Source organism: Pan troglodytes, chromosome 4 (genome assembly GCF_028858775.2).
Source record: "Pan troglodytes isolate AG18354 chromosome 4, NHGRI_mPanTro3-v2.0_pri, whole genome shotgun sequence".
Taxonomy (NCBI): domain Eukaryota; kingdom Metazoa; phylum Chordata; class Mammalia; order Primates; family Hominidae; genus Pan; species Pan troglodytes.
In genome coordinates, this window is record NC_072402.2 from 5028455 (window position 1) to 5172633 (window position 144179).

The window sequence follows — 144179 nt, forward strand, 5'->3', positions numbered from 1 at the left end:
AATGATTGCCATTCTAACTGGTGTGAGATGATATCTCATAGTGGTTTTGATTTGCATTTCTCTGATGGCCAGTGATGATGAGCATTTTTTCATGTGTTTTTCGGCTGCATAAATGTCTTCTTTTGAGAAGTGCCTGTTCATGTCCTTCGCCCACTTTTTGATGGGGTTGTTTGTTTTTTTCTTGTAAATTTGTTTGAGTTCACTGTAGATTCTGGATATTAGCCCTTTGTCAGATGAGTAGGTTGCGAAAATTTTCTCCCATGTTGTAGGTTGCCTGTTCACTCTGATGGTAGTTTCTTTTGCTGTGCAGAAGCTCTTTAGTTTAATTAGATCCCATTTGTCAATTTTGGCTTTTGTTGCCATTGCTTTTGGTGTTTTGGACATGAAGTCCTTGCCCACGCCTATGTCCTGAATGGTAATGCCTAGGTTTTCTTCTAGGGTTTTTATGGTTTTAGGTCTAACGTTTAAATCTTTAATCCATCTTGAATTGATTTTTGTATAAGGTGTAAGGAAGGGATCCAGTTTCAGCTTTCTACATATGGCTAGCCAGTTTTCCCAGCACCATTTATTAAATAGGGAATCCTTTCCCCATTGCTTGTTTTTCTCAGGTTTGTCGAAGATCAGATAGTTGTAGGTAAGCGGCGTTATTTCTGAGGGCTCTGTTCTGTTCCATTGATCTATATTTCTGTTTTGGTACCAGTACCATGCTGTTTTGGTTACTGTAGCCTTGTAGTATAGTTTGAAGTCAGGTAGTGTGATGCCTCCAGCTTTGTTCTTTTGGCTTAGGATTGACTTGGCAATGCGGGCTCTCTTTTGGTTCCATATGAACTTTAAAGTAGTTTTTTCCAATTCTGTGAAGAAAGTCATTGGTAGCTTGATGGGGATGGCATTGAATCTGTAAATTACCTTGGGCAGTATGGCCATTTTCACGATATTGATTCTTCCTACCCATGAGCAAGGAATGTTCTTCCATTTGTTTGTATCCTCTTTTATTTCCTTGAGCAGTGGTTTGTAGTTCTCCTTGAAGAGGTCCTTCACATCCCTTGTAAGTTGGATTCCTAGGTATTTTATTCTCTTTGAAGCAATTGTGAATGGGAGTTCACTCATGATTTGGCTCTCTGTTTGTCTGTTGTTGGTGTATAAGAATGCTTGTGATTTTCGTAAGTGGCATTTTCATATTCATTCTCTCGAGATTTCCTCTTGGTTTTGCAGCAGTGAGTTAATTTCAAAGAATACACTTCTGGAAAGGAGGCCATGGGAGTAATGTTTTACTTTTGAGACCAGTCAGTAGCCAAGTCCATGAGACTTCAGGTCCACAAGATGATCATGGACACCCAGGCAATAATCTGCAGAGCCTGACAGCTCCCACGTGGGCCAGCGTGGCCAAGACCAGTGCTTCCCTGTTAAGGAGGAAGGAGTTAGGCTGGAAGAGGAGGAGTGGCCCTGCTGAAAGCCAGGGTGAGTGATTCCTTCAAAAGCTGAAGGATGTGGCCTTGCAGATTCCATTCTGGCCATAAACATTCAGGAACAACTTGCTCTGATGGCTTATTTATAGAAAAGTAGAAAATTGTCATAGCCTGTGGTCACTTGATACTGGTCAGCCACCATCCCTACAAAGAAGACCTTTGAAACTTAATAATACAAATCCCTACACCCCCGTCTCATTCTCTCTCATTTGATAGATATTTTTGCCTTCTTGCCAATGTAAATCACTTCATTCAGTAAAGAAAATCTCTTCATTAGTCCTGTGGACAAATCAGATAATTCCAATATGTTAAAAAATAAAATGGTGATACAGTTCCACTTAAAAAAAATTAGAAGTCAATCTCCTGAACATCAAGATAAGATGTTGAACAATAATGTCTTATTGTGACACAATGAGAAAGCTTTCCCTGCCAAATCAAACAATAATCTTAACATTGCCAATTTTCTATCCATACCAAAAAAAGAAGAGCATTTTTGTAATACAAAATGTCCATTGTTCTACCACAGTGTTTCTTCTGTCAAGATTTAACTAATTATCTTAAGTACACGATAATTTCCTCTTACCTGCATATTTTTATATTGCTTTTATTGAGAGACTTTCCAGAAATAAGGTCTCTTGACATGCAGTGTTGCTTCTCTTAATAATTCAGAGTATGTCTTAGAAACATTCTTTATTCCTTCCTTCTACATGCATTACATACTTTTATGTACTTTATCTATATACTTTATATAATTGTGTATAACAATTATATACTTCATGCTGAGTGATAAGCACTGTGTGGAATGAATGAGATGTAGACCTTATCCTCACATCAGTCAGAATGGCTATTATTTAAAAGTCAAAAAACAACAGATGCCAGTGAGGTTGTGGAGAAAATAAGTGCTTTTACACTGTTGGTGGGAGTGTAATAATGTGGCGATTCCTCAAAGATCTAGAACCAGAAATAGCATTTGACCCAGCAATCCCATTGCTGGGCATATACCCAAAGGAATAGAAATAATTCTGTTATAAAGATACATGCACACATATGTTCATTGCAGCACTATTCACAATAGCAAAGATATGAAATCAACCCAAATGCCCATCGATGATAGACTGGATAAAGAAAATGTGATACGTATACTCTCTAGAATACTATGCAGCCATAAAAAGGAATGAGATCATGTCCTTTGCAGGGACATGGATGGAGCTGGAAGCCATTATCATCAGCAAACTAATACAGGAACAGAAAACCAAACACCACATATTCTCACTTATAAGTGGGAGCTGAACAATGAGAACACAGGAACGCATTGGGAGTCAACAACACACACTGGGTCCTGTCAGGGGTCGGGGGTGGGAGAGCATCAGGAAGAATAGCTAATAGATGCTGAGCTTCATTCCTAGGTGATGGGATGATCTGTGCAGTAAACCAGGATGGCACACGTTTACCTATGTAAGAAACCTGCACATCCCGCACATGTACTCTGGAACTTAAAATAAAAGTTGGCAAAAAAAGAGCTATGAATTACTTCACTCATATTTAAAATAAAAAGAAAGGGCTGGGCACAGTGGCTCACTCCTATAATCTCAGCCATTTGGGAGGCTTAGGAGAGTGGATGGCTTGAGTCCAGGAGTTTGAGACCAGCCTGGGCAACACGATGAAACCCCATCTCTACAGAAAATAACAAAAATTAGCCAGGTGTGGTGGTGTGTGCCTACAGTCCCAGCTGCTTGGAAGGCTGAGATGCGAAGATCACTTGAACCTGGGAGGTGGAGCTTGCCATGAACTGAGATCTCACCACTGCACTCTAGCCTGGGCAACAGAGCCAGATCCTGAAAAAGAAAAAAAGAAAGAAAGAAAGGAAGGGAAGGAAAGGGAAGAGAAGGGAAGGGAAAAGAAAAGAAAAGAAAAGAAAGGAAGAAAAAAGAAGGGGTTGGACTTAATTATTTGTTTCCTTTTTAAAAAACAAACAAAAAAAAAATACCTTTAGTTGTTTCCTGCATGATTTCTTTTTTCCATTACTCATTTTCTTCAATGTGTCACATCATTCACATACATGTTCTTATATCAGCTTATGTGAAGCTTTCAAGTTTGTCCACATTAAATCTCGATAGCCAATGTCAGAAATTATAATCCTGCAACATCAGTTCCTCAAGAGCCTGAAATTATTAGTACCCCAACAAAACTTTGAGTAAAGAAAGTTACACTAATTGACTGTCAGTAAACTGTATTTTGTCAAAAATATACTTGTTGATCTGTTCAAACCCAAAACTTGAAATAAAATATATATATGTGCAACTCTCTTTAATAGAGAAAAATTCTAATGTTGCAAGTCATCCAAATTACAGAACTATCAACGCAGATTGGAGTGGCTGACTGAGATAATTCAATGAGTGATGTTTATATTCTCTGTCTTGCTTCTTGATGATCTAGGTGTAGGTTTTACCAATTTACTGGCATTATTTTACCATTGTCAGATAAAGGTCTGTGCTATTATTTCCTCTCTCCCTCCTAATGGGGCTCAAAAGTCTTCGAATGAGTTACCCCCGAGCAAACAATAGAACATGTTTTCTAAAGACAAATGTTTTTGTATGAGAAACTGTATACTTTATCACTGAGAAAAGAGTGTTTTTGCATAACGGTACAAATATGATATTCACATATGCTTCTCTAAATTCAGAATGAAATCCACTTAACATTAAGCAGTCTAGAAGCTGGGCTAATAAGGGACCATCCTTCACACAATTTTTATTTCTGGGGTCCTGGTTTGGTTGTTATATAAGCGTAATCTTTGCATTAGTTTTTTAGAAGTTTAAACAGGAAGGTGGAAAATTTGGTAAGAAAATAACTGTTTATCTTATTGAGAAATACCTGGATTTGCCTCATGGAAACAGCCACTGTCGAATCTAGAAGAATAGTGTCCCACAAGTTATAATAGAAAGAGCTTCCTTATGTGAAATTCATGCCTCCATATTTAAAGTGTTTTCTATCTGGTCCATTATTCTCATGAAGGAATGACATATGTGGTGGTTTCATGCTGTTTCAGTGACCTTAACATGAGTACATGGTGAAATAAACTCTGGATAAGGTTGCATTCAATAACGAATAGAGTGTTGTTTATAATGTTGGTAAAATGGAGTTTTAATCATGTATCTGACTCCAGCAAGTCACAATACCTCAGAGACTCATTCCACAAATTAACAATTCCCTACTTCTGTCATTTGTTGTAAGAATTAGATGGAGCCACATGTTGAAAATTGTTTGACTATCACTAAATCCCCATATACACAAAAGACGATGTTGTAACTAACTGGTTAAGAGGACAGCTCTGTGTTTATGTGCTTGCTTTTAACAAGGGAAAGCCAGAAAATCTAACTTTTGTCCTCTCCATGGGAGAGGAGGTGGTGTGTGTAACACTTGGATGGAGGAGATGGGAACTCAATGACGCCCCTCTTCAAACTATGCCTAAGTTTTCTTCTCTTGGAAACTACAGGCATTCTCCCCTTCATCTTAGGGGGCTTTCCTGTTCAAATAGCTAACCCTACCCACATAAAGGGAACGCCCGCTCTGAGGTATGTTAACATGTTTGTGCAGTTGTGTCATTTACATTGACCATATGTTAATGGTATGTACCCAAAAGCTAGTCTTATTATAAGAGGGTTATACATCAATAGTTCTGGAAGACATATAAGTGAATAGGGTTTTCAAAGGGCATGCTTCAGTGAATATGCGTTCCTGGAGCTCATCTATAAAAAGATTTTCAGGCACGCATTCAGCACTTGGTCTTAATTTTCTGTTGATTTCTAAGCTCTAGCAAACCACAAATATCTCTGTGGGCTTCTCTACCAAGCTGGTTTCACAGATGTAAATGGAGCAGCAGATCTTATCTGAAATCGGAATTACATGCAACAAAGAAAAAAAATAAAGGGATGGTGCAGAGCTCAAAAGCTTTACACATTCCCCTAATAAGCCATTGGAATGTCAGTGCCTGATTTGTGATGAGAATGATCATCCAATATAGGCAATGAAATACATATCATGAGAGATGCTTTGTTCTTTGTTGTCTGGCTTATATTTTTCTATCTTGATGCATTTCTTTCTCTGTAAAAACTTCTTGAGCGTGCAATGGAAAGATATTTTGTTCATTTTTTTTGAACAGGGAATTACAGCACTAAAATATGAAAATGCAACATGTTCCTTTATTAATTTTTAAAATATGAATCATATTTCTATATACATTTTGTCTATTGAATATATGATAGACGTGTTATGAATCCCATCTGAAGAACCGCATTACCCATTCACCCTAGTCTCTGGCCTCAGGCATCTTTCTCTCGAGTAGCTTCACCCTGTGCAGGTAAACATGCTTTGCTGAGAGAGTAACCCTGAGCTGTCCCCGATTCACAGTTCACTTCAGATAATGGTCAGGGAATAGGTCCTACACTCTTTTGAAAGACAGGAAAAATAAGTGTGAATATCACAAAGAGGCACTTGAGAATCAGGAAAGTATTAAAATGTTCTGTAACTGTCATTTCATTTGTAATCCAATGCTGACTGTCTGGGGCAGGGCCCAACACTCTGCAGAATGAGTTGAAAGGAACCCCGGTGACCTCTCTTTATGCCTGGGGCAAATTGGCCTTAAAGGGAGCACTCATGTGTCATGGAAGTCAATAATTTGTTTCATAAACATTATGCATATAACATGAAAAAATAATTAAATCTATTTTTGAACACAAAGGGGACGCTCACTAGGAATATATGAAAAAAAACTGCAGCATGTCTTACCTTATAGAATGTTTTGCAAATGCTGATTTTTAGTTATGATGCCAGATTTTCCTTAAGTGTGACATTTCAGTACTATATAGAGCTCTTCTAATTCTGAGAGAATGCTCAGAAGAATCACTTCATTATCCCATTCAAACAGAAACACATCTTGAAGACTGATCATTATTTTAATAATAGAAGCTAGATTGCCCATAAGTTTTCTTTCTTTCCTTCCTTGCTTCCTTCCTTCCTCCCTCCCTCCCTCCTCCCTCCCTCCCTTCCCTTCTTTCTTCCTGCTTTCCTTCCTGTCTCCGTTCCTTTCTTTCTCCCCTTCTTTCTTTTCTTCATTCCTTCTTCCCTTACTTTACATTCCCTTCTCCTCTCTCTTTTTTTTTCAGTCTGTATCATCCAGCAGGACCCCAGATAAGAACCATAACTCTAAATGCCATGCTGTTTTTAAAGAGGCCAGTGATGTTATAGCAAATAAATGTTGACAGTAAAATACGGGTTCAATATTAACTCTACTTAATTAGTCAGTCTTGTAACCTAAAGCCTTTTCAATTGAAGAAACACTATTTCATTTTAATATATTGGATAAAAGTTTCCAGGACTTATGCCAAGAAGCTGGCAAACGTAGAGAAGACTGAATTTGGAAAAGACATAGATATTGTCAGCATATAATATGTTTCTATAGAGCAAAAGTTCTTCATTTATTTCTAGGAAAATATGTAACCATCATGTTTATGAGTTTTAAGACATTTCCCTTATGTAGAGCAAAAGCTTAAGCAACTTTAGATTTGAAGTTTCAATAGAAAAAGAGAGAGGTTGAGGCATTAATGACATTTAGAGAGGAACAAGCAAACCACTACTAACTCATTCTCTGATTTATTTGCTGGAAGAACAGCCTTCATAAACAAAAAGGGTTTTGTTTATCTGTTGTAGCTCATTCATTTATTAATTTGATTTAAAAATAAATCTTTATTTTCACTGCCACACATTTACTTTTCCATGCTGTAACGGTGCATCTCCAGCCCCGTGATTCACTGTAGCTGTCAGCTACTCTGGCAACAGTCTGGGATGTTAGTAAATAAGGATAGTTTTATTTAGTCATATGGATTTTAAGGTCTTCTTAATCTTTCTGTCTTTCTCTTCCTTGGCTCTCATCAGTCAAAGAAAGCACCAGATATAGCTATTATCGGATACTCTGTAATTTTACCGGCACCTCAAAGACTAAAATATCTCAGTATATCCTGGGATGTGTAAATCTCTGTTTTGTTTTGTCTTTTGTTTTTTTTCTCCAATGTCCTACTTTTCCTTTGTTATTTTCTTGATGAGTTAAAATCAACATGGATATGAGCTCCAACTATTGGCTATGTATAATACTACATGTAATAGCAATTAACAAATCATCTAGTATGATTCTCTGTGTATGCCTAGGCTGAAACAGATGTGTGTGTGTGTAGGGGGGGGGTGTGAGTTTGTGTTAAAACTGGGAATCCTGTTTCCCTGGTACTTTTAAAGAAATGCAAGTGAACTTCACAGCTTTCAGATTGCAAAAACCAGTATTCTGACTTGGTTAGTATATTAGAAAATCATTCACTAATGATGCTTAGTATATGAGCTGTTGTGAACTAACATGTTGCAGAATTCACATATTTTGAATCCAGTGGAGAAAAATTATTTAGGAAATGTTTTGTCTCATAAAGATTTGTACAATAGAAGATATAAAGTAGATTGGGAGAAATAAATGAGATTCAAAAACCCATGTCTCATAAAACCTTTTGCTGGGTATGAATATATCCAAGATCCATCTTTATTTTGCCCCACTCAAAGATATCCAGGTTAATTTCAAATAGAAAAAAATACACACATTCTTTCTAGTAATGTTTTTTAAAAATGCAACTTACTTAGCAATTTTCACACAGAGTTAAAATTCCAACACTACTCAGGCTCGTTGTCCTATAAAGGAAATCCTTGCTGTCTGAGCCTATTGCGTGTGCTACCAGGTTTTGATGCAGCATCCTCAGAAAGAAAAGGAGAGGACAGTGCAGGCAGAAACGGCTTCGGGAAGATGCATCAGAGCCCCAGGTCACTCTTGCTAGAACTTCTTTCTCTAATTCCCTTTTCATTTCGGTTATCTTCTGCTCTGAAACAAATGGCCCGTGCTCCATGAAATTTATGTGGAATTTACAACAGGAAATGACCTCTGACAGACTTGTTTTCGACCCCTTTCTTCCCATCCCCACCACTCAGTCTGCATCCAATGCCATGGCCTGGCACCTGCTTGCATCCATAGCCCCGCGGATCTCATGATCATGAAGAATTTACACCAAGAGATGTCTTTTTCTCTCAATTAACACAATGGCATTATTTTGTTACGTGGTTAATTATTATTTCAGAATAATTTCACTGTTCGGATGTGTTCAGTGTATAAACTCCTGGATAAAAGCTTTTCCACTGTATTCATAGATAGTCCCTGCTTTAAATCAAGCCACAAATAGGGTCTCAAATTTAAAAGATAATGAGGAATCAGCAAAAAGGCATGAAGCTGCACTGGTTTTATATTGTTAGTCTTTCTTCCAGCAATCTTTTGGCCTTTGCCCTCGGTAAAGGTATGGAGAAGAGTTTCAGATGAAGTGAGAATTTTTCCAAGATAAAAATTTCAATAGAAAAGATATCAGAAATATATCTCTCTACCATAATCCTTTTTTCTTTTGTAGGTAGGCATTTTTATCTACATTTAATAATATTGATAATCATTGTGTTTAATTTAACTTTATTGCACTTTAGCTAATCACCATCTATACACAATTATGATTAAACCCCAATGAAATATTGGGCTTATTTCACAAAAAGCATTACTGTGAGCTTTGTTCTGGCACAGACCCACAATAACCTCTGCAAGTAATTAAAACATTATTTACCTGGGTTTCTGTATCTAGTTTGTCTACTAGTGCTTTTGTTATCCCCAAAAGACTTGGTGATTCATTGACAACTTTTTGAGATCTACAGAGCTTTCATCAGCAGCTCTTTTTTTTCCTATGTTCCACTACTGCTTTCCCCTCCATTTCTTATATTTAAAAATGCAGTTGTTTCCGGTGTTAACTTATACATACATTTCTAATGACCTCCACAAAAAAATGCAATTATTTTTCACAGACAGCAAGGAGGTATTTAGTGTGCATTGAGGTAGAAATAACCATGCCAGGAAAACAAGCAAATGCATAAAACCTCCAGATAGATCTTATACTTCAAGTAATCACTTTAATGTTGTCTCTTATTTTTTAACATAAATTAAATTGTATTTCCAATTATACCAGTAGTGGCAAAAAGCATATTGCCGAGCTGGGTTCCTCTCATGAGTTCTGACTTACATATCTATGTATCCTGCAGCTTAGACTCACTGTGCCCACAAGACCCTAGTGCAGGGGACAATCTTCTCCTGTATCCTTTACCTCTGCAAATGGCACCGCCCCTTACCCAGATATTCAGGCCCAAATTTTGGATTTCTGTCTTCATCCTTCTTCCTCCCTTTTCACGTATACTTTCCCCAGGAGTGTGGGTCTGCACCAGAACAAAACTTACAGTAATGCTTTTTGTGAAATAAGCCCAATATTTCACTGGGGTTTAATACGAATTGTGGATGGATGGTGATTAGCCGAAGAGCAATAACAGAAATCCCCCTCTCTGTGGTTACATTCCTGGGATGATCACTGCTCTCCCTCTCCAGTCATTAGGCCCTCATACGAGGCACCGTAATCTTTTACCTAGAGCTGGCAGAGCCAGCCAGCCTCCCTGCGCCGACTCACCCTGTCGAGTGAGTTCTTCATATTGCGAGTCAAATCATATATCTCAATCACATGTGTTTAGCACTCTCTAACAGGCTTTCATTCTATGAATTGTGGAATCCAAACTCTAGGCAGTCCTGCCTACCAACGTGCTGGTCCCTAGGCCACCTCTGACCACCCTCCCTTGCCCTCTGTTTGCTTAGCTATATCCTTGCCCTTGCTGACTTATTATTTCCAGGAAGAGAACACAGGCAGAATAAGGGCTGCTGACCTTAGAGCCAGCAGCCATTATTCTTGCTATATAATCTTCCTGGAAAGCTGTTTCCTCCCACCTTGACAGAGCTTGTTCTTCATTACTCAAGTTTCACCTCAACTGCATCTTCCTTACGCAAGCCCTTCATCTTTCCTCAGTGTTTTCAGGAAAAGCCATGGATACCAGTGTTGAGGGCTGAATTTTAGACTTTTCTTATGCATTTCTATACAAGGATATAAACTGATGCAAAGACATAGATTTCTTTTTAATACAATAACTATAATTGTATAATATCAATGGCAATTTTCTTATTTCCTAACTTGGAGATCATCTTATTTTACATCATACCGTTGTATCTCATTTTTTAAAGCTTCTAAATAGCATCTTTCAGTTTTATTTTTTAATTTTTTAACTAAAACTTTTAGAGGATTTGCTGATAAACTGGACATCAAAGGTAAGAGAAATCAATGAATTCAAGATAGTTCCTAGATTATACCCTTGCAAAATAGCTTATTGACCCATTCTGACCTCAGAAGCCATTCTCTTATAAACTCTTCCTGCACATGTGCAACTTTGCCCTGTGGTCGATGTCAAAACATAAATCGCTACGTGCTAGAATGCATTTTTTTTTCAAAATGTATTTCCAACTTGACGTCTAAGTAGCTGAGTCCATCCATGCTATCATCAGCAGTGCGCCCTATTCTATGCATCAAAATTTAAAATTTTAGCCAATTTTAGGGAGTATATGGCACTTTCTTACAGTATCATGAACTCGAATAAAAATCTTTTACTCTAAATGTGGCTTACAATGGGAAATTCTCAACTTCATAACTTAAATTGAGAAGAAAAGTCCTGAAGAAATACCTAATGTAGATGACATGTTAATGGGTGCTGCAAACCATCATGGTACATGTATACCTATGCAACAAACCTGCATATTCGCACATGTATCTCAGAACTTAAAGTATAATAAAAAATAAAAATAATAAAATTAAAAGTGTTGCAGAGCAACTAAACATAAAGAAGCCAGTCAGGAGCTGAGAGGAAGGCTCACATTTGAAACTGCTCAGTGGGCTGCAGCACTTTTCATCTTTTCTTATGAATCTGCCTTTCCAAAAACAAGTCAGTTCTTTCAATGTAGCTCCTGTATTTTTTGTTTATATACCACGGAAACCAGCATTCCATTGGGAGACCCATCTAACACTCACTTTATGTTTCCCTAAATAGTCCCATCCTTTGTGATTTTGATCAGGTCCTAAAATAAAGATTATTGATTGTCGAGTACATCAAGGCTGCTCTTTCATTCATTAGTTTTCTTTATTTGATTTCTGCAAGGCCTATCTATTGCTTTAAGGCTTTAGGAGACATCCCCATGAAGATTCATCATTTAAAGTAAATGTGGCAAATACAATTCTCTCTGAATATAAAGCTCAGAAGGGCTCACCAGGGAATCTCAGTCATTAAGGCCAAGAACGTATAAATCTCTCTGAGGAGGGATAAAATTTCAAAGAAGACACTTCTTCAAAGTGAATATAAGAAGAACAGTTTTTCTAAATATAACCCAATGTGAAATAGAGTTGAGACATAATTCCATTAAAACTGCCTCTGCATGGGCGGAAAGCTGTTCCTGAAGCCAAAGCATAGAGAACACTCCCCAGAAATCCCAGTTTGGGCTGGATTGTGAAGACTGCTTTTTCTCTTTTTTGAAAATGTGGAGGAATCTAAAACAACATATACTTCTTATGAAGGTAATAACCCCAAGTCAGAGACCATGGGTTGCAAAGCACAGTTTTCCCAGATCTGTGGGCTATGGTATGTGGAGCCCAGGCTCAGGTGAAGCTGCTGAGTGTTGCCCTTCACACTGTGCTCTTCCAGATGTGTGCCTACAGGAAGCGGGAGCCATGCGTCAGGAAGTGCCAGGCACATCTTGTCCTCAGTTTTTTTAGAAGCACTCTCAGGGATACAAACCCAAAGAGAACATGGAGGATTTCCTGCCTGGCATTGACCCATCAAGGCAATCGAAGGCCTTCCAGAGCCCCTCTTCTGTCACTCATCACATTCCTACAATTTGGAAGAAGAATCCAGATCACGTTACTGGTCTCACTACCCATAAAATATAAGGTTAGTGGCCTTTAGATCACACATCTCTGAAGAATGTCAGTTACACAGCAGAGAATTGAAAACTGGAGCACCAGGTAGCCATGCCCAGAGGAACTGAAGGCCTTGATCTAGTTTCTCAACTTCAGCACCGTTGACATTTGGCACCGAATGATTCTTTGTTGTGAGGGGCTGTTCAGCTCACTGCAGGTCACTTAGCATCATTGCTGCCTCCCACAACAGGAGAGCAGTTGTCCCCTGTCAGTTGTGACAAGAAAAACTGTCTCCAAAGATTGCCAGATGTCCCCGGGGGAGTAGGCAAATTACCTCACGTTGGGGTTCATTGACTGGACTATCAAGTCCATGCTTAACTAAATTTTATTTCTCAGCTAAAACAGTTGTATTTCAAAAAGTACAAGCTGATGAATTCAGCTTCAAGAAATGCTTGGAATTAATACATACTGTACTTTGGTTCTATGAAAATTTCAATATTGGTGTCTATTTCCTTGATTTCTTATAGTGACTAAATTTATTATGTATGTGACATTTGGGTTCTGGATAAAACAACTACTTAGTTTAGGGACAGAGTAAGAAACTCATTCTTAAGTTAATAGCGGCTTTTGCCAGAAAAAAGAAGCAGGCTGGGAAACGCTAATGAAAATAAGGTTTTTCAAGGAAAGTCCCAGCAAAGATTTTTTTATTTAAATGAGTTTCTGTATCTTGTGAATGCCTCGAGTTAGAGTGGCATGTTATGCCTGCTCATGGCTGTAGATGATAGCCTACATTTCTACTAGTAAAATGACAACTGCTCTTTTTTTTAAATTTTCCATATTGTTTATTACTTTGGTTTCTGCTGTTTTAACATAGATTTGATGATGATACACTACTTAAGTGTTAATTTGGAAATTTATTGCATCTACCAATAAAATTGTAGAATCCTATTCTCTTTCACAAACTGGTCAAGCAAATGGAAAGACCTACAGACATCCATGTCCAAGAGAGATAAAAGGAATCGCTTTCCCAAAGGGAAAAAAAAGGTTAAGAAAAGTTTGTGTTGAAAGTCAGAGACTAAGAAATGAAGCTTCTAGGTAAAAGTGAAATGTGGTTAGTCTCAGTCAAGGAAGAATGCAGGATTCACGAGGAAAATAATGAGTAATTGTTCCCTGTCCACACAACATAGTTCTTTCTGTTCCTGAAAACAAAAGCATTTCAAATTCATTCATGAAAACATTCACAGAAGGAAAATTCTGAATGTTATTTTTGGGATAGGAAAGAGTACCCCCTCGGGCTCCTTAAATCATCAATGCTGGGCTCAGAGCAGGAAAGGGGGCAACAGTAGGGCTATTGTCACCCACCTCCGAGCACCTACGGAAAGCCAGTATCAACAGTAAGATGAACAGCCAACAGGGCGTAGCAGAGAACATCCGTTTTTTTCTTTTTTCTCCTCCTCCTCTGCTTCCTAATTCTCTTTTTTCTATAGCAAAAAGCGTATGTTGCCATTTTGTTTTACGTCCTCTATTTAAAACCTGTACTGAATTTGAAATGACAAAGTTGATCAAAACTGTTGCTACAACATGGTGCTATGGGCTGGCAGAATCAACTGGACTACATCCCAAGTTTTTATTCAAGCAACAGCAAGAAACTAATCCTCGCTCAAAGACACTCAAGCCTGGGTCCTTGAGTCTTGCAGGGGCAAGATAGATGCTTTCTTTACATCACAGCCACATATTTAGCACCTTATTCATAAATTGAAGCAAAACATTGTTTCATGGTTACCTACTGTAGCCAGCATAAAACTTACTTTATATGATGCTGAGGATGAAGGCTAAGGTCTATGCTACTGTTTTCACTATGACAAATTTTTCAGTGTTTACTTTTTGGCAAGTGTCTTGTAAGTTATTATAGGAAAAGTATTATGGCCTTCATTTTTAAAAACTGACAAAAACAGAGGAATAAAATGATTTTTTTATGAAATGTCATGCTGACAAATAATGCTAACCGTAATAACACTATACTAACAAATAATTTTTTAGATTTCTTTTAGATTACAATCGATTACCTATTAAAATTTGATTTTAAAATCAAATTCAGCTTTAGACAATTTTCTGCAGTACATGGTGGTGTATAGTTAATAATAGTGCATATTCTGGAGCCCAGATGATTGCATTCATGTTCTGTCTCTGATGCTTACTAGCACATTTTCTGGGCAAGATAATCAATCTCTCCATGCCTCAGTTTCCTAACCTGTAAATCAGTAATAAAGCAAGTAATTACCTCATGCGGTTGGTGTGAAAAATCAAGTGAATTGGCATATGCGAAGCATTTGGTCCACTTCCTGACACACAGGTGTTCAAGACACATTATCTCTGAGTTTTCCTAACATGATTCCTCTTGGATTCACTGCCCAGGAACAAGGGAGGGAGCCCCACAGCATCAGATGTGCTGGTGTCATTACTGACAGTTACTAGTGTATAGCTTGGTGTGTACCGCATGCAGCCAGCCTTAAGCAAACTGCGTGTTTATCCCTAACTCTTTAAACTTAAGAGGAAATCAAGGAACAGATGGGCTCAACCATCCAGGTCTTCCTCCCCCAGGCCCCTGCACATCCCTATTCCATGCTTTTTCCATTCAGATCCAAGTACCAAGCTCTCTCTGTACAATTTACATCCTTCTGGAATCCCTTGATCTAAAAATATTCTTTGCATGTTTGCTTAGAAATCTAGCTTAGAATTTGAATTGACTCCAGTTGTAGAAACTGCAGTTCAGTGAATATATTGAGAAGCACACTTTAAGGACATTTATCAAACATATTACACAAGGGCATCTTCTATAGAACAGAAAAAATGGCAGCTGAGAATGAGTGGCCATCAATGCAGGGACTTAGTCTCAACAACTGGTGAATCTTTTACCTTGAGTTAGAGTTGATACAGACTAGAATCTAACACAGCCATCACAAAAATCATTTTAAAGATAACATAAACTCTACTTGTTCTTTTCATCTCCTTTGATTCTTGCTTTTCTGCTACATTTTTAGACAATAATTTATAAGCCTAATTTAATTTATCTTGAGGAAATATATTTTTTTAAGTTGGTGGATCAGCAGAAATATGATTTCCAGAATTCAGTGTTCTGCCCATTATTCAAGAAATTTTTTATATCCCTTCCTGTGTCCTGAGAGTTAGGCCTCCTGGATTTTCTGGCCTAACCCTCTGAGACTTGGGGCAAGTCAACTTGCCTGTGAGGTGTGTAAATACCCTACCCCCTCCCTTACCATACACCACCCTGGTGTGATCATAAGACCTCCCTGCCTCTACAATATCACCTGCCAAAATGCAGGTGAATTCCCAACTTAGAAAGCAAATTAATTACTCCTGAACTTTTGATGAGATGGGTGGTAAAAGCTATTTCATAGAAAAGCAGAGCCTTTCTTTGCTGAGGAAATTATGGAAGCATTCCATGAGGATGGTCAGTTCTGCTCCTCTGAGTCAGATTCTGGGAACCTTTTGATCCTTCCGTGGTTAATACCCAAGCCTCTCAGTTCAACATGTGAGACAGGGTTATAAAATTGAACAAAAGGTTATACGTACCCAGAATAGTTTATTTCAGAAGGAGACAGACCTTTTCTTGTATCCCACTCTCTCCTGAATTCTCACATGATTTTTTTTAATTGCATTTAATGTAAAATAACTTTCCTGCTTATAATTTTTCTTACTACGGTGGTTAGGACAGTTAGCCCATGGCTTTTTAATGTCAAAAGTTCACAGTATGACATAACATCTCTGAGATTCAATCGCTATTTTCTTTTTGTTGCCTTCTACTTATGTCAAACATCAGTAAAACCTCTAGTCTGTAAAAAGAATACAACTTCAAAACAATTCCAATTAGGGTAGAATAAAACCTCAGTATTCACCTCGATCCCATGTGTAAACAAATGGACTGACGTGCAGTGAGGGTAAGTGATAATTTTTTCTAGCATCAACTTAGAAGGGGATTGAGCTTATTTCAGTCTGATGCAGGTTCACAGACCACTGGACTCCTAAGGGGTGAAGATCTGGAGGAGCTGAGTCACACTGGGGGAATTGCAGGTGCCCTACACAGCACTGGGGACTGTGGTAAAGGAGAGAGGACACAGACTCTCAGTGTCCAAGCTTGGTAAAATTGTATGAAACAATTGTTTGCAAAGTTTATGCAATAGGAAGTGTGGGGGTTGAAAGGCATAATATTTATTTGGATTAGATACCACACATTTTTAATTTGCCCTAAGAAAAATTACATTGGAAAGAAAAGGCTTGGAATGATTCCTTTAATAGATCTAAGGGATAACATTCTTTTTTTAAGGCTGAGGAGTACAGAAAGAACATTCTTCTGCTTTATTTATTTTTAATTGAAGATGCTATACAAGCATTTGCCAAATTATTCAAGTGAGAGCCATAATTCGGCAATGCAAGTGGGGAGAGAGGAGCAGTAAGTGCCAACAACGAAGCATCTATTTATGGATATTACCACACATAAAGAAAGCAAAATAGTTGTAGCTGTGTATTAAATTTAGAGTATGTTCCTAATAATATTCTCCATGTGTGAAACAGTTGGCAGGAACTATCAACATAGGAATAAGTTCATGATGGCTGGATGGCTAAGAAACTAGTGCAAATAATTAAGGATTAAATAAATAAAAGAGCTGAATTTGAACCAAAAAAAATAGCATAGGCTACAACACTTTGTAGTACAAAGTGATGTTGTCTGTTCTGAATTATCTCTTTTTATTGCATTCAAAATGTTAACTACATAATTGTCAGATAGCGCCTTTGCAGACAAAGCCAGAATTTTTCCCCTTAATATGCCCAGTGGAAATAGATGAATTTGGAAACAATATTTTATTGCTCAAGTGGATGCAGAACCCTACAATTAATGTGTTAAAAATAATCACTTGCAAATTTATAGTTCTTATGCCACTGCCTTTTCAAATATAAGTAGGATATGTATGAATTCTCTGAATCCTGACTGGAAGGCAACTTCACAAAAGTATTCCTATAGCTATGTCTGTTCACTTCAGCCTGTTGGCCAATTCATTCATTTGGGAAAAAAATGGCTCAAGACAAGAATTTGACTGTACTCAAGAAAGAAATGGTAAGAGTAATCTACAACAAGTTCTATGTTTCCTTATTTGTAAATGTTAATCTTTCACAACATACAAACATAAAAATCTTTAGAAATTTTAAAAAATGTATCTACATTTTCTAAAGTCATTGCAGGAAATTTTACCAACTCCCTCATACACATACTCTCAAAAATGATGACAGCAAATTATGGAGACTGCTCTGGTGTCCATGATGTGAGCAACATAGCTGTGAAATTGAGAAAGGGGAGAGAACATCGTGTGACTCCAGCAACCACACAAACGTCTAAAGAATCAAAACCAGTTTTTGCGAAGTTTAGGACACATACATAAGCTGTGAGGCTTCCTCTCCCTAGGCTGTTGGTTGCTATTTTCTCCTATTTTTTCCAACTCTCTTGAAAGGTCATGCTCGTACGTACAAAATGTGTTGCCCCAAACTGATACTCTCTTAAAATAAAAAATAATGCAGAAAAGTTATTTTGCTTTCAATTAAAAAAAACCACAAAATATTGAGAATATATTTTCTATCACATCCTTTACAACAACCACAGAACCGCTCAGCTTCCCAGTCTCCAAATTTTATTTAAATTTTGCCGTTTATGACTGATTGTTTCAAAGGGTTTTGTAACACAGTCGTCCCCCTTTATTTGCAGTTTCATTTTTTTGTGGTTTCAGTTACCAGGTCAACTACAATCCAAAAATGTTAAATGGAAAATTCCAGAAATAAAAAATACAGACGTTTTAAATAGTGAGTAGCGTGATGAAATCTCACGCCTTCCTGTGTCATCCCGCCTGGGACATGACTCCTCCCTTTGTTCAGCACACCCATGCTATCTACGCCTACCCAACCATGAGTCACTTAGCAGCCCTCTTGGTTACAGAAAGACTGTCCTGGTATCTCAGTGCTTGTGTTCAAATAGCAATTATTCGACTTAATAATGGCCCCCAAATGCAAGAATGCTGGGCCTAACTTGTAAATTAAACTTTATCAGGGAGTTGTGCGCACAGGAGAAAACAGTATATAGAGAGTTTGGTTCTACTTGAAGTTCTAAGTATCACTGGGGGTCTTGGACTAGATGCCCCTTAGATAAAAGGGGACCACTGTACTTTGTAGGAAATGCAAACTATGTTTCAGGTTGTGTGACAGCAAAATATTCTAAGGAATCTGTGACGAATTAGCCCCCCTTGTCACTTTGAAGTCACTGTCAGATAATGCCCCTGCCCTCTAACGCCTTCCTTTTATACAAATGCGGTCTTCCCTTGACAGCAAACCCAGTGCGATCTGGCCCTTGTCTAAAATTGTGACCCCATCTTATAGCTTGTATTCTAGTCCTCCAGTCCCACCAGCCTTCTTTCTGTCATGGGAACATGAGAGTCATTTCCCGGCCTTATAAACTGTGCTGTGGTTCTTCAGAAAGCCTCCCGTCTGTACCCCATGCCCGTCTGTACCCAGCTGTTTCCTTCTTGTTCCGCAGATCTCAGCTCTCCCTGTTACTTCTCAGAGAAGCCTTCCTTGCCCACCCCATTGACGGAAACCACCCAAGCTTGGTGCCCTTTTCCTGTGCTCTACCCACTGACATTTGCTACTTTCACTTTAGGTTGGTATTTCTGAATTGGGCTATTTCCTTTCTCCTCTCCTAGAGGGAAAGGTTGGTGAGAGCTCAGGCCTTCTCTGTCTTTTCACTGGGCAGCCGTTGTGTCTACAAATGTGAATACAAAGTGTTGTCAGAGAGGCTTGACAGACCTTTGATGAATGGATGGATGGACAGATAAATAACTAAGTGAATAAAGGAGAAACTACAGGGTGTAGTAACAGAATAACCATCGGTGGATCCAGTTGGTGGGTGAGACTGGAACAGTGTGGACTCAAGCTGCATCTGGTAACAAAGTCAGATGTCATGGTCCAGGTTTAGAGACTGGTTTGGAAAAGAGGATCCTATTTCAGTTTAGAAAAGGGGTGGAAGGGGACAGACTGCAAGTGCAAAGCTGAGCTGGGGGTCCTGACTTTGGCGACTGAGGCGGAAGTGGACAGATCGCCTGTCTGGGCTGAATGCAGGATCCCAGGTGAGGGACTGCTTCTGCTTTAATTCAGTCTTTCTAAACAATTGCTTTGTTTATACATGATATGGCATGCATTCAGCCTGAGGATTAATTTCCTCCAAAAAAATCTTCTTTTAGAGGGAATAACTAACGTACCTAGCAGGTTCCCCCATGAAGAGCTCTGCAAAAGATTCCTGTAGCATTTTCAGTTTATAATGAAATGAGTGGAAATCTTTCATAGAGCACTTCTGTGTCAACACATACTCCATTCCAGCGTTCCCTTTTCAATTGTGTGTTTGGTATTTGCTTTGTTTCTTTTTTCTTGTCATTTTCTTTGACAAGATTCAGCATAGGGGAGAGGTAGTGACTAACCCGCTGCTCCCAAAAAAACATAAAAGTAACTTGGATTCCAACACTCTTCAACATGCAGCTGTTCATCCTGTAAAGGATCTTGGCAGTTAAAGATCATGATGAATTTTGAAATACAGGAGATTACAATACTCATATTATCATATTGTTATATGATGATTGTAATATGAAGTTAAAAATAAACAATATGCTGAAAGGCATGGTTGTTGAAATCCTTCTTGCAAAATATAAATAAATTGTTCTCATAATATTTTTCATGAGAGTTGATTATTGTTAGCATGTGAAACTAATATGATAAATTAGAACACCCTGGATGAGGTTCTATTTTGTAAGTACACTTACCGTAGTGCTATTCATAGGAAAATTCCTCTGAATTTGGCAGTATTTTACAGAATAGAATCTTATGGACTCTGGCATCAGTAAAGCATGCTGCCAAATAAACTGATCAATAATAAACGTATTATTTTTATTATTATTGTTGGTGGTGATGGTGGTGTTACTTGCAGAGGTCACGGGAGCTGGGCCACCACCCCGCCTTGAGGACATTGCATAGAGAGCTTCTCAACAAGCCAAGACCAAGAAAAAGTAGGTCTGCCCTTCCATGCCCAGTGAATGTAGCACTCATTGTGTTTAGTCTGGGGCTCTCTTTCCCGATTTTAGTTTCAGATCTGTATTTTTGTTACCCTCAAAGACAAGAGCAAAATTATTGTTGATGTAGAAAATAGAAAAATTTGAGAACAACCAGTTTAAATACCCAGTTTTTAAATTTGAAATCATGTTTCAGTAGATAAATCTGGACATGATGGCCGAATATTACTTTGGGGTTCTTTGAGGGTGAGGGTGCTTACTGCCTACTCATCATGTGGGATTATCGAGGTCCTGCCAGCTTTCCCCTGTGCTACAGAGATTGTGAGTTGAATGGACTCAGAGAGAAAGGCCATGTGTAGATTCCTGAATGGCAGGCTAATATCCAGGTCCAATTTCCATCTCAAAGTAGCAGAAGAAAATGACTTTCCTTGTGAACATGACTATAGATTATTCTAACATTTCTCTTTAAACATGCCTGATGTAACTTTAACTGACTGAGTAAGATCTTGTAGGTGTCTTTTTTTTTTTTTTTTTTTTTGACAGAATCTGGCTCTGTCGCCAGGCTGGAGAAGATCTTATAGGTGCCTTTATGGAAATAAGTAGAGTCCAACATTAAAGGAAATAAGGAAAGCCACATTAAAACAATGACAAAAACAAGAACAACATTTTTGTTCTGCCTTACATTACCTCTAGAGCAATAGGCTAAGTTAGATACACTCAAAGAAATTGCCTCTCAAGCTTGAGGACCTGGACCACAGAATGTGGCAGGTGTATTTTGGAAATTACTCCATGGGAAATCACATGGGCCTTCAGTTCCCCAGGGAAAGTTGGGGAACAGCCTGCTTGTAGACAGAATGCTGAGTAACCACAGTTTGGAAGAGAAAAAGAAAAAAAGTTGATGTGATGAACAGATGGAAGGGCTTGATGTTTTTAAATGCAAGTTAAAGAAGAAAGAGGCAATAAAATACAGAGAAATAATAATTTTCAAGTATGAAGAGATCATACTGCGGGAGTTGGACACATCTCCAGAGAGACTCATTAACATCTATTAAAGGAGGGATGCTCTTCGGTGTCTAATCTCAATCTTCTCTTCAAGAAAAGCTGGCACATTGGAAATTATGGAGTGCTGGAAACAGAGAGGGCTGCATGGAGACGGCTGTTGGACAAGAGCTCTGATGTTCAGTTAAGGGATGCAGCCGAAGGAATACCTACCCCATCTCCCCATGATCTGTTGGGCTCTCCCTCTCAGTCTCTATCTGTTTCCTACAGGTCACCTCCTGAAGTGCTGGATATGCTGGAAGAACTAGAAGGTGGAAGTCAAGGTGCTTGGAAGCAGTGAATGGTCACCAGCCCAATCCCAACAACTGCGGATGTCCCATCAGGTCCCTCGATCTGAAAGGGACCCAGGAAGAAGAGGACACATTGCTGCTGTTCATTAAGTTAGATTCTGTTACATCACAGAGGGGGAGAATGGGTAAAAAGTAAACTAGTAGTATCTGCTAAAACACTATTTTATTTTGTTCAAAAGCCTATGAACCAAGAAAAGTCAGGAACAGACACAAACATGGATAGATAGAATTCAGTCCCATATCACCTAAGGTATTGAAACATGATGGGGTTGAAAGAATACAGAATAATAAATTAGGCAGGTAATGTTCAAATTATAATTTGATTAACCAAATACGCAAATGTTCAACTTTACCTACAATCTAGGTTTAAATACACTACGAATAAATAAAATTGCTAATTCTGTGAAAAAAAGAAAATGTCAAAAGTTGAGAAAAACAATTGCTCATACTCAGAACTCTTTTGTAGTTTATGGATAACATGAGTATCGTTTTGTTAAGCTTGCATAACTGAGTATGACCTCTTTTGGTCTGGGATCCTAGGAAAGAAGACTAGGGTAAGACTTGGATGCTGTTGTTTGATTGGGGAGTGCAGTCCCAGAGATGTGTAGTTGAAGTCAAAGAAAAGTAAGGCAGGAAGGAGGGGTGGGGCACCAGGAAATTCTGCACATGGGGTCACTGCTTCGTGAGGAAAATTAGTCTGTTGGGTGACCAGTCCCTTGAGGGGGGGAATGGAGAGAGAGTCATTGTAGCTTTCTGCCTCTTTTTGAGGACTTCTTTGGTTGAACGTCTGCTCCCTGTGGCGGTAACTCCCCAGCACCGCTGGGTTGCCTCACCTGGAGCCTTTAGCAGTCTCTGGGAACCCAGATCTGTGCCCTTCTGCCAGGGTCTCTGGTATTGTCCTGTAATCTTCAGGATGAAGGACACTGGAGACATAAAAGACTACGAAAATCTGAAACAGCACAGAAAATATCGCCAACTAGTAAAAGTTTAAGACACCATCATTCAAGTGAAAATTTTAAATTTGAAAAAAATCCAACTTGTTAAATTCCAAACTTAGACCGAATTTTGCAAACAGTAATTACTGTTGTATTTTTTGTAACGTTGTTTTATTGTATTATTTATTGACAAGTACATCAACAAGACATATGTTACTAATGGATAATGAATATGTCTTGGTAGATAATGATTTTAAAAAATTCAATTATGCAAACTTGTGATTTTGAAAAGTCATTACACGTTTTTATTTATAAATATTTTTACAATGTAGTGTTCAGATTTAATTGTGTACTTTACTTGCAACTTCTCATCATGTCATTTGTACATAAAAATCTATATACAAAAATCTATATAGATTTTATATACAAACGACATGATGAGAAGTTGCAAGTAAAATTCACTAATTGTGTGGTTTGTGTCCTTATTCCCATTTTGAATGACAATGAAAACTAAGACTATATGTTTAATAACGTCTTCTTCCAAACGCATTATGGTTCAGCATAAAGCACAAATTTTATTCAAGGGTTTACTACATTTTCATGATTTGAAAAACTCAGAAATATTACTCAGCCCAGATAAAATATTCCACTCTGGAAGAATGTGTTTGATTGGTTGATGCCTTGGAGATCAATTATTCTGAAATAGTAAGTTCAATCTGGCATCATTCAAAGTCATCTCTCCCACAATCACCTGAAGGAATGATAATACGGCAGGAAACCAAGAAAAATGAAGGATTTTTAAAGCCTCCACTGCAAAAAAGAATGGGTTCTTATAGTCACCGTGACCTTGGTGCAGGGTATCTTCTGGGGGATTGATGCCCTTCTCGGACGATCAACTCTCCCAGCTGATCATTAATCCCCAGACAGTGCCCCTGTCTGTATCACCATTGTTTAATTCAATTATTTGTGGTGTGGGCTTTACTTTGTGAGTATTTTATTGTTCAGTGGGGCTCCCTGACTTTCCTCTCTGCCTGTGCAATTCTATTTCTTTGACATAGACCAGCTCCCGTTTGCATTCCCTCACACACTCAGAGCTACCTCTAATTCATGGAGAGGAAAATATATGTGCATTCACAGATACAGATATGGTTATGTGAACCTTTTTTGTGGAAATATTTATAAACAAATTCAAATAGACTATTAATGCACATATATGCCAGTTTTATAAATCACTGTAGGTTGTTTTATCAGAGTGTGCACTTTTATAGGCCAGAACTGGGTATCACCATTTAGATAAGGTTGGATGTTACTAGTTGAATAAACAGTTATAGTCTCTTAATGTAAGAATGGAATTTAAATATTAGAAGCAGAAAAAAATGCAATGTGAATAATCATCTCAGGGTGCAGATATCTGGTATCTGGGCCAATGCCCATGTCTACACATGGTTAAGGACTATGTACCTTCAGACTGATGGGCAGATGGGCACGGTACCTAGCATTCAGCATTCATGGCCAGAGAGATCAGGTTCAAATCTCAGCTCCATCCTGAGACTAGAGTGCTTTGAATGCATTGCTACTTACCCTATTAGGTACCTAGGGAGCATTACTACTCCAGTGCTTCTGAGAGGGTTAAACGTGGAGCTATCACATGGTTCATTCTTGTGAATGGTATGCAGACATATTCCATAGGTCACATAACTCTCAGTGTGGATATGTGTGAATGTGCACACATACAGATGTATGCAGGTTTATTATAAGCAAACGATTCCATTTGTAATGCTTGTTTCTGTTCAAGATGTTTTTCTAATAGTAAATGAGTTTATTGAGTTATAAAGCTTTCACCTCATTTAAATTGAAGTAATTTAAAATAAAATCATGATATATTTCAGTGATACATTTGCATTTTATTAATTTGTTATATTTATAAACACTGTTTGTATTTTATTTTTGTGCATAAATTACATGTAATCTAATTTTATAAGTATGGCAATAGTCCTAGGAATATTGGAAACCTTATCCTCCAAGAAAGCATACAACCGGTTGATAAATGACCGAGTTTTACCCAATCACTTCTTTGTGTCGTTGCAATACTAGACACATTCTAGAATTTCTTTTCTCTTACCCTGGTGATTTCCATGAATGCATACATTACCATGAGTTTCAAAGCAACTGATTGTTTTTTAGGTGTTTTTTTTTAATATCTATGCCATTGAACAATGCATTTCTCACTTTAGGCACTACACAGAACTTCCTTTAGATGAGCTGAACTGAGACAACTTCTCTCTGCCTTTCTTCAGAAGCTTTCCCATTTAATCTACATTTAAAAATCAGTAAAGATGGACTCCTTTTGCTCTTCAGGAAAGAGTTGTAGTCTTCTCAATGCTTGTCAAACAAACACAACGATAAACAAAATCCAACACAATGATAAATGCAATACGTATCTTTCTATGGAAGTTTAAAATTTAAATATTTCATGTGTAAGAATATTGCCATTGATATGCACTTACATTTTATAATGAGCATGTAAAATAAAACAGTGTGGAAACCACTATTTTTAAGGATGTATGTTAATCTGATATGTTAAACGAGTTAACCCAGATGTCATTGAATGAGTTAATCTGGACATCATTTCATTGTAACAGGATAATCTTCAGCTCTCACCAGTGGAATCTGAACATCCAAGAAATTTCTGTTCAGTTTCTCATGGTCCAGGACAAAAAAAAAAATGTCGCTTCTGTCTTTTCAATGGATATTGGTTTGACATAGTAAGGTCTTGTCCACGCTCTGAGTTGTTTTGCCTCTTTGGAGATGCTTTTCTTTTCTTTTCCTTTTTTTTTTTTTTTTTTTTTGACAATGTATTCTCAAGGTTTTAGATGAAGACATTAAATTAATATTCCAGTAAGTAGAATATTAAATTGGGAAAGCTGACATCTATCTTTCAAACACTTTTTTCATCTTTATTAGATATGAAAGACACAGACTTTAAAGTTGCACCTGCAAAAGCCACACATAGGACTTAAACTTTAGCCTGAAAAACATGATGCTGAATATACACCTTCCAGGTCCCTAAATTCTATGTAGGTATGAACACTTGCTTAGGTGAGTGATTTCTACAGTTGATTGGTAGTTACTTTCTTGCTAAGTATTTTGAATGGCTCTCTTTGTATCTAATGCCATGCCGTGATAGGTGTTACTGTCATCATTTCCAGATGAAAGATAGGGTCATGGATTGAGGGTTGAGTGCCCCAGAGCCTGCCTTCCTAAGCATGATGGTGTGCCACCCTGAGGAGACTCAGGGACATGGTGATGTTTTGCAGCAAATAGCCAAATGCCTCAACTGATAAACTAAGATCACACACGAGATCACACAGAATGAAATTCTTACTAAGCTGTAATAGAAATTTTAGAGGTATCTGGTATGCATCATGTTGGAAAACAAAATAATGTTTAGAATATTTGATAATAAAATATAATAATTTTACCTGAATTAAAATAAATTATGTTTGGAAGAAAATTTTCAGTGGATGATAACAAACAGTACATGACAAAGACATAAAAAAATTCCCAGATTTGGGGGGAGGGTTTAAAATAACAGGAACCATTGAAAGTGGATTTGTGTACATTTGTTTATAGTTTCACACATTAAAATTTCTAAACTCCTAAATTCTTTCTTTTGTGAACGGCGTGAGTTCATAAAATATTGTGTCAGTGTTTCCACTATAAATGTTATTTCTCAGAGATTTACAACTTTTACCATAAAAATGTGACCTCCGGCATTAACTATCTATTCTCAGCAATGAGACTGACATTTTTACGTGCAACTTTTTATACCCAAGCCAAAAAAACAAAGCTAGCAGTAGAGTTGTTTGCAGGCCAAGTGTAATTGCTGAGAACATTCTATAGCAGTTTAAGATGCATACCTGAATTATATTCACTGAGAGTCGACAACATTCATAAAAGGGCAGTTAATTAGTCTGTAATCAGGTCTAATCATATTTTATTTGTGAAAACACTTAAACAAGCCTGACATTGGTCTGGGTGTTACCTTTTTCCAAGAGAGTAGAGCCCGGCTACTGGCTCTCCCACCTCCCCTGACTTCCACGTGACAGTTCACTACACACAAATGCGCTTTGTGGCCTTACTAGTTTATGAGAAAGGAAAATGTAGGCATCTAGTAGTTCCTATGAGAAATGAACATTGACTTTCTCTGAAGAAAATATAAATGGATTTACTTAATTGGGCTCCGGTCATTGGAGCAATTAATAATAGATTGTGTCACAGTGAGGGCTTTGTTTGTATTTAAAGCAATAAATTATAAGTATTAAATGTATATTTATTCCAAGTTAAACTCATTTCTAATTGACATGTTACTTAGCCCAAGGCTTTTAAGATCTTTTAGTATAATTAAATTAATAGAAAGCTATAGATCACAGCATGATAAGCAAACAGCCCAGATTTTAATATGACAGATATACACAACAGGCCATGTAAGGAGATCATTATTATCGGTTTAGGTTCAGCAAAAATACAGCCGGAATGAGAAGAAAACAAGCAGGTGAAGCCATGCTAAAGTGGGGGACACGAGGGACTCCATATTTGCCCTTGTCTATCTCACCAGCATCAGAAATTCCAGGCTGGACAGGAACTTCATTATGAAAATGTCCTGGTTGGATCGATTCCTTAAACCAGAAGCTTTTAAAACCCCACATCAAACATTTAAAGGGTATTACGGTCACCTCAGGCTTTGGGTAGTCAAAAAATGGAATAGTATTCCACTTACATAGGGCCAAATTAGCTATCTCTACTTCTTGTGAATTTTCAAAATCTGAATTTATTCAGTGGTTAACGATAAATGCATATTGTAAATACTCTCAACCGAGGATGCACTGAAGACTTCAATTTTTATAATTTCATTAATTTGAAAGTCTCAACATGCTTCATAACAGTGTGTTTGCCTTGTTCTGACAATGTGCTGCAGACACAAATAGAGTCTTCTCTATCAGAAAAAATTGAGAAATAGGCTGTGTTCACAGGCAGAGTTGCTTTGTTTCAAAACCAGAATGGTTTGTTTTTTCCCATTGTGCTGACATCAAATGTTTTCTTTGCACTGATGTAACTCGTCAGTGAATGTGGGCTCACGTCCATATTTCTAGCCTCCTGGTGGACTGATATTTGTCATTTTATATGTCCCCTTTTTATGCCAAGAAATTGCACCTCGAGGACAGGGGGATCTTTTATTAACCTTTGTATCCCAATGGTCATTTTGCCATTCACACAGTAGGTATGCAGTAAATGCTCATCTGGTGAAGGAATACATTACAGTCTGGGCGCTTCCTGCTATGAAATGAGTCATCTTGGTGAGGAGTTGCGCGAATCTTCAAGGTAGAGTTCTGTGTATGCAAAGACACAGATCCTCTGGCATTTGTAAATCTGCTGATCGCTTCTTGAGTGTCATTAAATGTATAAGAGGTCCTAAAACCAAACCAGTAGGGCATCTTGTCCAGGTTGTACTTGAAGTTTTACTGAATGCTTATATTTTTGAGTTTATTGATAGCAACACTTTTCATTCCCAAAATATTATACAGACGTTGTGTTGCAGTGTAGACGACAGGAAGTTTTGTTGCTTCCATTTTTGGTAGGCTAGGTGTTTCAGTGAGGGGGGGAGTTCTAGAATTTTTTGGTAATGGTTAATTACGTTTTTATTTATCTATCCAGGTAAGACTTCTTACACAAAGAGCTCCTGAGTATCATGTATTCCATGCGTCAATTTCCATGTGGCATTTTCTATATTAATAGGACAGCTGTAGCCTTTTAAAATAAACTTTTTATTTTAAAATAATTTTAGATTTACAAAGTGTTGCAAAGGTAGTACAGGGTCCATATATATTGCTTGCTTGGTTTCCTTATTGTTAACATTTTATTTACCATAATGCATTTGTCACAACTATGGGAACAACAACGGAACATTTCAATTAACCAAATGCCAGAACTTATTCAAATATCAATAGTTTTTCCACCGGTTGCTTTCCTTTGTTCCAGTATCCCATCCCAGAGACCACACTAGTCTGGTCTACACAGCTTCTGGGAGGTTTCCTAGGTGTGTGAGGCTTCGCCTGGTTCTTCATATTCAAAACTATTATCTCCAATATTTTCCAGAGGGACCATGGGCACTGCCTTCTTTGCCCCTCTTCTTCCCTTGATTATTAATTCATTTGATTATTTGGGGAGCGTGTGGCAGGGGCCTACTTGGATGTTCTTGGAGCACTTGCTCCAATAGCCTGTGTTTTCGTACTGAAACCTGATGGGGCTGTTGTAGCAGCCATGTCAGTAGGAATGCTGAGGCACACAGGAAGCCCTTCTGACTTCCTCCCAGCACGGGGAGAAAACCCTCCCGGAACGGCTCACTCACAATGTAAGGGACCCACGTGGAACCTGTCATGAGGCTACTTCCCTCATCCTAATACAATAATTTTCCTTTACCTTCTTTTACACTGTGTTTCCACAGGAAAGCCTGAGTGTCTACAACACATTCACTAGAAATGCTCCTGACCAGAAGAAGGCAATTAAACCAGTCAGTACTGGTTTCAGTTCATCTGGATTTCATATTATTAAACTAATAGAAGGTGCATAAAAAACAGGAACTTAATTAAAAGTTTTGTACAAGAGGCATATTTTCAGAGACCAGGGCCATGGTAGTTTTGTAATATGAGTAATTTAGAAGACTGAAATATTTGGCCAAGGTTCATGCCATTCCTTGAAATATATTGTTCAGTGTGAAGTGGAGCAAGTCTAGGCTGGGCACTTTATTTTGCACCTGCAAATGAGAAAAGTCATTACAGCTGAGGAGATGATTCAGCCAATGCAGTATCTGACTTCTCAGGAGGGAGGACATTTTTTGTCTGGAAGCGATGGATATATATGATTCTAATGAAATGGGCCATTAAAATTTAACTAAGAATATAGAGCACAATTTTAGTTTTTAAAGCCTTGCTTAACAATCAGTAGAGTATTCAATTTGCCTCTAAGACTTTTGAAAGAAATATAGAAAATTTGATGTGATAGACTGTCAGATTCATCAGTTATGTCAATGTATATATTTGAATCTGTTATTTCCTTGGTCTATTTAATTTTGTGCCTAAGGGCTTTGAAAACCATCTATTCTAGAGAATAAGACCTTTATCTGGGATTTAAATAGGTCATTTAACTTTATTGTTATTCTGCACAATGATTCTAAATCCAATCATCTCGGTGAAACCCTTAATATACATGTTTAAGTTCAATAACATAATGGGGAATTAAAAAGCACAAAATAAAATTTAATCTGCACAATTACACTACTTACCGGATGTTATAATTTCTTTAGTTATACTTCAATTAAAATTTCAAAATTGCTGAATATTATGTTCTACTTTTAAAATCGATCCATTAATTGTCCCTAAACCAATGTAAGCACAGGTTTTCTTTTTAATATCTGCTGCCTGATATAATTATGTTATATATAATTATTTTATCACAGGCAGTTTATGAGTCATGCCTTTGTATTAGCTGTCTCTCTATGCCTCACAATGTGCAGGCTGGAATCAATGACGTATTTTAATATGTTTTATTTAGGAAAAACAGGTGGCACCCCCAACCCTACCCCATAGTGTGGTGATATTATGATAATCAACCTAAATTTAGATCAGTGGGTAATTAAACTGGATTCCAACATTGTAATACAATGTGAAGTCCAGATGAACTTCAGTTAGCAAAATCCCTTTATGCACTGAAATAGACTTGACTTGAGTTCTTCAGAAACCCTGGCTGAGATATTTGGATTGGAGTACATGGTTTACGTGGGCTGCTTCTCAAATGTCTCCATTGGTCAGGGACACCTCCTGGAAGGCGGCCTAAATGGATGATCCCTAGCCACAAGTATTAGACCTTTTCAATGAGAATCATACATGACAAAGAGGTGATAAAAGAAAAGTACAGAAAAAATGTGAATGAGTTCTGTGTTCAGTGGATTAATTGTCTGATTTATGAAACTTGTGGTTAGCCTCAGTCAGGATTCTTCACATTGTTGGCTCTCTGCTTAATTCTGCAATGTTGGGAAGATCATCATGAAACAGCACAAGAAAGTGAACTTGGAAGCCTCCTGGACATTTTATCAGACAGATGATAAACTCCTTTTGACCTCCATACTCAGTTTAGTAAAACCAAAAGACTAGATTCGATTTTCATCAAGGTGTGTCTGGAGGCATTACAATGTTGCTGTTTTTCTTTGTGCTAATCTCTAAACCAAACAACAATTGTTCCAGTCTGTGTCTTCAGTTGCACATGACATTTTTTAAAAAAACATTTAAGCATGCTAAATTAATACATAACTAAAACTGGTTTAACTTGGAAAGGGCAGTTAGAAAGAGAGTCGTAATTTATTCTTAAACCACAAAGCTAGATGTCTACTCATTGTTTTAATTAGTAAGGCAACCAATGCCACATAACATTTTTTAAATCCTTTTTTATAAAATACATTTAGATTTAGAAAAAAAGAAATGAAGAGTAAATAAAACAATGGTTACCAAGATCTAAGCATAGGGGATCTGGAGGAGAAAATGGGAAGGTGCAGGTCAAAGAATACTAAGTGACAGATATGTAAGATGAACAAGTCCAAAGATCTAAAGTAAAACATGAGGAGTACAGTTGATAAGTGTACTGTATTCAGGATTTTTGCTAAGTGAGTAGATTGTAGCTGCTCTTGCCACAGTGGGAAGAAAGCATAACTAGCTTAGATATGATGCATATGTTAATTTGTTCCACTATCGTAACCATTTTATTGTTACATATCTTATTATGTTGTATACCTTAAATATACACAATAAAATGTATTTCTTTAACACAGAGAGCTGCTGTATATTGTTTTCTCAGATTTCCCTCATGTTAACATGTTACATAAAGATGTCACATTTGTCAAAACTAAGCATATTATACTCAAAACTATTAGTAAACTGCAAACTGTATTTGAATTTTAGCAGTTTTTCTACTAGTATTCTTTTCTGTTCCAGGATCCAATCTAGAATCACAGAGTGCCTTGTTCATTGTGTCTCCTTAGCATCCTCTAATTTATGATAGTGTCACAATCTTCCTTTGTTTTTCATAGTCTTGAGACTATTGAAGAATAACTGGTATAGTATTTTGTAGTATGTCCCCCACTTTGGGTCTGTCTGATGTTTTCTTATCATGAAACTAAAGTTACGGGATTTAGAGGAGAAGATCACCGCGGTGAAGGGCCTTCCCATCACATCGTTCAGAGGTTGCATGGTGGGTATGTGGCATCCTGTTCAGGGCAGCCTTGGCTACTGGGCTCAGGTAGGGCTTCCAGGCTTCTCCACCATAGGTCACGAAGTTCTCTTTTCCAAGCACTGCTGTTTGCAAGGCAGTCCCTAAGTGTTACCTACACTCAGGAGAGAGAGAGAGATGAAGTGCACTTTCTGGAGGGATGTGTCTACAGAGTGTACCTGGACTTGTTCGGTAAGGAAGATCTCTGACATAACATTTTAAAAGGAATAACAGTTGTAGACATCTGCCTCATCACATCAATAATCAAAGATGAAAGTCAGCCAGTGACAAATCTTCCAGAGATAAAGTGATCTCTGGAAATGATCTGGAAATAAAAATAATTTCTTCATTATTTTTTCTAAATTGCATGTTGTCAATGTAAAACAAGGTAACTTTTAATAGAAACATCATTTCTAAAGGAAACGCATAGGAAACGTGGAAATCTGATTCTGTTAAGAAGAGATCTTAATATAGGATTATCCTCTATGGATAATCAAGTAGATTTTTCTTTATTTTTTTTGTAAGGGTTTTATGGTGACAGGTCTTACATTTAAATCTTTAATCTATTTCCAGCTAACAACTTTTTTGTGTATGGTGTAAGGCAAGGGTCCAGCTTCAATACTTTGCATGTAGATATCCAGTTTTCCCAACACCATTTATTAAAGAGACTTTATTTCCCCCTGGTGTATTCTTGGTCACCTGTCAAAGATTAGTTGACTCTATATGCATGAATTTGTATCTGGGTTTTATTCTATTGGTTTGTATCTGTTTGTATGCAGTTACCATAGTGTTTGATTACTACAGCTTTGTAACATAGTTTTAAATTAGAAAGTGTGATGCCTCTAACAATTTTTATGATTGTTTTAATTATTAAGAGTCTCCTGTAGCTACATACTAATTTTAGTTTTTTCTTTTTTATGAAAATATTTAATATGAAGATATTAAATGTTAAGTTTTTTCTTTTTTATGAAACTATTAAAATGCTTTGAAACATTTATTCACTTTAACTTTTATTTTAAGTTTATGGGTACATGTGCAGGTTTGCTACATAGGTAAACTTGTGTCATGGGGGCTTGTTGTACGGATTATTTCATCACCCAGGTATTCATCCTAGCACATTATAATTTTGATAGGGATTGCATTGAACTATAGATGGTTTTGGGTAATATGTGCATTATAACAACATTAGTTTTTTCAGTCCATGAACAAAGGATATCTTTCCATTTATTTCTCTCTTTTTCAATTTCATTTATTTGTATCTTATAGTTTTCAGTGTACAGATTTTTCATCTCCTTTGTTAAATTTATTCTTAAATGTTTTATTCTTTTTTATACTATTGTGCATGGAATTGTTTTCTTAATTTTTTAGAGTACATTCTTACTGTATAGAAATGCAACACATTTTTGTGCATTGATTTTATATCTTGCAAGTTTATTTATTCATTTAGTAGCTTTAATGGTTTCTTTACATAGGATTATGCCATTTGCCAAGAGAGAGAATTTGACTTTCATTTCTAATTAAAAATTTTTTTTTCTTTTTCTTCTCTAATTACTTTTGCTAGGAATTCTAGTACAATCTTAAGTAGAAGTGGTGAGAATGTACATTCTTCTCTGGTTCCTGATCTTGAAGAAAGACTTTCAGCTTTTTATCAAGTCTGAGGTTTTCTGTGGCCTTCTCATATACGGCCTTTATTATGTTGAAGTACATCCCATCTAGATTTAATTTCATGGGGGTTTTTATGATAAAAACAAGTTGAATTTTGTCATTTTTTTCTATATCTCTTGATATAATCATAGGATTTTTATTCTACATTCTGTTAATGTGATGCATCATGCTTATTAATTCACCTACACTGAATCATCCTTGCACTGTAAGAATAAATCCGACTTGATCATGGTACATGATCCTTTTAATGTGCTGTCAAATTTACTGATCATATTTTGTTGACAATTTTTGCATCTATGCTTATCAGAGAGATTGGTCTCTAGTTTTCTTTTCTAATAGTGTAATCTGGCTTTGGTATGAGGGTAACACTCGCCTCATCAAATTCTTTATTAAAGTAATTTGAAAGTATTCTCTCCTCTTCAATTTTTGAGAAAAGTTTTAAAGGATTGGAGTTAATTCTGGTATGGATGCTTGGTAGAATTCACCCTTGAAATCTTCTTGTCTTAGGTTTTTTGTTGTAATTGTTGGGAGGTTTTAAATTACTGCTTCTGTCTCTTTAACTGTTTTTTTTGTTGTTGTTGTTGTTGTTACAATTTTCTATTTTTTTTTATTAATTCAGTCTTGCTTGGTTTTACGTTTTAGTACATTTCTTTTATGTTATCCAATTTACTGACAAGTAATTGTTTTTGGGTCTCTTGTGGCCCTTTCTTTACATTACTGTGGTATCAGTTGTAATGTCTCTCATTTATATTATATTATATTATATTATATACTATTATTTATTATCTATTACAATACATACAATTATATATATATATAAAACAAAATCCACCTCCCAAATTATAACCCTTAATGTTCAAACACTCTCCCTTGCTTCTTCTTTCCCTGTCAAGTGGCATGCTCTAGATAAGTCCACATTTCTACCCTTGCTCTCTTTGTGCTCTTCCAACTGAGAATTGCTGAGAGAAATATAACTGACATGATGCATTTATACAAATAAGGTTAAAAAAACAAAGTGGTATAGTCTGAGTTGAGAGGGGAGGCACTGAGGTTGATTGCCTACATGAAGAAACAGCTCAATAGGGAACTGCAAATTATAAGATGCCACTACACGCCCATTAAAGTGGCTAAAATAAAAAATACTTGAGCACACCACGTGTTGGTGAGGATGTGGTAGAACTGGGACTCTCATGCCTTACAGGTAAGAATGTAAAATAGTGGAACTAATTTAGAATACAGTCTGACAGTTTCTTGCTAAGTGCATAATACCTATCATATAGTTGAACTATCCCTTGCCTAACTATAAACCCAAGAGAAAATGAAATATATTTTCATACAAAGACTTACTTATACATGACTATTCTTAGTGGCTTTATTTGTAATAGCCCACAACTGGAAACAAGTTAAATGGCCATCAATAGGTAAATAAGTAAACACTGTAGTCTATTTATATAAAAAAAATTACTACTCGGAAACACAAATCTATGAACTATTGACTACAACAACAATATAATTTCATTTTACAATAATTATGCAGAGTAGTAGAAGCTAGATAAAAAAGAATGCATATGATATAATTCCATTTATAAAACTGATTTATATTGATAGATTAAAGCATGTTAGAAGTTTCTCTGAGGTAAGCTCGATGTGTAGGGAAGGACAGAAGAAAGGGATAACAGAGGGCATGAAGACATTATAAGGGTGATAGATGTGTTCACTATTTTGATTCTGGGGATGGTTTCATGGGTGTATACAATGGCAAAATTCATCACATTTTATACTTTAAGTATGTGTAGTTTATTCATGTTAATTACACCTTAATAAAACTGTTAAAAACATCACAGCCTGTTGTGGTGATGGCTACACTCACAGCCCATGCTTCACCACTACACAATGCAATATATGCATGTAACAAATCTGTACCTGTACCCTGTAAATCTATTTAAAAACTAATAAATAAAATAAAATTGTACAACTTGTGTTGCCCATCTACAATGTAAAATTGTTAAAATTTTTGAAAAATAATTCAAATTTAAAACTTTGAAAAAATGCCATCAAAGAATTACCTTCATTTGCCTGTCTTTTGAATAAAAGCCATTTTAACGGTGATGAGATGATATCACATTAAGTTTTGATCTGTACTTTGCTGATGATTAGTGATGCTGAGCATTTTTTCACATAAATGTTGACCATTTTTGTGTCTTCTTTTGAGAAAGGTCTATTCAGATATTTTGCCCATTTATTAATTGGATTATTTGATTTATTTTATTGAGTAGTTTGAGCTCCTTATGTGTTCTGATTATTAACCCCTGGTCAGATGGGTAGACTGCAGACATCTTCTCCCATTTTCTAAGTCATCTCCTCACTTTGTTGATTGTTTTCTTTGCCATGCAGAAGGTTTTTAGCTTGATGTGATCCCATTTGTCCATGTTTGCTTTAGTTGCCTGTGCTTCTAGAGTATTACTCAAGAAATCCTTGCCCTGTCCACTGACCTAAAGAGTTCCCATGTTTGCTTTTAGTAGTTGCATAGTTTCAGGTCTCATATTTAAGTCTTTCCTCATTTTGATTTGATTTTTGTATATGGCAAGAAATAGGGGTCTAGTTTCATTATTCTGAATATGGATGTCCCCTTTCTTGAAGAGACAGTTCTTTCCCCAATGTATGTTCTTGGCACTTTTGTCCAAAATAAGTTTACTGTAGCTGTGTGGATTTATATCTGGGTTCTCTATTCTGTTCAATTGGTCTATTGGCCTGTTTTTCCTCCTCACTCCAGCTAAAATGTGTTTTATCCGAAAGACAGGCAATAACGAGTGTCTGTGAGGATGTGGAGACAGGGGAACCATTGTAAACTGTTGATACGAATGTAAATTAGTACAGTCATTATGAAAAACAGTGTGGTGGTTCCTAAAAAATACTAAAACCCAAACTACCATGTGATCCAGCAATCCTCCTAGGTAGGCAGCCAACAAAAAGGAAACGAGTATACAGAAGACACATATGCATTCTCATGTTCATCATAGCACTCTTCAGAATAGCCAAGATTTGGAATCAACCCAAGCCTTCATCAATGAAAGACTGAATAAAGAAAAGGTGACAGATATACATAATTAAATGTTATTCAGACACAAAAAGAATGAGATCCTGTCATTTGCAACAACATGGATGGAAGAGGAGGACATCATGCTAATTGAAATAGCTAGGACAGAAAACCAAATTTCATATATTCTCACTCATATGTACGAGCTAAAAATTAAAGCAATTGAACTCCTGCACATACAGAGTAGAATCAATGATGGTTACCAGAGGCTAAGAAGGGTGGCAAGAAGGGGAGAAAAAGTGTGTATGGTTAAGGGGTACAAAAATACAATTAGAATGAATAAGATCTAGTATCTAATAGCACAACACAATAACAATAATCAACAAAAATTTATTGTATATTTAAACATAACTAAAAGAATAAAATTGGAATGTTCCTGATATGGTTTGGATTTGTGTTCCCACTTGTATTAGTCTGTTTTCATGTTGCTGATAAAGATACTCAAGAATGGGCAATTTACAAAAAAAAAAAGAGATTTAATTGGACTTCCCCATCTGGCTGGAGAAGCCTCACAGTCATGGCAGAAGGCAAGAAGGAGCAAGTCACATCTTAAGTAGATGGCAGCAGGCAAAGAGACAGAGCTTGTGCAGGGGAACTCCTCCTTTTAAAACCATCATATCTCATGAGACTTATTCACTATCATGAAACAGCATGGGAAACACTTGCCCCCGTTATTCAATTACTTCCCACTGGGTCCCTCCCACAACATGTGGGAATTCAAGATGGGATTTGGGTGGGGACACAGCTAAATCATATCATTCTGCCCTTGGCCCCTCCCAAATCTCATGTCCTCACATTTCAAAACCAATCATGCCTTCCCAAGAGTCCCCCAAAGTCTTAAACTCATTTCAGCATTAATTCAAAAACCCACAGTCCAAAGTCTTATTCGAGACAAGGCAAGTCCTTTCCACCTATGAACCTGTAATATCAAAAGCAGGTTAGTTACTTCCTAGATGCTGGCAGGGAACAGGCATTGGGTAAAGACAGCCATTTCAAATGAGAGAAATTGGTCAAAACAAGAGGGCTACAGGGCTCATCCAAGTCCAAGATCCAGTGGGGTAGCCAAATCTTAAAGCTTGAAAATGATATCCTTTGACTCCATGTCTCGCATCCAGGTCATGCTGATGCAAGAGGTGGGTTCCCATGGTCTTGGACAGCTCCACCTCTGTGACTTTGCAGGGTACACCCTCCTTCCCAGCTGCTTGCATGGCCTGGTGTTGAGTGTCTGCAGCTTTTCCAGGCACACTGTGCAAGCTGTCAGTGGATCTACCATTCTGGGGTCTGGAGGATGGCAGCCCTCTTCTCACAACTCCACTAGGCAGTGCCCCAATAGGGACTCTGTGTGGGGGCTCTGACCCCACATTTCCCTTCTGCACTCCACTCCCCTAGCAGAGGTTCTTCATGAGAGCCCCACTCCCGCAGCAAACTTCTGCCTGGATATCTAGGCATTTTCATACATCTTCTGAAATCTAGGGAGAGGTTCACAAACCTCAGTTCTTGACTTCTGTGCACTCGCAGGCTCAATACCACATGTAATCTGCCAAGGCTTGAGGTTTGCAATCTCTGAAGCCACAGCCAGAGCTCTACATTGACCCCTTTCAGCCATGGCTAGAGCAGCTGGGACACAAGGCACCAAGTCCCTAGGCTGCACACAGCACAGGAATCCTGGGCCCAGATCACAAAACCGCCTTTTTCTCCTAGGCCTCTGGGCCTATGATGGGAGGGGCTGCCATGAAGCTCTCTAACATGCCCTGGAGACATTTTCCCCATTGTCTTGGGGATTAACATTCAGCTCCTCATTACTTATGCAAATTTCTGCAGCTTGCTTGAATTTCTCCTCAGAAAATGGGTTTTTCTTTTCTATCACATTGTCAGGCTGCAAATTTTCTGAACTTTTATGCTCTCCTTTCCTCATAAACTGAATGCCCTTAAAAGCACCCAAGTCACCTCTTGAATGCTTTGCTGCTAAGAAATTTCTTCCTCCAGATACTCTAAATCATCTCTCTCAAGTTCAAAGTTCCACAAATCTCTAGGGCAGGGGTGAAATGCCTCCAGTCTCTCTGCTATAGCATAACAAGTGTCACCTTTTCTTCAATTCCCAACAAGTTCCTAATCTGCATCTGAGACCAACTCAGCCTGGACCTTATTGTTTATATCACTATCAGCACTTTTGTCAAAACCATTCAATAAGTCTCTAGGAAGTTCCAAACTTTCCCATATTTTCCTCTCTTTTTCTAAGCCCTGCAAACTGTTCCTGCCTCTGCCTATTACCCAGTTCTAAAGTTGCTTCTACATTTTTGGTTATCTTTTCAGCAACACCCCACTCTTGGCACCAATTCACTGTATTAGTCTGTTTTTACGCTGCTGATAAAGACATACCTGAGACTAGGCAATTTATGAAAGATAGAGATTTAATTGGACTTACAGTTCCTTGTGGCTACGGAAGCCTCAAAATCATGGAGGAAGGCAAGGAGGAGCAAGTCATGTCTTACATGGATGGCAGCAGCCAAAAAGACAGAGCTTGTGCAGGTGAACTCTTCATTTTAAAAATTCAGATCTCATGTGACTTTTTCACTATCATGAGAACAGCATGGGAAAGACTTGCTCCCATGATTCAATTACCTCCCACTGGGTCCCTCGCACAACATGGGAGAATTCAAGATGAGATTTGGGTGGGGACACAGCCAAACCATAATACCACCCAGATCTCATGTTGAATTTTAATCCTTGATGTTAGAGGAAGAGCCTAATGGGTGGTGATTGGATCATGGGGGCAGATTTCCCACTTTCTCTTCTCATGATAGTGAGTGAGTCTTCATAAGATCTGGTTGTTTAAAAGTGTGTAGCACCCACAGTTCCTAACACAGAGAAATGACAAATGCTTGAGACAATGGATACCCTAATTATGCTAATTTGATCATTACATATTATATCGCTGTTTGAAAACATCACATACACCCTGTAAATATATACACCTATTATGGACTCATAATAATTAAAAATTAAATGAAGAATTAACTTCAAAATAAGACACTGTACCCAGGTCATTGAAATGTGAATTATTTTAGACTTTCAAACCAAATGAAAGGTAAGCTCTCACTCTATCTAAACAACTACAGAACGTCAAAGGAATAAATGCTGCTCAATCTCAATTTTTGGTAGTTAACAAAGCCAAGTAAACACAATAAAGAAAATCAGCCAATCATAGCTAAGAGTGGAGATGAAAATATAACACAGGACACTATTATCTCAAATTCAACAATAGACTATTTTTAAATACCCTCATAAGCAAGCATTGCCTTCTGCAGAAATTAAAAATAACACACCTTACTCTTGGGAAAGCCACTGATTCTTGTTAACACATACATAGGTTAAATAAGAGCTATTACCCACATCACAATATCATGAGATTAAATGTCTCCACATTTAACTTCTGCTCCTAACATAAAGTAAAAATAAATATCTTAATGTATCACAATAAAAATGATAGCTTAAAAACATGATAGGGAACATCTTTCTTAAACTGCATCATTAGCATACTTGAGGATAAATGCCTCCGGCATCTCCACCACTAGGATTATTATTTGAATGTTTCGGTCTGTACTTGCAGAAAAAAAATGTTAAGTTGCAAATGGTCTACATAAATAAAATTATTGTTTACAAACATTTGAGTCTCTCTTTGAAGAATCCAAAGGGATCAACTGACAAGATTAAGACACCTGGTTGCAAAATAAGTATATTCAATATTAAGAAAAAAATCCCCCTACAATAACAACAAAACTTTGTATAACTTACAAATCAACCTAAGCACAGAAGTGGTTCATCCACCTAAATGAGAAGGAGCACTCTAGTGAGTTACATAAAAGATGTGAGCATCACAGGGAGAGGCTACATTTTCCAATTTTAAAAATAACATTTTAAAAATGTCAATTATTTTCAAATTAATCTACAATGTAATACAAATTAAATAAAAATTTGAATAGGGTTTTATTTGGAACATGGAAAAATGGTCATAAAGTTGTTCTACTGGCAAGTTGAACAACGTAATAACTCAGACAATAATGTGAAAATCATCTCAGATCTGCCTCTTCTGACTATTGGTCATCTCCCTAGAGAATCACCAGACTCAGAGAATGTTGGAAAAACCATCCATGGGACAAACAGCCGTCTTATTCTCAACTGTTACAAAAAGAATCAGTTCAGACTCATTTCAGTTTCTTGAATCCGGTTTAACAAGAATCTTAGTTGCTGTCAAGAGTTTCTTATAAATATAGGTTTGAAAATTGCAAATAATATATAAGTTAAATATAAACACACTATGAACACTTCAAGTCTAATTTCAGGAAAATATTTTACTACCATAATAGTTTCAGTGGGTCAAGTTTCCCTGGTCTTGTTAAATGATAAAAAAGGTATTTGACAAATGTCAGCATTTTCTTCACAGAAGAAAACTAGACATAGAAATAAGATTTTGTTCACAGGAAAAACTGAACACATTAGAATTCAGTATACAACGTTGTAATTAACAGAGAAACACTAGTAAAATTCTAATTAGTGTCAAGAACAAGAGAACTCTAAGCCAACATTGTTTCTGGGGGTCTTTGCTAATACAATGGAAAAAAGGAAATAAATAGACTACATAAATTGAAAAATAAACCCCAAAATGGTCATCATTTCTATTTAATTCGTCACTTGGAATTCTAAAGAAACGATTTAAGAACGTTTGCCAATAAGATACCTCCATGATGTGTCCAGATAAAGCGTGATGTTCACAAGTTAATGGCCCTCCCACGTATTAACGAGATCTGGAGAGCTGGTGTATGTGTGGAATTTAAAGTTGATGGGTGTCTAAAACTGACAAGCAGAGTGTGAAGCAAGCAGAAAATATGGACAGGAAGAAAGAATGAGCTATGCCAATAAACTCCAAGTGGAGGATTTTAAGAAGGGGTCTAGGAAAAGGCTGCACAGAGACCGAGAGAAAGACGTCCCAAGGCGTGGAGACCACGCCGGTGTTCCTCACAGGCCCCCCAGGGTAGGGGCCATGGTGGATGCAGAGCCAGCTGCTGGGCTCTGAAGTCCATTTGCTGGTGGCCCCACGGCCATATGTCCATGGTCTGCTCCTTACCCTTGGCTGTGCTTGGCAGGAATGGCGAGACAGGCCTGCTCTTGCCAGCTTCCCTACCCTCGCTCTTTCACTGCGCGCAGACTCCCTGGTTCTGACATCTCTCTCAGCTCTCTCTGACTCTGTCCCAGATTTTCCCTCATACAGACAGTTCTAATAAAATCTTTTCTTGTTTATTCCTCTTGGCATTGTTCCTCAGAGGACCTGAACTTTTGCATAATTAAAATGTCCTGCTGTGTTTCAGTTTAACAAAACAGGATAATTTAAAAAATAATAATAATGAAAGGACCCAAAGCTTTCACTGACAACAGGATTTCCAACTTAGTAGAGCAAGGAGCTGTGGGCAGTGTTATCTTGGAAAGGATGCGGGGACCCGCATTTCCTGGAACTCTGGCAGAACAATAAGGGAGGCCCAGTCCAATGTCCAACTACAGGGCTCAGAGGAGGAGCTGGTTTCAGAGACTTCAGCGTTGTGAGGTTTCCCTCTGAGCCCCTGAGCCTCCTGTCCTTGGGGCAGAGGTGGTTAATAAACCTAAGTTTGGAGAGTTGTGAGGTTAAGGGGTACAGGAATTTAAGAGCATTGCTCTTTGCAATATAAAATGTAGATAGAATCAAAAGAGTAAATTCGCTGAGGAATGAGGGTGGGGGTGTGAAGGCACAGCCTCAGGGGAATTGACTTTGAGACTGGAGGACAGATGTGGATAGGCAGAGGCACAGTGCAATGGACCCTCCAGACAGTCCCAGGCCATGGCAAGGTGTAACCAGTAGTGATGGCGGCAGATGACAGAGGCAGGTAAAGACAGAGGTCTTCCCGGAAAAGACCAAGGTAGTGAGTAAGAGTGAGGGGCATTTAAGAGAAGCTTGACAAATGGGTCAAATCTTTCAGCCAAATGTGGAAGCAGGAACTCTCCCCCACGGAAGAGGAAGTCCCAGATGAAGACAGATTGATTCTTGCAGGAAGATAACGTTCTGCTTCCAACATGACACTCGGTCATGTGCTTCTTCTGGCTTTTGCTGATCATACGTAATGATGGTAATATCAGTTATTTCAGTCTATTCTCATGTAAATCACTCCTAGAAATCTTAAAAAGATTTAGTCCGATAATCTCTCATCAAAAGTTCTCATAAAACTGAAATTTTGACTTTTTTCCTTTGTAAGTGGAGTGAAAGATAGAACTGACCTTGATTCTTAAGTTTAAAATGCAAGCATTTGCAACATTTCGAAGAGGAACAGAAGGGAAAAACGCACTTTGATGGCTCCCTAATTTTATTTCTCAAGTTTTTATAAACAAACAATTGGTACAAAGGCAAACAAACTCAAGCTTTTAAAACACCAACAAAATCTGAACTTTCCCATGGCCTTCCAAAAATACCTAAATTATTCTTAAAACAACAGACATAATATAAATTTGATCGTATTTTGTTTTTGTTTTTAAAATTCAATTAGTGTGAGTATAGCTTTTCTTACATTTTTTAACTGAGGTAAATACACTTTTGCTTCCTAAATGCAAGTATAACTATGAATTTCAACTAAAGTTTATACAACACAGAAATTCAGGAAAATCCAGGTCCTAGAGGTGAAAATTAGAAATCCGTGACCTAACGCACCTTTACAAAATTTATTTGTTTACATCCAAATATTTAGCCATAAGCTACGCTGTGTAACAGAACAGGATTTTTCCACTCTTTGCCATGAGATAAATGCCTCCAAGAGTCTTTACCATGATCTCTAGAACACCAGTGGATTAGGAGTAGCTGATGCCAGAAAGGCAAGCTGCCCTCTGCCACCTCCAGCAAATGGATGGAGAGAGAACTCCAGGTATCGGAGGTGTTTCTCTTCCTCCTAGGTGGAGAAGAGCTTAGGGCTCTCTCAGTGTTTCACAGAGATTGCACTGTGTGCAGTGCCTTATGTGTTACTCTGCAGAAGTGTAGGTTCTATCCTGCGAGGCCATGATGTAGAGTTTGACCAGATCATTGTTGCCATGACTTCCATTTCAAAGAAAGTGAAGACTGGTAGGAAGTGCAAGGTGGCCACTGGAGATGAGTGAGTCAGACTGTGTGGAGAGAAAGTGGATTGTCATCAAAAGGACACTTGAGGGTAGGATCTTGATTTCCAAGAGCCACTGGCTTCCAGAGGTTGAGGCGGCATCACTGTGGATGGAATGGTAACCTTGTATCTAGTTTGACAAGGATGCTACCTGCGGCCACTACCACCTGAAGGGGACAGAGCAGCTTGTTGTCAAGACAATAGGTGGGTGAATACAGGATGGGGCCGGGAAAACAGTGTTGGAGGGCTCTCCTTGCCCCTCAGTTGCCTTTTCAGCACTGTGATGGCCATAAGCCCTGGGGAATTGTAGCTGGGTATCTCTCACAGTGTGTGTGGGGCGCCGTATTGTGGCACATTGTGGGAAAGGACCCCTGGCATCTCATGCAATACCAGTTGCTGCCAATGCCGTTACTTCATCTTTCTTTCTCCGAGACCTGGAGTTCTCTCTCCATCCATTTGCTAGAAGTGACAGAGGCCAATTTCTGGCATCAGCTACTCCTAATTTATTCAAAATTAATAAGAAAGATGAAAAAATTTAATTTATAACATATAAACATACTTTTATATATGCTAGTATATAAAATATTTAATTTATAAAATATAAATATATACTTTTTATATATGCTATATATAATTAATTAAATTATACTTTTTAAAAATCAAGAGATTATAAATTATAAAGATATACTTTTTATGTTCGTATATAATATACTTTATAAGCACTATGCATTTATATATAAATCTGTGTTTATATATAGAAAGTATACACCACCTGAATATTTTCTTCCTTAGCTCTTAAGGTTTCTCTGAACAAGGCAGGAATATGCAGGCTGCAGCTCACCACAAACCTCCATGGCTCTCTGCTCTCTTCTCAAACACGTGCGACCTGGTACCTTCCACACCCTCTTTCCTTTTGAGCCCAGCCCATGTCTTCAGGTGCATCTTCAACTGTTATTACCCATAAACCATCTTTTTGTCTAAAGGTAGGACAGTACTTTGGACACCCTCCTGAGAATGCTCCCCCTCCCTCAGGGCCTCCTCAAGGAAGGAGCTTCATTTCCCTACTGATTCACATTTTTTATTCAGGCCTATGAGAGAAGACTTCTCCCACACTTATAGGATATTTTCTGTGCCCTTTAATCTGGCTCCAAGCTTGTCAAGAAGTTAATATCCCCACTTGAATCAGCTGCTATATTATCTAATCTTTCTGGATTTGATTAGACACATTTTTAATAAAAATGTCTTTAAGATATTCCTTTGAATCAAGAATAAATTTGTGAATCCAATTGTTTTAATAACAGCCCCCCAGATATTCCTCTATATCAATTTTGCTCACTTGATCAATATTCCTTGAGAATAGTTTTGTAACTAGCAACAAATTCACCTAACTCAGCTCTAATGACAAGCTTTATTTCTTATGGGTTTCCAAAAAATGTCATGAAAGACTGTGTCACACGTTTTGTAGAAGGCAATACCATTGTGTCCAGAACATTTGCTGTTCTGTGCTCCATGACCTCATCCAAACAGAGGGGAGATCAACTGGACAGGTCTCATTTCCAGGGAATCCATGGGGGTCTTAGGTAACTCTGACCACTTCTCAAATTTCCTCCAAATAACCTACATAATAATTTGCTCTAGAAATTTATCATGACTTAATGATAAAATATCAGTCAATAAATCCTGGGACCATGTATATTTGAAAATGAATGTGCTGCCCATCCTAATGTCTTCTGGTACATCCGTACTGGAAGAGAAACCCCTCATCATAGGCATTCAGACACTTATTTGCATTAATTTTAAACAATTAGGAGATCTCTTGTGATCTCCTCACTGGGTATAGGTTTCTGTTATTTTTCTAAGATACAAATTTTATTCTTTTTCTTGAAATTTTAAAATTTCCTTTTCTAGAAACAAATAGAACAGATCTGATTTTTCTTTAATAGTAAAATCATACATTTTAAAAACATCTATTTGTTTAATGCTTCTCTTCCTACATAGGTAGAAGAAAAATCAGCCAATTTGTTTCCACTTGATTTTGAGTGTTAGCTTTCCTTTACTCTTCCTTAGGGTTGAAGTCATGCTTTTACAATATTCCAAAGATCAATCATAGTGCTTTATTTTCAGGAGTTACCAATGGTCTCTGTCCATAAGTCTCATGATTCTATTCTCCTCTCAACCTTTCACAATCTTATTAATTATTTTATGTTAGATAGATGCCATTGCTTAACTCGCCCAACAACTCTGTTCTTCCAAAAGTTTGGGAAATGTATTAGTCATTTTCACACTGCTATGAAGAAATATCCAAGACTGAGTAATTTATAAATAAAAAGAGGTTTAATAGACTCATAATTTCACATGGCTGGGGAGGCCTCACAATCATGGCAGAAGGTGAATGAAGAGCAAAGTCACGTCCTACATGGCAGCAGGCAAGAGAGCATGTGCTGGGGAACTGCCCTTTATAAAACCATCAGATCTCATGAGACTTGTTCACTATCAGGAGAACAGCACAGGAAAATCACACCCCCATGAATCAATTACCTCTCACTGGGTCCCTCCCATGACACATGGGGATTACACGAGCTAAAATTCAAGACGAGATTTAGGTGGGAACATAACCAAACCATATCAGGGGAAAATAAAGCTAAAAAGCAAAATGTTAATCTCTACGTCACATTTCTCACACTCACGAAAAGAATCCCAGGAGGATTGTGGAGTCCAGGGTGGCCCAACTCTGGGCTCCATCCACACCATGACTAGGGCACATCTCCTTTTTATCTGTCTTTCTATTGGACTTCATGTACTATTACTTTTGAAGGAAAAATATATTCTATTCCTAGGGAAAGCAAGAACATTTCTTTCTCTTTATTTAGCCAGGGGCCCAATTTTAAAGAGTTGTTTCTAAAGGCTTTTCATCTTTCCCTGTAACACCATGTTTAAGATAGGCTACAATCTGTGTGTGTGAGTGCCTATGTGTGTATGTGTGTATTCTTGGATATGTCTGTGTGTCTGAATGTGCCTCCATGTGTGTCTCTGTGTATCTACACATGAGTGCATGCATGAACATATGCATATTCCTTTGCATGTATGTGCATGTGTGTTTATGTGCACCTATGTGTGAGTGCATACATGTGCATATGTGGATTCCTGTGTATGCATGTATGTGTCTGTGTGTGTGTGAGAGAGTTCATGTATGTGTATATATGTCTTCTTGGCTATATATTTGTGTGTCTGAATATGTCTCTGAGTGTGTCTTTTTGTGAATCTATATATGAGTGCATGCTTGTGTATATATGTATTCCTGTGTGTGCATATGTGCCTGTGTGTCCTGTGTGTGTGAGAGAGTGTGTATAGATGTATTGCTATGTATGCATTTGTGTGTTTGTGTGTATCTGTGTGTGTGTGTGTGTTAGATAACATACCTGACAAGGGTAAGTTCTTTCTCAGCCATCATTCTTTGAATGAGGCCTCTTCCAACCCCTGAGTCTAATGTCTCAACTCCCCCATTTCCCATCCTTTTTCCCCACTTCCCTGTTTCTTTGTATTTGTCACTAACAAATAATCATTGATTTTGTGTATTGTCTTCCCCCGAACTACAGCATAAGTGCTGATACGGAGAGGTTAATGTCTGATTTGTTCCCTGCTGTATTCCTGGAAACTTGAAGTGTGTGGGGCATGTAGTGGGGTTCTGGCATTATTTGCTGCTGGAATATGCCTCAGTCCATCCGTGCTGTTGTGCTTCCTCCCTTCCCTGCCCTGCCCCACAGCCCCTAGGCCTCACATGCAAAGTCAACAGTGAAGACAGGGCCAGCAGGAACAGCCTTCTCTACCTCACATGCACCTGTCCGCCATTGGGGAATGAAGAAGATTAGCTCCACCCTAAAGAATTAGAAACCCCATGGTTTTCTGTACCCCAAATCCAAAGGTGCTGCCCTGAATGACTGGAATGTTTGCAACACACCGATTTTTAGGTGGCTAGACCGAGAACTATGTTTGTGAAGTTACAGTTTTATGTCTGAAGTTAAAGGTGTTCAGCAAACTATTATCTTAAATCCCTCTTATGTAAAGGAAACAGTTTACTAATCTTGAACGTGACCGACTTCTAAGGCTGAGTGGTTCATGAATGTGCCAGGCTGTTCTCCTCTTTAGAGCTGCCATTGCGTTATATGGGAGCTTGGAGGCTGCTTTAATTAAAGTTATCTGAATAGAGCACAGTATGCCAGATGTTCATAATAAATATAATGTAGCTTATGTAATGTTATGCCATCATGGAATATATTGGAATGGTTGTGATTATCCATTATTACCCATAATAAATCTACATTTATTTCACTGTTTTTAGGCATTAAGCATTTCTCAACCACTATAAATTAGCTTAATATTTGAACTTTGCCTTTTGCTGAAGTTTTTCCAATAGAGATAATTAAAGAGCTCTTGGGGCAAATTTAGTTCACATTATTTCCATTAGAATTAAACATACACTTGGGATACTAGAGTCTGTGCTGTTGATGCTTATGACTGACATTTTGAAGTGCAAATGTCAGTTAAGCATTTTTTTTACCTCCACAGTCAAATGCTTTTTCAAATAATATTTTTGAATATACAAGGCTATCGAATATGTTCTGAGTTAGAAGAGTTTGGCTTGACAAACACTGAGCATCTAGCGGGCACTAACCTCTTTTACATCTGTGGACCAACACCTGCAGGGGAAGCTTGAGTAGGGAGGGCTGAAATGGAGCTGCAGAGTTTCTTCATAAGAAGGACTGGGCAGGAGCAGCCTCATTGGCAGAGTGGGTGGGGAGGGCAGTTGATTTTTCTGAAAGACGTACTTTCATAGCAAGCACACATGCCTTTAGATTTGGGGCAGGGGGGGAATTGGGGGGCATAATGGCCACTATAGGTGAAGGTGGAAGTCCTTCAAGCCCGTATAAATTCCTGCTCTCCTTTCCTTGCAATAGACACATTGACACGCCGATCCAGAGAGCCTTGCTTCCCCAACTCTGGAGCAGACCAGATGTCCACAGATGTAGAAGAGTCACACAGCAGACCCTGCTGTCTCCTTATCAACAATTAGCTGAATAATTAAGTGGTTTAAGTGTTAGGTTTGAGATGTCAATTAGACATTGGAGTGTGAATGCGAACGTGTTTAGAAAGAAGAGTTCAGAGTTCAGGGACATAAATTTGGGAATTACCAACATGCAGATGATTTTTGAGCCATGAGCCAAAAATGAGATCATCACTATAGTGAGTGTCTGGGGAGAGTAAGAGAAGAAAGAGGCCTAGGCACCATCAAAGAGGGCTGAGAAGCTGTGATCAGTGAGAGAGAAACAAAAGAGGCAAAGACAGGGACAGAGACAGAAAATAGACAGAGACAGAGAGGTGGACAGAGAAACAGAAGGAGGGGGATGAAGAAATTCTCATTCATATTTAAAAGAGAAATGTGAGGACTAACGAAAAGTGCATTTTTTACCAGATGTGCAAATTGGTACAAGTGTGCACCTGAGTCAAGCCAAATCACTGAGCCTTATTTCTACTATGCCCTTCTAACCCTCTAATCCCAGGGAAAGGAGTTTGCGGTCTTGATGTTTTCTCTTCAAGAATAAGCATTACATAGTACTGTACTTTACAATGACCTTTTTTCTCCCCTAACATCTAGATGAGCTAACTGGGAAAATTCTTTATTAACAGCCAGAAATTATCAATCTTAAATGACATAACTCATTTTAAGTTTGAATTTAATAACATTTTTGGTAGTTTTTGGTCATTTTCTGGGTAAACAAATCCCCCAAGTCAAGAGAAAATACTCATGCAACTGAGCAGCAGATTCCAGCACCCATCCCCAAACCAGGAGCTTCATAGTCAAGTATGTTCACCCATTTCTGACCCACACTGAAGAAAAAGGGTAAAACTATATGACATGTGCAATAGAATGAAATTGTGAGCTCACTTCCCACAAAACCATTGGCCATGTGAAAGGACATTTGTGATAGGAAGAAGAAATAACAGGAAAGTGTATTTGAATCTAATTCTGACTGTGGCTTTAGAATGCCCTCACTAGGTGAGTTAGAAGGGAAGCCATACACACCTCCCTCCAAAATCAAAGTGAAAGTAGACAAATCATTTTGGAAGTCTAGGTTAATGCAAAATGGACATTTTTGTTCAAGAAATCAACTGTGACCGGCAGGTCTTTCCCAGCTTAAAATTGAGGTGAATATCAAAAGAAAATTACAATCATTAAGTGATTATTTGAAACTTATTATGGTAGAAGTATTATTTAAAGTGTGTGGGCAGATCCTTAGAAAGTTCACAGATATTTTAGTGGCCTTTATTTCTAAAATTAGAACTATTAATAAAGCTATACCTTCATAGTAATAATTACTAATGATTTATAGTCTATATGATAATACCATTCATACATACACACACATGCATACTGAGAAAATGACAAAAATCAAATTAACAAAGTAATTGGTGGTAATTGCACACCTATATTTACATATTTATATCTATCAACTTTTTCTCTTTGGAAAGAGAAAGGTAAAATTGTGAAAAAATCATACTCTTCTTAAATTGACAGCTTTTAAAGTATACCAATATTACTTCAGAGTCACAATTATCGGCAAGGATGTTGAAATTTTAAAACAATTTGCCCCCAGGATCTCCATAAAAATTACAAAATTAGATGCGTGAATCCTAAGGCTGTCATGTGTCCAAATAATTGCTAAATTTGGCCAAATCTGCACAGAATCCGAGGCCTGAGGATCCTGACCCAGGGGCGACAACTCTGATATCACAGACACTGCCCAAGGCCAGAACAGCTCCCCTCGCCTCCTGTACCAGTTTCCTGTGTTGCTGGAATATGTTCCCACAAACTCGACGGCTGAAACCAGCACACACTTCTCATCTCACAGTCGTGTGGCTCAGAAGTCCACATGGGGCTCCCTGGATGTCAGGGGCCTACAGGACTGCTTCCTTCTGGAGGCTGTGGGGTAGAACCTGGTCCCTTTCCAGCTTCTAGAGGCCTTGGCTCCTGGCCGCACGTAGCTCTGACCTCGGCCTCCATCCTCTCATCTCTGGGTGCCTCTGGAGCCTCTGGTTGCAGCTCTCTGCTGCTCTCTCACAAGGACTGTGGAATTACATTAGCCCCCGCTCCCCACTGCGCTGAATATTCCAGGATACTCTTCACAGCTCGAGATGTTTCCTTATTCACATCTGCGAAGTCCTTCGCCATGAAAGGTAACATATTCGCAGGTCTCGAGAACTAGGACATGCACATCTTTGAGAGGTCATTGTCCTGGCTCTTTCAATTCCCTAAAATTATTTTCATCCTCATGATTTCATTTTAAAATTAAAATTTAATGAGGCTCTTTGGACCTGTATTTAACTGAAGTTTGCTGTTGGTTAATAAAATTACCCAAATATTTAACACACAGAAAATGGCTGCTTTATGAGTACAGAGAAATCTGAGATATTTGTTCTCTGATTTTATCTTGGATTTTAGATACTTAGTAAACCAGTGGGCTACACGGTGTCTTCACTGTGTCCCAAAGGAGGAGCCTCAGTCACAGCCACCGTCACTCATTCACTCAATAGATGTTAGGTGGGCGCTCACTCTGGGGGCACCTGCACTCCAGGTGCCCAGGGTCAGTCAGTGGAAAACACCCTAGCATAGGGTTCACAGTTTTGACGTTCAATTTACCTGTCATCTAGACTGGATCAGGGGCTGCTCAGATATCAAATTACACTTCATGTCTGCGTGTGCCTGTGACGGTGTTTCTGGATGATCAGCGTTTGGGTCTCTGGACTCAGCCAGTAGGTTTTCCTCCCCAATATGGGTCGGCCTCCTTCAGTCCCTGGAGGCCTGAACAGAACAAAAAGGTGAAGAGGAAGGAGGATTTTGCCCCTTTCCTTTCTTCCTATCTGCTTCAGCTGGGACCACAGTCTTCTCCGCCCTCACACTGGGGTTTACATCACCTGCATTCCTGTTTCTCACACTTTTGGGCTTGCCTGGAATTACACCAGGCTTTCCTGGGTGTTCATCTTGCAGGAGGTAAATTGTGTGTCTTCTGGTTCTCCAGAATTGCATGAGCCAATTTCTCATAAAAAATCTCCTTTTATTATTAAAAGGAATTAGCTCACACAGTACACACACACACATGCAAGCACATGCACACTCGTATGTGTACATTTCTATGTACATGTATATTTCATATTTTAAATATATTAAATATATATATATTTCTTATCTTAGAGTTGTGAAATACACATACATATTTCTTACCATTTCTGTTTCCCTGGAAAGCCTTATTACCACAATCAACATAATTTGTAAGTACATTTTGTAGGTTTTTTGCAGAGGTTGACAAGGGCTCTGGAAAAAATCTGACATAGAGTGTCCAAAGGCAATTGGGAGTGAGGGAAGGACTGGGCTGAGTGAGAAGGACAGAGTTCTGCTTATTGAAATGGAGGGATACTCCCTGAGGAGGTGGCAGCAGCGGGGTGACTGGAAGGAGGGGGTGGTGATTGAGGATGTGAGGGGGATGCATGCTCAGGCCAGCAAATGGTCAGCACAAAGGCCCTGAGGCAGGAGTCAAGGATGCTGGTGAAGCTGCTTCAGAGTGAGAGTCGGCAGTGTGGAGGAAGTGACACCAAAGAGGAAATGCGGGGAGTCATCTCTCACCATGAGTCTGAGGTCTGCGTTCTGCACCCTACCTGTGCCCCATGGGCTGAATCCCGTGCCCGTGTCAATGCTCCTCTTCCCCTGGCTTCCTTCCAGATTCCTATTCTCCTCGCTTGTGCCCTGCAAGGCCCTCGCCTGCCTGCCTCCCTCTGTGAAGCTCAGGGCTTCTCCACAGCAGCCCTCTCCACCACTCCTACCCCAGCCCCCGTGCAATCAGACACTCATTGCTAGCCCAGCCATTCCCCAATTCCCTGGAGTTTTCCTGCCCCGCTGCTCATGGCTTTTGTGAAGAATCATTTTATTAAACCCTCCTCAAATTATTCCAATCTAAGCATAGCCTCTGACTCTTGCTGTGACCTCAATGGATATGGGTGAAACAGCACACAAGTCACCGTAGGGCTTGGCTTTCCTCTGAGGATTGGGAGCCATGTCCCTGGAAGCCCGGACCTGACAGGACCTCACTGACTTCTACTGAGGGTTCCTCTCAGAGAAGAGACTCTGTAGGACCAGGCAGATGGAGGGTGACAGCCAGGGTGGGGGCCGCAGATCAGTTCAGAGGCTGCTGCTGTGATGGTGGCGGGGGCCGGTGGGAGCTGTGGGGTTGAAGGAGCTCGGAGTCTGCATGTGTTTGAAGTAAAGCCTAATCTAAGGATTTAGAGGTGGGTGTGAGAGAAGGGGAGATGCTGCCAAGATTGCTGCCATGGCCAACTAGAAGGTAAAATTGCCATTTGCTGACGTGGGGAAGATGGCAGATGGGGCAGGTGTTGGGGGAAGATGAAGGGCACAGGCTTGGACTTCTTGAGTTTGGGATACCCAATCCCCAGGACTGTAGTGGGCCCCCTGCTTCACCCACTGCTCCTTCCCACTGAGGCTCTGGGGTGGCCACACCGGCCCCCGCCGTGTCTCGGACTGCATTGGCTGGAGCCTGTGAGCCTATCATTCCCACCGCCCAAGTGGCTGTCTCTTTCTCTACGTTTTAAAAGTTGCTCAACTGGCACTTTCTTAGGGTGATTTCTCCTTTCCAGCCTATTTAAAATTGTATTCTCTTTTCATAACTCCTTAGCCTCTATTCTTGCTGAAATGTTCTTAAAACTCTTAACACTGTCTAATATATAATGTGTATTTTCCTGACATATTATGCTTATTCTGTTTCTCTCTTCCACCAGCTAAGTCTCATGAGAGTAGGGTTTTTCTTTTTGGTTTCTCAAATCATTTGTCCTCTCTGGCTGGACTGATGACCAGACACTCAGGAGATGCTCAATGAATATTTATTGAAGAAATGAACAAGTAAAGGCTGTGGCTGTCTTATTATTCATAGTCTTCTGAAAACAGATTAATTCCATCAATTAAACAATCTTGAATGTGCCCCACCTAAGTGCCCTCCCAAGCTAAGCACTGGCGATTGCAAAATAAATAAGAAAGAGTCCTTGCCCTCATGGATTTGGTGTTCTGTGCAAACATGTTAAAGAGAAAGCATCCATGGGACTGTCTTTAATTTTTCTGCATCCTTTGATTTCTCTCAAGCTTCATCTGCCTGCTAATATTGAAGCCATGTGCCTCCAGGAGAGAACTAAACCCTTCTCCAGATGTTCTTGTCAATTTTGGCGGCAATCATATTTTTATCCAATTTGAACATATTTTTCTTGATTAATACAAGAAGCCCTAAGTAGAGATTCTCAAAATTTACTCAACAGCTGCACGATCTTGTGAGATAAGATCATGAGCAGAATATGCTTATTCCAAGTGGAAGGATTATATTGTTCTTTTCTATTCACCCCCTGTATCATTTTTATTGCGGTTCAAAGCATTTGGGTTTAAAATTCTTCGCTTCTCTCATCACTGGTGTGAAGAGAATGCTTTCAGAAATGGACCAAGCACGCTGTCAAATCTGAGGAGCCGGAGGCACCAGAGCCTCATTGATAATTTGGTTGGATTTGAATCAGGTAGAGGGAATGCTTGCGGTGTCCAGGGTACCTGCTGGAGATCAGACAGCAGCTGCCACCACAGAGTGGAGTTGAGCTGGACTTTCAACCGTTTCCAAGAGTCCCAGTACACTGCCTGCCCAAATAAGACACTGTTGATGGTAGCAATGCTGAGGAAGCTCCCAGGAAATAAATAATGGTTTGCAGATATTAAAACAGAATCGTCACCTACATTATTTAAAGTGGTATCTGGGCTGCATGCAATGGCTCACGCCTATAATCCCAGCACTTTGGGAGGCCGAGATGGGCAGATTGCCTGAGATCAGGAATTCAAGGCCATCCTGGGCAACATGGTAAAACCCCATCTTTACTAAAAATACAAAAAATTAGCTGAGCGTGGTGGTATGTGTCTGTAGTCCCAGCTACTCGGGACATTGAGGCGTGAGAATTGCTTGAGCCTGGCAAAGGGAAATAGCAGTGAGCCTTGAGGCGAGATTGCGCCACTGCACTCCAGCCTAGACAACAGAACCAGGCCCCGTCTCAAAAAAAAAAAAAAAAAAAAAAAAAAGTGGTATCTGTCTACTTTACAATCAAAGGTCAAAGGATGAAAACCCATATACAGCCAATAAGCACACATTTCTTGACCAGTAAAAAATCAGTATATTTGTCTTCTCTTGGGCGCCCAAACCACTTTCAGGAGAAATGATGGGGAGGAAGCGGCAGAGGCCACATTTGGGGCTGAGTGCCTGAGTTGGCTGTTTCATTTCACAGCAGGAAGATACTAGGTAAACTTCTAGGAAGTGATTTTTAGAAATAACACATTTGGTAATTAATGCTTACCTGCTTCACGCTTTCATGCTTTCAGAGGTGAGTGCTTTAGAATGGTGAAGGACCTGAATGCATTCTCCCTCAACCCACAGGTGACGGAGCTGCATTTCTCCATGCATTTTATGTTAGGTAAAGATTATGTATTCAGCAAAAACTGAACAGGAAATTTGGGAACACACAACATTGTTTACGTTAAAAATTATTTTCTGTCCTATTTTTTGCTTGCTGAGTTCGAGTGTTGAGTTACTTGCCAAAGAGCTAAACTCAAATACTATGAGAAAGAGAAAAAAGTAAAACAACAGGAGGTAAAATCTGTTAAATTTGGAAGGGTAGAGAGGAAGTGGAAAAATATAACACATTTAGTAGATATTTCACATACAAAAATTTATAAAAACCAATAAGCTATGAAACTCTTGCTGTAGCTGAAATAAAAGATATATGTAAATAAAGCATTTTCAAAAATAGTTCATTGCAACAATAGGTAGTAGATTACAAAGAACTGCACAGTAAAAATCTGTATGCAAAGTTATTATAATGCAGGTACTGAGGGGTGCACCTGCAAGGCAAGACATGGCACCAAGGACTGTGGCAGACACTGGAAGATGGAAGAGGCACTGGGTTTATTCCTTGGAGCCTGCAGCAGGATTCAACCTGCTGACATCTTAATTTTGGACCTCTGGCCTCCAGAACTGTGATAAAATAGGTTTCTGCTGTTTTAAGCTACCCTAGTTGTTATAGCAGACGCAGGATGCTAGCAGACTCCTTAGAGAGGTACTCTGGCTGCTCTGCGGAGCTGCAGTGGCACCAGGAGGGGACACTTCCATTCCAAAGGGAAAGGGTTCTCCCAGGCTGCAAGGATCAGACCCACAGGGAAGTGTGGACTTCCAGGGAAAAAGGGGGCAAGTTGTTTGCTGGGGAGAATAAAAGGGGAAGTGCCGTATTCCATAGATGTGTAATGGAGGAAAATGTTGCCTGTGATATAGTATGAGAGGAAAAAGTCATAAAGGAAGAGCACAGTTTTCCCTTTAAGGTGAAAAATAAGTCAAAACAGTATCATCACATAAGATTAACATCTTCTATAAGATGTTCATTTTTGGCTGGGCGTGGCGGCTCACCCCTGTAATCCCAGCACTTTGGGAGGCTGAGGTGGGTGGATCACCAGGAGTTCCAGACCAGCCTGGCTCACATGATGAAACCCTATCTCTATTAAAAATACAAAAATCAGCCAGGTGTGGTCGTGGGCACCTGTAATCCCACCTACTCGGGAGGCTGAGGCAGGAGAATCACTTGAACCCAGGAGGCAGAGTTTGCAGTGAGCTGAGATCGCACCACTGCACTCCAGCCTGTGAGACAAGAGCGAGACTTAGTCTCAAAAAAACAAAAAAAAGATTAACATCTTTTATAAGATGTTCACTTTTATAATCTGAGAACCAAAGAAGAAAATGGGAAAAATTACGATTTTTTAATTGAAAAATCACTTTTTTTTTACTTTTAAATGCTTTTTGGATTATTATACATAGAAAAAATTTCCTTGCAATTACACATAGTGGATTTTTTATAGCTCTATTATGCTGAATGTACAATTAATCTGAAACCTGTGACTAAAACATGAAAAGTAAAGGATGTGTCAAGTGTCACTGGGGACTACAACAGATTGTGGTCATTACATTTATGCTATTAAAATATTATCATGTATTGAGTACAGCCCCTTGATATTTCACTGTGTGTTTTCTTTTGCAAATTAAATTAAATTGGAATAATACTGATGACATTCTTTTGGCCTCAGCTTGTCATCAGAAATCTTTTTTCTAATTCTGATTATCCCCCCCGATTAATTAATGTGAAAAATGTGAAATTCACAAATCCTCAAATCCCTTCTCAGTCAGAGGAAAAATGAAGCCCTCCCCTGCCTGCTCTACAATCCGCCTCTGCCTCTGCCAGAGATGTTGAGGATAAAGTAATCACATGTGGAATTCTCGGGGCTTCTCAGAAGTAATCTAATTTGTGTACTTAGAAGGTTTACTTCGAGGATAAAGGAAACTCAAATTCCTGTGAAGTGTTGCAAGATTCTCAGAAGAAAGGCAGCAGGTGCATTTGGTGACTCTCACCCTGTATGTTAATATGCGGGGGAGTTAAATTCAAGTGCACCCATCTTTATTGTAAAGCACAGTAAAAAGTTCTTTCCCTTTAAGATGTGTGGTTTGTCTTGTGACTGCGTCAGTAAGTTAATCCCCTGGTTACTGATATTACTAAATTTCATTTGAAATAGAGGCGGTGGAGCAGGCTTTAGCTATGGATTTTATAGCATTGTTACCGAAATTTCTTTGTGAGATCCATCTAAAAATAGAAACCAGAAGAAGCAGATGCTCACGTTTTGGTAACTTTGTTGTCAAAAATGTCACAAGGGGCAGGGCATGGTGGCTAATGACTGTAATCCCAGCACTTTGGGAGATCGAGGTGGGCAGATCATGAGGTCAGGAGATCGAGATCATCCTTGCCAACATGGTGAAACCCCATCTCTACTAAAATACAAAAAATTAGCCAAGCGTGGTGGTACACGTCTGTAGTCCCAGCTACTCGGGAGGCTGAGGCAGGGGAATCGCTTGAACCCAGTAGGTGGAGGTTTCAGTGAGCCCAGATTGCACCACTGCACTCCAGTCTGGTGACAGCGCAAGACTCTGCCAAAAAAAAAAAAAAAAAAAAATTGCCACCAGGATGTCCTGCTGGGGTTGCCCTCTGGACAGTATGGGCATTTGCATTGGAATGGTCATCTGTTCACTCCCAAACAGTTGCCCTGTCCAGAACAGAGGCAACCTTCTCTTTGGTTTCTGGGTCACCTTCTCACTGATTTCAGCCTGGCCCCGAGCCTTGCTGCTTCAGAATCAATCCCAATCTGATGGCCATAACTTGCCCATCTGTCCTCTTTCTCTTGTTATTCACCAAATTCAAGAAACCTTTCATGTACCCCTCCTTCTATTCATCATCTGAAGGCTTTCCTAGACTCTCTGAGCATCACAGAAAACACTCAGCTTCCTTCTTGGGTAGCTAATGGTGCCTCAGGTCACTCTCTTCCATCTGTGCTCTTTCCATTCCAGCCTGAGCCCAGCCTCACTGCCTAGCGTCATGCAGATGACATGGGCTGTCTGATCCAGCCCAGCCCAGCAGTGGTCTTGGTGGACCCACCTCATCCCTCCGTCCTGAGCCACACTACTTTGTGGAACTTTGGCCTCAGGATCTTTCAAGGTAAGAGCTGCTTCTTGTTTTAAATACTTTAGGAACAGATTATAGAGACAAGTGCATAGGAATGATTTACAGAACACGACAATGCTGGTACAAGAGCAGGCTCTTCTGCCCTCTATACCACAGAACCAGGACACGTGCTTTCTCACTCTGTGCTAGTATTTTGATCACAGAAATCAACATGTAATCAAAATGGTAGAGAAATTTCTGAACAAACTCTAGGGAAGTTTCCAGTGTAAATTTTAGTCATCTTGAGCCAAATTATATTGTAAATTACACATAATGGATAATAAGACATAAAAAGTAAGTTTCCAACGTAAACTTTAGTCATCTTGAGCCAAATTCTATTGCAAATTACACATAATGGATAATAAGACATAAAAAGTAATAGTTGAGGGAGTAAATAGAAGACTATACACACCATGCATCTATAAACTTGAAAACAGTTTCGTATCCAAATTACTTGCTTAGTGTCACTGTACTTAAAATATTACTGAACAAAGTCTAAATTAAAAGTGCCGTTTTATTAGTAGACAGAGGCATAAGCACACACACACACATGCCCACACATACACACAGACTCCAAATATTTGAAGAAAATTTAAAATATTAAACATGAAAATTACCACTTATGTAGAGCAGCAACCCTCAGTTTGTGCACATGTTACCGAGTGCTACCAGCAGGGTTAGCCCAAGGGGACAGTGTGAAAAGAAAAATCAGAGTGTGCTTTTGGAGCCTCCTACCTCCTGAGTCAAATTTTTTTTTCCAGGCCAATTCCATGGCTTTATTTCTTTTCCTTTCTGCTGCTATCAGCTAAATTCTTCTAATGAGTAAACCTAATCTCTTTCCACCTATTTTGTCAAACTTTAGGACATTCCTCTAGGATCAGTGCCATGGACCATTGCCTGTAAAGTATTGCTTGAGCTCACCCTCGTGGATATAATCCTGTCTCCTTCTCAGTTCTATCACATTCTATCGGGGAACATCAATGGGAAGAAACACTGAGGTTCAGGCAGGCACTTTGTAGTCCAAAAGATCTTGTTTCAAATTCACATCAACAATCTACCAGTGGGGACAGTGTAGATAAGTTGCTTAAACTGTAGGCACTTTCATTTTCTAACTGTACATGGACGATAGTAATGTCTAACTTAGATCGTTCTTATGATAATTCACTGAGGCGGGGTACATAAAACATTTAACACAGCTCCCAACATATCATAAGCCCTTGGTTATCGTCTTATGTCATTACTGTGTTGTTATGACATATATTTCTCATTCAAATTACAGTTAATTGTCTCTCTGTCTAGATTATTTTTATGAGACTCTTAAAACTCTTTGAAAACAAGGCCTGTGGCTGGTTGTCCTTTATGTCTGCCTAAGTGTGCACCCACTGCTTTTTGAGTGAATGTAGGTTGTATAACATGGCATGACATGGTGATAAGAGAGCCTCCCTTGGAGAAATAGGGGAAACGAGACCTGACTACCCACCTCAAGTACGCTGTTCTTCCCTGAATTAGAACCACAGAGCCTGAACAGGCCAGATCATGTCCCGGAGGCCTCATGGCAAGAATGGCAAGTGCTCTCTGTCTGCACTTGTATGAGCTTTATTTCGTTAGCCAACACCTAACATAAAAGTAATTAACTGCATAGTTAAGATCCTAAATGAGTTCAAATCTTTCCCATAAACATTTTTTTCTTGAAGTCATATTGTTCATTTCAGACTTCTTATTCAGAATTCCTAATTCAGAGTACCTCTGAATCGCCAGACACGATGAGTATGAGTATAGACAAAGGAAGGCATGTAACTGAGAAAGTTTGAGACTTAGTTGCATGAAGAAAATGGGGCTGCTCATCTGTGCAGCGTACCTGCCCTAATCAGTTAGCCATTTCTGCTTAACTACCCCTTCCCCAAACTCATTGGCTTAAACGGCAGTTATTATTTTTTTCACCTGTGTTTATGTGTCCCTGGGGAAGGGTTGATATAGGCTGGACTCAGCCGGTTGAATCTTCTGTGCATCGCCTGGATCTGGAATTTCCCCAGGCATCTGGTTTAGATCTGTTTCAAATATGTCCATCGTGGGCATAGGCTGAAAGTGTGGTAGCGGGCACCATGCTTTTCTTATGACAATGGCATCCACTTGCATTGACTCCACTCACATCCCACTAACCCCAGCAAGTCACAGGCTGGACACAGACCAAGAAGGGGAAGGCATATTTTCTCCGTGCGGAGGAGATGCAAAACACATGGCAAAGCAAAAAAAAAAAAAGGAATATGCAGCTTGGAAGGGGTGAGACAGTGACTATTTCTGAACAAGAATCAAAGCTGCAAAGCTGCCACATGTCCCAAGATTCTACTGCACAAACACTAAGCATAATCAGCCTTGAGCATCAAAAAATGCAAGAAAATTACCTGTAAACTAAAGGGCTGCTTTCAATGTATGACAAAGAACGTCTCTGACAAATTTAGAGTGCCATTTTCTCCTTTGGTTTATGTTTTCACATGAAGACATTTTGAATTCTATTCTTCTAAACATAAAGAAAATATAATTTTACACAATCTCTTTTTTTATTTAGATTTTTAACTATTTTATATTGAATTTTTTTATTTGCAGATAATGTTCAATGGACTTGAGTTTTATGTAGGAGATTAAGTTCTCTTATAGCTAAATATTGAAGTAAATTCATTTGAATCTTGATTGAGACATTGTGAAGGAGCTAGGGAGTTGCATACCACAAGGTTGGATTAATGTAAATTGATTTGTCCAAGGTTATTTGTTTAGATAATGGAGGTAATAGAATGAGGGCCCTAGGTTTCAGGGAACTGAAGCTCTGAGACGTCCCATCCTGTCATCATGTTCAAAGCAAGTTCACATCAGGGCAGACTCCATTTAGGCAGGGAAAATTCAATTAGGATCATTCTGTGGACTGAAGACTCCCATGGGGAATCGGGGTAGAAATATGGAGAGCGTGTTGTCTTAACAAAATATATGCTAACAAATGACTTCTTTGGCCCTGTCTTGGGCTCTCTCTTGTGTATGTGTGTGTGTGTTTGTGTTTTCTGGCATATTAATATAATGCAGTTTGTGAAGAAAAGTAAGTTGTATTTTTAAAGTCTATCTTTTAAATGATTTTGCATATGTCTCTTCCTACTTAAAAAATAATGAGTTATATTTTCAATGAAGGGCCCCTCCAGCATTTCCTAGTGTATGCATTCTTCTTTTATGGATTCAGATATGGGTCAAATCATATTGTCCCAAACCTAATCATGGACTTCAAGATCTGTTGTCATTCTATACCTCTGACATACGTAATAGTCCTGTTTCTTAATTTGATAATGGATAATTTGTGTCTGTGTGTGTTTATGTGTGTGTGTGTGTGCATACACATGAACTTAATATCAATCCTAAATCAAATAAGAGCTGGACACAGTGGCTCATGCCTATAATCCCATCCCAGCACTTTGGAAGGTAGAGGATGGAGGATTGCTTGGACCCAGGAGTTCGAACCAGCCTGTGCAACAAGGTGAGACTCCATCTCTATAAAAAAAATATAGCTGGGTGTGGTGGGTGCACTTGTGGTTTCAACTACTTGAGAGGCAGAGGTGGGAGGGTCACTTGAGACTGGGAGTTTGAGGCTGCAGTGTCCATGATTGCACCATAGAACCCCAACTGGGTGACAGAGTAAGACCCTGTCTCTAAAAATAAAATAATAATTATTATTAATAATAAATCAGAAATCATTTCTGAAAGTAAATAAAAGAAAACAGTAAACTTGCAAGAGTGAAGTGCATTTTTCCCCCGTAATCTGTAATTTTAGAGATCACAGAAGGTTTTTTTCCCTGTTCACAGTAACAAATACAATCATTGATTAAAACTTCACAGATAAATAAAACCTCTAAGAAATATTATTCTGGAAACTTTATTTTGTTAGTTTAGCTCACCATAAGTCACTATGAAATAATACTAAGTGACAATCTGAGACTGACTCTCCAGGAAATAAATAACATAGGAGATAAAAATGCTTTCCTTGTGATTACTGAGGCATGCCCTACTCTTGCAATGACTAACATGCAGCACGTATGCTGGGACGTGCCAGCCTTGACTGTGGAAAGTGCCCAGCTTACCCCGTGACAGGTCCTCGTCACCCAGGATGGTTCCTTGCAGTTTCAAAGGATTTCTAAAAGGGCAATCCAGGCCGTTCCTGTGCACCTCATCTTTCACTCAGATGAGTCAAAACCCCCGCTCAGATGGCAAATTGGGGTCTAAGTTTAAGCAAGAGCCAAAGTCCACCACGCACCTTGAATATTTATAAAGTATGTCATAGGACTGGAAGCATAAAGTCTAAGTAACAACAACATTAAAGTTGCTGAAAGGTACAAGAATAACTGGAAGAGCCAACAACATGACTCCAGCTGGTACCTTGGCAAAGTTATGCCAGAAACTTCTCTCTTTCCTGGTTCTTCTCTGACCTAGATGACAGGGACATGGGGATTTGGGATTCTAAGGCTACAGAGGGAAAGGGTCATATTTTCTCCAAAGGCTAAAAAAAACAGATACTTCGGCCCCTAGCCAAGCACTGCAGTTTGCTAGTAACCAACAAATTCAAATATTGATTGATCCCTCCTAAAACATTGGTCACATCGAAATCTGCCAGGCTGCTCTGCACAGCATGTGCCTGCCTGGCATGTGTATGTGTGTGTGTGTTGTGTGTTTGTGTGTGTTTGTTGTGTGTGTGCTTGTGTGTGTGCTTGTGTGTGTTGTGTGTTTTGTGTGTATGTTGCATGTGTGTTGTTTGTGTTTGTGTTGTGCGTTTGTGTTTGTTATGTTTATTGTGTGTTTGTATGTGTGTTGTATGTATGTTGTGTGTATGTGTGTTGTGTGTGTTTGTGTTTGTTGTGTTTGTGTGTTGTATGTGTGTTGTGTGTGTTGTCTTTGCTTTTTGTGTGTTTTTTGTGTGTGCTTGTGTGTGTTGTGTGTGTGTATTGTGTTTGTTGTGTGTGCACGTGTGTATATGTATGTGTGTGTGTGCGCGCATGCTCCCTTGACCACATGCTTTTTTGCACAGGCTACCTCCATGCTGCTCACAGTTTCCCATCCAGCTACTCTGCACAGAGCCTGTTTCCCCACCACTTATGGCTTCTTATCCACACCAGGAACCCTTGGCCACAGCCCCTTCATGTCCTGTTTCTGTGTCCTCGTGAATCCAGGAGAAGACATTTGTCCCGACACTCTGCTGTAAGCATCTCCCTAATTCCTCACAGCACCACCTACGAGGTTGTGAGTGATGGGAATATCATGAAGGCCTGAGGGTGAGCGCACTAACCACTCTAGGTTTCTGGAATTTCAGGCTGCCTGTGAATAGGACTATTTTTACAAGCAGCTGGACAGGACCTGCTCTCCAGTCTTGACTCCTCTTGCTCATAAACTGCTTTAAGTCTCCACAGCAAAAAGCCTCATGTCCCCTTAGGGAAGGGGCTTAAACTGTCATCTATTTTTCCAGCTCCGTCATTGACAGCCCCAGGAGCTAACTGATTCATTGACTATTGGATAAATGTGTATTCAGTCACATATTGCATCAGTGAGGCTAATGGACTAGTAAGGGCAGTACTTGCAGGGGAAGACAGAAGGAGGAGAATCAAAAAGCCTTCCTCCATTATTGTCTTGAGCGACGAAGTGGGTGGCGGTGCTGTTTATTGAGCTGGGGGACATAATGGTATTACTTTTTCCTAAAGTCTGAGTTACTTAGGACTAATAAAACAGTAATCAAATTCCAATTGGCATTTGATCTTCCAACTGTAGCACAATATTTAAATCACGAAATACAACAGTTAGCAAGTGTTCTTTCTGCTTTTGGATTATCTAAGGTCAAGAGTAAGAACCTGTAATAGTGAGCTGTACCCACACTTATCTTCTCCAAGGACCAATGTTAATTACTACAAACACATCTCAGCTTCATATTAAGGAATAAAATTATTTCTCTTGTTGGCCTTTCTTGGCTATAGAGATTCAAGGTAAACATCTAAAATGACAGCTTTTTCTGCTGCCTTAAGACAGATGACCTTTATGTTTATGTATTTTTCCCCATAATTCTCTCAGTAAGCTGCAAGGCAGGATGAGAGTTTATTTTCCTTATTTTCAAGCATTTCCTAATATTACAATCATACTTTGAAAAGGAGTCACACAGGTAGAAATCTTGCAGTTTTCCTCTAAGGATTTTCCAGAGCTGGAGTTTTGATCAAGTGACTTTAATCATTATGCTCCAATGATCAAGTAAGTCTCTTGAATGAGCACAGGGCATTCCCTAGATAACCTAGCTGAAGGATCCTTTGAAATAGCCCCAACTTCTCTTGTTTCAAAGTCGTGGGTATAAAACAATTATGATTAACCCAAACAAAACAATGCTTACTCCAAGAATGGAGGGAAGACCAGAACTTCACAGAAGCATCTGGCACCAATACCTGAACATTCTGTGGGTTACATGGCCTTTGGAGAGGGAACCAAGGGTGTCTGTTCCAATCCCTGAATACTGCCAGGATAAGTCTCTTTTATATACCATACTACATTCCTGATGAGCTATTAGCATCATTTTATTGCATTTATAATGTGTATTTATTTCTTTAAAGAGTCTCAAACTGAAGCACTTCATGTTTAAACACCATCATTAGGCACATAGTATTGCAAACGGTTATCTGGAAGACAATGTTTTGTTTTTCTCCACTGTGTTTGTGCAGGGCCAAACATGCTGACACCATGTGCCACTCATCTGATAGCCTGAAGGGTAAATAGCCAGAGAGCTGGCATTTTGAACTATGTGGGTGCTGCCATCACACTAATGCCTCATTTATTTGGCCCTCTTCATAATGATTTTTAAATACAGAATCATGGTGGTTTTAAAACCAATAATTTCGGGGTGGAACAAAATATTCACAAAAATTGTAGTTCGTTATCTTCAAGTAAATTAAAATGTTTCTATAAAAAAACAGTAACCAGTAATCATATATACTATTCGTTGTAAACTAGTTCATGTCATTTTTTTGGCTTACAAGTATGACTGTTCTCCAGAGATGATGTCATCTGTATTTCCAAACAAGTTAGCAGCATTTCCATGCATTGCTTGCCTTTCTAATAGAGAAGTGTTTGCAAAGTGTCATGAAAGTTAACTTGGTTTGACTATTCATCCACATGATGTGGTAAACTGTAAAGTTGTAATCTGGATTACATTTGTTGACTTCCATTTCCAAAGATAATTATTTCTTGTAAAAACAAATCACTCCAGAATATACTTCATGTAGCTTTAAAGACAAAATACCTAAGTAATTAGAAGATTATAAATATGAGAGTTAGGTCACATTCTACTTTATATCAATCCTGAGCTACCCATTCTCCTTTTGTTGACTTCCATTTCCAAACGTAATTCTTTCTTGGAAAAATGAATAACCCCAGAATATATTTCATGTAGCTTTAAAGACAAAAATACTTAAGTAACTAGAAGATTCTAAATATGAATGTTAGGTGATATTCTACTTTATATCTATCCTGAGCTACCCATTCTCCTCTAGTTCACACTATCAAACCTATAAAAATTATTTTATCAATAATGGTAAGATTAGTGCAAAAATCCAGCTCCACAGGTACAGTGGTCCAAAGTTCAGGCCCCATGGGCTTTGTTATGTCTATTCTGGAGGCTAAAAAGGATGTTCACGGAGGTTCTGGATAATTAGGTCATAGGCTGGAGCTAAGGCAGCCTATAGAATTAGCCACTGCAGTCAGGGACTCAGGCAACCACCTCTACTTCTTGCCATCCACTCTAATTCTTGCTCATCTTGTCTCCTAGATGGAACCTTGACAGTTAGACACCTAACCCATCAGTTCATCATGTATACCAAGAAATAGATGTGTATGCAGTTCAGGTAACTGGGATTTAAATTAAAAAAAAAACTCCTTTAAGAAAATAATATCTCATACTTTATCTGAAATAGCAACGAGTTTGCTGTTGGAGATACTGACCTTAATATGCTGCACATGCTAACTCAATCAAGACTCACACTAACTCCTTGAGTTAATTGCTATTTCGCTCACATTTGAGGAGAGAGATCTGAGGATAATTTTCCCATTGTGCAATGTATGTGCAAGTCATACTTTGAAATGGGGTGATCTGGCTCCAGAATCTATTTGTCTCTCAAACATCAAAACTAAAAGAATAATGATATCCAAAGTCAATCTTCAGGAAATGAGGGCAGCACTCTGAAGCTTAAAGAGAAGGTTATTATTGTATCAAACTCAGTAATAATAGAAAGTTGGCTTTTACACAAGAATAGGATTCTGCTTTCACCTTACAATTTTCCATGCAGGCATTCATCTCTGTAGTTTTCTGTTGCTCGTGTGTGGACTTCATGACAACTATCGAGATTATGATTGATTGGAGTAAGATGAGACAGCTGAATGTGACTCTGGGTCCAATAACTGCATTCATATAATGTTTGGATGACAGCCAAAACATCATCCAAATTTGGGAACCTGTTGAACAAGCAAGCAAGAACTGTCATAATAAGACTTTCTAGGTCATTTCATAAATACCTATTTAGAAGATGATACAGGAGTTGAAAATAATTAAAGTCCAATTCATTACTAGGTTTAATAAGCAGTATTGTCAATGAATATTGGCCGTATGAAATTAGCATAAAGAGTCTGAAAATGCATTACTCTGACCATACAATGCTCTTGTTAATATTCCGTGATTTGAAGAATGTCATGATGACTCTTCATTTGGAATCAGAACGTCCAGGTAATGAAACTGTGCGATGGTCATCAAGTGTGAAGGTTAAGATGATTGGACTTCTGGTGTGTAGGTTGATTTAGCAGGTTTCATTAGCTTTCCCAGGAGTAGAACTAATTCGAGCTAAAATCTTTTTTCCAGCTGTCAGAATATTTCTTTGCAAGTTGCTGTCGAGGGCGTCCCCACTACATGCCATTTTTCAGCTATTTCTCATGACTGCCTCTCTGGCTGAGCCCAAGATTTACCAAGCCCAGGGTTCTGTCCCAGCTGCTGTCATGCAGATGTGCAAGTGGGAGAGCCCCATGGCTGCCCTCAGCTGGGGCTGTCAACCTCCAACATTTAACATGGCCCTTCCAACCAGCCATGGCCTCTGCACATCTGTTTTTTCAACAAGAATGAACTTGTTCCCATTGTGGATCTAACATGCATGGGACGAGAAATTAAGAGCAAGGGATCCAAGGAAATTATATTAACTAGTTAAACGTCATAATTTAAATATTCAAATTCCTTAGTAGCCAAAAAGGCAACAAGAGGAGCTTGTAATGAAGAGTGCACACACACACATTCACACCCACTGACACACAAAGGCACACACATTTACCAAGAGAAGCTTAGGGGGCTGTCCTGTTCTGTGTCTTTACTCTTTGAATACACTAGGACTCTGTGGAGGCCCCATAATTGAGTTATAGCCATCACCCATATATTAGATTCCAGCCTGAGCCATGGCAAGTCTAAGTAATAGATTGAAAAACACAATTATTGCTTACCTACAGAATTCCTTTGCTTGGGAGGTAAGGCATATATATCAGAAAAGTTGTTGTGTTTTTTCCCCAGGCCTATTCAATAAATGAACATTACACCAGGATTCTTACACAGAGTATCTCTGAAATGGGTTTTGTATTGATTTTTGTAACTACCCTGTTAGATGACGCTATCCCTTAGTGTGTCAGGTTTAGACCGGTCCGCCCGGAGCAGGTCATTGAGGTGATAACTGTCATTTGGAGGGACAGAAAAGCAATCATAGCTTTTTCATTACTTACTGTTTTCCCCCTGCGAGTGTGGGATCATTTGACATATTATGGCTTCTGTGATTTAAGCTGCATTTCTAAATTAAGTGCTAGAATATCACTCTGTGGGTTTAGAAAAATCAACTTGATGTCAAAGAACCTCAGGCCCTGTGGATCACACGTATGCATGCTTCCTTCATGATACCCTTTAAAATTTTAAGAGAAATGGATTGTTAACCGCAGAAATAAATATATACCTTATTCTTGAAAAGCATTCATTGCATGCAAATCAGAAAAAAATCCATTAAGTTAAAGCTTTCTCATTTTTTTTCGTTAATTTTATAACTATTGTTAGGGAAAAAAACAAACCAGAAACAACAAAATCAGTTTTCTCACAAATGTAGATTTGAAGCTCATGCTGTTTTAAAATTCTAATAAAGGTAACATTAATTTTTAAATTGCATCAACTTCATGAAAATATCTTTTTCTAGAAACTGTAGTTTGACTGTGTAACACAAAGGAATGAGGGCAGGAAAAAATCTAAAAATGAAACATACTGAGTAACCATTTCTAAAAGCAACCAAGAAGAATCATCAAGAGCTAAACAGGTAGCAGGGAAAGAGATAAATCCGTGTAGGGTGGTGCCAACCTGTTCCTTTAGCACCATATTCTGACTGTTTTAGCTCCCACCCACTGCCCTCCACGTGTTGTGTTGCTGAAGAATCAGATGGACGGTAAACACCAAGGAGGCAGAGCAGCCTCTGCTGCTAGACTCTGAGGACTCGGCATGGGTCATGAATTTGGGACTCTCCATGGTTCATTTTTCCAGAGGGATCTGCAAGGCTTCTCCATTCCACCTAACGGATCTGCTCCAAAAATTGTGATTCTTTTTTTAAATTAACGTTTCAAACTCATACTCTCTCTACCAGTGTTCTCTGAACCAATAAATATGCTCAAGTCATTCCTAAGTTGAAGCATCCCAAGTAGTCCACTACTGCATGCTCAATGAACCTTCCACCTGCTGCTCTCATTCTTGCCCAATTTTCCTGCTTCCATGCCCTGGTTGTTTCCTTATTTTGCCACAACCTTGTTCTTCCTTTTGATAAGACAACCACAAACTTCAAAGGTTGAAACTTTAATACGTTCAAATATATTACTTCCTTTGAAGTAATATTTTTGTTAATCAAGAAATTTTCAGTCCTCAGTCTCTTGACTTTTCTCTAATATACTATTCCTTTCTCCTTCCATCATGTTGCTAAGAATACACTCAGTCACATGTTTCTCTTGCTCTTTCTCTGTTCATTCTTTTTTAAAAAGTATTGGAAAATATTATTTTCTATTTTTTGTTAAGTTAAATAACCTTATTATTTATCTACTGATGCATAACCAATCAGCCCAACACTTTGCAGCCTAAAATAACGAACATCTGTTATCTTATATACTATGGGTCAGGAACCTGGGCAGTACCTCACTGGGTTTCTCTCTCTGAGTTTCCCACAAGGCCACAGACTGAGATGTCAGCTGGAACTGAGAAGGCTCAGACAGGGAGGAATCTGCCCCACAGAGGGTGATTGGAAACTTTTGGGGGTGATGGATAGGTTCATGGTATAGATTGTGGTGATGATTTCATGGGTATAGACTTTTCTCCAAACTCATAAAGTGTTAAATATTAAATATGTATAGGTTTTTCAATGCTAATCATATCTTAATAAAGTGGCTTTAAAAAACAATGAACTGGGTTTGATAAAATAACAGTTGGCAAGATTTTCAGGTGAAAAATATTTTAAAAGGATAGATTTTACAGCAATTTTGAGAAATATAATTTTTTAATCTGGGGATTATACAGGCAGTGAATTTGATCATTTTGTTTTTTCAGAGGGATATAATGGTGAATGGTTTGATAATATGTTTTTAGTTTTGAATCAAGTGTACCTTATGAGCAATACCTAATTAATGCCTATTTTAAAGCCTGAACTGAAGATAGAGACATATAAAGACAATATCACAAACATTTGTTTCAACTGAGTATTTAGACCTGCGTATTAGAAAATATTCTCTATTCTATCCCAGGGATTTATTGATGCTTTCCTATTCCTTCTAAAAGATGAATTCAGCCATGAAGTTATATATAAATAGATGATGTCTGAAGCTTTGAAATTCCAAATAAGATTCATAAGGAAATTATTTTTTCTTTCAAGCATATTGTATGATATGACTTCTTTTCTATGTAGTGAATGCATGCATTTTCAAATGTTTCAATTGAATTAACCAAAGTATGCATTTTAGCATAATAAGTATCTCCTTCAGAACTTGATTTCAAAAGTGTATCTAAGTAACTTAAAATTTGTATTTAGTATCTTGAATAGAAACACAGAGGATTAGCATTCCACATTTTAAAAATATGTCCTGATCCACGGTGTGCCCATAACTTAGGATGGGACTTTTTAATAGAGATGATCCTTCCAGCCACAGACTCTGCTCCCAATTGAAGCTGGAGGAAGTGAGCTTCTCTGTAAGATCCTGCACAGACAGGCTTCTATCATCCACTTTAAGCCAGCGATGTGACTCTCTTCATGGCTTTTCTTAATCAGTTCATCTTCATTCAGGAATGTAAAAGGACTTTAAAGTAGCTTTACTTGGACTGCAAAATTGGGCAAAAAAAAGATTATAGCAAATCTTCTCAGCAGCTCTATTATACTTCATTTGGTCTTTTTTTTAAATGGGGGAGGCATTTGAGAGGAAACTCTAAATGGTCTTTTGGAAGGCTTTCAAATTTAGCAGAATATAAGTTTTTGTTTTAGCCACAAATGCGATTAGAATAAGCTAACAAATAAGTTTCTCTTAATCTTTAAAATTATTAGCGCACATGTGAAAACCTACTTCCTGGAATATGATTAATGCAATAAGTTGGAAAAGGGAACTAATTATAATAAAATGTAATTGTTAATGGAGTTCCTTTTCTGTAACAGTGGGGTGAGAAGCTCTGCAAATTCTCTCCTCCAAAATCAATGACAAAATTGGACAAAGCTGTCAGAAACATAATTTTAGAACCCCAGAAATTAATGCAAGCTATACAAAATTTGATAAGCATTAATTCAGGAAAAACTATTCAACCTAGGGTTAGAACAGTGGAACTCCGCGGCGTGTTTGTCTAGGGCTGCTCCCATCCCTTCCCTGATCTATTAACACAGAGATTTTTTAAGAGAGAAGCAAGCTGTGAAACTCAAGAACTTCGTTCTGGAGAAGAGAACTTCCTTGATTTGGAACAAAAAAAACCCCAAATCCATGGCAACAGTGGAAATGGTGGCCATCTCAGCAGCAAATGCATGGCGAAAGCCAACATTATGAGTGATCTAAAGTTGAAATCTCAGTGGGGCCAAGCAGCCGACCAGCAACCCTGTCAGATATTTCACCAAGAGATGTAGGGAATGACACAGCTGCAATGGGCCTTTGTCAGCTAACACATAATGCTGGTCGTCTGGAATTTCACCTCTACGGGCTGTGCACACACTAAGAAGAAACCAGAGAGAGTCCCAGCTATCCACATGTTCTTGTCTAAACGTGAGATGATGTTTACATGTGGAGGGAACACAAGAAAGGCCAGGAGAAAGAAAGATCCAGGGAAGAATTTTACATTTAGATGTGTTCTCCAATCCACACACAGATGTAGCAGCAAATGGTGTAAGTCTTGTTGGCTCAAGGAGTTTGAACAGATCATCTGATAAGTCATTGGCTGACCTCTAAGCTGTGCTGATGTGGCATACACTTAGAAAACCAGAATTAAAAATAAAATCAAGAATTAAACAAACAAACAAACAAAAATCTTCACAGAGATATCAGTAGCTGCATATTGCTGGAGAGACAGACTTCATAGAACACTTTCGATAAGTTACCAATTTAAACAAAGAAAACTGGTAACAACAATAATTCTCAGGATGGATAAGGGTGGATCCCTGGATGAGGCTTAAAAAAAAATGAGACTTTCAATGAAACTCGAAAAAATCATAATACATAGAAACATTTTCTGAGGGTTTCAGATGTTGGACTTACAAAAGGTCTTTAAAACAGTGTTTAAACAGCTTTTAATTAAAAAAAAATTTAAAAGTTAAAGAAAATTTTGTATGCCTATTACTTACACCCAAAGAAGGTTGATAAAAATATACATCATAAAAAGGATGATGTGTGTATTGTGACATTGAAAAGTCTAGTACATTTGAGGCACCAGAAGAAAAAAGTCAATGAAGTTCATGATACACTAATAGAAATTATCTGACCTCCAGAACAGAGAGAAAATTCACAAATGAAAATGAACAGAGCCTCAGGGATCTGAGTAGCACCATTAACTGTACCAAATATGTGGAATGGGAATTCCAGAAGAGGAGAGAGAGAAAGGAAGGGAAGAACACAGGAAGCAGTAATAGCAGGAAAAGAAGCTCAACAAAGTCCAAGAAGAAATCCACACAAGACACCCCATGGTCAAACTGTTGAAAGCGAAAGACAATCAGAAAATCTTGAAACCAGCATTAAAAACATGACTCATGAACAGAGGAAATGTTAGTGTTTTTATAGGTTGGTGCAGAAGTAATTGCAGTTTTGCCATTAAAAATAATGCCAAAAACTGGGCCGGGCGCAGTGGCTCATGCCTGTAATCCCAACACTTTGGGAGGCCGAGGCGGGTAGATCACGAGGTCAGGAGATCGAGACCACCCTGGCTAACACGGTGAAACCCCGTCTCTACTAAAAATACAAAAAATCAGCCAGGCATGGTGGTGGGCACCTGTAGTTCCAGCTACTTGGGGGGCTGAGGCAGGAGAATGGCGTGAACCCGGGATGTAGAGCTTGCAGTGAGCAGAGATCATGCCACTGCACTCCAGCCTGGTGACAGAGAGAGACTCGGTCTCAAAAAAAAAAAAAAAAAAAAAAAGGAATGCCAAAAACTGCAATTACTTTTGCACCAACCTAATATTATGCCAGTTTCTTCCTCTGCAAAGAACATAATGGGAATATTCTTTGCAGAAGAAGAAACTGGTATAGATAAAAAAATCTCAATTCTGTATATAAGAACATCAGAGAAAAAAATAAATGAAGAAAACAAAATCTTTTTTGTTTTTCTTATTCTTAATAAATGTAAAAATGAAAGTTTAAGTAATAATGGTAAGAAGGTATTAGGTGATTATAGTATGTGGATAACTAAACTAATAAATGATAGTCTTTTTAACAACCAGTGCTGAAACAATTGTATGTCTATATGCAAAAAAAAAAAAAAAACCTAAATACTAATCACGTACCTTTCACAAAAATTAATTCAAAAGAAATCATAGATTTAAACATAAACCATAAAACTATAATTTTATAGATAAACTAGATGACCTTGGCCTTGATGAGGTTTAATTTCATTTTTTATGGGCATACAGTAGGAATATATATTTATAAGGTACATGGGATATTTTGACACAGGCTTAAAATACATAATAATCACATTAGGGCAAGTGGGGTATCCATCACCTCAAATATTTATCCTTTCTTTTTGTTACAAACAATCCAATGATACTATTTTAGTTACTTTAAAATGTGTAATAATTTACTATTGACTGCAGTTACCATGTCCTGATATAAAATACTAGATCTTATTTGATCTATCTAACTATATTCTTGTACCGATTTGCCATCCCAATTTCTACCACCCACTCTCCTTCGCAGCTTCTGGTAGCCATCATTCTTCTCTCTAACTTCATGAGTTCAATGGTATTAAATTTTATCTTTCACAGATAAGTGAGAACACGTGAAATTTGTCCTCCTGTGCCGGGCTTATTTCACTTAACAAAATAGCCTCCAATTTCATCCATGTTGTTGCAAATAACACAATCTCCCCTTTTTTTTTTTTTTTTTTTTTTTGAGACAGAGTTTCACTCTTGTTAACCAGGCTGGAGTGCAATGGCGCAATCTCAGCTCATTGCAACCTCCGCCTCTCAGGTTCAAGAGATTCTCCTGCCTCAGCCTCCCGAATAGCTGGGATTACAGGCATGAGCCACCATGCCTGGCTAATTTTTGTATTTTTAGTAGAGATGGGGTTTCCCCATGTTGGTCAGGCTGGTCTCGAACTTCCAACCTCAGGTGGTCCTCCCGCCTTGGCCTCCCAAATGCTGGTATTACACGTGTAAGCCACCATGCCTGGCCCCAGAATCTCTCTCCTTTTTTTTTTTTTTTACAGCTGAATAGTATTCCATTGTTAATAAGTACCACATTTTCTTTATCCATTCATCTGTTGATAAACACTTAGGTTTCTTCTTAATCTTGGCTGTTGTAAACAGTGCTGCAATAAAAATGACACTGCAGATATCTCTTGGATATAATGGGTTCCTTTCTTTTGGGTATATAACTGGCACTGGGATTGCTGGATCATATGGTAGTTTTATTTTTAGTTTTTTGAGGAGCCTCCAAACTGTTCTCCATAATGGTTGTACTAATTTACATTCCCAGAAACTAAGAATTTTCCCACATCTTCTCCACATCCTGTTCTCCTCATCCTCTCCAGCATTTGTTGTTGCATGTCTTTAGGATAAAAGTCATACTAACTGGGATGGGATTATATCTCAGTGTAGTTTTGATTTTCATTTCTCTGATGATCAATGATGTTCAGCACTTTTTCATATACCTGTTTGCCATTTGTATGTCTTCTTTTGAGAAATATCTATTCATATATTTTGCCCACTTTTAACATGATTATTAGATTTCTTCCTATGAGTTGCTTCAGCTCCTATTAATCCCTTGTCAGTTGAATAGTTTACACATATTTTCTCGCATTCTGTGGTTTGTCTCTTCACTTTGTTGATTGTTTCCTTTGCTGCGCAGAAACTTTTTAACTTGACATGATTCCATTTGTTCATTTTTGCTTTGGTTGTCTGTGCTTATTGGGTGTTACTTAAGAAACATTTGCCAGGACCGATGTTTTGGAGGGTTTCACCAATGTTTTTTCTTAGTGGTTTCCTAATTTGACGTCTTAGATTTAAATCTGGAATTTATTTTTATTGGATTTTTGTATATGATGAGAGTTGGAGTCTAGTTTCATTTTTCTGCATATGGCTATCCAGTTTTCCCAGCACCATTTATTGAAGAGACTGTCCTTTTTCCAATGCATGTTCTTATCATCTTTGCCAAAAAGGAGTTCACTGTAGATGTACAGATTTATTTCCGGTTCTCTATTCTGTTCCATTTGTCAATGTGTCTGTATTTGTGCTGGTGCCATATTGTTTTGGTTACTACTGTTCTGTAGTATAATTTAAAGTCAGGTACGTGATTCCTCCAGTTTTTTTGTTTTTCTTTTTGCTCAGGATGGTTTTTTCTCTTCTAGGTCTTTTGTGGCTTCATATAAATTTTAATTTTTTTTCTCCTTCTGTGAAGAATACTATTGGTATTTTGATACGGTTTATATTGAATCTATAGATAGCTCCTGGTAGTATGGACCTTTCAATAATATTTACTCTTCCAATTCATAAAAACAAAATATTTTTCCTTTTTCTGCCTCCTCTTCAATTTCTTGCATCAATATTTGTAATTTTTATTGCAGAGATTTCTCACATCTTTGCTTAAGTTTACCCCTAGTTATTGTATTAGTCTGTTCTCACACTGCTGTAAAGAAATAACTGAGACTGGGTAATTTATAAAGAAAAGAGTTTTAACTGGCTCATGGTTCCACAGGCTGTACAGGAAGCATGCGTCTGACATCTGCTTGGATTCTGGGGAGGCCTCAGGAAACTTCCAATCATGGAAGAAGATGAAGGGGAAGCAGGAACATCTTACATGGCTGGAACAAGAGAAATGGTGGGGGAGCTGCTACGCACTTTTAAACAACCAGATCTTGTGAGAAATCTACCATGAGGACAGCAATGGCTGGGGGGTGCTAAACCATTAAACCAATAGAAACCACTCCCATAATCCAATCACCTCCCACCAGGCCCCACTTCCAACACTAAGCATTATAATTTGACTGAGATTTGCCTGTTTCCTAGTTCCACATTTTCAAGTGTTCTTATAGAAGTGTCCCAATCTTCTGGTACCAATTTTCTATATTAGTCCATTCTCACACCCTCCCACTGGGTCCCTCCCACAACATGTGGGAATTCAAGATAAGATTTGGGTGGGGATACAGCCAAACCATATCATTCCAGCCCAGCCCCTCCCAAATCTCATGTCCTCACATTTCAAAACCAATCATGCCTTCCCAACAGTCCCTCAAAGTCTTAACTCATTTCAGCATTAACTCAAAAGCCCACAGTCCAAAGTGTCATTTGAAACAAGGCAATTCCCTTCTGCCTATGAGCCTGTAATATCAAAAGCAAGTTAGTTACTTCCTAGATACAATGGGAGTAAAGGAGTTTGATAAATACAGCCATTCCAAATGGGAGACATTGGCCAAAACAAAGGGGTTACAGGCCCCATGCCAGTCCAGAATCCAACAGGGCAGTCAAATCTTGAAGTTCCAAAATGATCTCCTTTGACTCCCTATCTCACAACCAGATCATGCTGATGCAAGAGGTGGGTTCCCATGGTCTTGGGCACTTCCACCCCTGTGGCTCTACAGGGTACAGGCTCCCTCCCAGATGCTTTCATGGGCTGGTGTTGAGTGTCTCTGGCTTTTCCGGGTGCATGGTGCAAGCTGTCAGTGGATCTACCATTCTGGTGTCTGGAGGACAGTGGCCCTCTTCTCACAGCTCCACTAGGTGGTGCCCCAGTTAGGACTCTGTGTGGGGGCTCTGACCCCACATTTCCCTTCTTCACTGCCCTAGCAGAAGTTCTCCAAGAGAGCCTCACCCCTGAAGCAGATTTCTACCTAGACATCCAGACGTTTCCACACATCCTTTGAAATCTTGGTGGAGGTTCCCAAACCTCAATTCTTGACTTCTGTGCAACTGCAGGCCCAACACCACGTGGAAGCTTCCAAGGCTTTGGGCTTGCACCCTCTGAAGCAATGGCCTGAGCTCTAAGATGGCTCCTTTTAGCCAAGGCTGGGATGCAGGGTCCCATGTCCCGCGACTGCACAAAGCAGCAAGGCCCTGGCCCTGGTCCACAAAACCATTTTTTCTTCTTAGGCCTCTGGGCCTGTGATGGGAGGGGCTGCCATGAAGTTCTCGGACATGCCTTGGAGACATTTTCCCTATTGTCTTGGTGATTAACATTTGGCTTCTAGTTACTTATGCAAATTTCTGCAGCTGGCTTGAGTTTCTCCTCACAAAATAGGTTTTTCTTTTCTATTGCATCATTTGGTCTATAGTGTAGATTAAGTCTGTTGTTTCTTTGGTGATTTTCTGTCTGGATACTCTGTCCAGGGCTGACAGTGGGATGCTGAAGTGTCCAGCTATTCTTTTATTGGGATCTATCTCTGTCTTTAGCTCTAATAATATTTGCTTTATATATCTCGGTGCTCTAGTGTTTAGTGCAGATTACAACTGTTATATCCTCTTGCTGAATTGACTACTTCGTGATTATATAATGACCTTCTTTTTCTCTTTTTATAAATTTTGTCTTTAAATCTATTTTTTTCTGATATAATTGCCATCCCGTTATTTTCAGTCTACATGTGTCTATACAGGTAAATTGTGTTCATGAGTTTCTTGTAAGTCAACAGATCACTGGGTCTTGTTTATATATAAACAAGGGTTGGAATGAATATATATATGTGTGTGTTTGTGTGCATGTGTGTATGAATTATATATTTATATATGGTATATGTATCTGAATTATATATACATAGTATATATAATATAAACAAGTGCTATATGTTAACAGGGTTCCGATGTATATATATGTACATTCACTCACTCCATGTCTTTTGATTGGAGAGTTTAATCTATTTACATTCAATGTATTTTATTGATAAGTAAGGACTTACTCCTGCCATCTTGTTATTTGTTTTCTGGTTGTTTAGTGGCCTTTCTTTTTTCTTTTCTTCCTGTCTTCCTTTTAGTGAAGGTGACTTTCTCTGATAGTGTGTTTTAATTTCTTGCTTTTTATTTGTTGTGTATCTGCCATATTTTTTTATCTGAAGTTACTGTTAGACTTGGAAATAATATCCTATAACCCATTTTCTTAAATTGATGAACACTTAATACTTATTGCATAAACAAACTAACAAGCAAATAGAAAACTAATAAAAGCTTTACATTTAATTTCATCCTTCTGCTTTTCAACTTTTATTATTTATATTTATTTCTTATTGTACTGTCTCTATATTGAAAAGTTGTTGTGATTATTAGTTTTGATAGGTTCATCTTTCAGTCTTCCTACTCAATATGCAAGTAGTTTACACATCACAGTTACAGTGTTATAATATACTGTGTCTTTCTGTGTTAACTATAACCAGTGAATCTTGCACCTTCAGATCTTTTCTTATTACTGATTAATGTTGTTTTCTTTCTAATTAAAGAAATTCCCTTAGCATTACTTGTAGGACATGTCTGTTGTTGATAAAGTCTCTCAGCTTTTGTTTGTCTGGAAAGTCTATTTTTTTTTTTCATGTTTGTGGGATATTTTCACTGCATATTCTATTCTAGAATTATTTTTTTCTTCAGCACTTTAAATATGTGATGCCACTGTCTCCTGGCCTGTAGTTTCCACAAAGAATTCTGTGGCCAGGCATGTTGGAGCTACTTTTATGTTATTTATTTCTTTTCCCTTGCTGCTTTTAGGATCCTTTCTTTCTCCTTGATCTTCAGAAGTCTGATTATTAAATATCTTTAAGTTGTATTATTTGGGTTAAACCTGCTTGGTGTTCTATCACCTTCTTGTGCTTGAATATTTATGGCTTTTTCTAGGTTTGAAAAGTTATCTGTTATCCCTTTAAATAAACTTTCTACCTAGATCTCTCTTTACTTGTTTTCTGGCTATTTTCTAGATCTTATAAGTGTACCATATTCCTCTTATTTTTCCTTTTGTCTCCTGTGACTGTATATTTTCAAATAGACTGTTTTTGAGCTCATTCACTCTTTCTTCTGCTTGATCAATTCTGCTGTTAAGAGACTGTAATGCATTCTCCAGTATGTCAAGTGCATTTTCAGCTATAGAATTTCTGCTTGATTCTTTTAAATTATTTCAATCCCTTTGTTAAATTTATCTGATAAGCTTCTAAATTCCTTGTCTGTGTTATCTTGAATTTTGTTAGGCTTCCTCAAAATAGCTATTTTGAGTTCTCTTTCTGAAAGTTCACATATCTCTGTCTCTCCAGGACTGGTCACTGATGACTTATATAGTTCATTTGGTGTGGTCATGTTTTCTCGAATAGTCTTGATGCTTTTGAATATTCTTTGGTTTCTGGGCATTGAAGAGTTAGGTATTCATAGTAGTCTTTGCAGTCCAGGATTGTTTGTACCTATCTTTCTTTGGAAGGTTTTCCAAGTATTCAAAGGAGGTTGGGTGTTGTGATCTAAGTCTTTGATCACTGCAGCCTTAAAGCCTCTTCAGTTAGCTTGTATTGAATGCTGCAGTCCTGATTCTCTTCATTCAGAGCAGTAGATCCTCTTCAAGCCCAGGGAGGATCCAAAAATACTGCAGGAGCCAAGACTGGAATCAGAGGCCACAGGAGCTCTCTTGGTGTTCTACATTTCTGTGGCCAAAGTGGTACCCAAGCTGCGAGACAAAGTCCCCTTTTGTATTAGTCCATTTTCACACTGCTGATAAAGACATAGTTGAGACTCAGCAATTTACAAAAGAAAGAGTTTTATTGGACTTACAGTTCCACATGGCTGGGGAGGCCTCAAAATTACAGTGGAAGGCCAGGAGGAACAAGTCACATCTTATGTGGATGGCAGCAGGCAAAGAGAGAACTTGTGCAGTGAAAGTCCCATTTTTAAAATCATCAGATCTCATGAGACCAATTCACTTTCACAAGACCAGCACAGAAAAGACCCACCCCAATAATTTAATCACCTCCCACCTGGTTCCTCCCACAGCACTTGGAAATTATGGGATTTACAATTCAAGATGAGATTTGGGTGGGGACACTGCCAAACCATATAACCTTTGTTATTTCCTCTCCTTTCCTCAAGCAGAAGGAGTCTTTCTCCACAGCCACCACAGCTTGGCATATGTTGAATCTCACCCGAAGCCAGCACATCTCTGAGTCTCACCCAAGACCCATGGTAAGTACTGCTTCGCTGTCACTACTGATCATTCAGGACCCAAGGACTTTTTAGTCAGCAAGTGATGAATCCTTCCAGGTCCAGTTCCTTCCTTTCAAGGTAGTAGGTTCCCTTCCAGCCAAAGGTGTGTCTGGAAATATCATCCAGGAGCTAGGGCCTGAAATGAGGGCCTCATGACTCTGCTTGCTGCCCTATCCTACTGTCAATGAACTGGTATAAAAGTTGCAAGACACAGTCCTATTTACTCTTTCTTCTTTCTTCAAGTGGAGAGAAGGAGTTTCTCCCAGAGCTTCAAGCTGTGCTTCCTAGGGTTGTGGGAGGGGTGACACAAGCACTCCCTTAGCCACCCCAACTGGTGTCTTACTAGGTCATGTGCCCCCCAAGTCCACTGTCAACAAGACAACCACAACATCAGGAGTTACCCAGGAATTGCAGTCCTTGTGGCTTAGACTGCCTTTCAAGTTTCTTTAGAACCCTAGAGCACTTTAGCCCATGGTGGTGGGGCTTGCTGGAATTCAGGTTCTGACTGTTGGAACAGATGATTCCTCTCTGGCAAGAGCTGATCTCAGTGGTCCCTCTGTAGGTCTTGGCTGGATTCTGCCTTGCGTTTCTTTCTGCTGTGACAGGCAGCACTGACTTCCAATGCAAATCCCCACAATCACTGCAGTCTCCCTTCCTCCAACGGCTCGGATTCTCTCTCTGTGCAACAGATCACTGCCAGGAGATAGTGGAGGGTTGGTGTAGGTGATTCAAGATTCTTTGCTACCCTCTTTCAGTGCCTCCTTCCTTACTTAGATGTTAAAACCAAATATTATGATCACTCACCAGATTTTTGGTTCTTACGAAGGTGCTTCTTGTGTGGATAGTTGTTCAAATTGAAGTTTCTGCTGGGGGTGTTGATTACTGGGGTGTTCTATTTGGCCGTCTTGCTCCACGTCACCTCCAATGATGAGTTTTCAGATCCAAATACAAAGAACTATCCAGGGAAGAAGAAGAAGAACAAGAAGAAGAAGAAGAAGAGGAAGAGGAAGAGGAAGGAGGAGGAGGAGGACTTAAACTCAAAACTTTCCTCTCTGCTTAAGACAATGCTAAGTGAATATGGAAGAAAATATATGCAAAGTGTATATTTGTAAAGAATTTATATCTAAAAATATTTTTCAAGTCTCTTAGAACTCAACTATAAGTTATAAACAACCTAATTAAAAAGTGGGCAAAATCCTCCAGGCACAGTGGCTCATGCCTGTAATCCCAGCATTTTGGGAGGCCAAGGCGGGCAGATCACCTGAGGTCAGGAATTTGAGACCAGCCTGGCCGGCATGGTGAAACCCCGTCTCTACTAAAAATACAAAAAATAGCCAGGCCCGGTTGTGGGCACCTGTAATCCCAGCTACTGGGGAGGATGAGGCAGGAGAATTGCTTGAACCCGGGAGGTGAAAGTTGCAGTGAGCCAAAATCACACCACTGCACTTCAGCCTGGGTGACAGAGCGAGATGCCACCTCAAAAAACAAAAAAGTGGGCAAAATCTCTGAACCCCAGGGAAAAAGTTATATATATCTATACTGATTGCAAATAAACATTTGAAAAAAATACTTATAGTGTATCCTTAATCTAATTCATGGAATGCATGTTAAAACAGCAATAAATTACTGTTATATACCTTATTAGGGTAGCTAAATTAAGAAAGACAGGGGTGGGGGAATGAAAACACCAAAACACCAATTACTGATGAGAATGTGAAGGAAGAACTCTCATTCACTCATTGCCGGTAGAAATGCAAATAGTACAGCCACTGTGGTTTGTATAGCCAGTTAGTACACTCATTCATTCATTGCTGGTGGAAATTCAGAATACTACAGCCACAATTGTTTGATAATTTCACATGAAGCTAAAACATTTCAATTATACAACATCTGGATAAAGCCAAACCAGAGATTAACACAACAACAACAGCATTGGGTTCAAGGAGTTCAGAGAAAGGAGAAGAGTGGAATAGAAGCAGCAAAGGAAGAATTGTTTTTTTATTCTGTATGACACTGTAATCATTTATATACTTTCCATTAGCCAAACCCCATAGAACTTTATAGCAAAAAAAAAGAATCATAGTACATGCAAATTAAAAAAAATTATGTACTTTCTGATGGAATTGCACCATAAAATGCAGAATGTGACAAAACGATCTAAAGGTATTACAAATGTATGAAACAAACTCATTGAAAAGAGTGCATGAAAAGAAACCAGTCTATGTAACTTTGGGAATGGGTGGAGTCTATCACACTAAAGGCAACACAAACTGCACAGAGCGCTTTACTTCAGGTGATGACAGGGGAATGGGTTCACAATTCTGATAATGCTATCTATGTAGACACTAAATTGAAGAAATAACCAATAAATGGTAGAGGGTAAGCGGCAGATTTCTCACAGATAGAGTAGGAGGTTCTAGACAAGAAAGGGGAGAATAACCCACGTGGTAAATGACTAGAGCTGGACACAAGTATGAACTCATGCTTAGCTTGCTACAGATATGAATGGTTGTATGTAGAAATGTTTTAGATGTGTGTACATGTATGCATTGGTGTACATGCATGTATCTTCATGGTGACAGCCCAGAAGGACTAGAAACAACACCACTTCAGTACCAGCAAGTAGGTGCAGATCCCAGATCTTGTATTCTAATTTCATTCTCTAATAAAAAGGACCAGACTCCTTAGAAAAATGGCTAATTTGTGGACTGAGCAAGCAAGTATTGAAAGAGAGAAGAAGATAGGCATATGGAAGACTCTTGCATCACCAGGAAATAGGAGGTACTAAAAATAAGTATGTAAAATAAAATAGATAAAAACAAAACACAATTACAGAAGTATGTCAAACTGACATGGTAGCCAATTGAAAGGGCTTCCAGTCACCAGAGCTGAAACATTTTGCACAAGAAACTTTATAATGTAATTGGACTACAATTACATTTTAATATAAAGGAAGCATCCATGAGTTGATACTGGTAAAATAAATGATTGAATGGTGGAATAGATGGATCTTCTGTGCAAAAGCATTCCAAATATCTTATGTGGATGCAGCCCTGAAGGGGGTTGAACATGAGTTTGTGTGCCTTAAGTGTGGGCTGTGCATAGTGACTTCCTTTCAAAGAGTATAGTGTAGAAAGGAGAATAAAAGAGTATTTTTTACCATGTAGAAACCTGAAAAACATTACCACAGCCAGATGATCAATACTAACACAACAATAAGTCATGTTGATAACATGCACTCTTGATATGATGTGATAAGAATGGCCTTTGACCTTTTTGCTATTTCTTCCAAAACACATCTTTAGTCTAATCTGAGAAAAATATCAAATAATCTCAATAGAGGACACTCTACAAAATACCTGACCAGTCCTCCTCAAAATTGTCAATGTCATCAAAAACATGGCAAGTCCGAGAAAGTGTCACAGCTGAGAGGAGCCTAAGGGGACGGGATAGATAAATGTTATGTGGCATCCTGGGTGGGATCCTGGAACTTAAAGCTGACTTTTGTGCTGCCTGTGATGGAGGCTAAGTGAAGAGTGCGTGTTGCAGGGAGTAAGGATCTTGTTTTAGGGTGGGTGGGGTGAGCACTGAAAAGTCAAAATGACACTGAAGTAAATTAATTTAGTTTAAGAGGCATTTTGTAACAGAAATGCATGTATCTGTTGGCTACTACAGAGCTCTTTATTTATCACATGTTGTGGTCTTTTTCATCTTTATCTTTGTTATGAAAACCATATTGCTGAATATCTCATCTGCACTCAAACGTGGTGCACATAATTCATATGTTGTCAAGTCAAAAGGGTTTGTCTTTACATTTTGACCTTTTAACTCTAGCTTTGATGTCTTTCTGACTAAGGGTAAGGATAAAAATTTGAGAAGCATGAAACTATTTAAATACCTTTCTTTTGTATCTCCTTCACCCAGTTTTATATTCATAAGCTACCTGAGCATTTCTGTCCTTACCCATAGTCTCAAATACCAAGAGTTCCAGTGAGATGGTGAAGGTAAGTTATATTGGCAATACCATTTTCTTATTTACCATTTGCCTGCAGTTAGAGCTGCAGTTCCCATTTTTATCCTGTCGATTTTAGTGAAATAGCATAGTGCTTTAAAAAACACATTTGTGGAGCTCTTACCGTGTGCCAGGCTCTGTGCATGACCCAGGCAATTAAAGATAGATAATAGCCATTCTACTATTCAGCCCCTTTTTGAAGGCATCACTGCAAGTGAATTGCAAATGTGTCCTGGCAACTGTGTAATTGAGAAATGCTGCACATGAGGCCCAACGTGAAAAGGGACAGGCTGTGAGGAAGAGATGCACATGAGTCCAGGTGACAGATGGGGCATCTGACACAGTAGGGATTTGCACTTTATCCTATTGACAGGGAGAGAAGCTGGAAAAATATAATTGTGTGTTGTAACGTTATCAGAATTTTACCTTTTTTGTAACATTTTGGGGCTGGAGTGAAGATGTTCCAGTTGGAATAGGCAGGGGAAACAAGAAGCAGAGAAATCAGTTCAAAGGTCATTTCCATTGGCCAGAAAAAAGGTAAGGAAGATCAAGAGTAAGACAGAGGTGGGCCGGGAGCGGTGGCTCAAGCCTGTAATCCCAGCACTTTGGGAAGCAAAGGTGGGCGGATCACGAGGTCAGGAGATCGAGACCATCCTGGCTAAGACGGTGAAACCCCGTCTCTACTAAAATTACAAGAAATTAGCCAGGTGTGATGGTGGGCGCCTGTAGTCCCAGCTACGCGGGAGGCTGAGGCAGAAGAATGGCGTGAACCCGGGAGGCGGAGCTTGCAGTGAGCCGAGATAGCACCACTGCACTCCAGCCTGGGCAACAGAGCGAGACTCCGTCTCGGGAAAAAAAAAAAAAAAAAAAAAAGAGTAAGGCAGAGGCCAAGAGGATAGAAGAAAAAATGGCATCGTTAAATATGCCCAAGATCGCATCAGCAGTCCTTGGTTATAGTAAGAGAAACTGAAGTCAAGTGATGAATCCTAGATCACTGCAGATGGAGATAAGAATGGTGCTCCGTGGGTTGTGATCCCCCTGCCAGCTGGAGACAGACAGGATGTGGGGGCCAGCTCGAGCAAGGAGACAAGTTCCAGTGACTGCAGGGGCAGGGTGGGGGTTTGTGCACACTTTGTGGTAGACATATGTGAACCTATTAGACAATTTGTAGTTATTAGAATTTGAAAAAAATATAAGATATCATAAAATAACAAATTTTAGACTCAGCAGAAACTGGATGGCTGAGACCCAGAATAGGCTGCCTAGGCAATCAATGCCAGCAGCAATGTCTGTGCATGAGTGTCAAACAGGACGGATGTGCTCACGGGACTCCGTTCCAGTCTGTGACACCTCTAACTCAGAAACTTGAAGCCGTCCATCTAGTATAATTCATGTAATTGTATTTTATTGAAATCTTCAAACATATATTTATATGCATTTGAAAACTTTATAGATATGTTTATATATAAAACTATATATTTTTTTAAAAAAAAACTGATTTCACAATATTTAAGAGGATTCCCCAGCTCCAATGAAGAAAATTCATATTAGTGGTGAAGATGACTACTAGTTAATTAGTGATTAAATAATGTATTGCATTCTCTCACCAAACTTAACAGTATAAACCTAAAAAATAAAGCCAGAAATAAAATTAATAAATACAAAATAAACTATTCATTACCCTTGCCATGTTTTTGTTTCCTGCAATATCTTTGTTTCATTCAAAGAATATCGATTCTCCATCCCCATCTCTTCCCAAATATCCCAATGAATGCAATGTGCAACATTCAACATTTACAAAGCAAGATTGTCTGTGCCCATGGTCACAGGTTAGGTTTACTTAATGTTGAGCTAATTGATTTTTATAAATCAAAGAAGTCTGAAGAGTATATTGAAGATACTCATTTCAAGTAGTGTTGTTTTGTCGGTGCCAATATTTCAAATTGTTCCTATGAAACACTCAATAGTGAGGTCAATAATAACATCTTTTTCATTCCCCTACTAAGGCATAGTCATAAAAAACCATCCATGGCCTGATATTTTCTCCCCATGCCCTTTCAGACAGAATCACTTCATGTGTTACCAGCCTCGCTCTCCACTGGATGAACTGCAGAAAGCCTGAAAAAGGACAGCCAGCCACTTTGAGCAGATCTTGGAAGAATCAGTCTCCTTTTAAACAAAGCTCTAATTTAATATTTTTATAGTAAGTAAAAAAGAAAGTGGAAGATGCCTACATTTTTGCTAAAGCATAATATAAAAAGAACAGAAAAGAACCACACGCTGCAAACCCATGCTTCAGACAACCAGATGCTAGAGAGGTGGATGCTTCAGACAACCAGACGCTAGAGAGGTGGATGCTTCAGACAACCAGACGCTAGAGAGGTGGATGCTTCAGACAACCAGACGCTAGGGAGGTGGATGCTTCAGACAACCAGATGCTAGAGAGGTGAATGCTTCAGACAACCAGATGCTAGAAAGGTGGATTGTAGATGACTTACTTTCTGCAGTTTGAAAGCTTATACATTGTATCTGAGGACTAAGTAATGTTTTGTATTGGATAAAACAAATTTCATTTCAATAAAATTTTCAATTTCTTTTTTAATTTTTTCACTGACCTACTTGTCATTCAAGAGCATATTGCTTAATTTTTGTGTATTTTTACATTAATAGTTTCCAAAATAGCTCTTGTTATTAATTTCTAGTTTAAATAAAACAAATTTTAAAACTTCAAAAAATAAAAATATTTTTTGAACCTGTTTTTATCACTTTGCTTCACCCTGAACCCTTATTTTCTCAGAGGCTTCTCCTCTGCTATTCTCCATCTCTGGCCCTCTCCCCTCCCTGACTCCCCAAAGAACCAAAGTAGAAAATTATCTCCTTAGAAAATGCATATCTATCCTTAGTAATCAGCTCAACCTTGATCTTTAGAGTGAAAATGTTATAGGTTAAATTTAAATAAAACACATGCTATTATAGGTTAAATTTATATGTTGAGATCTTAATCCCAAAAACTCCAAATGTGACCTTAATTGAAGACAGGGTTGTTGAAGATGTAATTAATTAAGGTGAAGGACTTAGGGTGGGCCCTAATCCAATGGGACTGGTGTCTTTATTAATAGGGGAAACATGGACACACATACACACACACACACACAGAGAGAGAGAGAGAGAGAAAGAGAACGCAGTGAACATGAAGTCAGACACCAGGGTGATGTTTCTACAAGCCAAGGGATGCCAAAAGTTGTCAGCAAACTCCCAGAATACCCCAGATGGCTGTGGAGATTTTGAGGTCAAAGGTTGTCTTCCCAAATTTTAGCCCCTGATAACTTGTGTTTTACCACACAAAGAGTAGGCTCTCAACAATTGTGAGGAATGAGCCTTCTTGCTTTTAAATTTTATGCCTTCTTGTATGTCTGTTGCATCTCACTGTATGTATTTACTGGTATTATGTGTTTGTGCACAAATATTATATTCTCTTCAGATTCTAATGTCCTTGACAGGAAATCCCATGTCTTAGGTGTATTTGTTCCGCAGTCTTCCATATTTTTCTGATGTATTTTAAGAGCTCAAATCGAAGAGGATCTGTTATAGCCAAGTAAGCTTCTATCAGATAGACCCTCCTACGGATAATAACTATACTCTCTAGACAAATTAAAAACAAAGCAAAACAAACCAAAACGACAAAGCAGGCAAAATATAAAGCAGCATCAATAATTGAAAGAGGAACGGTTAAGAATAACTTTACTATTTTATAGATTTTAGTTTCAAGGAAAGCTGTACTCCATGCCAAGTTTTGTGGACACTATCCTTGAAAATTTGTACTATTTCTGCATTGAAAAACCAAAAGACAGAATTCAAGGCAGACTTATGTACTGGGTAGTAAGATATTCTGGAAATAAGAGAACTGTAGAGGGACATTCTAGGTATAAACTGTCAAAATCTCTGGCTCTATTCTGAACCATGCAGATGAGGATTGCAAACAGCTCAGCTAAGGATGAAACAACTCAAATTAGTTTTGTGCTGACACCTAAGAAACATAGTTTAAAATTGAGCTCAATAAAGTAAATTGCCTGCTACAGAAAATTATAATACTATTAGAAGAATAAAAACATAATCCGTGGTCTTCACAGCATTATATTTACAATTTCTGGGATATAGGGCAAAATACTAGACATGAAGAAACCAAAAAAAGGTGACTTATTCTCAAGAGAAGAGAAAGTTAACTGAGACCAACCCTATGATAGCCTGAAGGATAAAATAAGTGGACAACACTTTAAAGCAGTGATTATAACTAATGCCAATGAAACATCTTCATAATGAATAAAATGATAAACATCTCAGCAGAGAATCCTCTATCTGTATAGACAAATAAGACAATTCTAAAACCAAAAGATATAGCATGAGTACACATTCTCCAGAAAAAAGTAATCAATAGAATGTGTATGTGAAAGAAGAGAAAAATTGGGAGGAACTGACACGCACAATTATGGAGACCGAGAAGTTCCATGGGCTGCTGTCGTTAAGCTGGGAATTCAGAAAAGCTGGGGACTTGATGGTGTAATTCAGTCTGGGTCCAGAGATCTGAAAACTAGGGAAGCCAGTGAAGTAGATCCTAGTTTGAGGGTAGAGAAAATGAGATGAGATATTTTAGCGCAAACACTAAGGCAGAAACAAAAGGTGAAAATTACTCCTTCTTCCACCATGTTCTATTCAAGCCTTCAGTGGATTGTATAATATGTTCTTCCACATTCTGGATTACTCAGTTCACGGATTCAAATGTAAATATTATCTAGAAACACCCTCACAGACACACCCAGTAATAGTCTTTTATTGAGCAATCCATGGCCCAAATAAGTTGACATAAAATTAACCATCATAGGTAAAATAAGTAAAATAAAAATATTCAATGGATAAGCATAACAGCAAAAAAGAGATGGAAAGGGAAAGGGTGAGTGAACTGGAAGACAGATAAATATAAATTATACAGTCTGAGAAACATTTATCTCTAACGTCTCTCTCTCTCTCTCTTTCATCTAAAAAGCCTTTAGTGTCTCTTCATTACTTTATGTTGTTCTTAAATTATGAGATATAAGCTGTTGTTTATTGTTTGATTTTGGTTAATCACAGCAGAGTGTTTCAGAAATTTGGTACATCTCACAATTGATTGATTGAGAGATAAATGTCATTCAAACTTAATATTATCTCTTCTAAAGACATGTTATGTGGAAGTTGCAGTTTTATATATTGTTTTTTTAATGTGTTATCTTATTTAAAGATCTTGATGTCACTTGCATGCAATTGTGTGTACTTCACACACACACACACACACACATATTTGTTTCACACACCATGCTGAAAAATATTAAGTTATTAGTTTCATGGGTTTACCATGTTTATCTACATATGAAGTACATGAAGTGACAAGGTCTGTGTATACATGTGAATGTACATTAAAAAAGCAACTAGCAGCTGGGCGCGGTGGCTCATGCCTGTAATCCCAGCACTTTGGGAGGCCAAGACGGGTGGATCACAAATCTGCCAAATCACATTTTGGAGTAACCAAAAATCACTCTTCATTTTTGTCAGAGACAATATTCAAACTGCAGTGCAGAGAAGATGTACTCAAACAGAACATAGTAATCTTACTGAATAAAGGGGGTAGAGGAAAGAGTTCAGGGTGCTAGGTACAATTGGAATTTTTACAGCAGAATAACAAAGAGGAGAGAGATATGGAGAATTCACTACACATAATCCCTTTAAGTCTGTTGCTCTATGTGAGTAATGTAAAACTAAGTAAAGGTAAACAAAAACCTCCTGAGTTTCTATAAGTAGAACTATTCCAGAAATGTGTAATGAGCTGGAAAACATTTGAATTCTGAAGATCTAGGGAAGAAAGAACTTGCTAAAACATGTGGCATTTAGTAGATGAGAGGGAAAGATTATGCTTTGTATTAGGTAGAATAATAGCTTCTGAAAAAATGTCCATATTCTAATATCCAAACCTGTAAATATGTTGTTACACAGGCAAGGGGAAATCAAGTTTGCAGATAAAATTAAGTTAGATAATCAGATGACCTTGGGATACAGATATTAACCTTGATTATCTGCGTGGACCCAATGTGACCACAAGGACCCTTGTAAGAGAGAGAGAAAAACAGGACAGTCAGTCTCCAAATGGTGTAGTGTGAGAAACATGCGACTTGACTTTACTGGGTTTGAAGATAAAAGGGAGCCCATACCAAGGAATTGAAATCTCTTTAAAAGTTGGGAAATAAAAGAAACAGATTATACCCTAAAGAAAGTACAGCACTGTTGACACTTTCATTTTAGCTCAGTGAAACTTATTTCAGACTTCTGATTTACTAGATTGTAAGATAATAATAAATTTACAATGTTTTAAGCCTCTAAGTTTGTGGAAATTTGCTACAACAGTAATAGGAAACAAATATATGGCTTAATAGTAGAGTTCAACAAAGCAAGAAAGAAAGTCTAATCTAGAGACTTAAAAGGAAGCCTAAAGATAATCTGTAGTTTACTTAATAACCTGACAAAACAAAATTCAATACTTCTTTTAGGAAAGCAACACAATAGAAATATTCAATTTCCTAATGAGAACACTGTCAAACATCTAGTCAAAAATTACTAGACAGGCAAAGAAACAAAATTTTGTAATATGGAATGAAAAAAGTCTTTTTAAAAGTCATTAGAGAAATAATTGAAAATAACAGATGTAATGGAATTATCAGACAATCATCTTAAAATAGCTATTAAAATGCTCTGTGAATTAAAGCAAAAGGAATACATAATGAAAATTGGAATGAAAATTACAAAAAAAAGAGAACCAAATGCAAATTATAAAGTTAAAAATATCAGCATCTGAAATAGATACTTACAATAATATGTAAGTTAATAAATACTGCAATATAATTCTTTCTTGAATTAAATATAAACAAACCAAATTGACATACTGAAAGAAAAGAGACAAGAAAAAATTACATAAGCAGCCGTAATGAAATGTGACATGCTACCAAGAATTCTAACATACATAGAACCGGATTTGCTGAAGAAACAGAAAATAGTGTGAATGAAAAATGCCTAAATTTTCACTATGCTTTTCAAATTTGATTAAAAACTTGTATATTGCAAAAACTCAAAAAGCAGCACTGAGACAAACGAAAGGAAAACACCACCAAAATATATAATAATCAAGTTATCAAAAATGAGTAATAAGAAGAAAATCATAAGACAGACAGAGAATAAATAGATATTTTATATAAGAAAACAGAATTACAAAGGACCACAGGTTTATAATCAGAAAATATGCAATCCACAAGATAAAAAATAATATTTTTAAAGTAATAAAATAAGAGGAGTTGTATATCTAGAAAAATGCTTTTTTAAAAAAATAGAATTTTCAGACAAAAAACTTGAAATAATATTTTCCTGGAGAACTTCAATACAGAAAAGGTTAAAATAGTTTTTGGGTGTTAAATTAAAGGATGTTGGATGGAAACTTGGACTATAAAAAGAAATGAAGAGTGAGAGAAAAGGGAAGTATATGTGCAAATTTTTTAAAGTTTTTTTAATTGTGAAATTATGAGCTACTTGATAATTTAAAACAAAAATAAGAACAAGGTTTAAAGGCTTACAATATATGCATAAATATAATATATGCAGAAATAAAATATATAATATTTGCAGAAATATAAAATAATGGGAGAGAGAAAATGAAAGTACACAATGTAAGCTTATATTTTGTGTGAATTGGTGGAATACGATTTGAAGGTAGAAAGTGAGATATTAGAATACACATTAGAAACCTTAAATCAACTACAAAAAGAGATGTAATTAGTAAGATAATAATACAGTAAAATTATTTAATAATACATTTAATGTGAAAGAAGAGGAGACAAAGGATAATAAAATATTATAATATTTTAGTAATCAAATATCAAGACACAAGACAAACTCACCAATATTGGCAAGTAAGTGTGAATGATCAAACTCTGCAATTAAAAGACTGAGATTGTCACAATGGATAAAAAAGTAGAATCTAACAATATGCTGCCTACAAGAAACATATTTAACATTCAGAGAGAGATAATTTAAAAGTAAAACTATGGGAAAAGATATACACTACAAACACTATTGATAAGAAATTTGGAATGGTTACAGTAATATTAATTAAAACTGACTTCAGGATAAATAATTTTATCAGAGATGAAGGGACATTTTACAATGATAAAAGGATAAATTAGTTAAGAATGCACAACAATATTAACTGATTATGCACCTACATATAGAATATCAAATGTATTCAGGAAGAGTACACAGAACTGAAAGAACAAATGGAAAAATTCACAATTTTAATTGAATATTTCATCACATTTCTTACAGCAAGTGATAGTATATAGAAGGAAAATTAGTCACTATTAACCAAGTCAAATTTATTTAAAAATGTGTGTCCTTTCAGACACACATTAGAAATTTATCAAGAAAGATCTTATAATATGCCACAATAAGTTTCAGTAAACATAAAAGAACATAAAAGAATTAAAAACATAAAAGAATTAAAATCATATAGAACATATTATCTTATCACAACAGAACTGAATTAAAATCAATAACAATAATATATCTATAAAATCCTCCCAAATATTTGGAAATTAGTTAAAACACTTTTAAAAATCTCATGGCTTGAAAATAAAAATGACAAGCAAGATTTAAAATATTTTAACTGAATCATGAGGAAAACAGCATTTTAAAACTTGTTGTTGATAAATCAGTTTCCACAGGATAATTTACAACCTGAAATATTTTATTTTTAAAAAGTTTAAAATCAATGATCTAAGCTTCTATCTTGAGAATGTAGGGGGGGAACAAATTGAATCTCAAAATAAGTAGGAGTAAGGAAGTATTAATAATCAGAAAAAGAATTAACAAAATAGAAAAGAGAAAAACAGCAGAGAAAATTAATGCCAATATAGCCAGTTACTTTGAAGAGTTCAACAAAACTGGTAACTGCAAAGTTAGACAGATCAACATAAAAAGAGACATGAGTAAAGTTACCAATACCTGAATTGAAAGTAGGCATATCACTGAATATCTTAAACATATTAAAAGAATAACAATCCAACAATATGAATTCTGCTACAATTTCATTAACTTAAGCATAATAGACAAACTCATTCTAAGAAACAAATTACTGAAACAGACCCAAGAAGAAATAAAGATTATGAATACCCTTGTACTTGTTAGGTAGTTAAAATATTTTCGCAAAACCAAATCAAAATAAAACAAAATCCTTACAGGCTCACCTAGGTATTGTCAATGGTACATGATAGAATTTCTTCGTATGGGAAAACAATTTCATTTTTTTCTCACAACCTTTGAAAAAAAGGAGAGAAAGAGAACACTTCCTAACTGAATTGATGAAGTTAGAATTACCTAAATAAACCAAATTCAGACAGAAATGACAAGAAAAAGAAAAAGCTAGAAACCAGTATACCTCATGATTATATCTGAAAAGAATTCTAATCATGTTTTAGCACATTGGATTAAGAAATATATAAGAAAGACAATACATCATAATCAAATGTGGTTTGTTGCAGAATACAAGGTTGTTTATCATTTAAAAATAAACATTAACCATTAGCCATTTTGATGAAATACAAAAAGAAAACCACATGATTATCTCAATATATATATAAAATAGTTTGACAAAGTCAGAGTCTGTTCATAATTTTAACACTCAGTAAATTAGGAATATATAAACAGAATATATAAAAATCATAAAGAATCTACAAAAAAGGTAATACTCACTAAAATTCAACTACAAGTAAAAATTTCAAGGTTGTAGTATAAAAAGTCAAAAAATTAATTCCTGTATTTCTGCACACTTGTAATGAATAGTTGAAAACTTTTTAAAAGAAACATTTACCATAACATTGAAAACTTCAAGTACTTAGGACATTAAATTAAGCAAATATGTGTAAAACATGTACACTAAAATCTGCAGAATATTGTCATATGTTTAAAGAAGACCTTGATAAATGGAGATATAGAAAGTTCCTGGATTAGACAATTCAATATTATTAAAATTTCAATTAAAAAATGTTCTCTGCCTGTAATCCCAACATTTTGGGAGGCCGAGGCGGGCGGATCATCTGAGGTCAGCAGTTTGAGACTAGTCTGGCCAACATGGTGAAACACTGTGTCTACTAAAAATACAAAAATTAGCTGGGCATGGTGGCAGGCACCTGTAATCCCAGCTACTCAGGGGGCTGAGGCAGGAGAATCGCTTGTACCCAGGTGGCAGAGGTTGCAGTGAGCTGAGATCGTACCATTGCACTCCAGCCTGGACAACAAGAGCAAAACTCCATTTCAAAAACAAAACAAAACAAATCTCTAATTCAATACATTCACAATCAAAGCCCCTGCAAAGTTTATGAACAAATCGACAATATAATTTTAAAATTTATGTGGAAATGCAAATGATGATAAAGAACTAAAATAATTTTGTTAAAGGAAGAATAAATTGTCAATACTAACCTGTCTGCTTTCCAAATTCTTCTTGAAGCTACAGAAATTAAGACATTATGATATTGATGAGATAGACATATAGTTCAATGGAGTCAAATTGAAAATATAGAAATAGACACAACTGTGTACATCCAGTTGATGACAACAAAGTTGTCAAAGTAACTCAGCAAGTAAAACATAGTCTTTTCAGCAAATTGTTCTTGAATATCTGATTTATCAGGAAAATGATGAACATTGAACCTTACCTTGTAAACTACTCTAAAATAAGCAGGAAGGAATCAACCAAATGGAAAATGTAACTAAGCATAAAAGCTAGAACAGAAAGATTTCTTTTTTGGTGGTGGGGGGAGAGAAAATCTTTAAGGTTTTGAAGAAGTGATAGACTTTCTAAAAATGTCACAGAATACAAAACATAAAAAAAACCCGATAAACTGAACTTTATCCAAAATTTAAAAAATCTGCTCTTCCAAAGACACCATTAAGAGAAACAAAAGTTTACACATTGGGAAATCTTCACAACACATAGATTAGATAAAATTATTTTTTCAGTATTTATAAATAACTTTCATACCACAATAACAAAGGGATAAACAATGCAGTTGAAAATAGAGAGATTTTTGAACAGACATCTCAACAAAGAAGACTCACATGTGGTAAACAGGCTCTTGAAAAGTTTCTCAAGATTACTCAGTGAAATACAAACTACCTAAAGAAAAACTGTAATGGCCCCAAAATTTAAACAACTTCAATGTCCATGAAGAGGTAAATCAATTAACAAAATGTGGTGTATTCATGACATAGGATAGTCTTTAGCAACAAAAAAGAATGTAGTACAGATAAATGCAATGACATGGATGATTTTTCAAAACTTTTTCTTGGGAAAAAATGAACAAGGAACAATAAAATACATACTGTTTATTTCCATTTATGTAAAATTTTAAACAGGGAAACTAATTTTGGAGGACAGAAACTGGATCATTGATGTTCCAGGTCCAAGGGTAGGGCTACAGATTGATTCCAATGGGGACTCAAATAACTATTTGGTGGTGACAGGAATTTCACTCTTTGTAGCGGATGTTGCATGGACCTACACAAATTTCAAAACTCATTGAGCTGTACACTTAAAATGGGTACAAAATGTATACCTCAATATAGCTGATTACGTTGGAAATAGTCAGTCCTTTTCCGTACTTCAAATGGAGTTAAGTGACCTGAAGATACTAAAAATGGTCCTCAATAGAATTAAGTGAAAATATGCAAAAACATGAGATACCTGGCTGCTGCTCACCGGGACCTTTCTTGGATGCCAGAATCCCAACTATCTTAGCTTCACGTTTCTGAGTTCTGCCCTTGTTCCCCTCAGTGAAGCCAGCCTGCCAGGGGAACTGGTTTTGTAAAAGCTTCCAACATGAGCTGCAAAACCAGTACTTTCCCATGGAACCCGGAATTCCGAGCCAAGTGTGCTGAACAGTCCAGACCTTGCTGCACTCCTGGATATTCTCCTGCTAAGGCCCTTAGTCATGGACAACCAACCCATCTCTTTCAGTGTATTCAAGTACACGTGTCCCTTTAGTAGGAATAAAACACCAGCATTGCATTGTTTATACATGGCTAGATATGCCGACGCGGTCAGGAATAATCCTTCAGGAATCATGAAGGACTTATTCATGACAGAATGGAGAAATTGACATGCTTTAAAAAATGATTTTATAACATCCTACTCATTTAATGTCTGCATCAAAGCAATTGTTCTAATGTACATATGTCTGCACACACGGATGTTGAGTGCCCTGAACATCTGCTATTTGCAATGTGCTAAGCTAAGACATAGAGATACTATGTTGGGTGATACATGACTAATCCCTATGGAACATAGAAATTTAAAAGAAAAACAAACATTTCGTTGAGTCATTAAACACAAACAAACGTATATTTTTTCAGAAAAGTAAGGGACATTGTTGTTAAAATATTTCTTAAGCATATATTTTTAACCTTGCAATGGCTGTGTATGTTTATTCCTTATACCTCTCCTCTGTTTTGCATCTTTTTTCTTTTTCATTTTGACGATATTTCTACAGTTTCAGTCTTATCCTAGATTTACGAGTGAGCTAAAAAAAGCCTAATGCAATGTGTATTGTAACTAAAGGAGCTATACTGTTGTCTGTTATGTCTGTTATCTTCCCCAAGTTAAAAACAGACAAATAAAACAAAGCAAAAATAAAGAAAACAAACCAAAGATTTCTCCTTCAGTGACACTCAAGTATTTTCCCAATACAACTTGCCACATTTCTTGTCTTTTCATCCTTCAGAAAAACATTTTGGAAAGTACTGATCATTTCACATTTCTAAGTGTTTTTCTTTTTATAACGTATTACCCCAGGTAAGAATGTGTGCTTTTCCCAGTCAACTGAAAGAAAATTGCCAATGACAGAAAACTGCTCTTTGTTTAATTATCGTCAAACTTTACCATTGGTGCTATAACGATGAACCTATCAGGTATCTGAAAGTCCTTTCAAAACTGGTTTCACCATCCGCCTCCTAACAGGGGCCCCCAAGTCCTCTTTTAGAGATGAGTTTTATTTTCTTATACTCATATTATTCCTAAAAAAGCAGAATGCTAGCCCTGAAGACTGTTCAAAGGAACATACTGACATCTATGTACCTCCTAACTAGAAACAAATTGATAAACTTCTGAAACACTCTTTGAAAATGGAGGCAATGCAGTCGACTTGCCAGAGCTGCTTTTATGCCTCATCCTGGTACCCTAGAAACTGCTGTCAAGCTCCATTTTATTCCATGTGTGGCCTGACAGTTCTAAGGGGAAAGTGTATCCTAATTCTTCCAAATAAATTAGATTTCAGCCATCTTAAAATGAAAACACAGCCTCTGCTGAAGTTATAAACAGACCCTATTGAATAAAGTATCAGCAGAGGTTCCTACTGTTATCTCCACCAGAGGTTCAGAACTGCAAGACAGCAACGTTCATCATATCTTTGTAGTCCTAGTAATACAAATTAATCAACAGGTAAATAGAATGTGAAAGAGGATTCCTCCCATGGAGAGTGTATCTCTTTTTTTTTTTTTTTTTTACCAAAAAGACAGAGAGGAAAGAAAGGAAGAAGAAAGAAATAGAGGGATGGAGAGGGAGGAAAGAAGAAGGAGGAGAGTTTGGGGCAATAAAGCATATTTTAAATTCAGATTCAAGACACACACACAAAAACTAAGATATTTTTAATGATTAGCATACACTTGGGGATGCTATCCAATTACATTGTTATCTGATGAATGCATGTAAATTCTTTTTTTTAAATGCCTGTATTTTAATATATATAGGTATATGTTAGATTCCTGGAATTTGAAAGTGTGGGTAAAAAATAGGAAAAAAACAGATATTTTCTCTGTAGGATTAAGGAACATACATACATTTGATGAAAAGTTAATTAGACTTAATTAAAAAGATAAGTAATAATGTAAAGTAAGAGAAACAGTCCATTTACAAATTGTTACAAATAATAACAATATATAAATTGTTAATAAATATTGTTAAGATCAGTGAGAGTGTGGGGATGTCATAATTTAACCATCAGTAATTACTACCATGGCAGAACAATATAATATTTTCTAATACAATAACAAAACTCAGATCTCAGAATGAGTTTAAATCTACTGTTTATCCTAAAAGTATCATGTTTTGACAGTAAGGCAAAAACTCCTGTAAACATGAGAGTATGCCTAAAATTGCATACCTCCTTAAGATTGTGTTATCATAAGATTTTATCAATGAGTATAAAAACAATTTAGTGGCTTAATCTCACTTTTAATGAGTGTTACTATGTTAATACTCAGGACCATTTAGAAAAGTAAAACCAATACAGTTTGAGACAACAAGCAAAAAGTTCCTAGAATATTTCTCAGTATTTAATTTTTCTCGATATATGCTCTGTTAGGGAAAACTAAGGCAAAGGGAAACCAACTCTGGAAAAATTAGAATAAATGAAAATTTTTATCATTATTTTTATTGCAGACAGATTTTATTGTACCCATTATTCTAAAACATAGAAACAGATTCTATTAAAGAACAAAAAGAACAGAACTAATAAAAAGATGCAACAAGAAAATCCGCAGAACTATTTTATAAAGGCAATGAAAATACTGACAGAATTGTCAAATCGACTTTTTCAGAACTCTAGAAATTAACACAACTATCCAAAGAGCATTCACTTAGAAACAACTAATGACTAACAAAATGGGGTTCGTGATGTTTTAACTCAATGTATTCCCATCTACTCCCTAACTCTGTGATATCGCTACCTGGCCAACATGGTGAAACCCCATCTCTACTAAAACAAAAAAACACAAAAACTAGCCGGATGTAGTGGTGCATGCCTGTAATCCCAGCTACTCAGGAGGCTGAGGCAGGAGACTCACTTGAACCTAGGAGGTAAAGGTTGCAGTGAGCCTTGATCATGCCATTGCACTCTAGCTAGGGTGAGAAATCTCAAATAAGTAAAAAAAAACAACAACAAAAAAACGATAACCTCACACTAGTGAGTGGGGGAAGACTAGAGCTCTTCAAAAATCGCCAAATCCAGAAAATTTTCAGAACTTAACCTGTTTAGCAAATTCCTGAAAAACTCTATTCGCAAGATGTTTATGTGTCACCTGGCTCTGAGTTCCAAGAAAAAAGTCCTACCCCAAGGCATTTCCAGAAACAATCAACTGCCGTTGTTTTTAACACTGAAGCTGAGACTGCCCAACCAGTAAGATCAAATTGGGTCATGTGATTTTAATAGGGTCTTTGAAAAGTTCCAACATATTTTTTGGGCCCTAGAAGACCATATACATGTGCAAAGCTGTATAAATGCCCAAAGCTGTATGAAAGACCTGTGACGGCCCAGTCATCTTCAGTTGACTTTTACACCCTGTAACAGCAATAATTCAGGGCTAAGTCAGACTTGTAAAATACCTGTGAGATGAGGGTGTGCCCCAACCTACACACATGGAGTCCATGGCAGAGCATGGAAGACTTACTAGCTCATGGCATTAAGGGAAACTTCTGACTAATCATTGGCTGACAACTAAGCTAACCAAGCAGAGATTTCAGTGGCTACACAATTCAGCATCCTGTGGGATGCCACTAAACATAGTCAAATATAAATGAGCATGCCAGAGACAGATGAGAGAGATAAGGATAGAGAGAATGTTTGAACATATCATGTCTAAAAATTTTGAAATCTGACAGAAAATTCGATGGCTTTTATCTATACATATAAGATTCTCAACAAACTCCATTAGGATGAAATCAAAGATATTCAAACCTAGACATATCATGGTTTTATTTACAGACACTATGCTAATTCATATAAAAATCTATGAAATCTACAAAAAAAAAACTACTAAAACTAATAACTGAGTTCAGTAGAGCTGCAGAATATAGTGTAAATATACAATAATTTCATTTTTATACTAGCAATTAATAGTCATAAATTTAATTAGCAATACCATATACAATATAATCATCATATGTGACTTGTTTATGGATATATGTGCAAGATCTGTGCACCAAAAACTACAAAGCATACTTGGTAGGAATTATAGAAGACTTAGAAAAATTGAGACACATTATATTGCTAAGTTGTAAATTTTCCTCAAGTAGATCTCTGTATTCAATAAAATCCTTGCATTATTTTCTGTAGAGATCACTACACTGATTCTAAAATTTCTATGAAAATGTCAAAGACTCAGTCAGAGTGGCAGTGAAAAAAATTGAATCATAGGACTGCCTAAATTCAAAATTTATTATAAAGGCACAACATTCAAAATGTGATATTGACTTAAAGTTACTAGGTAAGAAGATCAATGAAACAGAATAGGAAATTCATAAAAAGTTCTAAAATATATATGGTTAATTGAGGGGCCAAAGTAATTCAATGGAGGAAGGATAGCATTTTCAATACATGCTAGAATGATTAACTATCCATCTGCTGTCTCACATGCAGAAAGAAGTTCAATCCACACCTTGCACCAATAACAAAAACTAACTCCAAATTGATCATAAGCTTAAATGTAAAAATCTAAAACCCCAAAATGTTCAGAAGAAATCACAGGACAGAAGCTATATGATCTTTGGTTTAGCAAGAATTTCTTGGTGTTGTAAGTACAACACCAAAAACATAATGTATAAAAAAACCACATTGGTTGATTGGACTTTATAAAAATTTAAAGTGTCTGCTCTTAAAAGGATGAAAAAACATGACACATACTTGAAGATAATATTTGCAAATTATATGTCTACTAAAGAATGTCTACCTATAACATGTAAAGAACTCTCAAAAGTCAACATTAAAATAATTGGCAACCCAATTGAAAATAGGTAAATGATTTTAACATTTCACCAAAGAAGATATATGACTAGAAAGTAAACACATTGAAAAATACTCAATATCGTCAGTCATTATGATAATGCCAATTAAAAACACAACAAGGTGCTATATTAGTTTGCTCTTGCACCGCTATAAAGAACTACCTGAGGCTGGGTAATTTATGAAGAAAAGAGGGTTAATTGGCTCACAGTTCCACAGGCTGTACAGGAATCATGGAAGCTTCTGCTTTTGTGGAAGCCTCAGGAAACTTACAATCATGGCAGAAGGTCAGGGGGAAGCAGGCACATCACAAGGCCGGAGCAGGAGTAAGAGACTGACGGGGCAGGTGCCACACACTTTTAAACAACCAGGTCTCATGAGAACTCACTCACTCACTGTCACAAGAACAGAACCAAGGGGATGGCGCTAAAACCATTCATGAGAACTCTCCTCCCTGATCCACTGGCCTCCCACAGGGCCCACCTCTAACACTAGGTATGACAGTTAATACTGAGTTTCAACTTGATTGGGTTGAAGGATACGAAGTATTGATCCTGGGTGTGTCTATGAGGGTGTTGCCAAAGGAGATTAATATTTGAGTCAGTGATCTGGGAAAGGCAGACTCACCCTTAATCTGGGTGGGCACAGTCTAATCAGCTGCCAGTGTATCTAGAATATAAGCAGGCAGAAAGATGTGAAAAGAGACTGGCCTAGCCTCCCAACCTACATCTTTCTCCCGTGCTGGATGCTTCCTGCCCTTGAATATCAGACTCTAAGGTCTTCAGTTTTGGAACTCAGACTGGATCTCCTTGATCCTCAGCCTGCAGATGGTCTATTGTGGGACCTTGTGATCATGTGAGTTAATAAACTCCCATATATATATCACATATATATCATATGTATATGATATACATACATATATATCATATGTATATGATATATATACATACATATATATCCTATTAGTGCTGTTCCTCTAGAGAACACTGAATAATACAGATTTTGGTATGAGGAGTGGTTCTAGAGGAAGAAAATATTAAGGGTGGAGTTCTTTCCTGGATTTTGGGGTTTCTGGAGTTGGCTGCTTAATATGATTAGACCCAAAAATGCTAAGGACTCTACTTCTAATTGTATGGGGAACACTAATAGTCTTTGGCATTAAGTTTTTAGAGAGTTACGCAAAAGAAATGCATTTGACACTCCTGATTCATCGCTTATAAGAGGCAAGTAGTTTAGTGACTCTCTATATAACACCCTTGACCATATGTGAAGAACCAGGGAACATAATGAAGCTGGTTGGTTGCTCCTACATTAGTGGACAAAGTAATCAAAGAAAATGATGCACTCAGGGATTCTATCTCCCAACTCCAGAAGCAGATACTGAGCCTCAAATCTGCTAAGATTGCCCTGAGTGAAAGGCTTATCTCCTGTAGAGAAAGAGCTGAAATTGTGGAAAAACAGTCATAAGCTTTTATCATACCAGTGGCTGACCTGCAATGAAAGGTGCATGCATGGTCTCACCAAGTGTCTACTGTTAAAGCGAGGGCATTGATTGGAAAAGAAAGGGACCCTGCAATTTGGAATAGCGACATGTGGGAGGACCCTGATGAAACTGGGGACACTGAGTTTGTAAACTCCGATGAATCTTTTTTGCCAGAAGAAACAGCTTCCCCATCCCCAGTAGTGGCAACATCCCCTCCCCAACCTATGCTGCCATCAGCCTTTTCACTTTTGTCTGAGAAGAGAAACTCTGTGTTGCCTGAGGCAACAATGATGGCCTCCCCTGAGGCAGTTGCCAGGCAAGATAATGTTGATTCTGCTCAGGAGCCACCCCCAAAATCCCTGTTTGTTTCTAGATCTATAACTAGACTAAAGTCCTGGCAGGCCTTAGAGGTGAGGTTGAGAGTTTGACCCATGAGGTGCGCTACATGCAAAAATAACTGCTTGAGTTTTCTAGTTTATATAAGCAGAAATCTGGAGAACAGCATGGGAACAGATGCTAAGGATGTGGGATAATGGTGAAAGAAACATAGAGTTGGATCAGGAAGAATTAATTGATCTAGGCCCACTAAGTAGGGACTCTGCATTTAATGTTGCAGCTCAAGGACTTAAAAAGGTTCTAATCATTTATTTGCTTGGTTAGCTGAAATATGGATTAAAAGATGGCCCACTGTGAGCGAGCTGGAAATGCCTGATCTCCCTTGGTTTAATGTGGTGGAAGGGATCCGAAGGCTTAGGGAGACTGGGATGGTAGAGTGGATTAGTCACTTTAGACCTACTCACCCCAGCTGGGAGGGCCCAGAAGATATACCCTTGACCAGTGCCTTGTGAAATAGATGTGTGAGGGCAGCACCTGCATCTTTGAAGAGCCCTGTAATTGCTCTTTGTATCTCTGAGCTAATATAATATATAATAATCAAAATAATAGTGGGAACTGCAGCCACTCAACTACAAAATTTAAATATCATGGAAGTTATTGGATCCCGAGGTGGCAGGGGCCAAGTGGCCGACCCTCAACCATCAAAAGCAAGGTGGAGATAGCTACCATAATGGAGAACAAAGGCAAAGTGGCAATCAGAATAGTCTGACTCATGTAGAGCTCTGGCACTGGCTAATTAATCACTGTCTTACTAGAAGTAAAATTGATAGGAAGCCTACTGCATTCCTACTTAATTTATATAAGCAGAAAATGTTTAGGTCGAATGGAAAAAAGATTAATTTGAATTATAAAAATATAGAATCACAGCCCTTCAATCAATTTCCAAACTTGAGCCAGTTTACAGACCCAGAACCCCATTAATGAAGGGGAGGCTGGGTCTTCTTGAGGAAGGACACAACTACGCTACCGACAATTTATGCCGTTAATCTTTCCCCCATCCTTCCCTAAGGAGACTTCCAGCCTTTTACCAGGGTAACTGTGTATTGGAAAAGGGAAATAATCAGACACTTTGAGGACTACTGGACACTAGCTATGAGCTGAAGTTGATTCCAGGGGACCCAAAACGTCCTTGTGGTCCTCCAGTTAAAGTAGGGGCTTATGGAGGTCAGGTAATTAATGGAGTTTTAGCTCAGGTTTGACTTACTGTGGGTCCAGTGGGTTCCTGGACTCATCCTGTGGTCATTTCTCCAGTGCCCAGATGCATAATTGGCATAGACATAGTTAGCAGCTGGCAGAACCCCCACATTGGCTCCCTGACTGGTAGGATGATGGTTATTATGACAGGATAGGCCAAATGGAAGCCATTAGAGCTGTCTCTACCTAGAAAAATAGTAAATCAAAAACAATATTCATCCCTGGAGGGATTGAGGAGATTAGTACCACCATCAAAGACTTGAAAGACACAGGGGTGGTTACTCCCACCACATCCCCTGTTCAACTCTTCCATTTGGCCTGTGCAGAAGACAGATGGATCTTGGAGAATGACAGTGGATTACTGTAAGCTTAACAAAGTGGTGACTTCAGTTGCAGCTGCTGTACCAGATGTGGTTTATTGCTTAAGAAAATTAACCCATCTTCTGGGACCTGGTATGCAGCCATTGACTTGGCTAAAGCCTTTTTCTCCATTCCTGTCGTTAAGGCCCACCAGAAGAAATTTGCCTTCAGCTGGCAAGGCCAGCAGTATACATTTACTGTCCTACCTCAGGGATATATCAACTCTCTGGCTTTCTGTCATAATATCATTTGGAGGGAACTTGATCACTGTTTGCTTCTGCAAAATATCACACTGGTCCATTACATTGATGGCATTATGCTGATTGCATCCAGTGAGCATGAAATAGCAAACACACTGGACTTATTGGTGAGACATTTGCATGCCAGAGTATAGGAAATAAATCTGACTAAAATTCATGGTCCTTCTACCTCAGTAAAATTTCTAGGGGTCGAATGATGTGGGGCCAGTCAAGATGTTTCTTCTAAGGTGAAGGTTAAGTTACTGCATTTGGGGCCTCCTACAACCAAGAAAGACGCACAATGCCTAGTAGTCCTATTTGGATTTTGGAGGCGACACATTCATGATTTGGTGTGTTTCTCCAGTCCATTTATTGAGTGACTCAAAATGCTGCCAGTTTCGAGTGGGGTCCAGAACAGGAAAAGGCTCTGCAACTAGTCCAGGCTGCTGTGCAAGCTGCTCTGCCACTTGGGTCATATGACCCAGCAGATCCAATGGTGCTTGAGGTGTCAGTGGCAGATAGGGATGCTGTTTGCAGCCTTTGGCAGGCTCCCATAGGTGAATCACAGTGGGTGCCTCTAGGATTTTGGAGCAAGGCCCTGCTATCTTCCGCAGATAACTATTCTCCTTTTGAGAGACAGCTCTTGGCCTGTTAGTGGGCTTTGGTGGAAACTGAACTTTTGACTATGGGGCATCAAGTCATCATGTGACCTGAACTGCCTATCATGAACTGGGTGCTTTCTGACCCATGTAGCCATAAAGTGGGTCGTGCACAGCAGCATTCCATCATCAAATGGAAGTGGTATATATGTGATCGGGCTCGAGCAAGTCCTGAAGGCACAAGTAAGTTACATGAGGAAGTGGCCCAAATGCCCATGGTCTCCACTCCTGCCACCCTGCCTTCTCTCCCCAAGCCTGCACTGATGGCCTTATGGAGAGTTCCCTATGATCAGTTGACAGAGGAAGAGGAGACTAGGGACTGGTTCACAGATGGTTCTGCAGGATATGCAGGCACCACCTGAAAGTGGACAGCTGCAGCACTACAGCACCTTTCTAGGACATCCATGAAGGACACGGTGAAGGGAAATCTTCCCAGTGGACATCACTTTGAGCAATGCACCTGGATGTGCATTCTGTGTGGATGGAGAAATGGCCAGAAATGATTATATACTGATTCATGGGCTATAGCCAATGGCTTGGCTGGATGATCAGGAACTTGAAAGACGCATGATTGGAAAATTGGTAACAACGAAATTTGGAGAAGAGGTATGTGGGTGGATCTCTCTGAGTGTTCAAAAACTGTGACAATATTTGTATTACATGTGAGTGCTCACCAACGGATGATCTCAACAGAGGAGGATTTTAATAATCAAGTGGATAGGATGACCCACTCTGCGGACACCACTCGGCTGATTTCCCCAGTCACCCCTGTCATCGCCCAGTGGATCCATGAACAAAGGGCCATGGTGGCAGGGATGGAGGTTACACATGGGCTCAGTAACATGTACTTCCACTCACCAAGGCTGACCTGGCTACAGCCACTGCTGAGTGCCCAATTTGCCAGCAGCAGAGACCAACACTGAGCCCTCAATATGGCACCATTCCTTGGAGTGATAAGCCAGCTACCTGGTGACAGGTTGATTATATTGGACTTCTTCCGTCATGAAAAGGGCAGAGGTTTGTCCTCACTGGAATAGGCACTTACTCAGATATGGGTTTGCCTACTCTGCACACAATGCTTCTGCCAAGACTACCATCTGTGGACTCACAGGATGCCTTATCCACTGTCATGGTATTCTACACAGCACTGCCTCTGACCAAGGCACTCACTTTATGGCTAAAGAAGTGTGGCAGTGGGCTTATGCTTATGGAATTCACTGGTCTTACCAGGTTCCCCATCATCCTAAAGCAGCTGGATAGAACAGTGGAATGGCCTTTTGAAGTCACAATTCCAAGGCCAACTAAGTGACAATACTTTGCAGGGCTGGAGCAAAGTTTTTCAGAAGGCTGTGTGTGCTCTGGGGCAAAGTTCTCCAGAAGGCTGTGTATCCTCCATCCTTGCCACCATGGACCTTTGTTCATGGGTCCATTGGGCGATGACAGGGGTGGCTGGGGAGTGGCTGAGTGGTGTCCACAGAATGGGTCATCCTATCCACTTGATCATTAAAATCCTCCTCTGGTAAGGTCATCTGTTGGTGAGTGTCCAATATATGGTACTGTTTCTCCCATAGCAAGGATTCACAGGTCCAGGAATCAAGGGGTGGAAGTGGAAGTGGCACCACTCACCATCAACCCTAGTTATCCAGTAGCAAAATTTTTACTTCCTGTTCCCATGACATTATGTTCTGCTGGCCTAGAGGTCTTAGTTCCAGAGGGAGGAAAGCTGCCAGCAGGAGACACAACAATAATTCCATTAAACTAGAAGTTAAGATTGCCGCCTGGACACTTTGGACTCCTCCTAACTTTAAGTCAACAGGCTAAAAAGGGAGTTACAGTGCTGGCTGGGGTGACTGACCCAGACTATCAAGATGAAATCAGTCTACTACTCCACAACAGAGGTAAGGCAGTGTATGCATGGAATACAGGAGATCCATTACGGCGTCTCTTAGTATTACCATACTCTATGATTAAGGTTAAAGGGAAGCTACAACAGCCCAATCCAGGCAGGACTACAAGTGACCCAGACCCTTCAGGAATAAAGGTTTGGGTCACTCCACCAATTAAAAAAAAAAAAACATAACCTGCTGAGCTGCTTGCTGAAGGCAAAGGGAATAAAGAATGAGTAGTAGAAGAAGGTAGTCATCAATACCATCTACCATCACGGGACCAGCTGCGGAAATGAGGACTGTGATTGTCATGAGTATTTCCTCCTTCTTTTGTTAAATGCATGTTTGTGCATGTACACCTTGTACTAGGAAAATATCTTCATTTTATTTCCTTTTCCTTTATTTGACTTAAGATTTATTGACTTCACATCAGAATTTAAGTATTGTTAACTGTATATAATCATATTTCGGTTGAGGATTGGTGCATTTCTGGTTGTACGAAGGATGGTTGTATTATGTTTGGCTTTATTATGACCTTATTATTGCTTTACTTGAAGATTATGTGTGATCTCAGGGGATGTGTATGGGTTCAAGTTGACAAGGGGTGGACTTGTGATGGTTAATACTGAGTGTCAACTTGATTGGATTGAAGGGTACAAAGTAATGATCCTGGGTGTGTCTATGAAGGTGTTGCCAGAAAAGATTACCATTTGAGTCAGTGGGCAGGGAAAGGTAGATCCACCCTTAATCTTGTTGGGCACAATCTAATCAGCTGCCAGAGAAGCTAGAATATTAAGCAGGCAGAAAAATGTGAAAAGAGAGACTGGCCTAGCCTCCCAGCCTACATCTTTCTCCTGTGCTGGATGCTTCCTGCCCTCAAACATCGGACTCCAAGCTCTTCATTTTTGGAACTCTAACTGGATCTCCTTGCTCCTCAGCCTGCAGAGCCTGCAGATGGCCTATTGTGGGAACCTGTGACTTGTGATCGTGTGAGTTAATACTTATTAAACCCCATATATATATATATATATGTGTGTGTGTGTGTGTGTGTGTGTGTGTGTGTGTGTGTATATGTATGTGTATATATATGTATATATATATGTGTGTGTGTGTGTGTGTGTATATATATATGTGTATATATATATCCATTCCATTAGTTCTGTTCCTTTAGAGAACCCTGTGTAATAAACTAGGGATTACAATTTGACATGATATTTGATGGGGACACAGATCCACACCACATCAGGAACCATTACACACACATTAGAATAGCTTAAATTAAAAACCCTAACCATAGCAACTTTTGGTGAATATATGAAGGACAGGAACTCTCACACACTGCTGATGGAATGTAAAATGTAAATTGGCTTTAGAAAGCAGTTTGGCAGTTTGCTAGAAAATCAACCATACACTTTAAAGATAACAAGCACTTTCATTCCTAGAAAAGAGAGAGAGAAGGGGGAAATAAAAGGCATGTCTACACGATGTCCACTATGTGAATGTTCATGGCAGCTTTAATTGTAATAATCAAAAGCCAGAGACAATTCGAACCTATACACCTCAGATGAGTGGATACACAAACCCTGTACATCCACACAATGAAATACTAATCAGCATTAAACCAATCATGTATCACTGATATGTATTAAAACATGAAAGAAATTCAACAAAAATGCTGAGAGAAAGAAGCTAGAGAAACAAGTATGAATATTGCATGATTCCATCTCTAATAATAACAAATTATAGAAAAACAAATGGATCTAAAGTGACAGAACATCAATAGTTTCCTGGGGTCCAGAGATGGGTATGGGTAAAGAAGGGAGAGGACAGGATTAGAAAAGGGCCTGAGAAATTATTTTGTGGATTTGGGCTGTGTTCAGATTCTTCACTATGATGACATTTCACAAAGGTCTACATATACCAAATCTCATGAAATTGTATATTGTGAGAATGTGAAGTTTATTATATGTTGAGTATACCTCAATGCAGTTTTCACTGATAAATAAAGAAGCAAGGGAAGGTGAAACGACTATCTTTTGGGTGCTTTTAGGTGCTTTAACATCAGCATTTCACCTACTCTCTATAGGATTATACAGCAAGTGTTACTCTCTCCATTTTTCTTCCAAATACATGCAATGAAGATTAGAAAGAATAGGTATGAGATGTTATAGAAGAAATGGGAAGAAACTGTATTTGTACTTATAACACCATTATGACAAAATATATCTCAATAATTACACCGAACCCCCCGCTAATTAAAAACTTGAAGTTCCTATGCACACTTCAAATCTTGAATTCCGAAAAATTCTACTTGGAGGTTAATAAAGACAATGTAAAGAATTAAAAGTTCTTTCTGTACTTTCAATTTTAAAAACACCCCCCCGTTAGTTTGTAGGGAAAAAGAGAGTGGGAGAAGTGTAAAAGGAGAAAAAAAATAGAATTGGTGCACAGGCAAAGGAAGCTCACTTTCTGATGTAGGATTGGAATTCAATCCTCCCAAAGTGTGAGGCTTCTCCTAATGGAGTATGCTGCTGGTTACTAACTTCTAGTCATGTCTGTGTTTCTGCAACTGTTTCTAACGTTCTTTCTTGATGAAGTTCCCAAACCTGTTTTATCGTTTTGAATCTTCACACTCACGCTTCCGTCTCAACTTAATGGCCACCCCTTAAAACTATATGGTTTGGGCTGGGCACAGTAGCTCATGCCTGTAATCCCAGCACTTTGGAAGACTGAGACGGATGGATCAGCTGAGGTCAAGAGTTTGAGACCAGCCTGGCCAATATGGTGAAACCCCATAATTTTGTAAAAATACAAAAATTAGCTGGGCGTGGTTGTGCATGTCTGTAATCTCAGCTACTCGGGAGTCTGAGGCAGGAGATTCTCTTGAATCCGGGAGGTGGAGGTTGCAGTGAGCCAAGATCAAGCCATTGCATTCCAGCCTGGGTGACAAGAGTGAAACTCTATCTCAAAAAAAACCAAAAACCAAAAACAAACAAACAAAAAAACCATATGGTTTGAGGAGGAGGCATATTTAAAATCTGGTCTCCAATTCGTAGCTGGCCTTTAATACACTCTGGTTTATTATGGGCTTTTTCACCCATGTAAGGTATAGGGAAACTTGGATTTTCCAATTCATTAAGACTTCATACTTTTTACTCTATTTTCTGTCATTTATCCTTGGCAATCTGGTCACTTATCACACTAACACTTTGATTTCCAGCACTTTCCCTGGAGATGCCACCTCAGCCCATGATTGGCTGTTTTGCACGATATGAATCAACATCTTTTCAGCTCAGATATGTCCCTATTCAATGTCTACTACACAACTATGAAGTCAAGTTTATAAGTCTTAGGTTTTATTTCATTAGCATTCTCCTTTTAGGTAGAAGTATTAGTCAGGGTAAGTAATGCTAGATCCTATAACAAACACACCTCACATATTACCAGCTGACCATAGAGAAGGTGTTTGTCCCATGTCACCAGTCATCAGGATTAATGCTGGTGAAGATGAAGGGTGGGACGTTCTCCACACTGTCTTGACTGTCTTGTCAGAATCCACTCTGGAAGAGCCTGAGACAGCTTCAAAGTGTGTGTACCAGTGTTCCTCTAGGCCTCAACATTGACACAGCACCAGGAGATGAGAGACCAGCCAGAGAAGAAACCTCCTCTCCTAATGGCTTTGTGCCAGAAATGACATTCACGTTCATCTCCCTTGGTGAGCCCTTGTCCCCCACCTCTAGAAGCAAAGTAGCTGAGAAATGAGATTGAGTTGGGTTTGGAAGAGGAAGTGATTCAGTGAACATCTACCCAGCTGATGGCACAACTACACTGGCCTAAGACTGCCAGTAGTATCCAAATGATCTCTCTGCTTCCCCTCATGTCCTCTGAAGTTGATTTTGTACATGGCAGCCCCTTTTCCCTCTCTGCTGGCCACCTCATCTCTTACTCTCCTCTCTCTCACTCTCCTCCCATTCTCCTCCTCTCTCCTCCTGCTGAGTCAGCTCTCACCTCTGGGTCTTTGCACTTGCTGCATCCTCTGTCGAGGCATCTCTTCCTTTACATATAAACAAGGTTCATTTCTCATTTCCTCCAGGTATTATATTAATGTCATCTCATCAGAGATGTGTGTCCTGACCACCCTTTGTAAAACAGTAACTGCCTCACATGGCAGTCACCTGTCTTTTGAAAACTGTCTTATACTCATCAAAGCACTTTTCACTCTTTGATGTGTTCAGTTGGACCTATATAGCTATGGATTCCCCATCCGTGGACTCAGTCAACAGTGGATCAAAACTATTGGAACAAAAACATTCACAAACTTTCAAAAGGCCAGCCTTGAACACTACACCAAATCCATATAAATGACATGATGTTCAGGCATTGTATTAGGTATCATAACTAATCTAGATATGATGTGAAGTATAAGGAGGATGTGCATAGGTTATATTCAAATACTACAAAATCTTTTATAACATACCTGAGCGTCAGTGGATTTTGTTATTTGTAGGGGGCCTTGCATCCAATCTCCCATGGATACTAATGAAAGACTACGTTTATATTGTTGTTTGTTCCTTTTTTTGTTTGTTTACTCCACTAGAACATAAGACCCACGAAGGCAGAATCTAAATATAGGTATAGACATTGACATAGATATAGGTATAGACATTGACATAGATATACCTATAGATATAGAATTATATTGACTGTGAATGTTTGATGTTGATGCCAATATCAACAGTGATATCAATATATGGATATAAATAAATACATACACATAGATTACATACATATATCTAGATGCACCTGTGTATATCTATATCATTATACATATAAACTAGATATAGTAATAGATATTGATGTCAATATTGATATATGGACTCACTATACACTTAATTGGATATAGATACAGATATGGATATAGACATCATTAGCTATATCAATATAGGTATAAACAGAGATATTGATTAGATATAGTTGAAAATATAGATGTGGATATTAATATAGATGTTGATGTTAATGTCAAGATAGATAAATATAGATTCTGTTGTCAATATTGATATTGATAGATAGGCATAGACAAGGACATAGATACAGATCCTATATAAATGTAGGTACTAATATCTATACATTAATAGAGAGATATAAATACGGACATAGGCATACACACATATTTCTCTATGTCTATATTAGCATTTTCCAGGCTAGTGTATAGGTATTTAGGCCCCATAGGAAGATCCCAGTTGGAAAATTATAGAATTTACCTTCCTATTCCTAACCCCATCTTGAAAGGTAGTAGCTCATTTTTCTAAATCTCCCTTGTTCCCCTGGCATAGATGTTGCATATGTGTAGATAGCCATGAATAATCCCACTTTTTCCCTGCTCTCTTCTCAATAATAAAAAGATGTGATAGTGGCAGGCAGCCTGTCCTTCCTCCATAATTATTCCATGAAATTATTTATTTGTGTAGATTCAGTGAGATGATGCACTTAAAACTGTTAGCATCATTTATAGTCCTTTGGGTATATACCCAGTAATGGGATGGCTGGGTCAAATGGTATTTCTAGTTCTAGATCCCTGAGGAATCGCCACACTGACTTCCACAATGGTTGAACTAGTTGACAGCCCCACCAACAGTGTAAAAGTGTTCCTATTTCTCCACATCCTCTCCAGCACCTGTTGTTTCCTGACTTTTTAATGATTGCCATTCTAACTGGTGTGAGATGGTATCTCATTGTGGTTTTGATTTGCATTTCTCTTATGGCCAGTGATGGTGAGCATTTTTTCATGTGTTTTTGGCTGCATAAATGTCTTCTTTTGAGAAGTGTCTGTTCATGTCCTTCACCCACTTTTTCATGGGGTTGTTTGTTTTTTTCTTGTAAATTTGTTTGAGTTCATTGTAGATTCTGGATATTAGCCCTTTGTCAGATGAGTAGGTTGCAAAAAAGACACATGCTATAAAGACACATGCACACGTATGTTTATTGCAGCATTATTCACAATAGCAAAGACTTGGAACCAACCCAAATGTCCAACAATGATAGACTGGATTAAGAAAATGTGGCACATATACACCATGGAATACTATGCAGCCATAAAAAATGATGAGTTCCTGTCCTTTGTAGGGGCATGGATGAAATTGGAAATCATCATTCTCAGTAAACTATTGCAAGAACAAAAAACCAAACACTGCATATTCTCACTCATAGGTGGGAATTGAACAATGAGAACACATGGACACAGGAAGGGGAACATCACACTCTGGGGACTGTTGTGGGGTGGGGGAGGGGGGATGGATAGCATTAGGAGATATACCTAATGCTAAATGACAAGTTAATGGGTGCAGCACACCAGCATGGCACATGTATACATATGTAACTAACCTGCACATTGTGCACATGTACCCTAAAACTTAAAGTATAATAATAATAAAATAAAATAAAATAAAAACTGTTAGCATTGAGCACCAAGTAAGTGCTCAGTAAATAGAAAGTGAGAATGTATTTCTCACTCCCACTGATTTCTGATCATTGCATTAACGTTTCTAAGGCTGCATATTAGGAGATTAAGAACCTAAGTAAGACTGAGAAGTAGAGAAACTCTTCCGTTCTTAATCTGATGACTGCAACATCTCAGTTCCTACAGGAATGTAAAACCTACTGGGCCTTGGATGGTCTTTGAGAGTCAAAATGAACAAGTTCAAACCCTCTTTCTTATTCTTACCTATTAATCTCCTTCCTTGAAATGTATTGAGGAGTCACATTTGTATTACACACCCAGGTTAAAACAATTCCTTTAGGAATTTAAAGGGAAGGGTGCAATGAGGCTGGACCTGATTGACACACATAATGGACATGGCTAGAGCCCAAACTGGAGGAAGCGAGGGATGATCAAGACCCTTTTCAGAAAGATGGTGTTAAAGAGAGAGAGAGAGAGAAGTTACACATCAAGGCACAAGCCCAAGGCCACACTGATTCAGTCTAGAAAATTATTGTAATTACATATTTAAAATGCATTACACAAGAGCTCACCAATATGTGTACACACGCACTACTGAACACTGTAGATCCTAGAAAATAGGGGTTTGCCATTATCCTATGAATTTCTTGAAAGCAGAAGATATCTTGCACCTATTTCTGGAAACTCAGTAGCTACACAAACAGACACATGAAAGAGGCATTAAAGAAAGAGACTTGCCAGAATATTTACACCTGCAGAGGCAATAGGCTCACCATGCACTCATTCCCAAAAATCAATATTTGCAAATTGCAGGAACTTATAAATACAGAAATATTGTTGTTGGTAAAGACACTGCTCTCAAAATGTCTACGTTTTGAATAAAACAAATTTTCTAGGCGACAATTAGAAAAGTCAGCAAAAGAAAAAAGTGAAATGTCTAAGGGAAACTATGAAAATAAAATTTCATTTTCAACACAATCCCTTTTAAGTGTCTCCATGTTTGATGTTAGTAACAGCATTGAGGTCTATTGCTTGCAAATTCTTTAACATTAAAATACTGCACACATCTAATTTTTCATGACATGTACTCTTCTTTGTGTGTACTAGGAAATGTCAGCTGCTGTAACAGGCTAGCTCATTATCAGCTTTTGGAAGAGAGCTTCCTTTTAAACATTTTCACACTGCTTGTATTTTTAGTTAAACAATAAGCAATAGGGCAAGAAGTGAGATATATGCTTATTTATTTTCTTACATACTTTACATTGCTACCTTGATTTTGCTTTCATTCATTCTTCACTATGGTGATATTAACCAGATTCCTAAATGTCTACATGTAAACAGTCTCTTAAGTTTTTCCAAGCACTTTGATATAGTTTAATAAATTGTAAGAATAGGAGGGAAGTTATTCCATCATTTTTAAAGATGATAAATCAGAAGCTATAAAACATTGGCTGTTTTGTCTAAATTGATGTAGCTGAGAACAGAAAATCTAAAGATTCAGATTTTGAGACCCCAAACACCTTGAAATTTCTAAGGGTTTATGCTATTAATATAACATCTTCTTCCTTCTCCTCTTTTTCCCTTTAAAATTCTATTTTTTTAACAATTTGATTGTATAAGAGTTTATTTCCATTAGAGAAAAATCTGTTTGTTCCTCCAAATTTTTACGTTGACACCTAATCCCCAATAAAACAGTATCAACAGCTGGAGATTTTGGAAGGTGAATGAGATTAGCATTCTTATAAAAGAGGCCCCAGAGAGCTCCTCTGTCCTTTTCACCATGTAAAGACACAGAGAAAAGGCACCATTTTTGAAGCAAAGAGCAGCCCTCCCAGACACTGAATCTACCGGTGCCTTGATCTTGGACTTCCCAGCCTCCAGAACGGAAGAAATGCAATTCTTCTGTTTAGAAATTACCCAGTCTAAGGTATTTCATTACAGCAGCCCAAAAGGTCTGCTCCAATTAGAAACAAGAAATGGAACTAACATACTATAATTAGTGTATAGACTTAAATAAAATAGACTAGCAATGAAGGAATAGAGGCATAAATATTAACAATTAGGCCATTTTTTTTCACACAGCTGAACTGAAGTCTCTGAGGTTTGTGACAGTACTATATGAAGAATAATACCTGCTTAATTTATTTTCTTATTTTATGTAGCAGTGACCAGTTAGGAAAAGATGACAAGACTCACAGTTTTTCAAGCTCATATACTGAGACAACAACATCCAAATAGGCTTTGAAATATTATATTTTGGTATTATTACTAATATTACTTATAAATCACAACTATAGGAAACATTTTAAAAGTTGGGAAATAGTATTAACTTTACGGGTAACACGTCATAATAAAATTCTCAAATACTATAATTCTGAATGTTCTGAATGCTAAGACGTATTTGCACAGCCTTCGCATCGTGCACAAAGAGACCAAGGGGCATTCTTCCCGCATGGAACACAGACCAACCCAGAAACTATTTTCCTTCTTCCTTTCCTTTTAGCAGAGAGATTTGCATATTTGTGCATCTGCCTGCAGTGAATCAAACATGGAGCACCTAGTGAGCATCCTAGTGAGGCTATGCTGATGAGAAGATTACCTGCAAGCAAAAATGCTTTTGAGATGTGGTTTTAAGTAAGCACATGGTTATCTGTTTTAACTTCCAAGAAATATTTGCTTTTTTTTCCTTCTTAACACCGAAAGGGCTCAAGCCACATCTGTATGATTGTATTTCTGAACAAGTTGTGCTTGTTCTACCAAGGATATACCAATAATTCAAGGTAATCAGCAGAGTGCATTACAGGAAGAAATCTGAACCAACAACCTGTACAAACAGAATAGCAATCAGAAGATTTAATGCATTTCTGATGTACATTTAAGGCCCTGACACTGGGCCACAGATGTACATGTGTTGTGCTTTATATTGCTGAGATATGGCCTGTGAGAACCTATTATAGCATATCATCATCCACACTGGAGGGGTTGGGGAGGGAAAAATTCCATCACACATTACTCCTGCGGATGTATTAGAGAAACAAATTGTACTCGGAATTGAAAAGTCACAGGCTTATTCTGTCTTAATAAATTCCTGCCAAAAGGCTAAGTGTAAGACTAGAAATACTTCCCAAATGTTGTTACTGTATTATCATCTTTGACATCTCAAGAGCTGTTCCAAGCATCATCAGATATCAGTTCAGGCTTCTCACAATAAAATCTTTTTCTTTTTTTTCCAACCAGTCCTTGATTTCATGTAGTCATTTTGAGTTGCCTTTGCTTGAGATATAAACATCCCTTTGGCTAAAATAAAAGTGTTATTTTAAATAAGATGTTTGTCACTGAGCCATTCCCATTGGTTAATATAGATAACTATTCAAAATTCAAGGTGCTAATCCTTAACTAAAGTTTTCTATCAAAAATTTTGAGGGTTTTTGTGATCCTTCAAAATAGATTTAAAACACAAAAGTAAAAGAGCACACTCTGATCTTTTTGAAGGCAGATTCTGGGTTCTAATTATATTTATGGCTACTGCATGATGTTTGATCAATATCTGTCAAATAAATAAATAAAGGATTATATGATTAAATGCAATGATGACACATTAAAATATCCTAATGATATTAGCCTAGTTAGCATTTTATAAACCAAGAGACCTAATATCTATTTTGTCAAACTAGGTTTACAGCTTAAACTGTTTCTTTTATCTTATTAGCCTACTAAGACTTCATCTCTTAAGAGTAGATTTTTTAATCTTGTTATTTCAGCATGATATATATTAAGATTTGGCTTTATTCTAAAATGAAAAATAAAATGACTCTCCAACACCCAAAGAGAAAAATGGTTCTCCAATCTATAGGTTTCTAACTTGTTGTAGAATTGTATATTGTGGGGTATCCATTACTCTGTAAGAATTACCCCAAGATGTAGAGGCCCTGAAACAACAAACATTTCTTATCACACAGTTTCTGTGTGTCTAGAAACTGCTATAGCTTATTTGGGTTTCCAGCTCAGAGCCTTACATGAAGTTGTAGTCAAGCCGCCATTTGGGACTGCAGGCTTCTCCGGGCCCTACTGGGACTGATCATCCACATCCACACCTACCACAGGCCGTCTGCATGTTCTCACAGTGTGCAACAGCTGAGCCAAGACACAGCTCCAGAGACGACTTAAGATGGAAACCATAGTCTTTTCATATTCTGATTTGGGGAGGGACATCCCATCACTTCCATCACGTCTGTTCCTAAGAAGAGACTCAATAAGATGATCACACATTTAAATGGACATGATGATGCCAGAGGATGAAGACACTAGGTGGAGATCACTGGGAGCCATTGGAGGGGACATCTGCCATAAAGAGGGTCAAGAATAAATGCCATTTGCAAGAAACAAATTGCATTATAAGATGTTTTGTAATATTTGAAGATATGTTGAATAGTGAAATTAATTAGCCAAGCATGGTGGTGCATGCCTGTAATCCCAGCTACTCGGGAAGGCTGACGCTGGAGAATCACTTGAACCCGGGAGGCAGAAGTTGTGGTGAGCCGAGGTCGCACCACTGCACTCCAGCCTGGGCAACAAGAGCAAAACTCCATCTCAAAAAAAATAAGTAAATAAAATAAAAAGAAAAGGAAAAGGAAAAGAAAGAAAAAAAAGAAAACTAGAATCATGAAATTAGGAAGATTCTCAAGCACAAGGTCTCTCCCCACCCCAATTACCATCTGTGACTAGCAGACAGATCTATGACATCAGTGGATTTTAATAAGAAAGAAAGGGGTGAAAGATTAGCTGAAAGAATTTGTTTTTGAGCAATGACATATTCCAAGTACTATGTCAAATGTCTTTTAGGTATTTCTTTAGTGAATCCTCCTGTAAACCTTTCTAGGTCAGTTCCGTTACCAGATGAATTATCAGGACTGAGACTAAATGTGTTTATGTGCAGAGTCATTAGCTAGGATCTGAATCCACACCCAGCTCACTGGAAAACCTATGCTTTCTCTCCTACCTTAACATTCCATTGCTGACCTCCCTGGTGGCTGAAGAGCTGATTTCTTAGCGCACCTTTCCAGTTGACACTCTGCGGTCCTAGCAAAGCAGATCGTGTTTCTAAGCTTCTGTTTCTTGAACTACGGAGTTGTGAATTTCTAGTCCAGAACCTCTTTGTTTCAGGATAGCCACAACTTTAAACAAGTGGCTGACTTATGGCCTCCCAATTGTTTGATGGTCAAAGATGGAAACGTGATACAGTAGCCATCAAAATAGAAACAATTCTTGGCCTAATAGATTCTAACGAGCATGTTGCAAGCAGAAAGTTCAGAAATGGTCATTTGGGCTTAGTAAAAAAAGAAAATGAAGGCTTCAACAGAATTAAATACATAAGAATCCTGTTTCTGAAATTTTTTTTGTTTTTTTTGTTTTTTGTTTGTTTGTTTGTTTGTTTTTTGCTTACCCATTACGAAAAAGTCTTATCATACATTCATAAAGATTCGTCTTTGGTGCTAAAGAAAAAATTAGGGAAAATTATCCCTTGATACATAAATGACTCTACAAATGACTATATGATAGAGAAAAAAAGTGTTTTGGAGTTTGGAGATAAAGCTATTTCTCATTACAGTAATGTAAATAACATTTTTTACAACTAACAATAAAGAACTCTCAAAGTGGAAAGTGAAATAAATGAAACGCTTGGTTATTTTTGAGAGGAAACAGGAATCAAGCAAGTGTGAAGAACATTTGTTAGTGGCAAGCACTCCCACATGGAGAAAGCATGTGCAATATAGTAATCACTATGCAATTTATTTTAAAATACCACCGAAGGCAAAGAAACAGCTTTTCTTTAAAGCTAAATGTTCAAGGGCAGCTGTGATACTCTCTGACTGACAATAACACAATCGCTGTCTCTACAAGAGCACCCACCCACATCTCCAGGATTAAACTAGGACACGTTATGACAAAGGAATCATTAAAGTCCATATTGATCTTCTCACATCAGCCTGAAATAGAACATCCTGTTATGTTACCGGCCCATCAGAAGCAAACCCGTTCTTGTCACAGCCTCTATCACTTCAAGGAGTTGCTAACACAAGTGCCGAGAGTGACCTCCCTCTTTCTACCTTAACGCAAAGGTAGAATTTGATTTGAGCTTCCTGGACAAAAAGGGTTCGGGGAGGCACTCTAAGACTAAGACTTGCTTTGCTCCTGTGCCCGCCCCCTTTTGAAGTGCTTGTTCTCAGGGAGTGATCTGGCTTCAGAGCAGCCTGGCATTGGCTTTGGTAAGTCCCTCCCTTCATTTCTTTAGATTTAGTAGCTGTATTATGATCTGAAAGATTACCAAATCTTGTAACGTAATTGGAATTCTAGTATGTCCTATAGACTCCTTTCAAAGTCAGGAAATGGTCAGTACTTACCAGAGAGGGTTTTCTCAGTGAAATCATAATATCCTGTGAAACAATTTAAATATGGGATGTCCATGGGGAAAAACTAAAATCTTCTCCTTGATTTTTTTCTATAAGTGGAGAATTTATTATCTGAAAGCTCCTCAGAGGTAGAAAAACACAGATGTAAAGAATTACTAATGATCATTCTCATTACTGTAGTGTTCATAATAAACACAACCTTCTTTCAACTCTATGAAAGAAACAGTACTACACATTATTATTCCTCACTCCTAGTGTGTCTCCTCTCATATACAGATGACACAAAAGTAATTAGGAATTAATTGAAACTACTGGAAGCTAAAGTTGATCTTCCGGATATAAGAAGTTTACAACATTCCTAAGGCTTCTTTTTCTCTGTGTTTCACATAAATTTCAGTTAGTATTCCTGATGGAGCAAATGTTTTTAGTGGCTTTGATGGGAAAAAGATGTTCTCCCAAATCAGAGAATGTAAAATAATGACACAACTGAAACAGGTTTACTATGTTGCTCATCCCAGAATAATCATCATGAGAAGAGAACAGAAAGACCAAAGAGGAATCATCTGTGATATTTTGCACTTTAAAAATTCATGTTGAAAAAGTCATGTTGGGAGGAACACATTGTGTTCCCTAGAGAAATGAGGAATACTTTCTTAGCTGTTCTTCGTAAATACACAGAGAAACTAAAATCTGCATGTAATAATTGTAACCACTAATACTTCTTGGGTACTCATGATGCACTTTTCTAGTGTTCTCCATGCATTCGTGCATTTAAATCCCAGTGGGACTACTCTATACGCAGATAGAGACATGGCTTACTGTTAGATAAAAACTGGTTGTTATCAGTCAGGGTAGACCAGGTATGTTTCAATAACCAGCCCACCACCCCAGTGGCTTACAGAACTAAAAGTTTTGCTATTGCAGCATGGATCTGGTGGTCCACATAAACAGATATCTTCCAAGTGGTGACTCAGGGACTCAGGCTGTCAACACACGGGAACTTCACATGTTGGAGTCCTTTGCTTCCAGACTAGAGGACTGGGACTGGAGGATGTGGAGGATAAAGAATGGAAAAGGCACAGCCACTTTTAGATGTATTGACCTAGAAGTGACCCCTCACTTCCACTCAAGCCCCATAGACAATAAATTACTGATATGACCTCATTTATTTATTTATTTAGAGACGGAGTCTTGCTCTGTTGCCCAAGCTAGAGTTTGGTGGTGTGATCCTGGTTCACTGCAGCTCTGCCGCCTGGTTCAAGCAATTCTCTAGCTTCAGCCTCCCAAGTAGCTGGGATTACAGGCAGCTGCCACCATGCCTGGCTAATTTTTGGATTTTTAATAGAGATGGGGTTTCACTATATTGGCCAGGCTGGTCTTGAACTCTCGACCTCAAGTGATCTGCCCACCTCGTCCTCCCAAAGTGCTGGGATTACAGGCGTGACCCACCATGCCCAGCCGATATAACCTCATTTAGATACTTACAGGCAGAACAATGGAATCTAAAAAATTATGTTATTATGAGCACTTCAGGGAGATGAATACAGGTTGCACAACTCTACCACCTGTTTCTGTCACGAGGCCTTGATATCTGAACTCTTGGCCTGAATAAAATGCACAGAACCCCTGAGAGAGGCAGAGGACTGGACTCCCTGCCTCTCTCCTGTCCTCCCAGAGGACAGAGCTCCCTGGCTCCAGCATTGACAGAACCTCTGGTGGGTGGGGGGTGGAATAAGAACAATGAGAGGACCCTTTGCACTCTGCTCAGCAAAGGGCTATTGGGGGAAGTGGTCACTGTTTACTGCCATGAAGAATATTATAAACAGCTAATGGGGCCGTACCTATGGTCGGTGCATATTGGCAATTATGCAGAAATATTCTGAACTGGGGCTTCAACTCACCATTGCAAGATTTTTCCACACATAAGTGGATGTAGTCATTGAAGGGTTCCTAACAGGAAGCAAACTCCTGAGAAAGCTATTAGCAGTTTAATATTTGCAATTCATGTGACACTACTTGCCTTAAGGGATATCATCCACAGAGTCCTGTTTGGTTTAAAATGTAACTCTCACAGTGGAGTAGGCTGAGCATTCAGATCTCAGCTGGGTTTCTCTTGAATTTATTAACTTACAAATGGAAATACACTTAAAATAGTTTACTATCTTTCAGTAACGGCTTCTTAACTTCCCCATTTCCAGAGGTGGTTCCGCTCTCCCTAGGCTTGTAATCTTGTGGTACCTCTGACTTCTCTTGCCCTTGGCACTCAAAATGCCATCTGTTTACCAAATCCTGCAGCTCATTTCTCCACAACAGTGCTTTGAGTCCTGACTTTCTCTTTATTTCCACATTTTGACTACAGGTTCTGACCACTCGGTAATTTTATTGCTCTCTCTACTGCTAACTAAAAATAATATATTCCACATACTTCTAAGAATCAGCATCTGCAAGCAGCTTGGTCCCTCTGTTACTTTTCCTCTCAAAGTTTACAGTGATCTGGGGTCAGCCAGGGGAAGACTTGGAATAAGAGCAGTGACCCTCTCCACATAACCAGAACTTTACACAGGCTGAAAGAATTTCAGGAACCATACAAACAGCGCAGGATAGACTAGGAGATCCAGAAAACTCCTTAAAAATCTGGGGAAACATTGGCTCTCCTGGTGAACTTCTGGCTATGTGAGAGTGCCTATAGTTACCTGTGTCATTTCACTTCAGTCATCTACATCTGTTGTCTTGTTCTCATCATTAACATCAACCCCTCACTAAAGCTCAGAGATCATTTGCCCCAGGATTCTGGCTGTTTTTGTTTTTATGAGTACTTTTCTCTTTTTTCTAAGATAAAAGAAAGAGACAATATTTAGTGAACGGATGCATAAGAGATATTTAAGAGGATGTCAATGGTAGTTTGACTACTAGTTCCACTGTCGTCTAGTTATGCTGTCTTTCATTTCTAGCATAAAAGAGTCCAGCTTAGTCACTATAAATGGGAGGCAATACGACAGAATTCTTCAGATACACAGCAACACGTACCAGGCAGTGCAAAAGGCTCCCACCCACAAAAAATAAAACAAAAAACACATACCATAGATGATTTGGATTTTACTAAAAGTGGCAACATTAACACATACACCTCGCAGGATAAGCATCGCTTCTGTTTCTGCAATAGACACTAAGGCAGAAAATATTTCATGGTCACTGACTGGTCACAGGGCAGTTGAGTCTACAAGTTGTCAACACAATCACAGGAGGAGAGGAATGAAAAGCAAATTGATTGTTAAGTACTCTGAGAAGCCTCCTTAACACGATTCTCAAAACTCGCAGCCCTTCTGCCCACAAACGTACAAGTTTAAAATCACACGATTACAGCGTACACCTGCAAACTCCACTGTGCTGCTTGATCTGTGTATTTTACTGTAGGTCAAGGCAGTTAATCACTGAGGGCCTCGGGGTAACCAGAGAGAAGCTTATTTATGGGTAAATCAAGAAACCGAAATACTGAACCGTGCCTGATTAGCTGCACTAATATGCTACTTGTGGCTAATTTCTGAGCTGCTTAACCCACAGGTGTTTGCCCTCACCCATAAATCATGCCGTCCACCTCCTCTTTGCACTCTCAGTCCTACCATGCATATAGATAGCCTGTTTAAATGACAGGCAGGAAATAATGGACGGTGCACTAAATCACGCCAGTGCTTAGTCAACTGGCTCTCCTCTGAAACAAGTCGTGCAACCTTCCCAGTGCCCAGCTCGTTTCAGATGTTATTGTAACCCAAGTCTTATGTGCCACTGAATGCAACCTTTCAAAGGTACAAAGCGTACACTTCCCCATTTTTATTTGTTTTACTTGTAGAGCACACCCTTTGCATAAGAGAGCACCATTAAAATTTCCACTCCAGCCAGCGGTGCAATGAAGCAGAACAGAATCCCAATGACTCCGATGGCGAAAGGGAACTCTCCCAGGGGCTTGAGCAACCGTGGCCGTCCATTTACTGTTAATTTATTTTCTTTAATTAAAGATGTTAATTAAATGGATCACAAACCAAACAATCTAAACACTAAGTATTACGGGCAGGAAATGCTCGGTTTGCATACAATTTGACTCTCTAGAGTAGTTCTTTGTTTTAAATCAACTTACAGGTCAATATGAAAGCCAGTAGCTATGAAAATACATATTTTACATTTACTTACAATGTCTCTCTGTGCTTGGAACCGAAGAAAAGGTGGGACTTGGCAGGATTTCTGTTTTCAAGCCCTGGTTAATAAAACCCATAGGAGAAACTATTAATACATAAGTGCTGAATGAAATCATATAAATAGACATATGACAAAATAGCAATGACAAACAAGAGACATAGTGTCACTACATTAGGACAAGTAAAGTGATAGGCTTGATGTGATGGGGGCACTGTACAAGGGCTCCTCAGCTAAGGAGAGAGAAAGCTGTTTGAAATTTTCAATTACTTCTAGTAATTTTACATGTCTCACTCTTAGACTACATGATAAAAATACATCTATCTGTTATTTTGACACTTTCTAATTGAACTTAAATAGCCAACTATAATGGCAAGATTTTGGTCATGAAGGATTCTTATTCTAGGGAATTCACTTTGAAACAAGACGGAGTATCAGAAACCAGGGTTACCTTCTGGCTGAAACACTGAAAAACTGATGAACTATATCATGTACTGGATCTCAAGATGCTGAACACCCGGCAGTGAAGATCCCTGGTGAGTTCTGTGATTGTTCTAGGTTAGTACCTTGAGAGAGTTCAAGCCAGCAGGCAGGGATGGGGAGCCTGGATGGAGCCCAGGGAGCTCTGTGAGTTAAAGAGGTGCAACGGAGCACCCAGGGGGATAATCGTGGTTACAGTTTTGCAGAACAGGGTGGCAATGGGGAGAGAACTGTATAAAGATAGTCCTCTAGAAAACTGCAGAGGATCCTTTCAGAATGTTCAGCTAAGGCTTGATCAGAACACATAAATGAAGAAACCATCAGAAAGAACAAAAAGTATCAGTGTTGGCCACTCTCCCAAGGCTGAGATAGCATCGGTTTTCACCAGACAGACTGGAAGAACCCATGACCCATGAGCATGGAGGGGAACAGTCAGGAAGGTCTCATCTGAGGAGAGGAGAATAGCTTGTCATGGACCAATCACTGTTCCTCTTTCATTTCACAAACTTTAAAATCAACACCTGAAGGATCAGACTGTTTTCAGGTAACATAACTGTGTCTCATGAAAAAAGATCTGAAACATTTATAGAAATATAAAAATACCCAGTAGCCAAAAGATATAATTCACAATGTCAAGAATGCAATAAAATATTACCAGGCATTTTAAAACACAGAAAAATATGAGCCATTATAAAGAGAAAAAATATTCAATCAAAAGCAAACAAAATTACACAGATGTCAGAATTAGCAGAGAGACTTTTTTTTTCAAATTGTACTGCATATGTTCAGAAAGTTCAATAAAGACTTAGAAATTATTTAGGAGACTCAATTGAACTTCAATAAGTGAACAGTCTATATATAAAGTAAAAAATTCAGTTAATGAGATTAATTTTAGTGTAGACATTGCAGAAGAAAATATTTGTAAACTTAAAGACATTGCAAAATAAACTATACAAAATAAAAGATGAAGAGCAAAGAGAATTAGAAATGAACAGAGCATCAGTGATCTTTGGGAAAACTTAGAATAGATTCATGCACATGCACATACACATGGACTCCCTGATAATGGAGGGGGCCATAGCAAAAGCCGACTAAAGAAATAATGTCTGAAAACTCTCAAATTTGTTAATACAACAAAGAACTGATCCAAGAAATGCAACAAATCCCAAACATGAGAAACATAAAACAAACAAACAAAAAAAAATATACTCCGTCCATCATACTCAAAGTACTCAAATCTACCAATAACACACAGATCCTATAAGCAGGCAAAGAAAAAAGACACAGTATGTACAGAGGAACAAAGATAGGAATGACCACAATTTTCTCATTGAAAATAGTTCAAAAGAAAAACTTCCAACATAAAATGTTCAAGCACAATGAAAACAATGTAAAAGGAAAACTTCCAACATAAAATATTCAAGCACAATGAAAACAATGTAAAAGGAAAACTTCCAACATAAAATGCTAAAACACAGGTGAAATAAATATTTTTCTTACATACATGGAGATTTTTTACACATGCAATTGATGAGAAGCAGATCCACACTAAAAGCAATCTTACATGTTTTTCAGGGAGAAAAAAGATGTTACCTGAAAACTGTGATTATACACAGAGGAATGGAGAGCACTGAAAATGGGAACTACATGAGTAGCTTATTTTCTTATTATTTAAATCTTTTTAAAAGCCAATTAATTGTTTGTATAACAATAATAACAATGTATCATCATATTTATAATATAAAGTAAACTTGAAATATTTGACAATATGACAAAATAAAAAATTCAATAAAAAGAGAAGAGATCTGAGAATTGAGCAAATAAAATTTTATTATTTTATAAGCTTTTTACATTTTTTATAACATGGTATAATATCACTCAAACTGGGACTGTGATGAGTTAGAGTAATAAGTCAAAATTAAGATAAAAAAGAATCCTTAAAAATAATTAATTATTTCAAATGAAGCCAGAAAAAAGAAGACAAGAGCAAAAAAGAACAGAGAAAACGATTAGAAAGCAAACAGCAAGATAGTAGATTTAATTTCAAAATGTAATTAAATAAAAATGGTGCAAACATCCAAATTAAGAGGCAGAGATTGTCAAATTTAAAAAATAGAGGCAAACTGTATTTTATCTATAATAAACGCATTTAAAGACTCAAAATAGATTTTAAAAAAATTTTTTAAAAGTCATGATAACACTAATGAAAAGAAACTGTAATGACTTTACTAATATCAGATAAATATATATACTAGAGAAAATAATATTAGCCCTCTAAGTTAAGTCACTATCAATTATTAAAGAATCAATTTATCTGCCGGGAGCGGTGGCTCACACCTGTAATCCCAGCCCTTTGGAAGTCTCAGGCGGGTGGATAACGAGGTCAGGAGTTCAAGACCAGCATTGCCAAGATAGTGAAACCCCATCTCTACTAAAAATACAAAAATTAGCCGGGTGCGGTGGCAGGCACCTGTAATCCCAGCTACTTGGGAGGCTGAGGCAGGAGAATTGCTTGAAGCCAGGAGGCGGAAGTTGCAGTGAGCCGAGATTGTGCCACTGCACTCCAGCCCGGGTGACAGAGTGATACTCTGCCTCAGAAAAAAAAAAAGAAAGAAAGAAAAGAATCAATTTATCAGGAGGACTTAACATTCTGAAACTAATAATGGCGTTTCCAAATATATGAAACAAAAACTGATAGAACCATAGGGAGAAGTAATAAAACCAACAATTGTAGCCCAATACATTAATGCTCCCTCTCAGTGATTAGTGTAACAAGTAGAGAGAAAATCAGTAAGGACACAAAATATTTAAACAATATTAGTCAGCCAACATTAAGTGACATTTCTAGAACATCCTATTCAACAGAAGAATACATTTTGTTCAAGTGCAGAGGAAATATTTACCCAGATAGAGCACATTTTGGGTCATAACAAAAATCTCAATATTCACACAAAGAATTTTCTCTTACTACCGTGGTTCAATTAGAAGTTACTAATAGGAACATCTAGAAAATTCTAAGTATTTGGAAACTAATAACCCACTTCTAAAGAACCTATGCATCAAAGAATACATTAAAAATTAAGAAATTAGAAAGATTTTTGGTGTAAAGAAAAAAATGAACAAATTCAAACTTCTGGGAGGCAGCTAAAGTGGTACATGGCATGGGGAGTGGTGAGATTATAGTAATAGATGTCTCTATTCGAAAGCAAAAAAAAAATCTCTTGTCAATAACTTCAGCTTTCTTGTTAAGGAAGAACAAACATGCAGCAACAAAAGAAAATAATAGAGGACAGAGCAGACAAATATGAAATAAACACCAAAAAAATCATCCCCAAAATCAAGGAAATTAAATACTTTTTCTTTAAGAAAACCCATATAATTGACATGGACAAAATTTACCAATATCTTGTCTGAGAGGGGTGACATTGGTATAGATTCTTCCTAGAATAATTTTTGTATCTCAACAAATGCCTCAAAACAGGCAACTGAAAACAACATGCTAATATTATTATCCATCAGGATTTATTATAAAACTATAGTTATCAAGATAGTGTGGTATTCACATAAACATAGACAGATCAATAGTAAAAAATACAGAGCAAAAACAAATCCACACATATGACAACTGAGTTTTCACGAAAGTGCAAAGGTAAATCAACAGAGTAAAGATAATCTTTCAACAAATGGTGCTGGGACAAACGGGTTTTCATGTGCAAGGAAATGAAAACAAAACAAAAAATAAAAATTATACATCAATACCGTATGCAAAATTTAATTCATAATGAATCATCAGACATAAATGTTAGCTTAAAACTATAAAACTTACACATGATGCCTTCTTCAGTTTCATAAATATTATTTCTTAGAGGGCTTTTTACAACAATGCCTTTTCACTTTTTTCTAAGCATAACCCAGCATTCTCTGAGCACACAAATCTATCATTACATTTCAAGTTATGATTCTGTAATACATCTGAAAGGAGAGCATACTCTCCTTGTGAAAATCTCCTTGTGAAAATATTAAACGTGCTTTGGGATCCAACTTGCAATACTTAACACAAAGAATCTCATCCGCCATTGGCACTTAGTGTAATTACCTTCCACTATCTTAAAAATTATATTCCCTGACTTTGCCATTGCTTAAAACATCTGTGGCCATTCTTAACAGTTATTATAGTTCTCCATCCTTGACACTATTATACAGTCTACTTAAACCTACTTGCATAATGTAGTTTAATGACACTCGTGAGGCTCTATAAATATGCTAAGTTCTATAAATTTGCTAACCATTGTGTAAAGAAACTTCTCTTGTCCATCTTTATATTTTTCAAAGCCCCTGCAATCCCTCATATTTGCACTTGTTCATGACTTTCAGTATAAATTTATTTTCACAGTTTTTATTTCATTCATGATTGTAAAAAGTTTAATTGTATATATTTTCTTTCCATGATAAAGTCTACTTATAAATCACAATCTCCTTTCCTTCCAAAGAAACTTTAGATCATGAATGGAGGAGTCTACCCTCATATAAGAGATAACATATCACCTTCCTTTGGACCAGATAATGTGTTTTTCTGTTAAATAATATATACTAACTCTGCATGCTCCATGTGTTGATGAAATAAACAACAAAAACAATCAACAAGCCAGCACATGCTCAGAGGCCAAAAGAGGTTGAATGTGGCCATATTCATAAAACACAGATCATGGACATAGTTACCCAGGAGAGGACATGATTTCCACGGATGTAGAACAGGCTGGAAGAGAAGTCCATATCCTTGAGATGACATCTGCACACAGAATGAAAGCTAAATTCACCTAATCAACATAAAGCCATTTTTCTCATTTCATTATTTTGACCTTTATATAATTAATGAATTTGGAGCAATATTGCAAAATCATATACCATTTGATTTATATAGCTTTCATTGCTTAGTTTGGCAGTATGGTGATATGTGAAACTTCTACTCACTTGAATACATCCCTGTATTTACTGTACTGTTACATAAAAACGACTAAAACTTCTTCAAACTTCAGGAAGGGACTCCTTTTAATGAATGCACTGCTGATAATTTAATGAATACACACATAAGGTACACCTCAAGTTGAACTATTCAATACACCACAGTATACTGACCTGGGATGAATGTAATTTGAAAGGTTCAAGATGCCATTTCACCCCAACTCACGCCGGCATCCACTGAATTTTGGTGGTGGCAGTAGTTTTGATGGTCGTGAAAGCCTGTCCTGCACCAGCATTAACCACAATTGCTGGAGCTGCATTTTGAAGAAAATAATGATGATTGAAAGAGAAATGGAGAATAAGATATCTAATATAGTACATTCAAAATAATGAACTATATTTTTCTTGCAATTTTTAAAGATAATCTTGGTTTATATGAAGAACTGGATAATCAGTTGATCTGCTTCTCAAGGGCTTTTGTTTCTGATTGTCTTCTCCCAATTTGTGGTGGCATTTTTGTTACCAACTTCTAAACACCAAACCCTCAAGATTAAAATGCTATCATCCTCCTAGCAGAAGTTATGCTGCAGTTACCACTGGAGTAACTAGATGAATAGTTTTGGATGAGTAACTAGAAACAAAACATGGGAGACCACATTTTCAGCAGGTGCCTTGTCATCTCCCGCCTTCTGAGAAACATTCTCTACCAGCTCTCTGTTGTCACTGTCCCAGCCCCAACCCATCGCCTCTGTTGTTTATGCTAATTCTGAACAATCACCTCAAAAATACAACTCTCATTGTATTTCTATCTACTTACAGCTCCCCCATGTCTTCCCATCACCTGAGGATTCTCCATGAGTCAGGTGGTCCAGTGTAATCTCAGGGCCCTAAAAAGTGGAAGAGAGAGGCAGGAGAGAGAGGCAGAGCAATACAATGTGAGAAGGACTCAGTTTGCTGTTTCTAGCTTTAGAGATGGAGGAAAGAGCCATGAGGCAAGGGATATGGTGCCCTTTGGACAAAGCCAAGAAATAGATTCTCTTCTAGAGCTTCACAGGAGAAACCCAGCCCACCTTGATTTTGGCTCATTGAAACCCGTGTCATATTACCCAACTGAGCTGGGGTTTGCTCACCCAACACATGAAAGCCAAACATCCACACTGAGGTTTGCAGCAGTAGAAAGGAGGGTATTTATTTTTAGGGTACTGGACAAGGAGAACCAGGCAGCTCATGCTTAAGACCTAACCAACCCCATGCCTTGCAAGCAAGGGTTTGTAAAGTGAGGGGAAATTTTCAAGAAAGTAGAAATTACAGGCAAAATCACAAATCAATACTTAACAGGCAAAATTGCAAATCAATACCAAACATTGATTTGGCCTAAAAAGACAGGATATCTTGAAGCTGAATCTTACAGGTAATAGGAAGATTTAACACTTTTCTGATTTTCAATCAATTAAGGAAAAGAAGCTTTGCTTCAAAACGTGGGGTCAGCAGAAAAAAATGTTAGCTTTGGCTCGTGGGTATGACTTCCTCCAGGCCCCTCAGGAAGAAATTTAGAAGACAACAGTGGTGAGCGTTCAGTCCTCAATCCCCCTTTATCTGAGGTCTCCGTGCCAGCAGATCCTTTTGGTGGGGGTCCATGTAACTCAAGGACATATGTTAAGCTGTTATCTCTGGTTTCTATTGGGAACCAAACATCTCATGGCTCTGCCTTCCTTGGCTGTTGTTTTAGGGGGCCGTTACCTTCTTGCTTGTGAAGTCACTCATTTACTCATTTATTTCTCGGGGCCAGCTAGGTGCCTGGAATTTATCTTGAAGGAATTCAAGATTTCCCTTTATTTTTATGCTTGTGGAAAGGGGGTGCTGACCCCTAAAACAGGTCCCTGCTCCACCTCAGGCAGACTTTGGTAATAGAAGTCTAATGCACATGGCTTTGCATTCATTTTTACTGGCAACACCCATTATACTGACAATGGATTTTTCTGTAGCTGGTTGCTCTTCTGCATTAGACTGGCAATTTCCATAAGGGCAGAGACTTTATTCTATTTCCCACTGTAACCCAGTACACAACACACAGCACATGGCAGAGTCTGTTTGTGGAATGATACCAGGGTCTTTATAATCTCTTACTTATTAAACAATTTATCTTAATTTATATATTTTTTATTTTTTTAGAGAGAGGGTCTTCCTCTTTTACCCATGCAGGAGTGCAGTGGCACAATCCAAGCTAACTAGCTTGTAACTCCTGGGCTCAAGTGATCCTCCTGCCTCAGCCTCCCAAGTACTATATTAATTTATTTAACAAAGTAAACATCACGGCTTAGACTAAAGCATGAAATGATTAAAATGAGAGGATATTAGTTCAAAGTGTGGGGAGGAGGGGCAGTTCTTACTTGGCTTCTACCATTTCCCAGGATTTGGTGCTGTCTGGTTCATTTTAATCCACCGACATAGAGGAGAGACAGGCTCCTGTACTGCATCAGGTCGCTGTGGCAGGGCAGAGCTGCCATTACCTTGGAAAAATGGATTGCAGTTAAGGATAACCATGGTAGAATGAGGGTATGGTCCAGAATCAACCAGAAACTCTTCCCACTGGAAAGTCACAAGCCAGAAGTTGGGGAGCGAGGAGGGAGAGTGCCCAAAAACACAAGGAGGAGAGTGGGCATCTCAGCCCCTGATCAGCACCCCTGAATCTGCAGGTGTCAGTTGGTTCTCTGCAAGTCATACATCAGTCCTCCCTCCTGAGACGGGGGCTACGTGATGATGTCTATATGTTTCTATTACATTGACTCGAGATTTCTTTAGGCAAATAACTATGAAAAAGTCATCTGACAATTCCAAAAAGAAAAATGCATGAGGTGACTAGGGAGTGGCACCGGTAAGAGTTATTGTTGCACTACACAGACGATTCAGGGCTGGCAGAAAGTGCATTATAGACAGGCAGGGTGGTTCCAGGATGGGAATTAAAAGGGCACCCGCTAAATCTGTCAGCAGGCACTTTCAAGATGTAACACCAAAGAATTATATCAGAAAGGTCACTCAGAGAAATACGAGTGTCACAAAGTTAAGTACATCAAGAGAAGATCAGATAATAGGAAATATCTTTTCTCAAAGCTGAAACGATATATTGCAAAAACGGTAAAGTGAAGCACACGGCGGATATAAAGGGAAATCAAGATGCTGGGAAAAAATAAAATAGAAGCGTAATACAATAGAAGTGAAGCTGTAGAAATCATAAAAGAAATGCCTGGAAACAACAGTGAAACTTATTGAATAAAGTAAAATTTATTCAGAACATTCAGATGGCAAGATTCAGAAAAATAACCCATGGATTGGCATTCTGGCTGATTGCAAGAGGCTGTGAAGAATATGTTTTTTAAAAAATTGTCATATGTTCTCATAGAACACTGTATGAATAATTTAACGGGAATGCCACGATTTAGGAAAAGAGTATTATCAGTGAAATGTTAATGCCATTCTCCAGAATTTGTTTGTTAGGTGATAATTTGGTTTTAACCAACATAGTTATTTCTATTTGTCACTCCCATGCCAAAAATGGAACAGAAAAATCTGAGGACAGCTTTACGATGTGAGCTACATTTATGATTTATTATCTCTATATGACTTAGAACCTGCGTTACCTGCTAATTGAGATATTCTCGAAGCATCACCTGATTGAGCAGCCTCCAGCTGTGTCTCGTGCACTTTTCCACGGCCCTCAGTAATGTGATTTCCTTGTTGCCCAAGGTGTGTGTGTGTTTGTTCTCATGCACATCATCTCAGGGGCAAAGCACTACTGTAACCACCAGCCTTTCTTGAAGGAGAAGAATGAAAACGATTCTGCATTCACTATAAGTGACATGCCCTTTAGTCAGCCGTAAGGGGGACAGATGCATACTGGTTAGACGCAGTCCTGTGAATATTCACAAAGGCCACTGTCCGGTGGTGAGGTGCATTCTGAGTTGAGTTTTCATTGTCTCCACTAACAGTTTGGCCATCTGCATAGGTGACCGTCTATCACCCAACCTGGAAAACTGCTCACAGTCATCAGAGCAGAAACACACGTTCTTTATTGCACATCACAAAGAGAAACCTGAAATTAGATGGCAGACTCCTGCATCAAAGATTTTATCTTTGCAACCCTTTGAAAGCGTGGTCAGTACTTTATGTTCTGTTACACCACACTCAAGGCCTGCAGAGAGGGAGCTCCTGCCCCTGGTGCTGGAGCCCGTGGCATGTGACATTGGGCCACTTGGTTCATTCTTTTGCAAACTTTTGCCCCAAGCTAATCTGTGCTTTATCCACTGATGCAAAGATAATTCAATTCATGTAATGTTATGCAAGCACATTGAACTTTATGGGACTCTTCAAATCAGCTGCTGTACTTGTAAAGGAAACTCATGCAATGGAGGAAGTTGCTTGTAATATTGAGTTGCTGATACTGTACTTTTAAAAATTGATATGTAGATAAGCTTTATAGTTCTAACACCTCATACTGGTTGGACATTTTTCTAAGATAAAACCAGTTCTTTCTGTCTTCTAAAAAAAAAAAAAGTATTGTTAAAGGAAGACAGACCATTCAGGTTCCACAAAGACACATGCTCTCAGATTAATAAATTGCATCATGCTTCCTCCAAACTACCCTCTACTGTATTCTGAAGAGGTTATTTGCAGATGGAATTCATAGTGCTTTGAAAATAAATGTCTTACAAACATTACTTAAGTTTATTAATATGCTTGAACCATGTACTTCTTCATTTACCATAAAAATAAAATGGAACAGCTATAATGTGATTATATATTCAAGTACTAATGGGTATGTTAAATATATAAGTTCTATTAAAATCCATAATTTATTGAGGTTTAGAAATTGTGCATCGTGAACAACTAAATTGTCACTTTTATGATTATGATGAATCTTTTGGCAGTGAGGTTATGGTGATTTTCCATATGCACGAGCATAGAAAAGAGTAGTCTGGTTTTCCTTTAAAGAAGAAACACAGTATATCAGCAGATAAAGAAACACTGAGAAAATAATTTATGAGTCTTGCAAGGTCTGCAATAGTGCAAAATAATTATACGCAGCTTTTATCACAGATGTAGCTTGCATTAGAAAAGGCAATAGAAATCCTTTCCTAACATATAAATCATTCATTTGTAATATTTGGAGTTATGTTTTCTTATTCTTCATTAAAATACACCCATGTGGAAGACAGAGGGCTCCAGCACTTACTCTGTGAAATGACTTGCTATTTCACTAGGAAGAGCATGCATCTATCCCCACAGGGGAAAAAAGAAAGAACTATACAAACTCTATCACTTCCACAGTGACAAGAAAAGAAATCCTCTTTTATGGTCTCATTCGTTCCATTAAGCGTATTGAGGTCAATCGTCTGTTAGATTGCCAATGGCCCACTCGATACCCACAGAGGACCCCGTGTGACCCACCTTGTCAGGACTAAGCTACCACGCAGCAGCAGCCCTCTCCTCCCCAGCCCTTCCATCAGTCACCCCCACCACAGTTGTCCAATAAGACCTGACAAGCACCGGCAGCAGGGCTGACACACGCCAAGAGCCATCGTGATTATTGTCATGTTATCATTACTGTCCAGAGACCCTCAGCACCACCCCATCAGGCCTCCCACTCCTGTGGACCCCCAGGCAGCAGGGGGCCAGGTCCAGGCTGACTCTGCCATTAACGGGATGCTCATCTTTCCCCAGCTCCAGCAGCCACTGCCCTTTCCTACCTCTCAAAGCTTCTACCGGGCCAAGAATCTTGTGTATGTTCAACTTCTCCGCACTTCCCTGTATCTCTTGCTCTGATTGGCATCTGTCAATTCCGGAGGACACTGTTTGTCTTGGAGCCCTATCAGAGGTGGCTGTTTTTATCATTTTGCAGATGACGGGACATGTCACTGAGGGGAAAAGGTCTTCTGGCTCTTTATTACCATTTGGGGCCTATTTATCTTCCAGTATCTCTGAAAACTCCCAGCTTTGCTGAAGTGAGTGCTTCAGACGCCACCATGCAGTGGACACAGGCAGGCCTCTGGGTGTGCTCCTCACTCTGCCCCAGGAAACACTTACAATGATAGTTAATGTTCTGTGTCTACTAATGGGGGCAGGGGTGCCCAGGTTCAACCTTATGTCTAGGTGCCTGTGAGGTTTTTCTGGATGAGACAGGCATGGAATCCCTGGACTCAGTAAGGCAGGCTGCCCTCCCTAATGTGGGCCGGCCCCATCCAATCCATTGAGAGCCCGAGTAGAACTAAAGGCAAAGGAAGGAGGAACTTGTCCCCCTTTTTTTCTACCTTACTGCTTCAAGTGGATCATCCCATCTCATCTCCTTCCATCAGACCGGGAGCGGCACCACCAGCTCCCCTTGATCTCGGGCCCTTGGATTCTAACTGAATCTCACCCCCAGCTTCCCTAGGCCTCCAGCTTGCAGAGGCGGATCCCGGGACTTCTCGGCTTCCATAATCACAGGAGCTAGTTCCTCTTGATCCATCTCTCCCTTCCTCTCTCTCCTCCTGCCTCTCTTTCTCTCTTTCTCCGTATTGGAGTAGAAATAGAAATCGATGTAGATATAGATGTAGACATAGACATAGGTAGATATAGATATAGATATCAGCATAGATATGGATTTCTTATCTACTTTGTTTTTCGGGAGAATCTCAATATATCAACTATGTATCTTTCCCGATTGTTAACACTTTTTATAATTTGACCACATTTTGTCATCTTAATAGTTCCATTTTGCAGATGAGGGAATGTGTCACTGAGGGGAGAAGGTCTTCTGTTCTTTATTCCAGCTTGGGGACTATTTCTCTTCCAGTCTCCCTGAAAACCCCCAGCTTTGCTGAAGTGAGTGCTTCTAATTCCACCATGCAGTGCCCTAATTGCAGACACAGGCAGGCCTCCTGGGCCTGCTCATCACTCTCCGAGGGTGTCAGCCTCAGTTGGCTTCTTCCTGTTCTCACCACCAATCACTGCAAGATGTAGACAGCCACGCGGAAGACAAGGCCAACATCAGGCTCTCGGGTTTGTGTCTCATCACTGCCCACGGTCACTTCCTTTAGTCCTTACTGCCTCCCGTGGTCAAATTTCTGGATGATGTCACCATTGATAACTAAACTTCATCTAAATTTTAAATACAAACATTCCACTTTTGCTCAACACCTTCTGTCTTGCTAAGCAATCCTTTTGTCCAACTAGGACCTCCGATCTACTGAGCCTCTGGCATAAAAGAAAAGAAAATCTCATTAAAAAATGTTAATTTACAAAATGAATTACATTCTTAAGATTTAAAAATAAATGACATTTTTATGATTTAAAAATAAAGTAAATGAACACCGAGCCAGGGGCAATTCCTTCCCCTTACACACTTCTACTGTCTGTGAAGTTCCCATTTGTACACCCCGTGCTTCTCCCAGGTCAACAGTGAGTTTAGTTTCTTGAGTAAACTTTCAAAGTTTCTCTCTGCATATTCTAGCAATCACAAAGAAATGTTCTTAATGTCTCATTTTTATTGAAAAGGGAGAAACAGTATGCACTCTATTCTTAAGCTTCCTTTTTTATTTAAAAATAAATCATTAAGATATTTCTATGTGGCCAGGTGCGGTGGCCTATGCCCGTAATCCCAGCACTTTGGGAGGCTGAGGTAGGTGGATCACGTTAGGTCAGGCATTCAAGACCAGCCTGGTCAATATGGCAAAACCACATCTCTACTAAAAATACAAAAATTAGCCGGGTATGGTGGCACATGTCTGTAATCCCAGCTACTCAGGAGGCTGAGGCAGGAGAATCTCTTGAATCCAGGAGGCAGAGATTGTGGTGACCTGAGCTTATGCCAGTGCACTCCAGCCTGGGTGACAGAGTGAGACTCTGTCTCAAAAAACAAAACAAAACAAAACAAAACAAAACAGATATTCTATGAAAGCAGGTAAAAAGCTTTCTGTATTAGCCGTTTTTAAATGTAGAGTTTAGTAGTGCTAAATATATTCACATTGTGCAACAGATTTCTACCACTTTCTTTCACCTTGCAAACCTAGAATTCTATACCCATTAAACAACTCCCAATATTCTCCTCTTCTAGCCAATGGCAACCAACATTTTACTTTCTGCTTCTGCGAGTTTAACTATTTTAGATAACTCACATAAGTGGAATTATCCAGGACTTGTCTTCATGGGACCGGTTTATTTCACTTAAAATACTGTCTTCAAGGTTCATCCATGTTGTAATATGTAACAGGGTTCCATTCATCTTAAAGGCTGGGTAATATTCCATTGTTTATGTATACCACACTTTATTTATGCATCAATGGACATGCAAGTTGCTTCCACTTCCTGAGTATTGTGAATAATGCTGCAATCAACATGGATACGCAAATATCTCTGCAAGTCCCTGCTTTCAATCCCTTTTTATATGTGGAAATTCTTCATTTTACTTATTGAGGAATCTTTGTACTGTTTTCCATAGAGGCTGCACCATTTTACCCTCCCACAGACAGTGGACAGGGGTTCCAACTTCACCCAATTTTTGCCCGCACTTGTTATTTTCTGGGGATTTTGGATTCTTTTTCCTGGTAGTGACCTCCCTAATTTGTGTGAGATGTTCTCTCCTCGTGGTTCTGATTTGCATTGCTGGAGTGATGGGCACTGTTGAGCACCTTCTCATGTGCTTGGTGGAATGGTGTCTAACTTTGGAGAAATCTCTATTCAAGTCCTTTATACATTTTCAAATCAGGTTATTGGTTTATTTGTTGTTGAGTTGTATTTTTGTTTTTTATTCTGCTTTTCATCCCTTAACAAATATGTGTTTTGCAAATATTTTTCCTCTTTTGGTAGGTTGTCTTTTCAGTCTATTTTTGATTCACTTTGGTCGCCAAAGTTTTTAGGTTTGTTGTAGTCCTATTTGTCTATTTTCACTTTTTTGCCTGTACTTTTGGTGTTACATCCAAGAAAACATTGCCAAATACAGTATCATGAAGTTTTCCCCCTATATTTTTTTCTAGGAGTTTTGTAGTTTTAGGTCTTATATTTATTTTTTTAATGCATTTTGAGTTCATTTTTTGTGCATGCTTGACATATATAACTTCATTGTTCTGCATGTGGATATCCAGTTTTCTCAACACTATCTTTTCTACATCATGTGGTCTTGGCACCCTTGTGAAAAATTATTTAACATTACACAGGAGAGTTGACTTCTGGGCTGTTAATTCTTTTCTATTCAGTCTGTCTTCCAGATAGGACCACACTGCTTTGATTACTATAGTTGTGTAATATACTTTAAAATCAGGAAAGTATGGCCTCTAGATTTGTTCCTCTTTTTCAATATTATTTTGGCTATTCAGAGTTGCTTGGGATTCCATATGAATTGTAGGATTTTTATTTTCTGAAAAAAAAAAAGGTCATTGGGATTTTGATAGAGATTGCATTGAATCTCTAAATTGCTTTGGGTGATATGGACATTTTAATATTAAGTCTTCCAATTCATAAACATGGATGTTCTTGCATTTATTTGTGTTCTGTGCTTTTTTAAAAATTCTGTTTTATGCAGGTATTGATTTATGTAAACAGAAATTTAATTAACATATGAATCTTTGGATTAGATTGGTTCAATTTTGCTATTAGAAAAAAATGATGTGGTAAATAACTACTAACACACATGGTTTTATAGTCATGCAAAGTTGTGTCTAGGAAAAATTCCAAAAAGTGGAATTTCTGAGTAAAAATTTATAGGTTTTTGAATCGTTTTCTATTTTACTTATTATTTTTTATTTTTAATTTCCATAGGTTTTTGGGGGAACAAGTGGTGTTTGGTTACATGAATAAGTTCTTTAGTGGTGATTTCTGAGATTTGGTGTAGCAATCACCTGAGCAGTATACACTGTATCCAATTTGTAGTCTTTCATCCCTCACCCCCATCCCACCCACTTAGCACAAGCTCAAGCTAAGTGCTCTTCTCTCTCTTGCAAATAGTCTTTCTAGTATGACCTTTATCTCGACGTTATTTATTATTATTATTATTTTGTTGTTGTTGTTGGTTTGCACAGATTTTAGCTTTTGCAGTCAAATTTAGCACCATTTTCTTTTATGGTCTCTCGGTTTTAGTCAGGCAGGCTTTCCTTTCTCCAAGGTTATAAAGGAATTTGGCTGTGTCTTCCAGTTCTTTGATGACTTAGCTTTTATAATTAAATATTGAAACCAGATTTTTCCTGGGGCGTGGTGTGAAGACTGAGTCCAAGATTAATATTTCCATAACTCAACCCAGCTGCCCCATCACCACCTATTGAAAAGATCTTTACCCTCTTATTTTAATTGCCATATTAATTGTCCTCCAAAGTCCCAGTGCATTTCAGTGTATTTCCTTTGTTCTATCTCTTCATGTGCCAATATCACACTATTTTAATAATGATAATTTTGTCATGTGTTTCACCTTCCTTTGTTTTTCCTTTTAGAGTATTCCTGAATCTTATCTTCAACGTGAGCCTTGGGATCAACTGGTCTTATTTCTCCTAAAATATCTGTTGACATCTTTTTATTGGCATTATGTGAAATTTGTTAAATGAATTACAGGCATTTCTTTAGCTTTAGTTTTGAGTATTCTTATTCAAGAACTTGGTACTTCTTTTCATATATTCAGTTCATTTTTGTGCCCTTCAATAACTTTTGGAAGTCTACTTCAAGTAAACGTGGCTTGTTTTCTCTTCAATTTATTCCAAATCATCTTATATTTAGGGTTTGTTATTTTACATCAGGAATTTAACTGCATCAGAGCTATTTATGCTTGTTAATTAATTTTCTACATTGCACAACTTTTGAATTGTAATATTGTTTGCAACAGTGTTTAGTTGATTCTCTTATTTTTTTCAAGAAGCTCTATTATCATATAGTAATAGAGTTATCTTTTCTAAGTTATATATTTCAGTTTTATTATAATTGCATTAGCTATTGTTAAATGATGTTGATGATAATGAGAATGATGATCATTAAATAAATGATTTCACACACAAATCTATCAGCAATCTCACTGGATAAATGTGAGTGCAATATCCTAAAGGGAAAATGAGTAAACATAGTTAAAAAGCCTATAAAAATAATCATTTAATAATCAAATAGAGCTTATTTCAGATATCAGGACAGTTTATCTTTAGGAACTCTATTGATCTAATTCATAATATTAAAATATTTAAAGACAAAAATTTATACTCATTTCCATAGTTGCAGACAGGCATTTGGAAACATTCAACAACCATTCATGATGTTAGAAAAAATAACAAATCGAGAACAGGTGACCATTTTCTAACTGATAAAATGTGTCTATCTCTATTCCAAAGCCAGGTTTATACTCAACAGTGAAACGCAAGAAGTATTGCAAATTCTCATGTTTAACTTGTGTCCTACTAGATGGGTAGTTTTAGTGACCATTCCATGATCACATAAACCAGATATCTTCTCTATTTTCAGAATATACCATTTGTTCTATACAAAGCCAATTTCCCTTATTAATTATATGATTGGGACTTTTATACATTCTTACTTAAAACTTGATCTGTCATGGATGTAGATAAATGAATCGAAGTGATCACAACTCAAGTTGCTTCTATTTCTTCTTGCAGTCCCTGAAGCTTCTGCTTCATGAATAGAGTTATTATGCTATTTCATGTGTAGAGTTCAGAGCTGCTACATCTTATTGGTCAATAGTTCATTTTTATATTATAATTTCCTTTGTTTAATTTTGGTCTTGTTTAATGGTTACAGCTAAATTACTGCTTGTTTTGTCTGATAGGAAGACCGTGTTCCCTGCTTTGTTTCTCTTTGCTGGCCTAGCTTTGCCTATTCATCAGTTTTCTCATCTTTATAGAATCACATTGTTTTAGTAATGTCCCACTGAATAACCTAAATTTGCAATTTACTTTGCAACTGAATTTTAAAATGTGCTTATTTGCATTTCTTGAAATGAGAAATAGGTTTGGTCTCAGCTTTGCCGTATTATTTTAAGTATGTTCTATGTTCATAGAAGTTTTAAAAATCTTTAATTTGTGTTCAGTTTTCTTAGTGCATTTTTTGTGCATAGTTTTCTGACATTTAAGAAAGCTTGTATTTCTGTTGTTGTTGTGATTATTTATAATTGTAACCTTATATGGTACCTTTCATCCTTTCATTACTTAGGCAGTTTCTAATAGTCCCCCTCTTAAAGCAGTGATAAAGTTACCATTTTCCTTTCTCTTCATTGTCCTCTATCAGCATCGGTTTTAGTCAATAACGTTACCTATTTCAGCATTATCATTATTGCGTTAAATATCTTTATGATATTCTTAAGGTGTATACTATGCATCATATTATATCATTTTCTCTTTTCTTGCAATCTTTGCTAGTAGCCTCCTTGAGAAACATCTCATTCTGCTCAGCCTCCCTGATTAGTGATTGTAGTCTTTGCTTCATACTTTCTAGGTTGACCGATGATTTTTGAAGACGCAATTTCTATAATCATTTCTTGATTGGCTGAAATTTCTTATCTGGTAGTTTATGTAAGCATTCAGAAAAAAATTTCTTAGTTTTTGTGTGCGAAACACAATAATTTTGTCAAGATAGATCTCAATTTTTAGGTCAATTTTTACTGGCCTCAAAAGGTGCATTTTGAAAACATAATTTTAAATCTCATTTCACAAAAAATGTTTTTTTAGATGGCAGATATACAGGAGGTCATCTCTTTCTCTGTGGCAGAACAAGGGAAAGACTTCAGATTTTGTAAAGTCTGGGAAGTCCCTTCTTCCAGCAAGGAAAATTTGCTTTTGTTTCATTGTTTTATCTTGTAATTTTGGAGACTTCAGTTATGGATATATTGGATCTCCATATAAAATTTACAATTGGCTATTGCTTTCAACAAAAATGTCTGCAGGGATTTGGTTAGAATTGTTTCAAATTTGTAATTTGGGGAAATTGACATCTTTACAAAATTCAGATTTCCAATTCATAAACACTCTGTTTTTAATTTAGTCTTTCTTTGACTTTTCTGCCCAAAGTTTATAATTTTCATCATACAAATCTTAAACAAATTTTCTTAGATCTAGACATAAATATTTCAAGTTTTTTTGGTGTTATTACAAGTTGTATATATTTTAAATTACTATCTAATTGTGGATTGCTAATGTACAAAGATACAATTAATTTTTGTATATTGACTTTTGAAGCAGCAATATTGTTGAACTCATGTATTATATCAGGGAGTGCTTTTTTGTGCATGCTTTGAACATCTGACACCAATAACCATATAGTCTACATACAGACAATTTTCTTTCTTTCTTTCAATATTCTATAATTCTCATGGTTTTTCTTTTCTAGTTTCATTGTACTAGAGTTCCTTCACTATGATACTGTGGTAAGCAGAGTAATGCTCCAACCCGCAGAAAGAAAAAGATGTTCACACCCTCATCCCCAGAACTTGTAAATATGTGAGTGGTAAAAGTGACTTTGCTGGAGTGTTTAGGAATATGGACAATAGGATTATCCTCGAGACAATAAGATTATCCTGAATTATCCACATGGACCTAATTTAATCACATGAGTTCTTACAAATGAGGAGTCCTTTCAGGTAGGATGACACAAGTGAGAAGGATGAACAAAGAGAAGAGATCCAGCAGGTCAGGGGGTGTTGGCTCACCATGGATAGCTTTGAGCGTGGAGAAAGAAGGATCGGAACCCCTGAGTGTGGGAATGGCCCACCGTGCACAGCCAGCGAGAAAATGGGAGCTGGCTCCTGACCTGAATTCTGCCAAGTAATGGCATGAGCAACAAATGCATTATCCCCTATGACTTTCAGTGAGAAACACAGCCTGGTGACACTTCGATTGCAGTTCAGTAAGAAGTATGTCAAGCTTCAGACCCACAGACATATAAAATAATAAATATAGGTTGTTTCAAGCCACTA